The sequence below is a fragment of the Salmo salar genome, chromosome 07 (assembly GCF_965601325.2).
Source record: "Salmo salar chromosome 07, fSalSal1, whole genome shotgun sequence".
In the NCBI taxonomy this organism is placed as follows: domain Eukaryota; kingdom Metazoa; phylum Chordata; class Actinopteri; order Salmoniformes; family Salmonidae; genus Salmo; species Salmo salar.
The window spans coordinates 51,028,329-51,155,356 of NC_138297.1; the positions used below are offsets into that span (position 1 = coordinate 51,028,329).

At 43.4% G+C, this 127,028-nt stretch overlaps 1 protein-coding gene across 15 annotated transcripts; it reads left to right on the forward strand.

Moving 5' to 3' along the window:
* The first annotated feature begins 33,446 nt into the window (after positions 1-33,446).
* On the forward strand, positions 33,447-98,606 carry LOC106609419 (protein phosphatase 1 regulatory subunit 12A). 15 transcript variants are annotated; one of them, XM_014208225.3, is made up of 27 exons: positions 33,449-33,781; positions 54,185-54,315; positions 61,174-61,292; positions 67,448-67,607; positions 68,276-68,420; positions 68,558-68,632; positions 68,864-68,955; positions 69,775-69,935; positions 70,511-70,647; positions 74,847-75,110; positions 75,553-75,644; positions 76,078-76,197; positions 76,767-76,919; positions 77,268-77,435; positions 77,683-77,844; positions 78,692-78,782; positions 79,421-79,600; positions 79,812-80,016; positions 83,374-83,501; positions 83,787-83,852; positions 88,287-88,303; positions 88,574-88,694; positions 88,825-88,929; positions 89,056-89,103; positions 89,279-89,309; positions 93,960-94,010; positions 96,909-98,606. In XM_014208225.3, the coding sequence occupies exons 1-26, from the start codon at positions 33,545-33,547 to the stop codon at positions 93,989-93,991; spliced, it is 3,240 nt and encodes a 1,079-aa protein (XP_014063700.2). In that variant the 5' UTR covers positions 33,449-33,544; the 3' UTR covers positions 93,992-94,010; positions 96,909-98,606. The 15 variants fall into 15 exon arrangements, with proteins under 15 accessions (XP_014063703.2, XP_045578065.2, XP_045578067.2 ...); XM_014208227.3 differs by lacking the exon at positions 96,909-98,606 and adding an exon at positions 95,005-95,134; XM_045722109.2 differs by lacking the exons at positions 89,279-89,309; positions 96,909-98,606 and adding an exon at positions 95,005-96,902 and having other exon boundaries at positions 33,448-33,781.
* Positions 98,607-127,028: the final 28,422 nt, after the last annotated feature.

Sequence of the window (127,028 nt, forward strand, 5' to 3'; positions counted from 1 at the left end):
TCTGCAATGCAGGTCCGACTGAATTCCAGCCGTCCTTGTGAAAATTTAACAGATTACATTTTGATCTTGTTGAATGTTGTTCTCCAACTCCCAATCCCACAGTCCATCTTTTTGTTTAATCTCATGTCATTCCTCATGCCTTGTGGTCCTAAGAGGACGAGCAGTGAGTCTGAGTCATTTATTTTGAAATCATAAAAAATATGAATTACTAATAAATAACGCACATGACTTAAATGGTTATAACAACTATGAATGCAATCGCATGCATTCCTCATACGAACGAAAGGTCCAGATTCAATTAAATCAACAGTAGGCTTAAGCCATGTTCGCTAAGAAACGCACAGCCTTTCTTTGCTTTTGTTTAGGCTGTGTCAGAGTTGGAAGAGCTGTCGTAGGTGAGCGGCTGCTCTCGTGGTCCTTGTCACTAAACCACACCTGCGCTTATCGCATCAATGTTAGACTTTTGTCATCAAGAAAGTGAAGGCTATATAAAAATGACACTCAAATTAATTATATTTTTAAATGATAGTGATTTTTATCAACTTAATCAAGGTGTATATTGTGCCCAACATCACACATTCCAGCTCTAAACCAGTGATTAAAGCCTGGTTTAGAGCTGTAACCTATTGTAAACTTGTTTTTTCTTCATTTGATTGTTTACTCTTACTGCTGACAAAACGGAAGTCCTCAAGACCAGGTTGAACTTCATTCCACAAAGGCACCTCAAACATGTACCAGACCATGTCCCAGTTCTAAAAAAACAACATATCAGTCTTGAAAATAGAGTATTGATTAAAAAGTAAATCAAAAACAGAATGGAAAAAAATATGTTTGTCATGTTAACTGTGGTTCATATCTCAGAGCTCCATCCTATAATAGTGTCAGTCTGGTGATCGACCACAGTTTGAACAGACAACTGTGTTTGATGGAGTCGTCATATCGCGCTGTGACCGTGTGATTAAGAAAGAAAAGCTCAGACAGAACTGGGTCAATCAGAGCCCACAATGGAGGGAGAGGACCCAAGATTGTTCAGAGCCACACAGACCATGAAGTGGTTCTCTGGCAGATACGTCATATGATCAACAATAGTACAGTTGGTGAATACTCTCTGTCTTCGTGTGGATGATCTTGTATGCAGTATTTACAATGATTGCATGTTTAATATCAAAATGGGATTAAGCATGTGGGTAGTCAGCAATTATATGCTCACTGAAAACTATTTTCGGTGATATTGTAAGATGATCAAAAATGGAAACCAACTTGATGAGCAACACTTTTTTTTGTTGTTGCAAAAAACAACCTTCTTGTGCTCAAAGTGTATTCAGTTCATTCCTGAAATATCTGATATGCAGTTTAGTTACGTTTCATATTACATGTACTTTTGTTTTTAAGCATCTTTGAGATTGTGTATAATTAAAGGCACTATATAAAATTCTTATTATTATTATACTCACAAAACAATGTTTACTGAGTGAAACAAAAGTGTAACTGTTGTTCAGCAGTTATCAAGTTGTTTGGGGATTTTCATATAACCTGAAATCTGGATTTGATTGAACAAGTCCAGTCAACTCAGTCTTTCTTACACCATCTTTTCTAGATGTTCTTCAGAGGCGGCGTGGCTGCACTTACATCACGAATTAATCTTCCACTGGATTTGGCCAATAGGGTCTCAATGGTGAGAACTTCCTGACCTTTGACCCTACCTCTCATACATGGATGTCAGAGTCTCTACAGGCAAACCCCATAGAACAGAGTTGGAACTCAAATAAAGTGAGGAGTCACATGTTTAAGGAGTTTCTCCAGCATGACTGTTGCTCTTCACTCACCAATATCATGAAGACGAGAGGAAGCTGGTGCAGTAGAACAGAAGACGGGTGAGATGAACAGATACAGTCGAGCGACTATGCAATAACAAAGACCTGCGAATGAATGTGCACAATAACAGGATTTGGGCTTGTGGAGTCACAGAGTGCATGTGAATCAATTTGCCTTCCCTGTTTGTTACAACTGGTATTTACATCAGTCAACATTGTTTATTCTATGATTTTCATATTTGAAAAGCGCACACCTCACTAAGAGGACGTGTCCTTAAGATGTCATGTGACAAGCACTGACCTATCAGGACTTAAGGTCCACTTGACCCGAGATAGGGGTGTGATGACAGATCGGGCCAGAGTCATTGGGCCTCTACCCAATGTTGACGGATCAGTCCTGCTGAGACTGAGTGTTGAGATCCCCACTGGTCACACGAAATCATAGCGTTACCCCTGTAAAGTACAAACAAGCACAAGCAACACCGCTGCTTTGTGGGGTGAGACATTTTCAGATAGATAGCTAAATTCATTTATGCATGTGGTTTGGATGAAAAAAAGTATTCCTACTCCTTGGAATTCTTCACATTTTATTCTGTGACAAAGTGGGATTAAAATGGATTTAATTGCAATTGTCAACAATCTACACAAAACACTGTAATGTCAACGTGGAAGAGCATTTTAATAAAAATATAAAATATTAAAGAAATTAAATAACTAAAATATAGTTGTTGCATAAGTATTCAGCTCCCTGAGTCAACACATGTTAGAATCATCGTTGGCAGCGATTACATCTGCCAAAGGTCTTCTTGGGTAAGTCTATAACAGCACCTGGATTGTCAAATAATTAGCCAATTATTCTTTTCATAATTCTTCAAGCTCTGTCAAGATGGTTGCGATGATGGCTAGACAGCTATTTTCAAGACTTGCCATAGATTTTCAAGCGGATTTAAATTAAAACTGTGACTTGGCCACTAAGGAACATTTACTGTCTTTTTAGTAAGCAAATCCAGTGTAGATATCATTACCATGCTTGAAAATACCATCACCATGCTTGAAAATAAGGAGGCTGTTACTCGGTGATATATTGTGTTGGATTTTCCCCAAACACAGGGCTTTGCATTTAGGCCAAAAAGTGTATTCCTTTGCCATGTTTTTTTTTTCAGCATTACTTTAGTGCCTTGTTGCACAAAATATGCATGTTTTGGAATATTTTTACTCTGTATATTATTATTCTTTTCACTCATCTGGGTCATTATTGTAGTCACTACAATGTTGTTGATCCATCCTCAGTTTTCTCCCATCACAGACATTAAACTCTGTTTTATAATCACCAATGGCCTCATGGGAACATCCCTGAGCACTTTCCTTTCTGTCCTGCAGCTCACTTCAGAAGGATGACTGTACCTTTGATGTTTCTGCGTGGTTTAATACATAATCAACAGCATAATTATGAACCTGACCATGCTAAAAAAAAACTCTTTGGGCTAGGGGGCAGTATTTTCACGTCCGGATGAAAAGCGTGCCCAAAGTAAACTGCCTGCTACTCAGGCCCAGAGGCTAGGATATGCATATTATTAGTAGATTTGGATAGGAAACACTCTGAAGTTTCTAAAACTGTTTGAATAATGTCTGTGAGTACAACAGAACTTATGTGGCAGGCGAAACCCCGAGCACAATCCATCCAGGGGAAGAATGTTTTGAGCTCAATCAGTTTTCCATTAGGTTTCTATGGCAATCCCTTTTTAATAGAAATATGCTTGCAGTTCCTATGGCTTCCACTAGATGTCAACAGTCTTTAGAAATTGGTTGATGTTTTTCCTTTGAGAAATGAAGAAGTAGCCCTTTCCTTTCTGAGTATCAAGCCAACTGTACTTTTTTGTTTGGTGCGCACGACCTTGTCCCTGACATCCTTGGAGAGCTCTTTGGTCTTGGCCATGGTGGAGAGTTTGGAATCTGATTGATTTTTACTAACGTGGTTTAAAAGGATAATTCAAGATTTTGGCAACTAAACCCTTTTAAAAGTTGAAGGCAGCATTGCTACCTGCTCCCTGTAGACTTTCAGTAATTGCGCTAACGCTAGTTAGCAATGGCTCCAGAAACGAATGTACTTTCAACTTCCTTCAAACTGCACACAGACGTAAAAATTGTATCCATGAGTTCCTCTGACTCTGGGTAAGTAGAAAAAAGGGCTTAAATGCAACAATCCCAAACTATCCCTTTAAAAGTCATGCAAGTCTTTGAGCTACAATACAGACAAAATTGGTTGCTCATGCCAGAACCAACAGGTGGACTGTCTTGATATTTGTTTTGCTTCCATGGGGTCCTTAATTATCTGGTGGCAGAGTTGCAAAGAAAAAGCCATATCTCAGACTGGTCAATAAAAAGAAAATATTAATTTCTCAGAACAAGAATAGACTGACGAGTTTCAGAAGAAAGTTCTTTGTTTCTGGCCCTTTTGAGCCTGTAATCGCACCCACAAATGCTGATGCTCCAGATACTCAACTAGTCTAAAAAAAAAGGCCAGTTTTATTGCTTCTTTAATCAGAATCACAGTTTTCAGCTGTGCTAACCATAATTGCAAAAGGGTTTTCTAATGATCAATTAGCCTTTTAAAATTATGAACTTGGATTAGCTAACACAACGTCCCTTTGGAACACTGGAGTGATGGTTGCTAATAATGGGCCTCTGTACGCATATGTAGATATTCCATAAAAAATCTGCCGTTTCCAACTACAATTGTCATTTACAACATTAACAATGTCTATGCTGTATTTCTGGTCAATTCTATGTTATTTTAATTAACAAAAAATGTGCTTTTCTTTCAAAAACAAGGACATTTCTAAGTGACCCCAAACTTTTGAACGGTAGTGTACATTGCTGCTTTTACGGTTAATCTCATTTGCCTTTCTCTTTCTCACAAAATGCCCTCTAAACTTTTCTCTTCTATGGGATGCATTACATTTTCCAATTAGAATTTTTTTTTTTTCAGGCAATTGCTGATTTGTCCATGTGCATGTTGAGCATCATGTATTTGTATTTCTCCAGTTACAGGAGGGCATGCAAGGATTGTGTCAATTGAGTTTGCAATTTGGATTATGGAAGAGTGGTCATCACAGACAGAAAGTGTGTCTATGACTGGAATGTACTGCTGCGGTCTCCTATACATACGAATCAAGTTTCAACATTATGCAGATTGTATTAGCCTACTGTAATGTTTCTTTTTTCAGTGTGTCTGTCCTTAGTTCCCCGTAACCCATTTGATGACAAAGCAAAGAGAGCAGTCCAATTCATTGTGGGAGAAATCAGGTCAGAACTCCACAGAGACCAGGGGAAATTAGCTGCTTCCAAAACTGAGTTGATGTAAGGCAGTCGTGCATCCCAGACAGAGGCGTGTGAAGGGAGTCCTTATTATCCAATGTCCTGCATCAATGCTTCGTTGAGATACATTATTATACATCTCCCTTTGCCTGGCCACTAGATCATGTCTTAAGCACTTTTTAAATACTCTATTTTCCTAGAATTAGGAGATAGCCCTTTACCAACTAGGTAGACGACCCCCCCCCCCCACACACACACACACACACACATACGTACATATAAACACACACTGCTGCCTCGTAGCAGTAAGAAAAGCCCAGAAAGAGAACCTGAAGGAGTAATGTTGCATAAGGAAATCACTCTTAGTCATTGAACAGAGATGTTAATGTGTGTAATGAAAAACAGCCACAACATCTATTCATTTGGGATGTTCACACACATATCTTATGGATCTGATGCAGGGCATCCTGTCAAATCTGAGCATTCCAGATAAGGCACCCTAAACGTTGACGCACAAGTCAAAATAAACAAAGAGAAAGACAACTTGCTTGGGTTATAGAACAGTGTAAATCTTTTTGAACCATGGTCGTATCAGTGTCTATCTTTCAAATGCACTGATAACGTCAAGTCTCAATCTATAAAATGATTCACCTCATCCACTGCTCTAAAGCTCTGCTCAACAGCATCCTCCGGTGGAATATAAAGGTAAAAACACAATTAAGCAGCGACGTCAACGTTCAGACTGACAATTGACAAAGGTGAAAATGATCAACCATTTAGCACATTCAACCTTTGACATTCTAAAATCGCACTTTTATAATGAGAGAAAAACACCTCTAAATCGAAAACTCAGTGCAGTTACACAAAGTGATGTGTTCCCACCATATTTGTTGCAAGCAGCTGAATGTCCATCAGATTTGGCCTGAAGTTCAGTGTCGTGTCTTTGGCATCAATAAAAGTGAAGACTGTTATTTTATCAAATCAATTTTCTGTAATTATTATTATGTGATTAAACTAATCATGTAAATCTAATTAACTAGGAAGTTGGGGCACCAAGGAAAATCTTCAGATTACAAAGTTATAATTTCCAAATAAACTCTTCAGATATTTTAATATCTGATCAATTAGTCTTCTTATTAATGAATTATTTACCTCACGTCAGTCTCATTCCAAACGTCGTAAATTGTTGGTTATCTACACATACTCAGCCTTTACTATGAATCATCCATACACCAATTGGCTTAATCATTTATTTACTAATTAACTAAATCACAGAAATGCATAAACAAACAAACAGTAGATATGGTTACAAGGAAATGATAGTGGAGGTTCCCTAGTGGGCTAAGCCGATATGACGGCTTGATGGACAAAGGGAAGTGGGTGTGGACTGAGAACAGGCAGGAAACACAAAAGGAATCACTACACAGTTGATCATTATATTTATTGAAATGCTAATCCTTTGCACATGAACGCTCACTCATTTGGGAAAAATTGCAATCAATACATATTTACGCCCAGTGTGTCGTCGTGATCTCTGTTGGAGTTGTCAGTCCATCTGTTGGAGAGTTTACCCAAGTCTTTCTCTCAGCTTCCCAGAAGATCAAAGTCTTCGTGGTTAGAATGTATACTTCAGAGTACCATTCAGAAATGTTCTTATAGAATAGATGTTTTGGCAGTGGTTGATATTCACAATCCCAAGTTTACATCATTTCTAGCTGCAGACTAGTAATTACTATCTAAGATTTGCTCTTATTCTTTAGGGATCAATAGTCTCAGAGTTAAACCATTTCCAGCCGTGTAGCCAATGCTCCACGTGGTATGGTTAGGAATTCAATAACTATTCGCAATCACAGCTCACGCTGTGGGTTTGCTTAGTCTAAACTCAAACCTGTGCCCCCTCAGTGTCCACCGAGGTACGCATGGTCTGAAGAGGATTTCCTCAGGAGGGGGTTTTATTCGTAACAATAGAAAAGGCGGTTCTATGACGCCAGATTATGTCTGTGCTCACGGGGGCAGGCCAATGACTTAGTTAAACTTTAAAGGGAATACAATTCTCTCACATTAAAGGTTTAACATCACCTTACATCATTTCACAAATAGTTTCATCTTTACTCATTCATTTTATACAAGAATTATATGCAAACCTCATAATTGAGAAATGTACACATTCAGAGATATAGTTATGTGTTTCCTGTCCTCTCTGAGGTCACCAAATGAAACTCACTCGTCATACCCGTCCCTTAAGTGTCCACGGACCATTCCCACCTTCTCACAAGTGGACATTTTGTTTCAAATTCCCATTTTGGGGATTTAGGAGTTCATCACATGAAATCCTTTGTTTTCTCTGTGTCTCTCTTTCTGCATGGCCAGGGGGAGAGAGTCTCCGCCAGGAATTTACGACCTGAGATAACAGAACCTGGGTGTAGGAGAGAGTGGGAAGCTATGGTCTATACCCAGAAAGGGCCACGTCATGACATCAGTGCTGACCACAGAGAGCCACATGACTCAGTGGTGCCGAGGAGCTTTGGGCCTGGGGTCTGATGGGAATGGGCCTGCTATTCACATGGGATAGAGGAAGTGGGGAGCCTCTTTGACATCAAGCATCCGACCGTCTGACCTGCAGTGTATTGGTTGTGTCTGTGGTTGTTTGCTTTCCCATGATTTATCGTGGCATTGTAGTTGACAGAGCAGTATCTCAATGGAAATAAACAGTCAGAATGGTTTTATAGAATTTGTTCATCTGTGTTTTTTGCTACTGACACCAGAAGCATTTATTGTGTGAAGACTCACACCCTGCGTTTACACAGGCAGCCCAATAAATAAATTCAAACCCCAATAATTGATCTTTTGACCAATCACATCAGCTCTGAAAAAAATATCTGATATGATTGGTCAAATGACCAATTATTGGAAAAAGATATCAGAAATGGGCTGCCCGTGCAAACGTAGTGACTTTGGGCCTGGGCACTTTGTTTACCACACTGTTGTATGCATTAGAACAGAGCACATGACAAGGTAGAATGGAAGGTTACAATACACAGAGCAGTGGAACAGCCTATATGAATGACAACTCTGTCTGTCTAGAACCAGAGAGAAGAGAGGAAAATAGAGTCTGCGTCTTGTCATACTCTTACCCTTAAAGGAGGGAAACGGTCAGGCCATACCCGGGGCAGGGGAGGGCTGAAGATAAATAGCATCTTGGGAATCTGTATACAGTCGCATGAGTAATGCGAGCGCCGTGCAGCGCCTATCTATGCCTGACATTTACAGCAGGGAGAGTGGTGTTTACAATGCCGGGCGCGGGTGAACAGGCACCTGGCTTCTTTTATTGTCAGGGAGAAGTCCCACTTCCCCGCTCCAATGACCCAGTGCAGTGTGGATGTGTAGTGATGGTAATGATGGTCTCTGATGTTCCCCTCACTTCTCCTAGACTGACCTCCACTTCGGGTCCTCTTCAACCTGGCTTTGGTTACCCTACTGAAAGTTTTACACAAGATGAATATATTACATTTCAATATGTTAATATATTTTAAATATATGTGGTGAAAAACATGCAAACTAAAAATGCATTTCAAAACATATTTGTTTGTGTTTGCTTACAATAAATACATTTTCAACACATTTCGATGGGTACATTTCCTGTAGGGTGGCATAGCTGTGCCAGGCATGCCAGCCAATGCCCTCGCCAGTCTCCAGTCTAATCATAGCACCACCACCGCCCTCCCATTCAGGCACACAGGCCAAGGGGGCCCATATGCAGACATTTTGAAATGGCGTTTTTTTTCTCCTCTGAGTTGGGATACGGTCCACATTTAAATCCAGGGGCCTGCTATTCTCATGCAGTGTGTTGGAGTTGGATGAGAGGAATGAAAAGAGGCCCTCTGTGTTTTAGAGTGACAGTTAAAGTGAATGAGGACGTACAGTATGTGTTTGACTTCTGGGTTATTATGTGATGGACTCAGTTTCACAGTCAACACTGGATGTGGTGTGTGAGATGTCTTAAGCGGGTAGATCTGATTCTGAACCCCGCTCACCGCGGCTCACTGTGCTCTTTCCATCAGGGCTGCAGCCATGGTTCATGCGTGACAAACACATAGAGTAATCAGCCTACAGATAACTTGGAGGGATGTTCCTCCACCATGTAAGCGTGCCAATGTCTACACCCCAGTGTCAGACAGAGGAAATGCTGTGCGAGGAGAGGACCCAGGCTGGACATCAAGCAGGACAGATAGACCTGTGTGGTCGTGTTGAGGGTTGCTGGGGCCCCCCTCGCCGTCTGCATAGGAAACACGTTAGGGCCACAGAATCGTTCTCGATTTCCTGCTTCGCTCAGCGGCCCGCTAAAGCACACAATCCCTTTGTGTTCACAACTGTCAAGTTCTCCTTACATTGTCCAGGCCACTCCGCGATCTCAAGTTAAACGCTCTCAGATTACTGTTTTGAGTATGGTATTTCAAGCACAGCATTTGTAGGGTACCGGGGGCCTGCACAATCACCTCAGCACTGCTTCATAACCGGTTAAAGACTGGTATTTTTCATACATAAAGAGTTTTGGAGTTGGTTAACTAAAACCTGCATTGCTAAAAGAGTTAGCTGAGTCTCTACTGCAGAGTCGTGGCCAAAGGTTTTGAGAATGACACAAATATTAATTTTCACAAAGTCTGCTGCCTCAGTTTGTATGATGGCAATTTGCATATACTCCAGAATGTTATGAAGAGTGATCAGTTGAATTGCAATTAATTGCAAAGTCCCTCTTTACCATGCAAATGAACTGAATCCCCCAAAAACATTTCCACTGCATTTCAGCCCTGCCACAAAAAGACCAGCTGACATCATGTCAGTGATTCTCTCGTTAACACAGGTGTGAGTGTTGACGAGGACAAGGCTGGAGATCACTCTGTCATGCAGATTGAGTTTGAATAACAGACTGGAAGCTTCAAAAGGAGGGTGGTGCTTGGAATCATTGTTCTTCCTCTGTCAACAGGGTTACCTGCAAGGAAACACGTGCCGTCATCATTGCTTTGCACAAAAAGGGCTTCACAGGCAAGGATATTGCTGCCAGTAAGATTGCACCTAAATCAAACATTTATCGGATCATCAAGAACTTCAAGGAGAGCGGTTCAATTGTTGTGAAGAAGGCTTCAGGGCGCCCAAGAAAGTCCAGCAACCGCCAGGACCGTCTCCTAAAGTTGATTCAGCTGTGGGATCGGGGCACCACCAGTACAGAGCTTGCTCAAGAATGGCAGCAGGCAGGTGTGAGTGCATCTGCACGCACAGTGAGGCGAAGACTTTTGGAGGATGGCCTGGTGTCTAGAAGGGCAGCAAAGAAGCCACTTCTCTCCAGGAAAAACATCAGGGACAGACTCATATTCTGCAAAAGGTACAGGAATTGGACTGCTGAGGACTGGGGTAAAGTCATTTTCAATATGAATCCCCTTTCCGATTGTTTGGGGCATCCGGACAAAAGCTTGTCCGGAGAAGACAAGGTGAGCGCTACCACCAGTCCTGTGTCATGCCAACAGTAAAGCATCCTGAGACCATTGATGTGTGGGGTTGCACAGCCATGAGTAAAGAATGGTACCAACTCATCCTCCGAGAGCAACTTCTCCCAACCATCCAGGAACAGTTCGGTGACGAACAATGCCTTTTCCAGCATGATGGAGCACCTTGCCATAAGGCAAAAGTGATAACTAAGTGGCTCGGGGAACAAAACATTGACATTTTCGGTCCATGGCCAGGAAACTCCCCAGACCTTAATCCCATTGAGAACTTGTAGTCAACCCTCAAGATGCAGAGGGACAAACAAAAACCCACAAATTCTGACAAACTCCAAGCATTGATTATGCAAGAATGGGCTGCCATCAGTCAGGATGTGGCCCAGAAGTTAATTGCCAGCATGCCAGGGTTGATTGCAGAGGTCTTGAAAAAGAAGAGTCAAACTGCAAATATTGACTCTTTGCATCAACTTCATGTAACTGTCAATAAAAGCCTTTGACACTTATGAAATGCTTGTAATTATACTTCAGTATAACACAAATATCTAAAGACACTGAAGCAGCAAACTTTGTGGAAATTAATATTTGTTTCATTCTCAAAACTTTTGGCCACGACTGTACTGTGTCAGAACAGAAGTGCAGGACTCTGGGAGAGAAGAGTCTGTAGCCAGTCACCCAGTAAAGCCAGGGAACAGGCAATAAATTAAGACCATACCATATATGTGCATTCCCTCTCCACAGCCTTATGGAAACACATCACATGGAGGCACGACCCCGTGACCTTATCTTGTCACAGCACCCTGAGCATGAGACAATGGCTTGCAGATTTACAGCAAAGGAGCGGGCTTTTCGGGTTGCTGTTATACTCTCATTTGACCATAATAGGTTGAGGCGAGGTAGAAAAAGTGTTGCTGGCAATTGAAGTTTCCCTGAGCAGAGGGAGAGAGAGGGCTGCCAAGCCCTGGGGGCTGGGGTGAGGGGGCGAGAGTGATGCTTTGGAGTTTTGTGAGGAATACAGTAGTACGGTTGCCATGGAGACAGCGAAGCACTCTTCAGGGCTTGCTTATGAAGAAGAAAAGCGACTTCGCAGTGAGGGCAGTGAATACAGCGCCTGCCTGCCTGCCTGTCTGCCTGTCTGCCAAGGGAAATAACGATTAGAGCCACAGGTCTTACCTTTCATATCTCTGTCTGTGGGTCCATGAATAGGCCCTGTCATTCCCACTCTTCACCCTACATCCTGCTCTTTAAAAAAGTTACATGCATCAACTTTCCCAGTTTCATCATAATGACTTGATCCACTGCGTAAGGGCAGGCCATCCAAGATTAGGTTGTGATTAGTCAGACAAAAGAGGAAAATGACATTTGATGTATCAGCGACATGACCAGGCCACCTTCTGCTAGCTGTGGGCATGTTGGCTTGTTTAGTTGACGTACACAGGTATCCAAACCATATATTTTCCCATAATGCCTAGCCTTAAAACTTTACTCCAATGCCCTTAACACCTTTAGGTCTAAGCCCTTAGAGCGCAATAACTACTAAGCTAATATATGGAATTGTTTTAAGGACCCCTGTAGGTATAAACAAAATATACCTCTATTTGATAAAACATTGAATTTGGCCTTTACTGCTGTAGCCCATAGAAACGCATTGAATAACACATTTGTACATGGCAAAATAGACAGTGTCTGTCCTATTTCTGAGAAGTATAAGAACTTCGTGAGAGTCTCCCCTTCCTATATTGGTGACATATTATTTTGTAGTTCCAATGGTTCAGTCTGGACAATTGGTTCTGTAAGAAGATCTCTTCGAAATGAGGATGTCCTCGACAGCGAGTTCAGATGTAAAGCTTGTGGATGTTATAGAGCGAAACAACTGTTGTGTTCGTGAGTCTCATTTTTCGATGGTGGTGACATTCGTTTGTAACTCAAACGGTTCGGGTTTTGCACATGATTTCGTGATGAGTTTCTTGTCTGGATTCTCTCATGCATAGATAAAGACCGCTTTCACAAACCCACGTTATGGAATAGGCTCAAACTCTATATCGGTGGAAAGAAGGGATTGAGCTGCAGCCACAACAAGAGTAAGTCTTTAGCATAAACACACGGGGAGCAATTCAATATTCAAAATGACATCACTGTGTGAGGCACAGGTGTGTCAATGTGACATAATAGTAGTCTACTTATAGGCTACTGTATGCATCCACATTTTTTTAAGTGGAATCATATTGCTACCTAATCTAAACACTTTTCCTGCTTGTCCAAAGAAACATTGCTTGAGCTTCTCAGTGTCAGTTGTGTACGTGCTGATAGGCTATCACATGTTACACAACATCCCAGGGACAGTTATTTACAGTATGTTTGGCAGCCTCCAGCCTCTTTCTTAGAAGCACCAGCCCCAGGTGTGCATAGCGGTGGGCCGTTGAAGGGGGGATTTCCTCAGCCTTTACCACAGCATAAAGGTACACTGGAGGGCCACCAAAATGGCCGCCACTCCATCTCCACCTCTTACCGTTGTGCCATGGCAGCGGTAAATATTGATGTCTGCTGCTGTGTGTGACAGCTCAGGCCGGTAAAATGTGTCCTGGTATTAAACCCTCGTTTGGACTTGAGCCACTTCCATTAATTTGGCTATTTTAGCAGGCATCGGCTGCATAGTGGCGGGCCTTGCAGACAGCTGTCCTCTGGCCCACTGGGGTGGGAGGTATTGTCCCCTGGCCTGTACACAGGACCTGATGCTCATCATTAGACAAAGCATTAGGTTCCAGGAAGAGACAGAGACTGACACACACTGCTTTCACACACTGCTTTTTCAGCAGAGAGAGAGAGTGTGTATGTGTGTGTATGCGTGGTTAATGTCACCACTGTCGTTCACTGCCTGTGAATCGGATGGGCTTTTTAGCTTTCAAATTTCGGGAAATTGCATCCAAGACCAAAATCTTAGAGAGGATGTTATGGTTATTTAACAGAGTAATGTTTAACTGCCATTTGTCAACATCTAGATGTTTGAGAAAAGGCACGAAGGGGAGAGTGGGGTAAGTTGAGCCAAAGAGGTAAGTTGAGACACACTTGTTTTTAGGAAGTCATCATTCCATGGAGTCTGTGAAGGAAGAAACCACAAGGAAAAAGTGTCAAGCAAGTTAGGTCCCAAAATAAATCGATTTTCACAAAGTCAAACAAACGTATTGTGTTAGAGGTTTCATGATGCTTGAATCTTAACCAAAGTAGATGCTTTGAAGATTGTTCTATACATCAGTTGAAGTCTCAATAAGCTTCCATATGAGGTCCTAAACCTAGCATAAAAGTACATCCTTGTAGCTCTGTGGGCTAATATAGTGAAAATGTTTGCCTTGAGTTATACATGGAATAAACAAACATACAGACAATAATACAGTAGAAAAAGTCTATATACAGTGTGTGCAAATGAGGTAGGATACGGGAGGTAAGGCAATAAATAGGCCATAGTGGTGAAATAATTACGGTATAGCAATTAAACACTGGAATGATAGATGTGCAGAAGATGAGTGTGGAAGTAGAGATACTGGGGTGCAAAGGAGCAAAATAAAATAAATAACAGTCTTGGGATGAGGTAGTTGGATGGGCTATTTACAGATGGGCTATGTACAGGTGCAGTGATCTTTGACCTGTCTTGACAGCTGGTGCTTAAAGTTAGTGAGGGAGATATGAGTCTCCAGCTTCAGTGATCTTTGCAGTTATAATACCATTTTGTCAGTTTAAGGCATAATATTTTGCAATGCGTCATGCATATGAACTCAAGATAGTACATTTTCATTGTTGAGCAAATTGAAATGTTTTCTTCCCAGGGGTAATGCAAGGCATTATCGCTGGAATATGAGGTAACAACAGGGTCTGTAATATTGAGTTAAAAGCTAGCAAGATGTAACGGCCATGACATTAAGGTGATATACAATGTGTTCTGTTCACATAAACTACATTTCTTTATCCCACTTTCTCGTAAAGCGTCATTATGTATTTTAGAGTGGGTTATTGTTGATAGAGTGGCTGAATCATTCAAAGGTTCTGTCTAAAGCTATACTTGAAACATTGAGAACATTGAGTTGACCTGGCAATAGAGCAAAGCATGATGGGAAAGTAACTAAACTTGCCAACGCAGTAGTCATTCCCTCACTGTCTCTCTGTCACATTCACACTCTTTCTCCTCCTCTCTCTCAGCCTTTCACTTTCTTTTTTCCATCTCTCTCTCTCTCTCTCTCTCTCCTCTCTCTCTCTCTCTCTCTCTCTCTCTCTCTCTCTCTCTCTGTCAAACATTCACACATACACTTCTCCTCCCACACTCTCTCTCTCCCCCCTCTCCCTCGCTCTCACTCTCTCTCTCTCCCACCCTCCCACTCCTTTGTCCTCCTTTTGTGGTTCTGGTATGGGTTCATGCAAGAGGCAGAGTGTGGAGGGTGAGTGGGGGCCATGCAGGGTCTGGCTGACATCAGCAGCGCTCGGTTCAGGGCAGGGATGGCCACCACAGCACAGTCCCTCTCCAGTCCGTCTCTGTCTATCTGATGGGCTCTGGGACAGTGGCTGCAGCCTGGACAACATCTGCTGGGCCTGGGAGGAAATACAATGATGAATACTGCTGCCAGAACTATGGAGGTTCTTTCCCCCACCACCACCACCACACTCTGAACATGGCCTTGCTGATGAACACCAGTTTGCCAGACTCTGAATCATTCAGTGATAGCGGTAGTGTTATTGCTCTACCTCAGTTACATAATGGACCACCATTATAAATCAATTATTGAATGAGATGTATTTTGATTGAATAGATGCATGGAAGTACATTTTGGTCTATGTCTCATTTTTTGGGGTCTTTGAGTTTTTCTGTTAGTGTCTGTCTGTGTAGTATGGCTGCATGCATATGCACAGTGTGATTTACTTGTGTTTATAGTTCGGTGCATGTTTGCGTGTTTCTATAGGATAGGTGACTCTGATCCACGAGGCCTGCAATGTATGCCATTTTCTGTCCTCACCATAGCTAATCAATGACATCAATGACATCATCAACGATATAGTTCCCAAACCAAAAAGAACTCCAGCAGGACTGAGGCCCTTTAGGACTGGGGTTGTACACCCCTGACATAAGCAGCCTGATGGAGTGCCTCTGTGTAACCATACAGCATGTCTTTGTATCGTCGCTGTGTGTGTCTGTGTCTCAGTATAGTCAGTGTCTGTGCTCCTGGCTCCCCAGGAGAAGAGAGGACGGGGCTGGGAAGCTGTGTACTGCTGCTGCTGCTGCTGCTGCTGGGAAAGTGGGCCAGCACAGTGCTCACAAGGCCTCCACAGGAGCACTCCTTAAAAGGCCAGGATGAATGATGTCGTCGTGGACTCTCTGCTTTTCATTTTTTTTTCCTTCTTAAAGAGGAGCGAAGCTTAGCAGCAGGCTTTGTGGCTTTGTAAAACTCGTCGTGCACATCAGATACACACACAACATCGATGACTTCAGAGGCCTCATGTCCATCAGATTCTGACTGGTGCACACAGAGGCCATGGGTTTATTGGACAGACTGCTGCAGTATGTGTAGTCGTTCAATGGGGCAATGATTGTATTTGTCTCTATTAGATATTGGAAAAGTAGAATAAATATATGGGAACCATAGCTGGTCCCCCTTCTACGAAACTACCATTTATGTGTTCATCTAGGCCTACAATACAAATATCAGCAAGATGTATCAAGTGATAATTTCCATGCTATGAAATTCTCATGCAGTTACCAGGAAGGCTCTTTAGCTACATCTTGACCCTAACGACTAATTAAAAAACACAGAGCATGTTCAGTAGCGGATGTCTTCTTCAGACAACAGCTGTTGGCCTCTCAGTTTCAGGGAGTCCAACTTTTTCCACCAGGACCTCACTGATAGGGGTCAAGGACTGCTTCATGTACACAATGCTACAGCATGGCCGAACCCAGGGTCCCCCTTAAACCCCTGTTTGCCTCCACACAGGACAATTTGGGAGCCCCGTCTCCACTCTTCGCTTTCTCCGCGGTGAACCGCCGCACCAAAGGGCCTGCGATGCCTTGTTTGAAGCGTGTGTGGGCTGTTCGTCCTCTCGCCACGACGCCCAAATCTGTGAGCCATCTGCTGTTATCTGAGGAATGTGCTGCACACTTTATGGACATATATGTACCAGTGCTTTGACGTCTTCCCTATTTTTATACACCGGCCCCGCTGCTGGAGGTTGTTACTATGATGTCACACTGGCTCTGAAAATAAATCAGTTTGTTTGTCTTAGGTTGCACCTTCCGCCTGCTTTCCATGTCAAGTCTGTTTGTGTTTACATGTCCGTTAAATTGCATTTTTTGATGGCTTCCATGCAGGCTGGTCACAGTTCCAAGGACATTTCTTTGAACAATTTCCAAATGCGGAGTTGATCGGAGGATAATGTGGTGTGTGGATTGGAACCATTTTCGGGGCTGAGAACCTGAAAATTGTTCCTTTTGCTGTGTCTTTTCCAATGAAAATGTTGAAGTCTAACACCAGGATAGTGTAGATCTCGATTGGAGTCAGCTGATATTCAGTTCCCTGGAGGTGATGCATGAAATTCATATGTAAAACTGTAACCAGAAAATATGCCAAGCATTAATGGACTGGATGATTTCCATGTCATATGAATTGGATGATAAATACTTCCCTGCTTTAGTTTAGTTGTCACTTTCTCCATCGGTAGATATATCATACTATTGTACCCCTATTTTTAATAGATAACAAGTCTATTATGTAATGATCACATCCTGAAAACAGCATGCCATGAGATATGTATATGCTTTCCTGTGAGTGAGTGTGAGATTACATGCACACATTAACACGTGTGTGTGTGTGTGTGTGTGTGTGTGTGTGTGTGTGTGTGTGTGTGTGTGTGTGTGTGTGTGTGTGTGTGTGTGTGTGTGTGTGTGTGTGTGTGTGTGTGTGTGTGTGTGTGTGTAGAGAGAGGCATCAAACCTTGCAGGGTGAGTTGATCTGGGGTGACAGGTAAATGTGTTTGACTAAGTCTGATTTAGGGAAGCTCTGACATGAGGAACCCCCAGGGGTGTCTGGGAGGTACACAGTGACTGGCTCCACAAGCTGCATGTCACCCCTCCCTCTCCCTCTCCGACACATACACACAAACATACCTTATATCCTCCACCCTCCATCTTCCACCACACCCTTAGTACAGGCAGAGAGGAAGAGGTGAAGTGAGAGATTTTACTCTGCCCAAAATCTGTCCACGAAAATAATCCCACAACGTGAGGAATCTTAGTATGGAGGTCAATGAGAGACTGTCGAATAGCTTATTTGCTATGTGAGGTTAATTTGATTGAATAGAAGTTTCGTAATAGTTAGGTTGTTGTGCATTCTGCAATTTTATACTGAAGCTGTGCCTATTGTCATAGAGATAGATAAAGGACTCATCATGGATATAACCCGTTTTAGCATGGATATTGCCATTGAGAAATTCCACGATTTTAAAGTAGTCAACTGGGTGGGATTCCTATGAGTTGGGAGATATCAGCCAATGAAGAAAAAGAAAATGGACTACATTAAAATGGAGATAGTCTCAAAGCCATTGCCCATGCTGTCACAGATGCTATAATGGCACAGATACAAAGATGAGTCATCTTTCTATCTCTATCGCCTGTCTTCCACCTAAGTATCTGCCCTCTTATGGGCTAGAATGGTCCATATAATCTCGCCACCTCCCGCCTGCCTTCCATCTTTGAGGACATGTACTACCATTGTTAGAGCGGTCACTTGACTATCTTGTCAATATATTAGACAGTCTTTGGTACATGTAACGCATGAGCACGGATCAGGACTTGTCACGGGGCTGTTGTTAATTTCCACGTGATGAACAGCGTCAGTCGTCGGCTTGTCTTCTCTGACACTGCACACCTCGCCGTCCGGCCCAATAGCTCAGAGATAACACTGACATTACCTCATCATCATGTAGCAGATGAGATCACCCATTCAGACTGGCTTGTTGTATTCTACACTATACAACTCAACACTGTAATGTATAACTGCAAATACGCTATACATTTTCCATTTTACTTCAAGAGATTGTATATTGGCAGCCATTTAGTTTTTATCTCTATCTATCTATCTATCTATCTATCTATCTATCTATCTATCTATCTATCTATCTATCTATCTATCTATCTATCTATCTATCTATCTATCTATCTATCTATCTATCTATCTATCTATCTATCTATCTATCTATCTATCTATCTATCTATCTATCTATCTATCTATCTATCTATCTACATCTATCTATCTATCTATCTATCTATCTATCTATCTATCTATCTATCTATCTATCTATCTATCTGTCTCTCTGTCTGTCTGTCTGTCTGTCTGTCTGTCTGTCTGTCTGTCTGTCTGTCTGTCTGTCTGTCTGTCTGTCTGTCTGTCTGTCTGTCTGTCTGTCTGTCTGTCTGTCTGTCTGTCTGTCTGTCTGTCTGTCTGTCTGTCTGTCTGTCTGTCTGTCTGTCTGTCTGTCTGTCTGTCTATCTCTGGGCCTAGGATGGAGATGGTGGGCTGCAGTGAGACCAGGAATGGAGGCTGTTATTGTGACTTTGGACATTCAATCGACCTTGACCTAATTTGTTACTCTAAATTTAAAGCGCATCCCAGAAAGCCGTAGTGGTAGCTCGCCGCTCTGTGACATAACCACCGTAGTCTAGTTCCATGGTCAAAATGGCCATTAGCAGCTATGCTGAAACGGTTACTGTGGGGTGTAGACTGGCCTTGGAGTCAGTCAGAGGGCAGACGTACGACACAGTTGTCTGGTCATGAAGGGCAAGGCGAGAGAGGGACACTGGCTGTGTTTGGAATAGGATTACACCGAGCTTGATGAGCTATTTCACTTGTTTAATGAGAGAATGTCTGTCTGTGATAAGTCAACACAGCTGAGTAATTCTACTCCTGTTAGAAATGCAGGTCTCAGTATAGATTCCCTGGATGCTGAATATTCATATTCACACCTGTGACACCACGCCCTCATCTCACTGAAGCAGAATCACTCTCATTGAATTATTATTGCATTTGATGATAATACTGTAATACATTAATCCTGCTATGTTAATGCCAATGCCATCTCCTTCTACGTGTGTATGTAACCGATGTGAAATGGCTAGTTAGTTAGCGGTGGTGCGCGCTAATAGCGTTTCAATCAGTGACGTCACTCGCTCTGAGACTTGAAGTAGGGTTTCCCCTTGCGTTGCAAGGGCCGCGTCTTTTGTGGCGCGATGGGTAATGATGCTTCGTGGGGTGTCAGTTGTTGATGTGTGCAAGGGTCCCTGGTTCGAGCCCGGGTTGGGGCGAAGAGAGGGACGGAACCTACACTGTTACATTGATGCTGTTGACCCGGATCATTGGTTGCTGCGGAAAAGGAGGAGGTCAAAGGGGGGGTGAGTGTAACCGATGTGAAATGGCTAGTTAGTTAGCGGTGGTGCGCACTAATAGCGTTTCAATCAGTGACGTCACTCGCTCTGAGACTTGAAGTAGGGTTTCCCCTTGCGTTGCAAGGGCCGCGGCTTTTGTGGCGCGATGGGTAACGATGCTTTGTGGGTGTCAGTTGTTGATGTGTGCAAGGGTCCCTGGTTCGAGCCCGGGTTGGGGCGAAGAGAGGGACGGAACCTACACTGTTACATACTTCAGGTCACCTCTGTTAACTGATAAACCAACTGTGTTGTGTGCTAAAATAATAATTTTGATTCAGCTCAGGAGCATGATTCTTACCTCCTCCACTGGTCTTCTGATTCTGGTGAGAGGAGAGCTGCAACATAAACGCTAATAATGAGTGTCTCCACTGTAAAGAGAGGGGGAAGAGCTGAATCTAAGTAAGTAGAAGAACACAGCTCTATTTATAACTCTGGTTGGAAGGTCTGTTCTGTTTGCTTCATCTTGCAGACACTCAACACTGCTTCTCCAGGGCTTCCTGTGTAAAATGGAGGGTCTCTCACTGTACATGTGCCAACTCTCCACAGTGGCAACGATGGCGGACTAGGTTTAAGGAGGATTATGTCACCTCATTTTTGGACTGGGCTCTTATTCGCTCTGTAGTTTGTCAACTAACACTGGCTACAATGTTGTGGATGGATAATACTAATTTCCTGTAACTAGTTGTTTTGCTCTGGAACTCTGGGGTCATGGAAGATATGAGGCCGATGGGAAACAAGATATATGACACCTGTTAATTGAAACGTGAACCTGTCTGCATGCGGATTTGACTGCCTTGAAGTCCTGTCCATGACAAATGGGCTGGTCTGGTGAACTTTGAACCCTGAGAGAGAGATGTCTCCACTGGGTTCCCATCCACTGATCATCAAAAGGTTGGGGTTCAGTTCCAACTGAGAGTTGAAGACCCGACAGCCCTCAGGTTGAGTGATCGATCACGTGGCTGCCCTTTTTATCACATGGTTGTCATGAAGGTAGGCTAAATGGAAACAGTCTGGATAGGAGATATAACCAATAGTAACTCTAAAGGGGAAAGCCCCAGTAGCATTGGCCCAGAGATATATTTGACTCTTTGAGGCTTTCTGATATATTCTCCATTATCAGCCACTCATTAATGTTAACCACTGATATGTCTACTGTCATGGAGAAATGGAGGAAATTAGAGACAGACAGACAGACAATGAGGAAGTGACAATAAAAATAAGGAACAGCAAATCCTCCTGTTGCCGATAAGCCAATAGACACAAATGGAGAGTAGACAGCTGAGAGTGCCTCTCATCCACTGGGCTCTTGATGAAGCTGCCAGTGCCAACGTTGCCATGGTAATAATTAGGAGCCCATAGGAGTGGACAGGTCAGCTGTTTGGTAGAGAGAAGAAAACACACTCCATCACCTTAATGCACTGCCTCACCAATGGCGTGTATGTTATTAACCTTTTATGACAATAAACGATGGATAGGCAGGCGTCTTTTTCCATGGTTTGCTCTGTCGGAGTGACTCATTTGAGCTTTTAGCTCTAACCCATTACCGGTTGCTGCACAGCTCCAGATTCATACTATTATTAGACTCTTGATATGAAACAAGGTCAGTCCAATAGCCTTGTCTTATTAGGCTTTCACTACTAATTTTTCCTTAAAGAGACATGTATCCCTGCACCAGTAGAGTAATGTGCATAGTATACATCCATTCATTACAGTAAACCATAGCCGTACCATAGGAAGTATAACCCCACACTGAGGGGTATCTTAATAGTTGAACCTTCCTTTGATGGACTACAGTATCTGTGTATGTGAAGCCTTTAGACTCAGAGAATGGAGTGACGCTACAGTAGTAAGAGCTGCTAAGTGAGGGGCCTGCCCTGTATCTGGCTGAGGCAGGAGCTCAGCTGTTGTCCATGAGAAGATCAGCTCATAATCACTCCTCCTCTGGGGGGGATTTTGGCGAGGGACGCTCTCGCTGAGATATATCACGTGTTGAACACAGGGGCGCACCAGCAAGATTTGCCAGGTGGCATGCATTTGACAGACTGGCTGGTATTCTCAAAGAACTGCCTGCCCGCTCACAATGGAGCAATACTGCTCCTTAAGTCGAAGAAGCCACATGCTCAGTGGTGTAAATATCCTAAGAGCGTGAATTCAAAGTGACAAGCTCCCTGAGACTACAGAGAAAAGCCTTTCCAGACACCCCCCATAAGGAGGCTCAGAGCAGCACAGTGAAAAAGGGGGCCCTGGGACAGCTGCGAGGAGGGGGGGAGGGCAGCTCCATCACAGATCTGTCTGACCTCTGACCCCTGGCTGCAAGAGTCAAATCCCTGAGTCTCTCTCCCTCAGTGTCTCTGCTATGCTGCTGTTTGCTGGGCGCCACAATTATACCGTGCACTGAGAGTTTAGCCACAGCTTGTTTTTTCCTCTATTTCCTTTCTGCTATCTATTTAGAGAAGATGTGTTACCATAGTTAGGTTGTTGACTCATCAACATCTGACATGGGCAATGAACTTCACTTCAACACTTGAGAAGCTTTTCTCACAGAAGCATGAAGTGTGTCACCCACAATGACAAACCTAAAACCACAGTCTTACATACCAATCCTGCCAACAAGACCTGACAGGCTGTGTGAGCATACAGTCATTTTATTCATTTACTTGGGGGAACTGCTCAACCAATTTCTATAGAAATTATACAAACATGTGCACAGATATGCACACACCCATACACCCACGCCCACACATATACATACATACACACAACAACATCAACAGACTTCACAGCATGTGACTGGCTGCTGCGGAGATCAGCTTGCTACTATTACTCTACTCAATGAGGATGGTCTGACAGAATCTAACCACTCTGCCTCAGCCAACTCAGCTCAACTCATGGTGGTTCAAAGTTCCACACCTATCATACTTTGAATATATAGAGGCGTAGACCTATTTGTTAATGACAGGCGTGGATGAGCACAGATGTATAGGAAGGGTTTTCATTGGCCCTGCTGTCCATTTAAGCGTCATGCTGTGCATATGTGATGATATGTACTTTGCCCATTGCAAACAGCAGGCCGAGAGTGACACTGTCTGCAGACCTGCTAACTCTCACCTGATACCAGGTGCTGGAGGAGAGCTTTAAAATCTGACAGTGACTAATTGAAGAGGCTAAGGTCTGAGCGGCACTATCTATGCATTTCTTGCCATCGCCTTTTGCATCGCAGATAACATCAAAGCAGGACTATTTCAATCAGTGTGATGATAGCACTGCAGTCTGGGGATTCTGCTCTGGGAGGAGTTGAGTGTATGTCACAGGCGCCAACGTCACCGCGGCAGCAGGCAGTGGGCGACAGGAAGTGGGCGTCTGGCTTCACTCAGATGGTGCTCACTCGTCAACACTCACGAGTCACCCAGCTCTGAGTGGCTGCTGCCTCAGTTACCTTCAGGGACATGTTACTGTAGTTAGTGAAATTGTCTGAAGAGACCGTTTTACTGTCAATGGTAGTCAGTTACTTATTGGAAGGATTCTAACTAAACTGTATTTCATCTTCAGTGCAATATCTGATCATTTAACCCTGTCCAATATATTAACAGTTTCACTCCCACTCACAACCACAGGCAATAGCAATCATCCCACTCACAACAGTCCACAATATTGTATAGTCCTCCACCCTGGGCCTCAGTCAGCTGTCTCTTCTGCATGCTCTTAGACTACACACCTCATCTGGTTTTATAAACCACATCAGGGAACAGTTGCTTCAGAAACACTCAATTACAATAGTTAACACCAGCTTCCCCTGAGGAATCAGTCATAGGTATAACCGTTCTGACACGAGATCACACAACAGCACACACACACAACAAGCCCCTAGGATAAGTCTTTATGACTTGTTTTTAATAAGCCTCAGTCACTAACATGTCAATGGACATGCCAAAAAGAGAGTGTTGGTGGTTTGTGGTATTGATACACTTAATTTGTCTCCCTCCCAAACTTTTGTTTGATCTCTGCGAGGAACAGGAACAACAGCAAACAGTCCTCTGGCATCAAAGTGAAAGGTAATGAGGGACAGAGTTCGTCTGCATTACCTTCCCTCCCGGTGACACATGATGACTGGACTGGCCTGCATGCAGATGAGGCAGCCACTAATGGCCCACGTGAGCATTGTGGTAAACACAACTGTTTAATGTGTAAGGAAAAGACACCTAAACATTTACTATACCTTCAAGAGGTAGGCTAGTCCACATGGGAAAAGCCAAACAGAACGCAACAGTCATATAACTGATGTAGTTGGATGATGGACATGGTTGCCCCAGGGAGCGAAGGACCACTGTTAGACAAGCAGAGGGGTTGTGGTGGTTGTGGCGACTGACTACAGACAGGACCTGGCAGGTTGGGAAGTATAGGCCAGAAGGAGGGTGGTGGCGAGTGGATATTAATTCACCTTGGGGGCCGTTTGATCTACTGTTTCTCTGCTGAGGCGTCCAATCAGAAGCCTGTAACAAATTAGCACCCTGATGTCTCAGAAGGCCTTGGCTGTAAGGTAGACAGAGCTTGGCACTGCATTTCATCCACAGATGGTTTCTTGGTGGTACTCTTGCCTCGTGGAGAGAGACAATTCGCTGCCATGCTTGGCTCTGCCTGTATCGCAGACTTTGTCTTCTATATTCCGCTCAAGCTACCAATGATCCCTGCAAATTTTAAAACAAGCAAATGGATTTACAGTGTTTGACATGACATCATCCTTACATAATGAATGGTTGGTTCTTTATAATCTAACCCGTGGGAAAGGTGTAGCTGTTCAGTCTCACATACAGTATGGTGGTGTATAAACTGATAACGGTAAGGTGTTTAGGTAGGAGAAGGGCCCTGCTTTAAGGTTAATATACAATTTCTCCACTATTGGCTTCACAATCTACGTTGGAAAGCAGAAGCAGGAACTTTTGAAGGTGATTTTAACACACATTTGACACATTTTCTTGTGTGTGTTTATTCGGTAGGATGATTTCATTGAGTTGAGCACCACCACGAACACATTGAGAAGAACAATACGCAGACGCTGACAGATTGTCAGTGTTCCAATACAAACACTACAGATATCAACACCATCCAACACACGTACCTTGAGCTCACTCACACTGTCTATCACATCACTGGGAGGCCTGTTCCTTGCCCTGCCCAGCAGCAGCTTACACATCACTTTCCACTACTAGCTCTCCTGATATCAGCACATAAAACCCTTTCAGCCATCATCCTGACAACACAGACGTTTGGCATGCTCCACCTCCCCTGTGACTAAACACAAAAGACCTCCCTCCAGGATCTCCTGACGGCCGTTTGCACCGTAGACTTTGGTTCGAGGGGTTGCCAGTAAATCAAGATAAACTGGGCTTGATCCTCCTCTGTGTATCTTGGCCTCCCACCGGTTCTCCTGGCCTAGAGATCCTCCACGCCTCAGCGTCGGTCCTGCCAGGAGGCTGATTCATGTGCTGAGTCTGCAGAAATCAATTACTGTTAAGTCTGTCCTCATTATTATTAAAAAAGACACAGAGGGCAAATATAAATATCTAATCTATCTAAAAAACTGGAGGCCTCTTACACTTCAATAGCAGCTGCCTTTCAGAGAGTTTTGAATTGTCAAGAGGAGTTAAACAAGGTTGTCCGCTGTCACCATATCTATTCGTTATGGCCATTGAAATCCGATTAAATAACAATGTTAGAGGATTTGAAATCCAAGGCTTAAAAACAAAGGTATCCATGTATGCCAATAACTCAAGTTTTATATCAAGTCCGCAAGCTAGATCCATGCATTGTTGTCAGTGTCAGTTATGTGGAGGTGAGGATAGAGTCAAGCGCAGGACACATAACTGAGTAAAATAACGTACTTTATTCTCGAAGAAACTCATAAGTCAAAATCCACGCAGGGATAAAATATTCCTGACACAAAACAACTAACACGATGACAAGCAAACAATCACGCATAAAACATAATGAGAACCAGAGGGTTAAATAGGGAAAATAATCATAACGAGATGGGAACCAGGTGTGAACAATCAAGACATAACAAATGGAAAAAGAAACGTGGATCAATGGTAGCTAGAAAGCCGGTGACGATGACCGCTGAACGCCGCCCGAACAAGGAGAGGCACCAACTTCGGCGGAAGTCGTGACAATTGTCTCATTGAAGATCTAGATAACTTTTCTGGACTCTCTGGACTTAAACCTAATTATGTGTACAATATTACGTATTGGATCTTTAAAAAATACAACATTTACAACATATAACTCTCTCTCCTCTGCTCTCATCCTTCTAGACCTATCTGCTGCCTTTGATACTGTGAACCATCAGATCCTCCTCTCCACCCTCTCCGAGTTGGGCATCTCCGGCGCGGCCCACGCTTGGATTGCGTCCTACCTGACAGGTCGCTCCTACCAGGTGGCGTGGCGAGAATCTGTCTCCGCACCATGCGCTCTCACCACTGGTGTCCCCCAGGGCTCTGTTCTAGGCCCTCTCCTATTCTCGCTATACACCAAGTCACTTGGCTCTGTCATATCCTCACATGGTCTCTCCTATCATTGCTATGCAGACGACACACAATTAATCTTCTCCTTTCCCCCTTCTGATAACCAGGCGGCGAATCGCATCTCTGCATGTCTGTCAGACATATCAGTGTGGATGACGGATCACCAGCTCAAGCTGAACCTCGGCAAGACGGAGCTGCTCTTCCTCCCGGGGAAGGACTGCCCGTTCCATGATCTCGCCATCACGGTTGACAACTCCCTTGTGTCCTCCTCCCAGAGTGCTAAGAACCTTGGCGTGATCCTGGACAACACCCTGTCGTTCTCCACTAACATCAAGGCGGTGACCCGATCCTGTAGGTTCATGCTCTACAACATTCGCAGAGTACGACCCTGCCTCACACAGGAAGCAGCGCAGGTCCTAATCCAGGCACTTGTCATCTCCCGTCTGGATTACTGCAACTCGCTGTTGGCTGGGCTCCCTGCCTGTGCCATTAAACCCCTACAACTCATCCAGAATGCCGCAGCCCGTCTGGTGTTCAACCTTCCCAAGTTCTCTCACGTCACCCCGCTCCTCCGCTCTCTCTACTGGCTTCCAGTTGAAGCTCGCATCCGCTACAAGACCATGGTGATTGCCTACAGAGCTGTGAAGGGAACGGCACCTCCATACCTTCAGGCTCTGATCAGGCCCTACACCCAAACAAGGGCACTGCGTTCATCCACCTCTGGCCTGCTGGCCCCCCTACCTCTGAGGAAGCACAGTTCCCGCTCAGCCCAGTCAAAACTGTTCGCTGCTCAGGCACCCCAATGGTGGAACAAGCTCCCTCACGACGCCAGGACAGCGGAGTCAATCACCACCTTCCGGAGACACCTGAAACCCCACCTCTTTAAGGAATACCTAGGATAGGATAAAGTAACCCTTCTAACCCCCCCCCCCTTAAAAGATTTAGATGCACTATTGTAAAGTGGTTGTTCCACTGGATATCATAAGGTGAATGCACCAATTTGTAAGTCGCTCTGGATAAGAGCGTCTGCTAAATGACTTAAATGTAATGTAAATGTAATTTACATTACCCTGCAGATTACCTATAAAATGGGCTGACAGTGAAGTAGACATACTTGGTATTCATATCACAAAATATATAAATTATCTTTCCTGTCACGTCCTGACCCTAGTAAGATGTCATTTTCTATAGTAGAGTAGGTCAGGGCATGACAGGGGGTGTTTTGTATTTTTCTGTGTTTTCTATTTCTATGTTTAAGTTCTAGTTTTTCTATTTCTATGTTGGGGTTGTTTGGGTTGATCTCCAATTGGAGGCAGCTGGTCCTCTCTGATTGGAGATCATATTTAAGTAGTTTTTTTTTTTTCACTTGTGTTTGTGGGCAGTTGCATTCTGTTTAGTCTCTGTTCCTGACAGAACTGTAAGTTGATCGGTTCCTTTTGTTATTTTGTCATTAGTGTTTTGAGTTAATAAATATCATCATGAGCACTCAACACGCTGCGTTTTGGTCCCCTCTATACGACGCCATTACATTTCCACAATGAATTTCGATAGAAAACTAGAAAAAAATAGACAAGATCCTGTAACCATGGAGACGTAAATACTTGTCTATTTATGGGAAAATTGCACTGATTAACTCCTTAGTCATATCTCAATTTACTCACTTATGCGCTGCTTTCTCCTGATGATTCATTTTTTAAATCAAATGAGCAAGAAATATTTTGCTTTATCTGGAATGCTAAACCAGACAAGATAAAGCATGCCTAGCTATATAATGACCATGAACTGGGTGGGTTAAGATTATTAAATATAAAAGCACTAAACCTCTAAAAGCTTCACTTATACAAAAAATTTTCTTGAACCCTAAATGGTTCTCCAGTAGATCACTAACAAAAGCTCATCTGTAAGGGGTGCGTACTGGCGGCAGAGAAGTCAGACGCAGGAGAGCAAAAACTGTGTTTCTAACGGCGCAGTTTAATAATAAAAACCACCGGAAAACAGAACAATCAATAAATCGGTACAAAACCCGATGCACACCAGACATAACGTGCACAAGCACTTACAATAAACAATACCGGACAAGGACATGAGGGGAACAGAGGGTTAAATACACAACATGTAATTGATGGAATTGAAACCAGGTGTGTAATTGATGGATGGACAGGTCCACCAGCTGGTCGAACGTGAGGGTGGTGTCTCTGCAGGCCAACTCCTGACGGACGTCCTCGTGCAGACTGCAGCAATAATGGTCGATCAGGGCCCTGTAGTTCCATCCCGCGCCGGCAGCCAGGGTCTGAAACTCCAGGGAGAACTCCTGGGCGCTCCTTGTCCCCTGCCTCAGATGGAATAGGCGTTCATCTGCCGCTCTACCCTCAGGTGGGTGGTCGAAGACAGCCCGGAAGCGGTGGGTGAACTCCTCAAACTGGTCCAATGCCGCATCTCCCTCTCTCCACACGGCGTTGGCCCACTCCAGGGCTTTCCCGGTGAGGCACGAGACGAGGGCGGACACCGTCTCACGGCCCGAAGGAGCCGGGTGGACGGTTGCCAGGTATAAGTCCAGCTGCAAGAGGACCCCTGGCAGTTCGCAGCCATCCCATTGTATTCCTGGGGAAGGGAGAGACGAATCCCACCGGGACCAGGAGAAGGAGGGGTGCGTAGTGGAGACCCCGGCTGTGCTGGTGGAGGCGCTGGGAGAACTCCCGATCTCTCCCAGCGGTCCAATGTCTGGACAATGCAGTCCATGGCGGTGCCAAGATGGTGGAGCATTGCTGCGTGCTCCCGGTTGTGCTCCTCCACCCCTATACCCGGGGTACCTGATCCTGCTGACTCCATAAGTTTGGTCCGGTATTCTGTAAGGGGTGCGTACTGGCGGCAGAGAACTCAGACGCAGGAGAGCAAAAACTGTGTTTCCAAAGGCGCAGTTTAATAATAAAAACCACCGGAAAACAGAACAATCAATAAATCGGTACAAAAACCGACGCACACCAGACATAACGTGCACAAGCACTTACAATAAACAATACCGGACAAGGACATGGGGGGAACAGAGGGTTAAATACACAACATGTAATTGATGGAATTGAAACCAGGTGTGTGGGAAGACAAGACAAAACAAATGGAAAATGAAAGTTGGATCGGCGATGGCTAGAAGACCGGTGACGTCGACCGCCGAACATCGCCCAAACAAGGAGAAGGACCGACTTCGGAGGAAGTCGTGACATCATCCATTGTTTAAAAATTGCCTTTTTGCCTTTGTGCAGATTGCCATATCTCATTTTCAATTAATTGAAAATGAAACCTTTTTCAAAGCATCTCTCTTTTTCAAACAAGCATGGAATTATTATTCAATTTTTTTCGGAGGGGCGGGGGGACTGTGGGGTGGGGTCTCGGATGGTTGAGGGGCAGCTCTCGGGGAACTAAATTAAAAAGTCTGTCCTTGACAGTGTACTTAAGTAAAAATACTTTAAAGTACTACTTAAGTAGTTTTTGGGTGGTATCTGTACTTTACTTTACTATTTATATTTTTGATAACTTTTAATTTTATTTCACTACATTCCTAAAGAAAATGTTTTGAATGCTTAGCAGGACAGGAAAATTGTGAAATTCACTCACTTATTAAGAGAACACGTGGTCATCCCTACTGCCTATGGTCTGGCAAACTCACTAAACACAAATGTATCTTTTGTAAATAATGTCTGAGTGTTCGAGTGTCCCCCTGGCTATCCGTACATTTTAAAAACAAGAAAATGGTGCCATCGGCTTAATAAATTATAAAGAATTTGAAATGATTTTACTTTTACTTCTATTTTTGATACTTAAGTATATTTTAGTAATTACATTTACTTTTGATACTTAAGTATATTTAAAACCAAAAACTTTTAGACTTATGCTCAAGTAGTATTTTACTGTGTGACTTTCACTTTTACTTGAGTAACTGTCTATTAAGGTTTCTATACTTTTACTCAGGTATGACAATTGTGTACTTTTTCCACCACTGGTCCTTGCTGGACGTCCACTGGGTCTGATGGAAGGACCAGGGTTGGGAAAAGAAGTGGCAGGCGATTGGATCTACAGAGGAGATCTCTCTCTCTCTCTTGTCACCCTCTCTGTCCTCACAGTGGTCGGTCTGTCTTGAGGTTTAACTCATGTGGGTGGAGCTGTGTAAATGTTTTGGATAATTTCTTTGCTTGGATGGCTTTTTGGCTCAGGTTGTCAGATTTTCTCAGATTGTCCAAAGTCAGGCAGTTAATCGCACAACAACATTTCTGGTGCTGCTGACAGATACTAGAGGGTTCCATTCACAAATGAAGCCGTGTCAAGCAACGTTACAGAAGATGGACTAAAGCAGCTTATAATGGGCAAACAACTTCAGAAACATGTATCTGTATTACAATTATCCCCACTTGTTTTATACACAGGGATGTTCTAGATTTCATGTAGGAAATAAACTATTTTGAAATCCAGGAGCCGTTCCCACCAGAATTAGCAGGACAATTAGACCAACAATTATTGTACTAAAACCCATAAACACTATCATTATGAACATGACAGTAAACGGCACTGCCATTTAAATAGAGTTGTGGCATGCTCCATGACGACTGCCTAGGAACTGGCCTCTGGAAACAACTCCACAACCAGCATACAAGGAAGCAAAACCACACCCCTGCGGCGTACACATGGGCGTCTGCCAATAATAACGCTTGGTGGTGCCAAAATAAAAAACACTCTTTGCCGGTCCACCTTGCATTTAGTCAGGGCTAAGTCTGGACCACCCCAGAGGCTGAGCCCACTAGACATTCCTTTCACTTCAAGTGCTCCCATCAAATCATTGCAGGTACTGGTTTGTGGTAAAGGTGCTTTATATTGCTCTTTGGTGTGCATTGTGTCTCTGTTATGAAAAGGGACACAAATGGGACACAAATACACAGACTATGTCTACCACAGGTGGCTGGTGGCATCTTAATTGGGGAGGATGGGCTCATAGTAATGGCTGGAAAGGAATAAATGGAATGGTATCAAACACAAGTGTGTTTGATACCATTCCATTCACTCCATTCCAGCCATTGTTATGAGCTGTCTTCCCTTCAGCAGCCTCCTGTTATGTCTACAGTAATTAGCCACGTATGTCCTTATGGGTGACATGTTGGAGGGGCAAAAAAACGGGCAAAAAAATGCAGATTGGATATTTGTGTTTGAGTCCTGACACAAAGCTTATCCACAGCCACTTGCGACAGTTAGCTTTGTCTTATCAGAGCCACATTTGCTATGCAAGGTGCTTTGAGGGCCCTAATCATACTTTGCTTCAGCAATATTGTGGCAATGGTGAGAATCACCATCTGTTTATACCACAGGAGGTTCGTGACACCTTAATTGGGGAGGACATGCTCGTGGTAATGGCTAGAGTACAATCAGTGGAATGGTATTAAATACATCAAATGCCATTCCATTTACCCCTCAGCAGCCTCCACTGGTTTATACCTGATATAACCATCCGACACAAAAATAAAGTGGATTTCTCTTGTAAAGGTATTTCCCCCCAACAAAACACACACACAAACACTACTGAGAGACAAAGCAGTCCATACCATGGCTTACACCCTTGGGCTTCCAATCCAATTTGAGGCCAAGGAGGAAGTCAATAGTTTCCTTTAGATAAGTTGTTGTTGCACACTGGTCACTAAACATTTTCCTATTGACCCAAAGTGCTTCAAAGCACCCATGAAAAAATTATGATACTTGTCTCTCTCATATCTAATGTAATTATCTCCATGGACTGGCCAGCTAATGTTTCATGGACAATAGTCTCCCTCTCCATAATGGCTCCTCTGAAAGAGTGGCACAGCTGACACAGATGGGCACAAACAAAGTAAACATACTAATATCCTGCTACTACAGTGATATTTAAGTAGAAAATAGAGACATATTTGTTCAACTAGTGGTAGCTTTGTAAACAAACAGTTGGTAGAGCATGGTGTTTGCAACGCCAGGGTTGTGGGTTTGGTTCCCACGGGGGGCCAGCACAGAAAAAAATAAATGTATGAAATTGTATGAAATGTATGCATTCACTACTGTAAGTTGCTCTGGATAAGAGTGTCTGCTAAATGACGTAAATGTAAAATGATTTGGGATGTAATTTGATCTAGCATTTTAATCACTGGTGATATGATTTGGAGTTTTTTAGGGCCTCACGAATAACTCTAAATATAAAAACAGTGTAATAGCACCTCATCCTTGATGAATAAAAGGCTCCGAAAATCATTTCGATGAGACATGCATTTAACTGGCCTGTGTTGTACAGTATTTGGCCTGCCTGTTGGCTGATATTGGCTCTGCAACATCTATTTCAAGTTCTGCTTTTGGGGATTGTGTCCTTTTACACCATTTTACCACTGTTGGTAAAACATAAACCCCCTTGCCTATTTCTATTGCCAATGTTCTTTAATTGTTATTGTCTTCCTCTGGTAATTTCATATGGATAGGGATGATGTTCTTTGAATGTTATTAATAAACAGCTGAAAAAAAAGAATGAAAGAGCTATGTTTATCAATTGCCTATCTCTGGTCTAAGAAATAAAATACATATTTTCTCAAATGTTTTGACTTAGTTTGACCAGTCATCATAAAAACCCTTGAAAAAAAATGGAAGCAATCCTGATAGAACTCACAATTAATAAAATCGACATTATGCTGGTCTCAGTGCTCTTATTTATCATAATAAACGATAACACCAACTCTGTCAAGGAACGTACAACCTCCTTTTCCTCTCATCTGCTGATGATGACGTTATACTGCAGATCCTGAGGTGACGTTGCTTTATCTCGCGAGCTTATGGAAAACAATCCAGACGCTCTCTCAGGCCCCCCTTCCCACGCCCAGTGCGCTGTGGGATAGTGGCACTATAAAGTATATCCTCTCTCGGAGAAAGATAAGAAGCCCGAGACGGGAGGGGATGAAGATGGCGGACGCCAAGCAAAAAAGGAACGAACAGTTGAAACGGTGGTTAGGGTCGGAGACAGACATCGAGCCTCCTATTCTGAAAAAGAAGAAGACGAAGGTGAAGTTCGACGATGGCGCCGTGTTTTTGGCTGCCTGCTCAAGCGGCGATACTGAGGAGGTGCTCCGAATGATTGACCGGGGTGCTGACATCAACTACGCCAATGTAGACGGTCTGACTGCCCTCCACCAGGTTTGTCATTTACAGCAATAAGCCTAGACACTGCCCATACAATAGCACGACAACCATATGTCTTGCCAAAGATCGTAGCTAACGTTACCTCCTGCCACAGTAATGGAGAATGGAGTAATTCCTGCTGAAGCTCAGTCTGTTTACCTAGCACGCCCGTCTTTTTTTTTTGGAAGAGACAGGGCCATTTCATTTGTTGGGCTGTTGATTGAATTGGATCAGAAGCGAAGGGGTGGATAAACTCAAAATACCTGATTGGTAGCTATGCTGTTTGATCTAGCTAGGTATGTTAAATGTATTCGTAGCTTAGTTAATGTTGAACATATGGATAGTAAGTTATTTGGTCTTTGTTTATCAGCAACTGATTCAAACATCCAATAGTCAGGAAGAATGCCGTTGACTGGCTTGCTAACATCTAACCTGCCACTTGGGTGGTGCAGTTAGCATAGCTAGTTAACGTCAGCCAGTTACTGTAGCTAGCTAGGCAAACCATTCTTGGAACTGATATGTCGCCCTGCTCTGGCTAACCTGTGTAACCTATGAAAGATAGCTTAACTCAATATTGTTGGTTTGTTATTTAACAAATACTCAATTATTACAGTCGTTGGCGAAGTTAACTGCTGCCAATTGTGTTTTATATTGAAGTTAATAGGAAGTACAGAAAATGTACTTGTTTGTTAGTTGATGGATAGCTAGCTTGCTACAAGTTGGCTAGCTAGCGTTAGCTAACCTGTGCAAATGGTGGAAAGAAGGTTTAGCTATCCAGTAGCACTGTTCGTTACCAAGCATAAGCTTCACTGCAGTCGGTCAGCAGGAAAACTCCATTAAAATTAAATGAATCAGATGTCAGCTTGGATCACGTCGAAGCTATAACATGTAACAATATTTTACAATTTGTTTTGCTACAGTAGCTATGCCGCAGTCTCTAGGCTGAAGGGCAGGACGACTGTACTGTAACTACAGTCATGACACTTATATTTTCAAGAAATATTATCTGTGCTTAACAGCAGATGTAACTATCTTAGGCTAGCTAAATGATCATATAACAGCACACTAACGTGTTACCAGCAAACGTTAGCCTCAGGAGCCACGTCTTTTGACATTCTGTAGCTAACATCACTCCTATAATTTCGATTATAATATTGTAGCAGATAACGTTACAATTTGTACCCATATTTTGTAATTGCAATTTGAGACTTCCTTGCATTCAAATCAGTTTTTTTGTAGTGTAATCTGTAGTGTCATATATCACATCACACATTACATGTATCACAATGCATTTGTCCTTTTTCTGTTGCTGCTCTGGTAAGGTGGGCACAGCCCAGTTATTTTTATATAAACAGATTGCACAGATCTATCTGCATGGATTGGCAAACATCAAAACTTGTGGTGTTTCAAAGTAGTTATGATAGTATACTTTTCAAATAGCCTAGCTAACATTCTTAGCATAACACTAAGTAAATGCTCAGAATTAGAATCATACGCTCATTTTTATAAAGGTTGTTACTCTTTGGAATTGGCTCTTGGCTCTAAATTAGGCTAGCTAGCCTATATCCTGCCGACGTGTTCGGATTGCAATGTTGCATTACTGACATGTGTTTTGCTGCACAGTAGATTGTTCTGCAGTCGGATAACAGCTGACGCATTCTCTCTGGGAGGTGTGAGGTTTACATGTCAATACCTGTCGCTTTCAGCTGTGTGAAAGAAGCCAACCCTAGGTTTTTGGGCTGTTAATGTTATTAGTCAACACTTTAGCTTATGTTATGGCAGGTGGAGCACCAGCCTGTTACCTTGAATACTGACAACCAAAACAGAGTGCCCGTGGAAGCCACAACCTCTCTAATTGAGTTGAAAGTTTTGTTCTTCAAACAGATAAACATAAACTTTTTAAGTCATGCTATTGTTTTGACATTGTAGCCATAGAATAACATGTTAACTGTTCATCAAAGGTTTTCACACAGGCGTAAATGCAAAATTGAGAAAATGTAGACCTGCCTCTCTCCCCAAATACATTTTAGTAAAGTCAGAATGAAACATTGTTTATTGAAGTCTTGCATGCTCACACTGTCTTGCACCTTACATCTACAATGATCTCATCACCCAGATGTCCTGTTTGCTAAGTGATGCATCACCCGCTCTTTCTCTTAAGTAGTGTGATGTGTGCACCTTTTATAAACTGTCATTGCCGGGCAAGGCTATATCCCCGAAGGCCGATCTCGGGGTGTAGAAGTGGTGCCATGTCTCTAGAATAGATGCTGCTGTATCACTAGTTGATTTTGGGGGGATGAGCAATTCACACAAATTACGTTGTCTTATCTGACATTAGATATGCCCTACTCGTCAGGGACTGTCTCTTTAATCAGCCTTTCTTTAGGGTGACTGAGTTTGTCTTCCTTTCAACTGGAATTAGTCAGCCCCCTGCTCGCTGGGTGAAAATATAGCCTTTTTTTTGGGGACCGGAGTCAACTCCAGGGACAAGCAGAGGTAATGAAAGCATTTGCGACGCAGTGCTTGAGACCTAACCATGTCTGGAGAGACTTGGAGCAGCTTTGTTTGCGTTCCAGCATGTGATCCGTTGGCTTCAGGGTCTTGGAAAACAGTTGAAGGCGATATAGGGATTGGCGTTTAGCGTGCTAATCCTAGGATTTCAGGAAGGTCAGGCTGATGTTGGTTTGCTCAAACCAACAGATTTGGTTTAGGGATGTGCATGGTTATTTGAATATCTGAACGAACGTTAGTATTCGAATTCTTTTGAGTGTTAATTTTAGCATCCAAAAATGTATAGGCCTATTTTAACACTGAAGGCATTTTCTAAATTTAAAATATCCATGTTACATGCAAGAATATACCATGACATTTCAAATTATACATTTAATAAAAACAAACCTTTCATTGTAGTTTATGACGTTCTCCCCATAAAAAAGAATGGTAGCATTGGCCAATCAAAGTGGCTCAATGGATAGCGAGCGCAAAATGTGGCCTCAATTAGCCTAGCTAGCTATAGTTGGCTAGCTTAGCTTCTCTAGGCTACTCCAGTCAAGATTGGCACTTATATGGGATAAGTAACATTGTGGCTTCTACAAGCTAGGTAGTCTTGGCTGTTGACGAGTAGCGTCACTATCTGCCTTAGTCTGCTCATTCCAATCTCACCGGCACCTCCACAGCTCCCTCGTGCAGCAGTGCTCAAGTTAAAAACGTAACAACAAAAAAATACATGTATTTCAAATATCCGGATATTTGACAAATCAAATTTTATTGGACACATGCACCGACTACAACTTTCCCAACAACGCATAGTTTATAAAGATAAAATAAAAAGTATAAACATATTTGCTATTCAAAATATCCTGGTACTATTTAATTGGTGACCTTTTTTCCAACCCCCATCTAATGTTGCTCAGTCTGGGTTGCCTCTGTTTGTTTTGGTTGCCACGTTAATTGTCCCTGATGGCTTTGCTAATCATTATCCACGTTGGGAATTTCTGCCTTCAAGGAGTAGGGCCAGTTGGCTTAGAGAGTCAAAGTTGTCAGAATGAATGGTTAATGACTCTCGCAGTGGGATGGACTCTGCTCCTATTAGCAGGAGGCCAGTAGTGGTAATGCACCCTAGTCCTGGTCTTGAATGGAAGTAAACCAAACAGTCTAGTAAGGATTAGTAGTCTGCCTGCGGTTTGACTAGCCTTTTTATTTATAGAGTCAAACATGGTGCCACGATTCACCACTACTGTAATAATTGGCTTAGTAGTGAGACTACGGTGGCTTTAACATGACTCTAATGCTGCTACCACGCAGGTATCTGAGTGACCACTGACCAGCCAGGCAGTGTAGGCTAATTGACATGGTATAGTGGCACGTCTCCTTTCAGTTACAGCTGTAGATCTGTTATTTTATCTGCAACAGTTGTTTATGGGGGTTGTCGGGAGCTGATCACATGCCCTGAACCATTTCCCTTCCTGGTGACAAGGCAGTGACCTCTAGCTTTGGTTGTAACAATGCTCTGTTTTTACACGGAGGGTCACTCACTCTTCCTTGGGTGCAGGGACTGCACTGCACTCCTGCCACTTCTGAGTGCCAGGTTATAAATACCACCTGCACCATTTTTTCTCAGTATAGCTTGGTTTGAGGAGATTATTCTAAGTTTGGGTATAAGTCATTGCCCCACTCTGGACTGCTTAGCTTTGTACTGGAGGCCTGGCATGCATTTGGAGTTTGTGGACAGTCTGGCTTGGAAGGGTTTGTCTATGTGGAACAGAGATCACCTACGAGCCACTGAACAATGGCCTCTGATGTTTACCTTTGTTGTGAATGACCACCACTGTTCTTAACTATGGACCTAGAGGACATTTGTCCCAGCCTTTCACAAAAAACGCGGCCTATTTCACTGATTTGAGACTTTGTTAATCTGAATCGGGGGTGTTAAGGCATCCGCATGCTTCCAGTTCAGAAGAGTTTGTGCATATATTATCCCAACATTTTGATGTTTTGGACTTTGGTGTGGGTTTTTTGGGCTGGTTGGGGGCACAATTTCTTTTCTGGAGGCAAGTTGAAGCCGAAGTCTACGCCCCTTCGTCGGTAATTGGTCAACAGTTGGGATTCTTCAATAGTCTTTGTCATTCAATTGGAGATGACTTGTTTTTTTTAATGCACTTTTTTTTTTTTTTTCTTGAAATACTGAATCAAACATCTTAGATGTAAATTTGCTTAACTAAGATCACCTTGGCAAAAACGGCAATTTTATGACATTTCTTGAGTTATCTTAGATTCATTCTGACTTTGGCTACGGCGTTTTACTGGACAAACGGTAGTGCCTTGTGCCTTTTTTCTTCCCCAAGCGAAGGTCTTTTTAAGGGAGTATGCGCGTACACTCGTTCAGCTACCTGAGTTTGACGAGGCGCCAGCTGAACTGAAGCATGCTGACGTCTTTACTGCTGGGGCACAATCCCTCACACCCTGCAGCCCTCTAGGACCACTGAGTAAATGTGTAAACCAGAATTGTAACGCTTTCCACACAGTTGCTCCCCAGAGGTGAGGGGGCAGGACTGGAGAGAGATGTTTGTAGATATGCGCTGGATGTGTAGCATTCTGTCCCTGTCCTCCTGTCCCGTGCATTCCTCGCATGACAGTCGGTGGAAAGCATGGCAAAGGGAGAGCAGGGCAAGCATTCCTCAGCTGTCACCTAACCCCCCCCCCCCCCCCCCCCCCCCCACCACACACACAGTCTTACCCTCTTTCTGGCCTGCCAGTCTCTCCCCAGGCAATGCCAGGACCCAGCTGACTGCCACCTACTGTGCCCTATCAAGGCAGGGCCTGCACAGTGAAACAACAGGCGTATTCACCCATATCTGGCCTTTCTCTTGAGTCATCCATATTGTCTATCATTGGTAATGTACTTAGTATATATAGTCTAGCTGGTACAGGTATTGTAAAAAAATAACATTTTTACTGGCTCATCAAAGTAGCTTTTTGTAAGTTGTGGTTTTAACGTCATGGTGAAGGTTTTACGACATCATTGGGATAGGCTCGATAAAATGGCAACTGTTCACTTTTTTTTTTACATTAGCAAAAGTTTACATTCCACGCCCTCACTATCAGTGTGTGAACTCTAACAATGTAACCATGGCAGTGTCTCGTCAAGTTGCTAGTGGCTTGTCTGCCGATTTGTGTACATACAGAGTTACATAACCACTCACTGAGCAGAGTAGCCAGCAGCAGTTTAGAATCACATGGACTGCATGAATCTTGAAATGGAACCCATGCAGACAGCAGTGCATGGGGCCCTCACTGCAGTTCCATCCAAAGAAGCACCAGTTACATTAACACATTACATAGTTGCTCCAGCCCCAACCCTGAGATTCTCAGATGTGGCAGAGGCTCTCAGTTGGCCAATGAGAGCTGGACTTTCAGTAGAAGTGTTGAGATTTTTGTTGTTGCTTGAATTCAATCTCTTGATTTAATTTGGAAAATGTACTTGATATTTTGAAGGTCTGGCCTTGTAAAGTGTTGTCTTCACACAGATCCTATTGCTGAACTAATATGTTCTGGAACATTTCTTCCACCAGTCATGCGGCGTTCAGATTTTTTCTTCTTCTTAAGGCTGTAAACTCACTTACCCTGGAGGGAAGCGGTGAGCTTTTTGGGTTACCACGGATCACCTGATCCGTAGTGAGAGTTGGTGTGTCAGGACCTGAAAGCGCTGCCCAATTAGGGCTAGGTTAAGTTGATTTGGGTTGAAACGAGCTGTGTGACTTTTGATGACGGGAGCACCATGTTCCTCTCATTACTAGGGACATTTGTCGTTGCTCACCTTGGAACATAATCAAAGGAACACACAACAAGACTGAATACTTTTAGTCAGTTCTTTTCCCCATACCAAGGTCCAGAAGATAAATGCAAATGCAGTTTCTTTTTCTTTTAGACATCATTCTCCACTTGATACCTTTTCCTGTAGATGTCACTCAAACAATGTCACTCTGAGCCGGTTTGCTCATTGAGGGTGTCTATTCCTAGCCCTTAACCAAAGTTGGAGGTGGCCTGTTTGGCAGGGGACTGGGTATGGAGGTGCAGCGTAAACACAGCACATGGCACTGTTTGGTTTGTGGAGGAGGGGACTCTTACAGTGGAATGCCCCACTTCCTTTGAAACCGTTCTGCGGAATGGTCTGAAACCGCTGCCTCTGGTGTTGGGCCCTGTCAACAGACATTAAATATTTGGTCGTTTTTGGAGGGCTTTTTAAGATTCACATTTCATTGGTGATAGAGGAGTTTAGCCGTTACTATGTAAAGCTCTTGAAGTACCTCTGGTAGAAAGGCATTATAGAAATCTATAAGAAAAATATTTCCACCACCCCTTTTGTTGTGGCTTAAATTTAGCATTTCTAATTTACCTGCCCAAAGGCAGCGAGTCATGCGTTTAATAATGCACATAGCAGCATGAGAATTGAGAATACATTAAAATGTCCCTCAGCTATTTATGCTATGGAATTAAGCCAATCTGAATCGTGTTACTCTTTGTCTATGCGTTCAGTCTGTCTTGAAGAAAGGTTAATTGCTAATAGAGTTGGATGTTTTCATGACCGTAGCAGTCGATTGCTTGTCAGTTTTGATGGACACGCGTGCGTTAATAACATATTATAATTCAAGCGTTACAGGTCACCCAACCCAATGTTGATTCAACGTTGCCTCTGAATCATCAGCGTAACCGTCACGGGCCTCTAGCCTGTGACAACTGTAATATTAGAAAAGGTCACAGAACTTGCACATTCTACCTGTTTATAATTGGTAGGTCTTGCTCTGTCAGGCGACGTTTTCATTGAAGTGATTCCACAACCTGTAATCAAGTGCAGGAAGTCCTTGTGTCGTTGCTCTCGACTGCTTCACAACATGTCAGGTAGTCTGCTGATCATGACACGTCGGCATGGCTTCCTTACGCAATGTGTCGCAGACACCTTCCATGCCTGTTCAACTCCAACTTTTCTTGGGTAGTTTTTCCAATGTTACCTCAAAATGTGTGTGTATATATATATGTATATGTATATGTATGTGTATATATGTGTGTGTGTATATGTATGTGTATATATATGTATATATATAAAATGCATAAACGCTCACATTTTCTTGAGACGTATTGATACCCAATTTCTTGATGCTTTAATTATGAAAGGGCTCGAGTGGTAGGAACTGTCTGAAGTATTTAAGACAAGCGTCACCACAGGTTGAAACTGGTTCATCTGGGATTGTAGATAGAATTCCTCAGCAGGGGTGTAAACTCGACCTTCTTTTGCCACGTATGTGCTCAGACAGCCAAGCAGGCTGTGGAGATGGACTTCACCTGTCACACACTAGCAACCGATAGGCTAGGTGCTCCGCGGATGTCGGCCGTGATCAAAACGAGACAATAAAGCTGGCGACTCGGCTATCAATTTAATTTTTTAAACCACAAGCTGCCATTCATCCACACCTGTGTACCACCCTCTCCCACAAGTACATTGATGTCACTGTGCTTTTCTGTACATGCAAACTATTTCTCACCCGAGCGAGAAGCTATAGATCTCTCACTATGTCATCAGGGCTCCTCGGGTCGCTGAGAAATAGTCCCGGCACATAGACCTGTTGACAACATCTGTGTAAGGTAAACTGGGATGAGAAGCTGCCAAGAGCTCTTTCTCTTCTCCCCGCCGCCCCACATCTCCGGCCACACTTGGGTTTTAGCATAGTATTGAGCTGCTGCAAAATTTTAGTGAGATGACTTCAGCAGCGTGTCTGTTTTTATTCACGCTGTGACAGTCTCCTCTGCTCTAGATGGGACTTTAAATCATCCCAGGGTTCTTTGCTTTCCAGCAGTCATATGCCTCACTGAGTGTGGGTTTATAAGGTGTTTTTGAACCGAAAACACCTGGAAGCTCGACACTGAGTTCCTCTGTCTTATGCAGCGAGGAGGACAATTAAGCCCAGTCTGTTTTTGTTGTTGTCCTGGGAGGGAGAAGTTACATTCTTTCAATTCATCTCAAAATGGCCTCATCTTTCCAGCCAGTGAAATTGGTGCGCCAGAAACTGTACTGACAGGTACAGGTGTCACATTAAAACACAATTCTGTGTTTTTCATGCAAAAAATTATGTATATGAAATACATTGCTGCATTTTGTAAACGCAGATCTAAAATGCTTATTGTAATTTCAGCTTGGCGTCAGACTAATTTAGTGCTTCAGTTGCACTTCTCCACTCAAATGCCTGTTTATGAATTCTCATCAATCAGCAGACAGCACTCTGTGTAGATACTTTCTCTGGGAAAAATGCGAGATTAACTTCAAGCAAATCATTAGGAAATGTAACTGGCTACATTCTTTCTGTGATAAACAGAAGTATGATGGCTGTTTTTTCTATTGTAAGCAACATAAAACGCAAGTGAAATTGTTTAAAATCAGGTTAATCTGAACTCTAACGTGATCTCTGAGGTAAAGCCTTGACTACAGCCTAGGTGAAGGACCGTAAGATGTAGGTCTAGACCACCCTAGAGTAGGAGTGAAGGACCTACAGCCTACTAGACATGACAGGCTTCACACCTATGTGGTTTCAAAGTGGGCTACTTGCCTTGCCTATAGTCAACCCAGTACACAACAAAGTCTTTAGCAACCTTTGTACAGGCTAACCAGTCTGCCTCTTCCCCACAGCCTGTGATGGATCTAGTTTTGTACTGAGCCACCACCAGCCTTGTGACTGTGCCAGTGAAACTGCTGTTGTGCAGACGGGGGCTTTTTAATTATAGGTGTGTGTATGTGTATTTGACTGCAGAGTATAAGCAGTGTCAGTGAATTGAGCTGGGTATCAGTGTGTTTGGCTTGTGAGTTTTGATGGCTGCAGGCATTGGGCATCATTCAAAACTACTGATTTTATGTAGTATCTCCAGGTACAGTAATTTAGTGGTGCCATTAACACCGCAGAACAGACCAGAGTAGGAAACTATTCAGAGCAGGAATATACTAGAAGGTAAATGTACAGTGAAGGGAAAAAAGTATTTGATCCCATGCTGATTTTGTACGTTTGCCCACTGACAAAGAAATGTTCAGTCTATAATTTCAATGGTAGGTTTATTTGAACAGTGAGAGACAGAATAACAACAAACATATCCAGAAAAACGCAAGTCAAAAATGTTATAAATTGATTTGCATTTTAATGAAGGAAATAAGTATTTGACCCCCTCTCAATCAGAAAGATTTCACATTTTACAAAATAAATAGAACTCTTGGTGTACCAATAATTTTGGTCCAATTTAGTCTCCTCGGACCACACTGGAGATTCATGTGAGCCTTCCAATGTAGTTGACATTTTCTGAGGCTCAGGGAGATTAGGTGTGTCTTCGGAAATCCCAACGCCCTAGTCTCCACCAGAGCTTTTGTCTCTGCTCAGGACTCCTCATGTGGATTCTCATTGGCTAATTAAAGGTGTGCCCTGCTGTCGTTGTCTGTTTTGAGAGGGCAGGACGACTGACAGGAATGTTTATCCTCTTCCTAAATGAGGGGAATAGGATGTAGTGGGGGATGGGGGTGTTGGAGAGATTTTCAGGCAGAGGAACAGGAAGTATTTGTTTATTTTTCTCATTTCCTCGTCGAGGCTCCACAAGTGAGCACGGCTTCATCTACTAACTCCTACTACTTCATCTACTAACCCCCCCCCCCCCCCCCCAATTACCCAGCATTCGCTCCACCATCACAGAACACACACCCAGCCCCTTTCCTACTTGAAAGCCCAGTCTGCACTATATGCCCCTCTTACATTGGTGAGCCAAGACAACCCTCCTAATTGTGTAAACTGTTTCCTCATCCAGTACTGTGTGGCTTAGCTCTTTAAGGAAACCACACTCTGATGCTTATCTGTGTCTTGACTTGTTTCTTCCCAAGAGTAGCCTTTTTGGTAATATCAGGAACGAAAGAGATCATGTCTTGTGAGCTAGGCCTAAGAAAGACGATATAATGTGCATGGACCTATGTGAGACATTGAGTTCAGATCACGTGTGGAGGTGTTGACGGTGGCACAGGGGACAATGGCTGGAGCCTTTACTCCAAAGGCTATGGAGGTAATTCATATTTTTCAACCGTTATGGGTTGTTTGAATGCCTGGCGGGCAGACACAAGCATACACACTGTCCCTTTAACCTCTGGAGTTCAGGCAGTGCTTGCCTGGAGAATGACATGAACAGGCTTCATCAGCACTTTCTGCTCATGGCTATAGGTTAACCCACATAATGCACGGTATTAAGGGAGATTGTGCTCCACACACACACACACACACACACACACGTGTTTCTGTGGCCGTCTGACCTCGTTGTCCCCTCATGCCCCCTCTCTCCTTGGACCACTGACAGTAACAGCTCATGGAAACAAACTTGGCTCTCAAGCAGGGCTATTGTTTTGGCTGCAGAGCGTAAGCCGAAATGTATAGTTACAATCTCCCTGGACTTTTTCCCCCTCTGCTTCAATCCTGGCCTTTTTCCATGGGAATCCCAGAGCCATATATGGTCGTTCTCAGCAGCAGTGGAGGTAGAGTTCTCTGTGTAGCCGGGTTACGGCTCCCAACAGGGCTCATCTAGTGGAGGAACCCAGCTGGCCGCCCCGCAGCGCTTTCCCCCCCCAACCTTTCCCCTGGCCTCCTGCAGTAGCGTTGTGCTTTTAACCCACACGCATTCGCTCACTTGCTCCCTCTTTTTAATTTTCTCTCTCCCTCACTCTCACTCACTCACACACACACACACACAGGCGGTAAGAAGGAATTCCTTTTGTGGAAGTGGCTGCGTGCCTCTGAGCCGGTGACATAGCCCAGTAGGTGTGGCCAGAGCGTCACTCCATGAAGCCCTGAGCCCCGGAGTATTACTTATCTGGGAAGTTCTCCACCGCTATGCTAGACTGTGGCTTGGCTGCAGCTATGCAAGGTGGCTGTGGAAAGGAAGCAAGGTTGTGAGGGAGAGAAAGGGGCCATTGTTGGTCTCCAGGAGTAGCTGCTTTGTCTCCTTACTGTTGCTTTATAAGGGAGTAAATGGGTCTTTTCCAAAAAGAAAACAAGAGCTCCACTGTGGATGCCCCATCTCCTGTTAATCCATTTAGTTGCTGACTCAAAAAGCCAGCAGGCATATTTGGGTTGTACATGTGATATTTTAAAGCCAGGCCCATGGATGTTTAGCTTTTTCTGACAGCTACTCAGATGTTGCACTGCCTTCCTCTCTCTCGGCTCTGAAATTAGATTACTAGTTTTGTTTTCTCAAAAGGCCAGTGAGGCTGATCTGAAACATGAGCAGACGGTTGACAAAAGGATAGAATGGTGATAGTTGCTACAGAAAAAATACAACACCAATTTTTTTATGGTGTTGATTGTGACCAATAATGCTGTCATTTAGATTTTATGAATTCATGTTTTTCAAAGAGCTCCAAGTGCTTGGTGGCTGTGCTGGTGCTTTGGTCCCGCTGGAGAGTGACTCAGGCCTCGCTCAGTCCTTATGGGTTTAAACAGCTGCTCAGTGACCACACTGTTCTCCACTCACGGCACACCGTGTTTTTGTTTATGATTGTCATCTGTTCTGAGCTGGTTCCTGTGCTAAAACAAATGTTTCTAAAACCAGCACTGGCTGTGCCATATCTGAACACCATTACCTAGTGCCCTGGATGTTTCCTGATCAGGAACCCACAATATAACCTACAGCTAGGGCCCAGATATGATCCTGGTAATGTTACATTTGCTTTATAGTCATTTAGCAGATGCTCTTATCCATAGGGACTTAAGGTAGTGAGTGCATACATTTTTGTACTGGTGAACCCACAACCCTAGCGTTGCAAGTGCAGTGGGAATTACCCAGGGTCCTAGTCATAGCTACTAGTGGTTGGAATGACCTGTTGGAGACCCGTCTGCTTGGTGGGTTTGAGGCCAGGGTTTCTGTTAGCTGGGAGTAGCTGGCCATTGTCTGATTTTTATTGAAAGTAACTTGAAAAGCCGACGTTAAATACAATTTGCCGGCGCGAAGGAGTCCCACTGCAAAATAATCACTTTTAGCCTATTCATTGATGGAAATACCAAACTATGCACTTTTTATTTTACCTTTATTTAACTAGGCAGGTCAGTTAAGAACAAATTCTTATTTTCAATGACGGCCTAGGAACAGTGGGTTAACTGCCTTGTTCAGGGGCAGAACGACAGATTTGTACCTTGTCAGCTCGGGGATTTGAACTTGCAACCTTTCGATTGCTAGTCCAACACTCTAGCCACTAGGCTACCCTGCCGCCCCAAATACATTTTGACTGGTCATGCTTATCGGTCTATAGGTTAATTTTGCATTATTCAGTGGAATTATCACATGCGTTCAGCATACAGAGCCTTTGAGTGGAAAATCTGTCAGATCAGCAGCATCTTTTGGGCTTTCAAGACAACTGGCAACTCTGTAAAAATGAGGTCAAATCATGTCAGTGATCTTCATGTGGGAAAGTCGGAGCACTAGAAAGAGGCCTGAGATTCCGAGTTGGATATCTGTTCAGAAATACTTTTCCCAGAAGCTATTTTATCGGAAGTCAGATTTCATAGTTCCCAGTTTTGAACGCTTCATCAGAATGTCACACCACTTTGCGGTGAGCTGGTGGCCATATACTAAATTGTTTTAAAACTGAATGTTTTAATACATGAGGCAACTTGCTTCAAAGTAACCTATTAGATCTCTTTCTAAATTTAACGGATATTTTCATCTGTCACATGAAACCGCTCGCATGTGCAGTGCCCTTTTGACAAGTCTTTTCCAACTAATTGCAATATGAAACGAACATTCGCACGTAGCTTACTGAATTGTGTACATTATAGGCGCAGCAATGTAAAGAAAAAAGTTCATCAACATTTTGAATCTAAACGTTCTGATCGGTTGCATCACTCGTTTCTGTAACTGTAAACATTTTTTTATTAATGTAGTCTAGGCGTACTGGTTGTGAATTTGGGATTTGTCTTACAACTGTTCCAGAGTAGGTTTGGAATATGGTATTTATTTTAGTTGCCCATCGGAAGGCCCTGCCAGAGGAAATGGGGGGTGGTGTGTGTCTTCTCCTTGATGTGGAGTCCTGCTAAAGTTAGCATGGAGCGCTCTGCACAATGACCCCCCCCCCCCCCCCCCCCCCCCAACTGTAGCAGTAGGAAGTACAGTGCCTTTTAAAGTATGGAAAAAGCCCTCTGTCCTTTTTCTGAACTGTACTATGGGTGGGAGATTGGGTTTGGAAGCTGTCACAGATTCATTATGTTGCATGAAAAGTTTTTATATTGTGTGACTTCATTGTAATTGATAGGAGAACCTGTGTACATGCATGATCTTTTTGGGTAAATACTCTTGGTTGGCGCATAATGTTTAATCACATTTTAATCAGGTGGAAGTCTTTGATGTTCCCTTTGACTTGACAGTAAAAGCGTATCTAAAATTGATTGTGGTCATACAGCAAAGTCTTCTGACTAATGCAACGTCTGCCTCAAGTCTGTACATGGATGAGACACGCCATTAGCAAGAAGTTGTATTTTTTTTGATGGGGGGGTGGTTTGTGGGTTTTTCCATAGAAATGGCTACAAGGATAACTCAAACTTCAGGGTGGCTATCTTAATGTAGGCAGTCACCATTCTATCTGTTGTATCCATTTAAGGTAATGGTTAATGGTGTCCTATGCTTTCAACCTGTCCAATAATATACTCTGCGATTCTGGAGATGAGCACTGGTACTTTGCTGAGAGGTCTAGCAACAGAGAACGGTGTTTTCTATCCTTTGACCATAACTGGTCATGAGAACAGCGGTGGGGTGACCAAAAACTCGGAACGTCCAAAAAGAGATGGAACCCTTCTCTCCCCCTGTTCTCAAGATTAGCTTTTGATCTTGTACTTGCGAGGTCTGCTCCGTGCGCTGCCTTGGGGGCTCTCTGAGCAACCCCAGTGTGCTTTAAATGAACTATTTTCTCTCTCTATTTATGTTTCTTACAAAGGCCCGACAAGACTGAACTCTCGTCCTCTTTTGGGCTTGGTTGCCACGGCAACAGCCCCGGCTCTCTTGGGGCGGGGAGGACGTCATTGGTGCATTTTTGGTTGTGTTCTGAGAACGGCTTCGCCCGTCTCCGCCCGTCTCCGCCCGCTAGCCAGGGCTCTTGAAATCTATTATTTTAGCATTAGGCTGGCGCGTATGGACACTATTCTTTCTGCTCTTAATGTGTCCATATTTATCTCTGCTGCTCGTGGTGGGTTGATTTTAAGTTAATCTATAGATGGTGCCCTATAATCAGCCCCATATGGGTGCCCTAAATTGAAGAGAATGTGTGAGGCGCAAAGGGCACTGCTTCATTGCCTTGCGGTTGGAGAAGGTCTCGACTGCTGGGGGACAGTCGCTCCTTGTAGCCTGAGCTTGTGAACACAGTCAGCATGGAGGCTACTTCCAAGCATCTCTTCCAGCAGACGAGGTTGGTTCTGTCATGTGTATCTTAAACATTCTACTGGTTGGTTCCCTCTTCACTTCCAACTGTCTTCTCCATTAAACCACGATTGACAAGGCCAGGACAGATGCCCACTGATGTGATTTCCTGCAGCTAGCAGGACCATGATGTGGAGGCATTTGGCTGTGCTAACATTGTGGTTTACAGTGTGAACCCAGTGTGTTTTCTATGGCTCAGGTTTCACTGGGGTGCTTAGGCTGTGCTCTCTGACTACAGGAGACACTCTACCTCCCACCCTCGGTGCTCTTTTGTGAAGTGTGCACTCATAGCCACAGTCACTTCCTGGCACATGCCGGCTGAAGCTCCACTGATGGGAATGGGTAATCGCATGTACACACACCCAATAAACACGCGCAGGTTTGATTTAGGAGTACTTTTCAGTGTTTGAAAAGAGCATCAGTTACAACAGTCCAGTGTTGTAGTGTTAGCATCTTATTTTCACTGGAGGGAACTTTAAACACTAAGTGTTCTGTCACGCAGCACTGAGATTGAGGTTTAACTAGCCTGCACTGAGGTAAATTCCCACAGTTTCTCTATTCACAAGCAGGCCTGGTAAGAATTGATCCACTATTATAAACTATTCCAGTAGCTGCCTTTTTTACTTTCAAATGAAGAGATTCATAAGAACGTTAGAGCTGCGTATCTTATAGAAATGCAAAAAAATATTGCAACTGGTAAGGATGATTACATCTCGATTTACTTAAACTTAATTAAACATAAACAGCCAGGATCACTTGCTAGTTCAGTAACGCAGAAAGAGCATCATTACCTGACTGAGTGGTGGATGTCATGAGATGATGACTTTGCTTTTCTCCGTGGTTGAACCATTTTAATGGATAAACAGACTGTTTTCAGAGGGAGAGGCACGTACATTTTAAAGCTGCGATATCTAACCTTTGGGCAAACTGACCAAATTCACAGAAATGTGAGTTATAGATCTGTCATTCTCATTTGGATGCAAGTCTCAGAAGCAGTAGATCTGTTCTTTGTGCTATTTCTATGCTTCAAACAGCTGGAAATACAATATTTTTGGGGGGTTATGGAAAATATATTTCACAGCGGTTTAGATGGTACAATGATTCTCTACACTAGCTTGTTTTGTCACAAAGTGAAATTAGGGGAACTATTAGAATGTTAGCAACCAGGAAATGGCAGAGTGATTTCTCCATAGTGCATCTTTAACTATTGACCAATGAAGTGGGGGATCCTGTCCTAATGTGAGTCATTGATTCATTTACTAAAGCTCTGTCAGTGTTTACTTCCCAGAACCCATCTCTTTCTCCATTAGAGAAGGGCATTCCCAGAACCCATCTCTTTCTCCATTAGAGAAGGGCATTCCCAGAAAGGCCACCTTGCCTGCAGGCTAAAGCACCTGCTATGGAGGGGGGGGGAGCATGCAGGGGCTGTGTCCCCCATTCTTCTCTCTCTCGTGTGTGTGGGAGAAATTTCACCTGGGCCGGAGGGGGATGTGCCAAGGTGCAGTTTGCCGAGATGGGATGGCATTTTACCCGGCGCGTACTGCTTGCCAGGCCTTGCCCTGACTTTGGACTTCTCATCTGCAGGGATGGCTGGGGGGAGGGAGGCAGCCCTGGTTTCAGGGCTAGGGGGGATCCATCCCTTATAGTTAGCCTCACAGTGTAAAACATTTTGACAAAACCGGTGTGTTCATGAGTTTTATTGACAAATGTCAATAAAAATAAAAAGTTGCCAAAGCAAATCCGAGGAAATGAATTTTTATGAATGCTGTAAGTACAGAAATGGTTTGCTCAGTAGGAAATGAGTGTCCAACTATGTGAGCTAAAGATACTGTCCTGGGATTTCCTATGATCTATGTAGAAGAACCCCTTACCTTCAATGACTCGTGTAGCTTGTGAGCATCATGGAGCAGAACATGTTACGTGTGTGTTTGTTTGATATAGTTTGGTTTGCGTTACATTCTGACAGCACAGGCTAAAAGACCCGGGCCCCAGGCCCTTTCCGGATCGGCTCTTGTCTCATAAACATCGTTAATGACACAGACTAATGGTTGGCGTCTTCGGATTCAGAATAAATGGATGAATCCGATGGTACAGCCCAGGAATATTTGAAAGGGGTTTGAAGTCCAAAACGCGCCGGCCTTAGTGGGACTCATTGGTTTATGAACATGCTGGAAGGGAAATGGAGAAGTAACCCCCGCTGATATACTCCGCTGCTGTCTTGTTATGTCCGTGTTAATAATACTGAAGAGGGTTGTGCTATCGACATTACGATGATGCTACATTTATTGTGCGATTTCGAGATCCAGCATTGCCCTCTCCTTTCTGCCTCTCCCCCCTCTCTCTCACTGTCTGCTGTGTTATGCAGACTGCAACATGTGACAAGGCCTGCTCTCTAGCTAGAACACTGGTCAAACAGTTTTGCATGGCGACAGGTATGTTTCCTATGAAGTCTGCAGTGTTTCCCCTATATTCAATAAGTTGTCTGTACCCCCACCCTTGACATGACTGCTGAAAAGGTTTTCCCCATATTATTGGCTGTGTGAGTGCAGAACAGTCCTGTCTGTCAGGGGTCAGCTGGGTGTGAGATGGGCTTTACTCACAATGTCTCCTGTTATTACCTACATTAATAGTCAGATTAGCTCCCTCTCTCTCCTCATAGTGTGTTTAGCCATCAAATAGAGATGGCTTTGTCTGCCTTGTTTGGCTTCAACCACCGAAACGCTGCTGCAATCCCCCGTCAGTAAGAAGCTGGTTCAACCCATTCCCGGTATTGCTCCAGTTGCATTTCTCAGTGGCTCCTCTATTGGTCAAGGAATGCCCCCCACACACACTTTAAACAGTGGTAGTATCCCTCCTGCTTCAGTGGGTGTCTCTCGCAGGCCGCTGAGCGATGCCTGGCTGCCCCACTCTCTCTGAGCGATGACAGTGTGTCAGACAGGTATGCCAGTTTCCCCACAGCTCTGCCAAAGGATGACACTCACCATCTTTTTCTGTCCTGTCCTTGTCCTGTCCCCCTGGCTGTCCTGTCCCCCTGGCTGTCCTGTCCCCCTGGCTGTCCCGTCCCCCTGGCTGTGCTGTCCTTGTCCTGTCCCCCTGGCTGTCCTGTCCCCCTGGCTGCCATGCTACTTTTCCCTGCGATGTTGGCAGTAACTCTGGCACCTGTCAGCTACAACCAATTCCAACCATTAAGGGATTACATTGTTGGGCTCCTGTAGCCGGTGGGCTTGTCCTCCTGTAGGGGATGACGTGGAGGAGAGGGGAGCAGCAGGAACCGGCAGTGAGTTCTCCTTAAGGGGTATGGGAGCAGTCAGAGACACGACAGAGGGGGGAAATGGTGGAGAGTTGTACACAAATCAACTGACCTAAATCGCTACTACCTTAGATGCCTATATTATCAGTCACCTGCAGGTATGAGTGTTCAGACGGTGCAGAGCACCGGTCTAGCTGTTTGTATACAATCTACATTTAGCTACATTATTTTGGTTTCAGCATTTAGCAGACACTCTCTTATCAAGAATGACTACATTGTGTGCGTGTCTAAGGGATGTTGACAGGGGTGACTGAACTCTTGACAGACAGACGGACATAGCGTCATCTTGTCACTCAGCCAGAGTGTGATTGTGAGCAGCTGTGTGGATTGCGCTCAGTGGCGCGCCGTCTGTCTCTGTCCGCCCTGCAGCGAAGTCAGACGAGCCCAGCCAGCCAGTGAGTGAAAGGTGGATACGCACCTGGATACACTCTTCCAAGCAGCTGCCGTGAACAGCTTCTATCCTACGGCCACGTCTTACACACATGTGGGAAATGTCCCAATGAGGGAGACTTTTGAGGATTTCAGGTACCCATGAGGATAGTAATACACACACACGCCCACGCAGACTGCTCTGGCCATGTACGATGCTGTAAACGGCCCAAATTTGGACAAGGATTCCAGCCAGATAGCTGTGAGTCCGGTGTATTTTATTTATTTATTTTTCTCCTCACCGCTTTTGCCGTCATAGCAGCCTGAGAGAGTGCGACACATTACAGGCAGCTTTTAGGAAGGGGGAAGCCTCAAGGTCTGAAAGTTATCAAGAGATCAAGGTTATGGAATGGAAAGCAGGGATTTCAACTAAAAGTCCTGGGTCCGAAAAGTAACGTTTAGTAGCAGTAGTACTCTCATTCAGTCGAAATGAGAGTAGGGGGGCCTTTCAGTCAATGATTTTGATTTGTGAAATCCACTTACTGAGATCTGAAACTGCTGCCGTCAGAAGTGAATGGTTGTTTAACTAATTTTGTCCAGCTTTAGTCCTGTCATTCCTGTGTACAATGTTTTGCCCAGCCTGGCTTTGTTTCTTTGACACCTGTCTTTCTTTCACCTTGTTATCTGGCTGGCTTTGAAGCAAGTGTCATTTTAACCCCTAGGTCGTCATTGAGGTCACTCTGGAGCTGGCCCAGCAGCCCCTAGTCCTCTGAACAGTGTCTGAACTCCCTACAGCACTCTCTCTCCTTTCGCTCTGTCTCTACTCCAGATCGTTGGCCTTTGTCATCCCTTTTGCCTCTAGGCAGGGAACGCCACAGCTAGTATTTGCACACACAGTTGCTGGCTCACTCCCACATGTCATTTATTGTATTGTTATGGTTTGTATTTGGATGCAACCTAAAATTAGCAGATTAGTCTTTACAGCCATTTTGTAGTGTCGTCGCTTAGGTCTGTTTTCCCTCCTCAGGTTTGTGCTCCTTGCCTCTATCAGGTCCTGGCTTGCATATTTGAAGGAAAAGAAAGCTCCTTTTGAATTTCTGACTTACCGGTTTCTTGTTCCTAGAATGCAACGGATTAGCCTATTCCTGAGGACTAAATACTACTGAGTCGAGGGTATAATGGCGAGTGTGTTTTGGGTAACTCAATGGTCTTTTCTGTCTAACCACATTTGACTGGAGTGAAATATCAGTCATGCTGTCTAGAGCAGCACATAAATCCATAGGTACAGCCTTTGAATGGGACAGCCTAAAACAGGGAGAGAAAATTCAACGAATTTGCATATGAGCTCTCGGAGACCGCCCAATTTCCCCCATCCCAACAGCAATAGTATACACTGAGGTATTGCAAACACCTCAGCTATATCCTGGCATTTTGGCCATGTTACCACCCCGCCAACAATTTTCTGGAGAAATAAGGCGCCTCTTTTTAAAACGGGGCGTGAGGCAGCTCCTACTGACACCACCCACTACCTGTCGGCGGGGTCAACCGGGTACACACACACACACACACACACACACACACACACACACAAGGTGCTGCTAGCTGGTTCCTGACACTCTGAGGAAGGTATCACACATGAACATAAGCCTACCTGCATGTCTCTGAAAGCTCGTGATTCTTCTCCTTTCGGGGGTCGTCACACAGTTTCTTAGTGTTAAATGTTGGACTTCTCAACGTACTTACTATTTCTCTCTCCCTCCCTCCTTCAGGCGTGCATAGATGACAATGTGGACATGGTGACGTTCCTGGTGGAGCATGGGGCTGCCATCAACCAGCCCGACAATGAGGGCTGGATTCCCCTCCATGCCGCAGCCTCCTGTGGATACATGGACATAGCAGAGTAAGTACAGCTGCTGGGCCAGAGAGCTGTCATGGCTGACGTGGCGAGGGTCCAGCTGGAGGCTGTTATGGACCTCTAGGGCAATGGCTGGTCTCTAGCCCCCCCCCCCCCACCCACCCGCACACAAATTGCTGCATTGGGATAACCCCATTATGTACCAGCCCTTTCACATTGCCTGACGACTCACCCTGAATTAAATTCTGCTGCTCTGATCGCTACATACATGATCGTATACATTCATTCCGGAGAAGAAACGTCAGTTTGGCCGCAGCGACGTGGATGGCTAGCCAGGCAATTCACCTTCAGCAAACCCGTTTTTTGCAATGGAGGCAATGACTCGGTTTTTATTTAACAAGTGTTTATTTTGCATCGCCAAGTGTTACTAGGCTATTCCCTGAGGTTTGTGGCTAGTTGAACACGTAATTGTGCGAATGCCTTTACGTTTGGAGAACATCCATTACCCCCATCCTGTATAGATCATTTTGGTCATCAATTAACCCTTTCTGTTCAATTATCTTAGACTGAAATGCAAAGCTAATCAATTAATTCCTAATAGCTGCTTTTTATGGAGCAGACCAGCCTGAACTTGTCAGGGGTCACAGTTTTTTCAATGGTCTGTTTCTCCAGGGTGCATGATTACATGTTGATGGGGGCAACCGCCTATCAGATGGCCCCAAAAACCGCTCACAAGTTCCTTGTGATGTAATCATTATAGAGAAATCGGGGGGTAACCATCGACATCGGTCATTACTCCAGTTGCTTCCAGTCTTTCCTTTCATTGTCCTTTTGAGGTAAGAAGGCTGTTTAAAGGGACAGAAACAGGGCCGGCAAGGAGGGAGATATTATCAGTAGACATTTTAAACAGGCTGAGAGCTGAAGGAGCTCACTTGCACTCATTGTGCTGTGACCTGTTTTACTTCTCTGTATTATATTACAGGAGCCTGGCGTGAGCGTTATCTCACACTGTGCAGTCCTGCTGCCCAAGTTAGAGTAGAAGTATCCTACTATGCTACCAAGGTTATTAATTGACAGAAATTTAGCCTTTTATGGCGTTTCATCAGCTGCAATTTGTTGTTGTAATTCCAAGAGCTGCCTTGTAGATATCCTTTAGACTTCCCTCTCACCCCTACAACAAATTAGTTATTAAAAATAAGTTAAAGCTGTCAAATGTTCAGTTTAAGCATTTTCATACAGTGGGGAGTAACTTATTGTCCCTCTACTGATCCCGTAGCGGATCAAGTAATGGACTGTCGTTTCATTTTGCTCATTCGAACTGTTCTTGCCATAATATGGAGTTGGTATTTTACCAAATAGGGCTCTCTTCTGTATACCACCCCGACTTTGTCACAACACAACTGGTTGGAAATTCCACAAATGAACTTTTAACAAGGCACACCTGTTAATTGAAATGCATTCCAGGTGACTACCTCATGAAGCTTGTTGAGAGAATGCCAAGAGTGTGCAAAGCTGTCATCAAGGCAAAGGGTGGCTACTTTGAAGAATCTAAAAAAAATATGTTTTAGATTTTGTTTGGTTACTACTGTACATGATTCCATATGTTATTTCATAGTTTTGATGTCCTCGCTATTCTACAATGTAAAAATAAATAACCTCTGGAAATGAGTAGGTTTCTCCAAACTTTTGACTGGTACTGCATATCTTGTGATATGCTATTTTGACCATATCTCTGTCCTAATAAGCTGGATTGTGCCGTCACCACCATCTTGGGACTTTTAATTGTTTTATTCTGTCACAGCATTCAACCTATTTAATGGTAAAATAATCTTTCAAAATCAAAAACCGTGATTTATTTTTATCAAAACCAACTTGACCTAAAAAGCACAAATCGCCCGGCACTAGATGGCAGGGTGAACTTCTAACCACAAGGCCAAACCACAACTTGTAAAACCCAGCTAAAATGGGTCAAAAGTGAATTCAAAGACAATGTGGAACTCTAAAATGTATCGGCGGTCACTGAATCTCCATTACAAGCGAAGTTACCGGAATGCGGTGTGTTCTAATGAGAAGGGTCTGCGTCTCTCCGCGGCTGTAATTGGTAGCAGCAGGAGTCAAGATCTCCTGCTGTTCCAAGAGCCTCTTCAATCAGCCAGCGTAGGGCGCAAAATCGGTGAGGAAAGATAATTGGAGAATGATTAATCAAAAAAGGGTGAATCACTAGGCTAATTATGCAGTGAATGTGTGAACTAGTTGTCTGATTAGCGGCAGGGTACTAGAATGACAGCATGAACCCTCTCGGGTGGTTAGGTCAGTGGAGGGGTACACCAGGAAATCCCTCAGGTGAATATGGTGTGATGGCAGACTGCAATTCAGTGTGTTTGTTGAAATGTGTGTTCCCTGATATCAGCAAACTCCAATTGATACCTGCCATTGGTCAGTTCCGGTGTTATGAGACTGAGGATGATTTCTCGACACAGATTTGTTTACCCAGCAGGTTAGGATAACTAACATGGCAGGTAAGGTAAATTAGCGTGGCAGGTTAGGAGCCTAAGGCTAGGAAAAGGGTTAGGCTTAGCTACAGTTGTTAACAATCTATTTTTTGTCACATGCGCTGAATACAGCAGGTGTAGACTTTACTGTGAAATGCTGAATTACAAGCCCTTAACCAACAGTGCTGTTCAAGAAACAGAGTTCAGAAAATATTTACTAAATAACTAAAGTAAAAAACATAAATAATAACTTGGCTATATACAGGTGGTACCGAGTTAGTGTGTGGGGGGGTGGTACAGGTTAGTTGAGGTAATTTGTACATGTATGTAGGGGTAAAGTGACTACATAGATAATAAACAGCGAGTAGCAGCAGTGTAAAAACGAGGTGGGGGGGCAGCAGCAATGTAAATGGTTCAGGTGGCCATTTGATTAATTGTTGGGAAAAGGTCTTGTCGTGCCCTCTTCACGACTGTCTTGGTGTGTTTGGACCGTGATAGTTCGTTGGGGATGTGGACACCAAGGAACTTGACACTCTCGACCCGCTCCACTACAGCCCCGTCAATGTGAACCACTGTTGTCCCCGAATGAGAAAAACGGCCACGCACCAATGGGTGTAACTTGATATCAAGAAATGCCTATATCAGAAAACGCCCTTAATTGCGCTCTAGAATTACACCTTTGTCCCTTAGGTGGTTAGGTCAGCGGAGGGATGCAGCATAAAACCCATAGGGTGGAGGAGTACAGCATTAAACTCCTTAGGTGGTTAGGTCAGCGGAGGGATGCAGCATAAAACCCATAGGGTGGAGGAGTACAGCATTAAACTCCTTAGGTGGTTAGGTCAGCGGAGGGATGCAGCATAAAACCCATAGGGTGGAGGAGTACAGCATTAAACTCCTTAGGTGGTTAGGTCAGCGGAGGGATGCAGCATAAAACCCATAGGGTGGAGGAGTACAGCATTAAACTCCTTAGGTGGTTAGGTCAGCGGCGGGATGCAGCATAAAACCCATAGGGTGGAGGAGTACAGCATTAAACTCCAATGGTTAGGTCATTGGAGGGCTATGTCCCTAGCCTTTCCCAAGGTCTGGGATTTCTGCTACCAGTGGGTTGTGACCAGGGTTTCCATTGGTCGGTAATAGCCGATGAATAAAATTGCGAAATAATGCTTTTTAGCCTTCATTGATGGACATAAAGCCTATTCACTGATGGAAAATCTGCTGCTACAGCATCTCAAACAGCAAATGCATAGGCAACAGAAGGCATGCTTCATCAGCGCGTCACACACCACTTTGCAATGATCTGGAGGCACTATGCATTAAAACACTATGAAAAAATACACCTAACATTTCGACCTATTAATCGGTCAAAAGAACAGACGACTCTCGGACAGACAATATTTATTTTTGTCGGACAGCCCTATTCACTTTAAAGCGCTAGCATGTGCGCTTTTGACAATGGTGTTTTCCCGATTTAATTGTATTATGAAATGAACATTTGCTTATAGCGCAATGCGTTGTGCGTGTTGCTGTGCTTTATAATGTGAAGAAATAAGTTTATCAACCTTTTTAAGCTAAACGTTCTGATCTGTTGCATCACTCTTTGCTTTTTAACGTGATTTAAAAAAAAAAAGTAGCCTAGACCTACTGGTTGTATGGAGGTGTGATCTATCATCCCAGTCTGTTTGGAATAAGCTATTTCTTTCTCGACAAGCTGACCAACAGGAAAGGTCTTTTTTTTCTTCTTCTTCCTACTATGGGGGATAGTAGATTGTCAAAGGTTAGTGATTTTGCTGTTCGTCACTCGTCTTGTTGGCTGAGAAAGTAAATGTGGACGATTTTATTTGAAGTGCGAATCAGAATTCGGTAAGAAAGACAACACATTGTTGGTCCTCGACTTGTATGTTCTGTTAATATGAATTACCATAATCTACATGTGATTTCTGTCATTTTGAGCACTGTTCGGTAAATTTAAACTCTGCCGGTCAAATGTCCGGCACCACATTTTCCTAACGGAATCCCTGGTTATGACGTACAGGTTTTCAAAATATATTCACTGGACTGTTTCCCTGCAGGTGAAGGGAACACAATATTGACAGTTATGGTAACTGGTAAATGAATCTATTTTCCAATCCTGTCTTGCTAGAATTTGGCCCATTTTTGTTTTCAAACTTTTCATAGGCCTACAGCAGTAGCTTATATTGGCCTAATACATAGAATGAGATGGACATGATTTCCTAGGCATTTTGATTGAACCTATATTCACTTGGGTTAAATAAGAGACTTGATCCATACATATTGATTCAGTGAAGAATTTAATTTACTACTACTGAATGTTACTAATTAGAGGTCGACCGATTTATGATTTTTCAACGCCGATACCGATTTATTGGAGGACCAAAAAAAAGCCAATGCCGATTTATTTTATTTGTAATAATGACAATTACAACAATACTGAATGAACACTTATTTTTACTTAATATAATACATCAATAAAATCAATTTAGCCTCAACTAATTAAACAGTTCAATTTGGTTTAAATAATGCAAAAACAAAGTGTTGGAGGAGAAAGTAAAAGTGCAATATGTGCCATGTAAAAAAGCTAACGTTTAAGTTCCTTGCTCAGAACATGAGAACATATGAAAGCTGGTGGTTCCTTTTAACATGAGTCTTCAATATTCCCAGCTAAGAAGTTTTAGGTTGTAGTTATTATAGGACTATTTCTCTCTATACCATTTGTATTTCATATACCTTTGACTATTGGATGTTCTTATAGGCACTTTAGTATTGCCAGTGTAACAGTATAGCTTCCGTCCCTTTCCTCTCTCCTACCTGGGCTCGAACCAGGAACACATCGACAACAGCCACCCTCGAAGCAGCGTTACCCATGTAGAGCAAGGGGAACAACTACTCCCAAGTCTCAGAGCGAGTGACGTTTGAAACGCTATTAGCGCGCACCCCGCTAACTAGCTAGCCATTTCACATCGGTTACACCAGCCTAATCTCGGGAGTTGATAGGCTTGAAGTCATAAACAGCACAATGCTTGAAGCATTCCGAAGAGCTGCTGGCAAACGCACGAAAGTGCTGTTTGAATGAATGCTTACGAGCCTGCTGGTGCCTACGTCGCTCAGTCAGACTGCTCTATCAAATCATAGACTTAATTATAACATAACACACAGAAATACGAGCCTTAGGTCATTAATATGGTCAAATCCGGAAACTATCATCTCGAAAACAAAACGTTTATTCTTTCAGTGAAATACGGAACCGTTCTGTATTTTATCTAACGGGTGGCATCCATAAGTCTAAATATTCCTGTTACATTGCACAAACTTCAATGTTATGTCATAATTACGTAAAATTCTGGCAAATTAGTTCGCAACGAGCCAGGCGGCCCAAACTGTTGCATATACCCTGACTCTGCCGTGCAATGAACGCAAGAGAAGTGACACTATTTCACCTGGTTAATATTGCCTGCTAACCTGGATTTCTTTTAGCTAAATATGCAGGTTTAAAAATATATACTTCTGTGTATTGATTTAAAAAAAGGCATTGATGTTTATGGTTAGGTACAGTCGTGCAACGATTGTGCTTTTTTCGCAAATGCGCTTTTGTTAAATCATCCCCCGTTTGGCGAAGTTGGCTGTCTTTGTTAGGAAGAAATACTATTCACACAGCTCGCAACTAGCCAGGTGGCCCAAACTGCTGCATATACCCTGACTCTGTTGCAGAGGTGACACATTTTCCCTAGTTAAAAGAAATTCATGTTAGCAGGCAATATTAACTAAATATGCAGGTTTAAAAATATATACTTGTGTATTGATTTTAAGAAAGGCATGGATGTTTATGGTTAGGTACACGTTGGAGCAACGATAGTCCTTTTTCGCGAATGCGCACCGCATCGATTATATGCAACGCAGGACACTCTAGATAAACTAGTAATATCAACCGTGTGTAGTTAACTAGTGATTATGATTGTTTTTTATAAGATAAGTTTAATGCTAGCTAGCAACTTACCATGGCTTCTTACTGCATTCGCGTAACAGGCAGGCTCCTCGTGGAGTGCAATGTAAGGCAGGTGGTTAGAGCGTTGGACTAGTTAACTGTAAGGTTGCAAGATTAAATCCCTGAGCTGACAAGGTAAAAATCTGTCGTTCTACCCCTGAACAAGGCAGTTAACCCACCGTTCCTAGGCCGTCATTGAAAATAAGAATGTCTTCTTAATTGACTTGCCTAGTTAAATAAAGGTGTAAAAAAATAAAATAATTATCGGCCAAATCGGTGTCCAAAAATACTGATGTCCGATTTGTTATGAAAACGTGAAATCGGCCCTAATTAATCGGTCAACCTCTATTACTAATACTACTTGGACTACTACATACCTGTCCTAAGTAAGGTGTGTGTGTGTTTGTGCAGGTATCTGATTGGCCAGGGAGCCAGTGTGGGGGTGGTGAACAGTGAGGGGGAGACACCACTGGACATCGCTGAGGAGGAGGCCATGGAGGAGCTCCTGAAGAATGAGATCAACCGACAAGGTACAGACAGACTGCAGCACTGACTCACTGTCTGCCCCACACTGACCTGCTAGTCAACAACAACTTTCTCTTCTGCTTTCAGTTGAACCATTGCCAGTCAAACATTGTCCACCAAGCATATCATTAATGGGGCTTTTTACATCGATTTGTAATTGGAAGGGATGTGCCTAAAACGACATAATGGGAATGTTTTTCATTAAGTTTTCAAAATGGATTACTTTTTAATGACAAATGAGTGCTGCTACTTTGCTAGCATCATTGTGTTTGCTATAGACCAGGCAGTTATGCACTGCCTTTCCAAATAGACAGTTAAGGGAGGAGAGTTGGTGTGTGTGCAATGGATCGTGGCACATGCATCTAGGCTGCTGTGGCCTCCGGTCATATCAGGCAGGTCTTGGCAGGCCTCCAGTGGCGTGCACTCAGCTTGGTTCAATAGCACTGCAGCCTCCACGGCCAACAAGCTCACTGGTCTAGTCTAACTCCCCTTTCACTACTTCACCCAATACCATTCTTACGTACATGATGTCCAGGTATAACATGCGTGTACTGTGTCAAAGGATTTATGAAATAAAGTGAGACCCAGTCCCGGCAGCTGCGACGCTTTGCCTCGGTGGAGAAGTTGCATAATGGAGATTAATGCGATCCACTTAAACTCTGTGTTTCTCTGTGATGATTCTAAACTGGATGGAAGAGTTTTTCTATTTTTGGCCCTGGGTGTTCTTGATATGATGACGTGTACCCGTCCCCTCTGGTGGGAGGCCTTGTTCAGACATGCTAATGGACCTGGGGACGAACTGCTCCTCTGCTCATGATGCCGCTGCGTTGTCGGCAGATTGTGGCGCTCTCCTTCACCTAGTAGCCAGTCCAAATGCAGCTCTCGTCAAATCCACTAAGTGTAGCTGGACACCTTCGCAGTGTTTACATTGTTAATCATGCTAGTCACCAGCCGTAATTAGAAGTTAGGTAGCAGCTTAGCTTGTCAGACACCCCCTCTGTTATTTGCACCCATGTCTGCTTAGGTTGCTCCTCCCCTGAGGTGTAGATGAGTAGAACTAGGGTTGGGCGATATGCCAAAATATCACATCATTGTCATTTTTTTTTTATGTTGACGTTGTTTTTGAATAAAGTTCTACATTTGCTTTATGGGTAGTGCATGACCCTACAGTGGCAACACATACATTCTAAGTGATTTCAATGGGTCTTTCTCCATTCTGTTTTATACTGTTCTTCAACCTAAAAAAAAAAATCCTGCACTTTCACCATTTCTGCATTTCCTGCTCTAATTTGAGACTTTCCCCACTGCCACGTAAGGGCTGCACAATATGGGCAAAAAAAACTAGGCCTTATTTTTGTAAACAAATGTTGCAACTGCGATTTAGATAAACACTTCGGTGAACTGTTGGAATCATGGAAATAGAATAATTATTCTAATTCTATAGTTAGAATATAAATAATAGTGGGCATTTTGAAGTGTTTGACATGACAATGAATGGAGTTGACAGGGTAGGAACCAAAGTGATGGTCAGTGTTTCCTAGGGGACCCTATAATCTTTGGCTACATCAAATGTTTCTTCATGTAGCCAACATTCATGCTTTGCCTATACCTCTGATTTAGAAGATACTGTTGCACAAACAACATGCTGATTTAGGCCTACACCAGCACTGGTATCAGGCTGTATTAACTAGCTATGTTTGCTCTGACCCAGTACATTTTATTAGCAAGCTAGCTAACTAGTGATAAGCATTAGCGGTAAACATGTTTTAGCTAAAATGTGAAAAGAAAAGACAAACTAGCTGTTTGCAGATGTAAGAAACACACTAATTATTGAACGCTTGTGGATTTATATTAAAAAGCAAAGTAGAAACATCGTTGTCAACATTGTTGCATGTGCTGCATTGACCATGCGGACTTACAGTTAAGGGTGTGTTCGTAAATTCACTTGAGTGCTCTGGGCATTCGTAAATTCAGAGCGTTGTCAGATTTGTCCATTTCGTAAATTCAGAGCGTTTCGAGCGCACAATGGATGCTCTGGCTGAGGAGTAGGGTTGATCTGAGCGTTCTGACCTCACAACGGCAGTCAAGCACCCAAGCTAACTGGCCAAAGTTAGCTAGCTTGCTAGTTAATTCCAGACATGAATGAGAACACCTCACTCATCCTTTTTACTTGCCCTAGTAGAGCTGGTTAAGCTGTTTTCATGTTATCCAGAGTGTTGGTGACTAACAATTTAATTACGCTTTTTTTCCAATGTTTACTGACGCCGGACATATTCAACGGGTATTGAGCGTTCGAAGGTTCATCAGTTATTCTGAACTTTGGCACATCGGAGTAGATAGGGCGCGTTCGTAAATTCACTCTGGCTATGTGTCTCATGGTCAAGCAACAACAAAGCGCTCCTTGAGTGACAGTGAGCTGGGCTAGGTCTGTGTGGGAAGTGGCATGGAGAGAGAAGAGGGGGATGACTCAAGTAGCGTATAAACTATCAAAATTGACGTTACACACAGCATATCACATTTTAACAAACCAAACATTCAAATACCCTTATAGTAGGTAAAGTACAAACCCAAACCGGTCCATTCTGCAATAATGGCATACTGTAAAATATGCTCTACAGCCCAGCCTTAAGTAGAACCAGACTATCCCCAGTAATATGATCCGGGTATGGAATATGGGTATGAGGTGAAGGCAGCAGTGGAGGGACCTGGAGCAGGGCTTGTCTGAGGTGGTCAGAGCCCTATCCTTTTAACACTCCAGTCCTAAGGGCTGAATGTGCAGAATTCATTCAGCAGTTATGACCTCTCCTGCTGTTTGTTAGCATGCTACGCTACTTAAGAGTATTATATAACGGAGGCGGCGGCTTATCCCACGGGAGCCCCGCGCGTCTCACGGCCGACTGCAGCTTTCAGCCTTCGTTTTCCGGGCTTGATGGATACGCAGTCTGCGGCTTTGAAGTGGGGCGTCAGTACGCCAGCTCCCAAGATCCCTTACTGACAGACACACAACCCCTGCCTGCAGCACCACAATGTTGCACACCACTGTATTTACCATCAGTCATATGACAGACATCAGACCACCGGCCTTTTTAATATGCAAAGCGTTTCTCCCTCCTGGCTGTATCTGATCAGTGATGCCACATCAGTTTTTGGGTCGATGGGCAGTTACACTGGCAATTAGTTTGCAGCGGAGTTGCAGCATGAGTGGAATTCTCAGGCCGTTAGATGTAACCCCAGGTAGGGAATGAATTCATGCGCATTGTTCTTGACCTTACCACAGTAATGGCTAGAGCAGCTCTCCGTTCTCCGTGTTCAGTAAGGTACAGTTATGTAACCGTGTTGTTCAGCTCCCTCTGTATGTTTAATGTGATTTTTCTCCTCCCGTCTCATGGTCTCCTCTCTAAAGAGATACCTTAGTCATGGGGTTAAACTCGTTAAGGAGTCACCACCATTACTGCGCGGCTGGCTCCACCTTCAGATCCCCTCTGTCTCCCAGACATTAGGTGACTGGGCCCCCACCCACTACCTCTAACTGCCCATAAGGGCTGTCTCTGATGCCCCACACACACACACACACACACACACACACACACACACACACACACAGTTTCCCTGCTCAGTGTCTTAGGGTAATTTAGTTTTGGCTAGTCAGCAGGTTTTCCTTCCGCTGAATTTAGTCCTGTGTTAGCTCATCCTCAGAGGTCCAGGCGACTTTCCTCAGAGGATTCTCATGTTTGCGCCAGGTCAGATTCTTTGGGATATTTTCCATTTTGGCTTTACCAGACCATATGTAGGCCTAGCTTTGAGAGAGGGGGAGGGAGAGTGGATGAGGACTGAATCAGTCAGTTTTCTGGTCTACTGGCTTTTCTCTATTTATTTTCTCAGCGTCCCGGTAGAAGGTGCAATTTTCTCTTGAAAAAGCAGCTTTGTGTCCAGTTCCTCCACCAGGCTGCTGTTTTGTAGTTCTACTTAGGATCTATTAGTCTCACTGCCTTTTTCTAGAACCAGTACAGGCTACTCCTTAAATGTCCCTGCTCTCTAGTAAGCGATGGGCCCTATTGTTACAGATGCAATAAACATTTATACAGGCCAATTATTGCAGGGCTAGTAATGTTGATAATGCCTTGACTAATAGAGTTCCCCTGCCTTGCTGGTGCATTTGTAAAACATGCATCTGTGAGGTTGTGGACATCTCACCTTTTGTACCACGGTCCACCAGTTCCACAGGCTGTATGCGCGGCAGCCCAGCAGAATAAAGGACTAATTGAGATCCATTATGACAGCAGTGCATTGTGTATTACACTGTAATGGCATCACATGGACTGGACTAAAGGGCAAAGCATTACTGAACACTGCAGCCATGGTGCCATCTGCCCCCAAGACCAGCCTGAACCCATTGATTCACTTCTGTATTGGAAAAATCTGTTTCATTGGACCATTCATTTGTGCAGTGAGTCAGGGATTTGACTTGTGGAGCCACACCCATCCCCCTTTCAAATGGAGCTTGTTTATTCCATGCAGCCAGACATCATAGTGACCCATGGTGTTGTTGATGAAAGGGATGGGGAAACTCAATGCAAAGGCTTCTAGCTAAACTATAAGTATTTTTGTCATAACCATTAACTCTTACTGCACAATGTGAAAGTAAAACCAAACTAGATGGACTGTGCAGCAGGATTGGTTCTTGGGCAGCCAGGAGTCAGTTTCAGACCTTCTGAGTCGTCTTCATTTCTTCCCACGATTGAAACGCAGCATGCAGACAAGCGGCGCTCTGTCAGTGAAATTGTGCAGGAATGTTTGCCAAGGTCCCCTAGCTGACAGATCTACGTCCCATCGTCCCTTGTTCTCCTCCGCTGGCACCAGGCCAGAACTTCTGGCTGGAGTGAACTGCACCCTGTCCTCCCTGTCCATCCAGCCTAACACACTGTCAGACAGTTGGATCTTCTTTTGTCCTTTTAATTAGTCACGCTTCAGCTCGCTAATCTCATCAACAATGACAGGTAGTGTTAACAAGGCACTTAACCAGCGCTGATTTAACTAATGTCTATCTGTTTCTGAATAAAATCAGCTATTCCTGGATCTTATATTTGATCTTAGTCAATCTTTATTTTTTTAATGCTGCTTGACTTTCCTTGGCCTTCTCATGAATGGAAAAATAAAGGAATTTCATGAATGGATAGAAAAAGGAAGTCCAGCCTTTTTTTTGCAGGAGCTGAGGGATGATGGTGCATCATACGGGAAACCCAAAACCTATAGGATCATCTGAAGTGTTGTTGGCTTCCACCCCAGAGCACTTAGTGCTCAACTACATAAACAATGAGCATATCAACTCACAGCTGAGTAGTCAGACACGCCTTCACCAGTCGCTCCAAATTTCAGCTGTCTCGGGTTCCAGTCGACTGTCAGCAAGACAATACACTCCTGTTCCTGCAACAGCCTGTATCCTGTATAGTGCCGGCCTATACCTTAGACATACTGACCCACATGGAAAACTTACTCTGTGTTTGCTCTCAGTCCCAGAGCAGTGATAACATGGACAAGATATTGAAATAAGCAATTTGTCAGAGGTCAGAGGCCTCTAGTCTATGGAAAAGATTGCTAGCTTTGCTCCCACTCACTTTGCACAACCACAAGTGGATTATTTGCTTAAACTACATGCCTTCATGGGTTGGATTTTGACACCTCGCCATACAAAGTATGTCAAATGTCCATAGCTCGCTTACAACACTGTGTAAACCATAGGGACATTTAGCCTGTTGTGTAATATTCCAGGTCAGATTTCTGCTGTGTAAAGGGTATCAGACTCATTGACTTTTCATCCATTGTTAGTTTCAAATGAAACTCTGGACTGTAGTTCCCCATTTGAGTGTGAGCCTTCAACTCATTCACTTAAGGCCATGTGTGGCAAGCATGTGTATCTGGTATGTCCAGATTCAGTGTTCCATTTTTGTCTTTTGTATCACTTCTGTAATATTGTGATGTTAGTTCCCTGGGGTTGAATGGCAGACAGGCAGCATTTATTTCCTGACAGTTTCTGCCTTCTACTGCTCTTTTGTAGCCTAGATAATCTCCAGTGTTTATAGGGACGTGCCTCTTTTTAAGTAGCAGTTAATCCACTGAGGCCAGACTAACAGTGGTCACCGTTACACTCCGCCCTCACCAGGCGTGGACATCGAGGCAGCCAGGAAGGAGGAGGAGCGGATCATGCTGAGGGACGCCCGGCAGTGGCTCAACAGCGGAACCATCAACGACGTCCGACACGCCAAGTCCGGGGGGACCGCACTCCACGTCGCCGCCGCCAAGGGATACGCTGAGGTTTTAAAGTAAGTCCAGATGCCTTACCTCGCCTTTACCTCTAACAAGCTGTAGCCCATCTTTGGATTCCTTTTTATTCTAGACTTATCGCCTTTAATAATGCTGATTTAAAAGATTTCCACTTACATGTTGTCGTTAGGTATTTGTTGTTAGGTGGATTCTGCTTATAGCCATGTCCCTTGTGGGATTTTACTTCATTACTGTGCCAGTGGTTATCAAGAGCCAATCTCTGGCCTGTCAGTACAGACAGACTGCCCAAGGGAGGGACTGCAGCACCCTGTCCATCTGCTCCTGGGAATGCAGCCAACGAAGTCTCCCACACACTCCACTGCCATAGTTGGCTAACACTAACATCTACCATGTTGAGTACCAGATACTCAGAGGTCAACATTTTTCCTGTCCTGCAAGATGTTTGACTGAAATAGGGTTCTTAAACCTTTGCATGAATGTATTTGCACTTATGCAAATAGTTGATAGAATACTTTTTGTTTTATTTGTGTCTTTGGGTTCTGTTTATGCCTAACTAATACGAAATACAGCCATAATGCTGGCACAGTAACTAAAGCCTGGACACTGGCAACGACTGATAAGATTAGGTTGCAGCACCAAATCCAAAAGAACAAGATTAGCTAAATCTCATAAACACTATTTTTGTTTCCCCCTCTGCGCCCCCCAGGCTTTTAATCCAAGCAGGGTATGATGTAAATATTAAAGACTTTGATGGCTGGACCCCGCTCCACGCTGCTTCACATTGGGGCAAAGAGGAGGCCTGCAAGATACTGGTGGAGAACCTGTGTGACATGGACCTTATCAATAAAGTGGTGAGTAGTACTTCTATGGAGTCTCCATTCTCTATCCATACCCTCTAAGGTTCAGTTGAATATGGAGCATGTACTGTACTGCACAGATATATGCTCTTCTCATAACACAAGTTCTGAGAATTGTGTTTCCTCCTCAGGGTCAGACGGCTTTTGATGTTGCAGATGAAGATGTCCTTGGCTACTTAGAGGAATTACAGAAAAAGCAGAATCTGGTAAGCCAGTGTGGCTAATGCTTACATAAGAGCTTTCATTTGAGCCTGGATGAACTGCATAACCTGCTATTAAAGCTTTCAAAAGTGAAACTCCGAGTCACTGGGTATACGCCTTGCAGGTGTAGAGGTCCTTGATCAAATCAGACTTTTTCTTCTTAGTTTTTTTACTGAAAGTTATGGCGTTAGGGTGCCAACTGCCTTCAATCATTTCATGTTTTTCTCCCGTTGCAGCTCAATAGTGAAAAGAAGGATGTTAAGAAGTCTCCCTTGATAGAAACGACGACCACTGGGGACAACAATCAAAATCTAAAATCCATTAAGAGGTAAATATCCTGATTGGGGGGAAATGGGGTGACATTAGGTAGACACTCAGTGAAATACAGTCATGTAATGGATTGTCTTTTATGCATTAACCCCAGGGTAGGTCGCCCACCCCGTCTTTTACACTGCTGCTACACTCTGTTATCTGTGCATAGTCACTTTAATAACTCTACCTACATGTACATATTACCTCGACTAACCGGTGCCCACTGCACATCGACTCTGCACCGGTACCCCCAGTATATAGAGTTAAGTTCATGTTTTAAGTATCCCTATATTTCTGTTATTACGGGGCTATCACTCTGTTTATTAGTGCGCCTGCGCATCAGTCTCGTTGTCGATGAACCTGGCCTGAGTGCAATGGCAGCCATGTGGTGTGCTAATACAGTTTAGTAAACGTTGTTTAACTGGAACCTTGTCGTTGTCATTTCGAGTTAACATATAGTCTCGCTATTGTTATTTTACTGCTTCTCTTTAATTACTTGTTCCTTTTATTTCTTATTTGTAATTTTTTAAACTGCATTGTTGGTTAGGGGCTTGTAAGTAAGCTTTTCACTCTAAGGTCTACACCTGTTGTATTCGGTGTATGTGACTAATACAATTTTATTTGAGGTCTAGGCCACGGGGCAAACTATTGCTAAAGTGCCTGTTTGAAATACCATACTTTCAGTACATTTTAAAGTATCTCCAAGTCATTGAGGCACCCTGATAATATGGAGGTTTATGGGTGTTGCTCTGAAATGGTGCACACATGTCTTTGTAGTCTAATAATAATGAATCCATGCAGACTGAAAGTACCAAACATTGTGTGTGTGTTCCAGCAAAGAGACCCTCCTCTTGGAGCCCGAGAAGCCCGCCCCGCGCATCGAGACCCTGGAACCGGAGAAGGTGGATGAGGAAGAGGAGGGCAAGAAGGACCAGGAGTCCAGCTGCTCCAGCGAGGAGGAAGAGGAGGAAGACTCGGAGTCTGAGACTGAAGCCGGTATGTTCAACCTACTGCAATGGTACAATGGCAGGCAGGGTGTTTCTAAACCTTGACCTGATTTCTGAAGAAGACCTTAGACCCGGTCTACATTAGTTGAACTGATTTGTAAATGTTGGAGTGTGTCGTAGATGTACTCTTTCGAACGGTGTCTGTACATACTTGTTGCAATGACATCAAACACGGTTGTCTGTGACCTCACCTATGGTTGTGCATCTTTATGAAAAAGTATAAACACAAAAATGACAGCATGACATGCACAAAATATGGTCAAAAAAGCATACCTGCTCTATTTTAACACCAACAAACCCATCCATTTAAAAAAAAAAAATCTGGTGCTAAAAAGACGTCTAAAGGGGGGTTTGGTGCTAGCACTTTAGCTAGCTAGCTAATCAGACCATATCTTGCAATGACGGTCTGCAGACAGTCTACCTGATTATCGTTTTTATGATTTTTTTTTTTTGGCCAAGAAATGCTTGATGTAATTTAATGGTCTACAGACATGTGGTTAGAAGAAGTATAAACCAGTTTTTATTTATCAATAACTCATACTAGCCCCTCTTCCTCCCCTCCAGACAAGAACAAGACGCCTGTCCCTATGAGCAACAGTAACGGCACTACTGTGGTGCCAACGCCGACCAGCGTTACGGTGTCCTCCACCTCCCCAACCAGCCCCACTAACCAGGTGACTCTCACCTCGCCTGTCAAGAAGGTACGGCCTGGTGGATAGGTCCACTGAAATCCTCCACTAGTCCTCGTCAGCCTCTTCTGCAGAGAGTTTATCACGCCTTTACAGCTCCCACTACTGAATAACTTTTTCTGGAGTCACATGACTGACCAAGTTGTTCCGTGTCCCTGAAGTTTGTTAGTTATAGAACCTAAATGGAAGGTTTAACCGCTGATGCGTTAGGAAGTAACCTGTAAACCGGGATACATGGCGACGAATGCAGCTTTCACATGAGGCCCTGAAATGAGCCATCTCAACTCCTCACCGGTATACAGCTCAATATAATTCAATGTCTGTTTAGTTAAAGCTTTAACACAAACCCGCACTTCATGCTTGGCTCAAGATACACGGGGTTTACATAAAGGGGGTTACCTGGGATTTGTTGCCGGTCACATGAGTAGTACAACACTTGGCTAGGTGTTGTCGCCGCCTGCGGTACACTGTGAACAGAAACAAATGTCAGAGGCCCAGGGGGCGTGAGAGTTACGATTAGTTGAAGAACAGGAGCGCTGGTCTTCAAATCAAACTTTATTTGCCACATGCGCCGAATACAACAAGTGTAGACTTTACCGTGACAGACTTTGAACTCCGGTACCGCTTGCCGAGCGGTAGCAGAGAAAACAGTTTCTAACTTGGGTGACTGGAGTCTCGGACAATTTCATGGGCTTTCCTCTGACACCGCTTATTATATAGGTCCTGGATGGCAGGAAGCTTGGCCCCAGTGATGTACAGGGCTGTTTGCACTACCCTCTGTAGCGCCTTACGGTCAGATGCTGAGCAGTTGCCATACCAGGCAGGATGCTCTCCATGGTGCAGCTGTAGAACTTTTTGAGGATCTGAGGACCCATGCCAAATCTTTTCAGTCTCCTGAGGGGAAAAGGTTTTGTCGTGCCCTCTTTATGACTGTCTTGGTATGTTTGGACCATGATAGTTTGTTGGTGATGTGGACACCAAAGAACATGAAACTCTCGACCCGCTCCACTACAGCCCTGTTGATGTTAATGGGGGCCTGTTTGGCCCTCCTTTTCCTGTGGTCCATGATCAGCTCCTTTGTCTTGCTCACATTGACAGAGGTTGTTGTCCTGGCACCACACTGCCAGTTCTCTGACCTCCCTATAGGCCGTCTCATCATTGTCGGTGATCAGGCCTACCACTTGTGTCGTCAGCAAACTTAATGAAAGTGTTGGAGTTGTTTGGCCATGGAGTCGTGGGTGAACAGGGAATACAGGAGGGTACAAAGTGCCCCTGAGGGACCCCAGTGTTAAGGCTCAGTGTGATAGACGTGTTGTTGCCTACTCCTACCACCTGGGGGTGGCCCGTCAGGAAGTCCAGGATCCAGTTGCAGAGGGAGGTGTTTAGTCCCAGGGGCCTTAGCTTAGTGATGAGCTTCGTGGGCACTATGGTGTTGAACGCTGAGCTGTAGTCAATGAACAGCATTCTCACATAGGTGTTCCTTTTGTCCAGGTGAGGAAGGGTGGTGTGGAGTGCGATTGAGATTGCATCATCTGTCGGGGCGGTATGCGAATTGGAGCGGGTGTCCGGGAGGATGCTGTTGATGTGAGCCATGACCATCCTTTCAAAGCACTTCATGGCTACCAACGTGAGTGCCACGGGGCGGTAATCATTTAGGCAGGTTACCTTCGCTTCCTTGGTCACAGGGACTATGGTGGTCTGCTTGAAACATGTAGGTATTACAGACTTGGTCAGGGAGAGGTTGAAAATGTCAGTGAAGACACGCATACTTTGAGTACACGTCCGGGTAATCCGTCTGGCCCAGCGGCATTGTGAATATTGACCTGTTTTTGTTCACATCGGCTACCGAGAGCGTTATCACACAGTCATCCAGAACAGCTGGTGCTCTCGTGCATACTTCGGTGTTGCTTGCCTCGACGCGAGCAGAAAAGGCATTTAGCTCATCTGGTAGGCTCACATCACTGGGCAGCTCGCATCTGGGTTTCCCTTTTGTAGTCCGTAATAGTTTTCAAGCCCTGCCACAACCGATGAGCGTCAGAGCCGGTGTAGTAGGATTCAATCTTAATCCTGTGTTGACGGTTTGCTTGTTTGATGGTTCGTATGAGGGCATAGCAGTGGTTGTACATGGGGGTGGGTAGCCTTGCTCCACATTGTTAATGGTACACTGTTGAACCCTGGAAGGACACAGGTAAGGTCATCAAATATTTTAGCAGTGTTGATTATTACAAGACACAATGAGGATGGGAATTTATTGTTAAAAAATGGCCCCCAGTTTCCCTTTGTCTGCTGCCCTCTGCAGTGCAGATGTGGTGTTGCAGCTGACAATGTACTGTCTCTCTCAGTGCAGGCCTGTTACTCTTTAGAGGGCACTTCTGCTTTATTCCCTCATAAGAACTGAGGCAATGGACTTACGCCACATTATCCTAATGATAGTACATGTAAAGTAAGAGTAGTTTGTAGTATCTTTCCTTCAACACCACTGGCACAGTATCATTAAACTAGAAAAAAACCTGTTAAGCTACAAACAATACCCGGTTTATACTACTTCTATTTTTACGTTTCGTTGAAGTCCAATATTTTGAAAAGGTCACGTTTTCCATTTAAGTTTCCCTTTATGTGCCCGAGGAAATTTCTCCCGTTGGATGTATCCTCCCATCTGATTGCATTTTCTTTGTGGAGGACTCTGCATTCAAGCTGAAGTCCAGACTATGAAATATACCCATCGCTATCCCAGTTATCCATATTTCCTGTTATCTCTCTTGTAGAAATGCTCTTATTCCCCTACTACTTTAATGCCTAGCGCACACACAACACAATGTCTTCTGTCTAACAAGAGTGATCAAAACAATTTAACAATGTCCGCTTTGAGACTAGCATTGTCTTGTCTTTTCAAAATGCCTCTCGTGTCCTGCGAGAGCTGTCACTCACTCAACCAATAGAAACGATTGACCCCCTTGTCAGACATTGTTTGGTGTGATCAGGCCTTAAAATATATCTTTGTCTCTCTGTGCTAGGAACTGTCTATCTTTGCTGCTGCTTCTCTCTCTGTTTTTCTCTCTCCCACTCTATTTGTCTCTTTCTCTCCGTCCGCCCCTCTCTCATCATGGCTCTTGTCTTGATTGGCTTTAGTCTGATTATATTACTGCCCTCATGCCTGTGGCGGAGCCAAGCTGTCCTGCATTGTGGCGTCAAGGCTTGCGCAAAACTGGCATTTCTCTTGTGCCCAAAAAACCCATGGTGAGGCATTGGTGTGTTCCAGAGTTATTAGTTACCCTGCCCTTGTTACCGCCGCACCAAACGACAACTTGCCTAATCACCTGACTTCAATAGCCCATCCAGTCAACACTCTTGCTAACCTAGTGACAGTCCCTTCCCCCCCACCAAAACATTTATTTTCTGCATGGATCTTCAAACACACTGTCCTATAATGCTTTCTCTGTGTGTCTGTGGCTCATGTGCTCCAACTATTGTTGTCTATTTGATGTTTCTGTAGCCATTATGTGTGCAGTATAAGTGTGCCCAAGGCTTGTGTGAGGACTCAATCACTAACTGGAGTTTCAGTAAACAGTGTTTATTCTCTTTAGTGTCTGATTGTAGGCCTGCCACTGCTGCTAAGAGTAAGGAGTTTGTACTCCGTCCCTCAGTCAAAAGTCTAGTACCAGAGTTTATTTATTCATTTTACCTTTATTTTAGTAGGGAGTCCCATTGAGACCAATGTCTCTCTTTCAAGGGAGCTGTCGACCTAGATGTGGTTATATTATTTCTAGGGGTGCAAGTCACTTGTGGTGTCTCGAGCATGTCTCCAGACCTCTGGTTCCCCCTCCAACATGCGCCTCTACTCAAACATCCCCCTTAAATTTGTCAATCCATGACACGTTATCAAGTGCTGCCAGAGATCAGACAGTAGCCTCTGCAGATTCATTCCACACCAAAACTCCTTTGCTTTTTGACCTCTTGATTAACCTCTGTGGACTGCTCTGTGTTCCTCACCCCAGAAAACTAAACCCCGGACTGCTGCCTTCGTCTGCTCTCTGTATACACCTGCATTGCTTGCTGTTTGGGGTTTTAGCCTGGGTTTCTGTACAGCACTTTGAGATATCAGCTGATGTAAGAAGGGCTATATAAATACATTTGATTTGATAAACCCCCCTTATTAATGTGTCTTTGCTAACGGCTAACCACTAACCCTTCTCCCCGCTCTCTCCCCCCAGGTGGCCCAGCAGGTGTCCCCTGCCGGTAAGGTCTCTCCTAAAGAGGTCTCCCCTAAAGATAAACAGGAGGATGACAAGACTAAGAAATCGGACGAGTCCCCGGCGTCGTGGCGCCTGGGCCTGAGGAAGACTGGCAGCTACGGGGCGCTGGCGGAGATCACAGCCACTAAGGAGGCCCAGAAGGAGAAGGACACGACTGGGGTGATGCGCTCGGCCTCCAGCCCACGCCTCTCCTCCTCCCTGGACAACAAGGACAAAGAGAAGGTCAGTAGCTAACTAACACCACGCTGTCTGACCCAGGCATCGGTACCGTTATGTGTCCCGTTCTGAGCTTGTCATTAGTGCTGACCCTATCATATATTTACTCCATGTCCCTATAGGACCCACTCAGTGCCCCTACTATAACAATGTGTCCCTGTCTAGCCTAGTCAATAGTGCTGATACTATAGATATTTGATGATCTGTTTCAAATCATGTTATATGTCCAGCTGCTTTGAACACATTGAAGTGTGTGTGTGTATTAAGATGAAGTTAATGGTTCACCGTTCCAGACTGTTTTGAAAAGTTGCGTTGCTGGATTGAAGTTGAAATCCACCGTCGACGGAGAACGGGTTTGTTGGCCGGGGGACAATGTATGAAGAATGTTAGTAGATGTAGCATGTTTGTTTGGGGTCATTTGTTTGAGCTCCTAATGTTTCATGTGCAGGAAAAAGACAAAGGAACCAGACTTGCCTACGTTGCCCCCACCATCCCCAGGAGGCTGGCCAGTACATCAGACATTGACGAGAAGGAGAACAGGTAAAGTGCCAGTGTGGTCCCTCTGAAGGGAAAAGTGCATTGACAGGAGCACCACCTGCTGTTCACTGCTGTGTTACAGGCCCAAAGCAGCACTGCATGTTGTCTTGATGTAGCCGCTCTGCTGCCTCTGAGTACTTCAGTTTACAATGAAAAATCTATAGATTTAAAAAGTAGGCTCATACATATTTCTATGACGTGTAGGAATTAGTTACTGGAAAATAATATTCTCACTGTTCACATTTGACCAGCATCAATCAGATTTGACAATATCACAAATATTGGTCATTGATACTTTGTTAGTCATTGCTGATTTTACATTTAGACACATTTTAGGATTTATCCAGTATTGACTTGTTGTAGCACAAGGCTGCGGGTCCTTGCCTGTATATTGTGGAGCCCTGGGTGCTATTGTAGTGTGTGGTTCCAATCCCAGGGACTCTGCTGCTAGTCTGGTACGTAGCGGCTCCTACACCAGGAGACGCTGGGACGATGAGCTGAAGAACAGTGAAGGAAGCGCTTCCACCAACCGAACAACACCCAGCTATCAGCGCAGGTTAGCCACGCTTCACTATATGCTACCTCTCAGAGTCCTCAACCTGACTGACTCACTACACCAGATCAGCGCATCCATTCATTCAGTACTAGTTCTGGACTTACTAATGACGTCGTGGACATATCCAGTTACACTTTTTAGTTGACTCTTAGTAGTTTTGCTCATTGCTAATGTCAATTTTGATTTCGGAGTGCCATTTGAAAACAGGGCATGTACATGCAAACATCTACTGAGAAAAGCTGTTCAAGTCAGTCCAACGCCTCTGTCACAAACGCCACAGTCTCCTGCATGACTGTACTAGTCCTGTCAGGTTTCTGTGCCTTTAGTTTCTCTATACTACACACCAGGTTCTACATTACAATCTGCCATGGTCATGCTCTTGCCTGCAAGGTTCCAAAACTACATTATCCAGAATCCATCACTATGGCTCAAGAAACCAAGACATGGACCAAGTGTATCAGAGCTTAGTGTTTATACGTTGTGTGTGTATGTTATATAAATGTGTGTGGTGTGCGCCCCCTTGCTAACATGCCTATCTTCGCCCCCCCCCCCCCCCCACACACTGCCAGCACGTCCCACACGCTAACGCTAGGGCGGAGCGGCAGCACGCGGGACGTGCCAGCCAAGTCCTCGTCTGCCTCCAGCTTGGACTCTATCACCTGTAACACTAAACCCTGGCTGTCACCCACCTCCCACTACCAGTCTTACAGCATTTACCGCAGGTATACCACCAGCCCCCACTGAACAACCTCTATCCACCTCTACTGTCTGTCTGTCACCTGTCTGTTGGTCTTGGCTACATAAGTGTTGTGTAGTTCCATGTGTCTTTGACGATTGGTGTTCTCTTGACCCTCCCATTAACTAAAGAGATCAACCCCATTTTGGAATACTGGGTAACGGCTAACGGGAGAGGAATTCATCTTCAAAGGCCACAGTGTTAACTGTTTTGGATCGCCTAGTTTTCATAACGTGTCATTCCTGGTATGGGTAATGGGTCCTCCCCTTTCCACCCGATCTTCTTTCCTGTTCTCTCGTTCCTTCTCTGACTGTTGTCCCACTGATATCCACAGTGGTTCCTTTGGCAGGAGGCACGAGGACCTGGGTTCGACCACCTCATCCTCAACTAGCACCACCACCACCTCGTCTGTTACCTCGCCCACCAGCCACCGTGACCGCAGCCTGCTCTCCAGCCAGGGCTCCTCCTCCACCCGCACCGGATCCTCCAGCCTCACCAGCAGGTACGCACACACGTAACACATGCATGTGACACACAGGGATCTCCCCCAAATAATGTAAGAGGAGCACTGCATCACTATGTAAAATAAGTGCATTTTATTTGTTATCATATAAGGCCATTTTTATCTAGATTGCTGGAAATGGCATTTACAGGTGATTAAAAACAATCCTGGGAGAACCCTACACACATGAATGTAAAAAATTGTTGGTCCTATTTTGAAGTCCTGTGTGTACAATTGTGTGGGTCAGGTACTGGGCAGAGGAGAGTGCGGAGAGGGAAAAGGAGCGGGAGAAGGAGTCTGCGGCAGTCATCCCTACGATTAACACTGGTTCTACCACCACCACCACGTCCACTACTGGCACTATCATTGGCTCTGACGGCAGGGAGAGACGCAGGTCCGACACGCGCACGTACGCGCACCCCCCGCCTACACACACACACACTCTGACATGGAAACACACATGGATGCCCACACGTGCACCCACAGGGGAAAAACAAGGATGTCACTGATACACACACCTTGTCTATTATTTTACACAAAGCTCATGTTTCTTCACTTGTTTATACAACTAGAAACAATGTAATAACTGCTGTCTCTCAGAAAACGGAATATCTTGAAGCTAGCAGGATCCTGTGCTGTTTGAGATTGCATTGCCTCTATTTGAGAATTGGGTGTGATCTCCTACAGTGTGTACACACTGCAGGAGGAGCTGGAGTCTGTTAAAATGAATGGGGTTAAGAGCACGTCTTCCTGTGAAGTCACTGCTGCTGAAAGAAGCCACCTGTTCTGGGAGGGGTCTAGAACCCTGACTGCTTCAGAAAGTTCTCCTTATAAGGAAGATGGGTTTCCCAAGGCTCACAAGTGATGAGTTCATATTTTTGTATGCAATGAAGGAACACATTCCCTCTTCAAAGAAAGCATTTCAATTATCTGTCTTGTTGCTCCCTCAATATTTGCAATATTTTGAGACTAACACTAAATTAAAGGTGAGAGGAGATTAAATATCTCCACAGCTGATAGTATAATACAAATATGGAGGTGAGCAGAAAAAAACACTTGAATGTAAGAGGCTATTTACTTGAACAGTTGTCAGTCTCATAACTACCATGTATATCATCCTTACGTGAGGCTTTAGCTTGTTTGTGTTGCAGGTCGTACCTCTCGCCAGTTCTCGTTTGTGTTGCAGATCGTACCTCACGCCTGTCCTTGTTTGTGTTGCAGATCGTACCTCACGCCTGTCCTTGTTTGTGTTGCAGATCGTACCTCACGCCTGTTCGTGATGAAGAGTCGGAGTCCCAGAGGAAAGCCCGCTCCAGACAGGCTAGACAGTCCAGACGGTCTACCCAGGTTAGTGAAGACGTCTGTCCTATCTCTGCTTCTGATCTGGCCCTAAATGGCCAATCAAATACTTGTCGATAAATGCAGTGTCAACTGAGTCACTTCTTATTGGACTTTTGTAATGGTTCATGGTTAGTCCATTTCTCTACTATAAGAGTCATAAGAAAAAGTAATGTGCATGTTATCAAGTATTCTGCCATAATGTGGCTTGGGTAATATAGCTGAACTGATTGTTAAAAAAAAGTTATTACTAGTTTGTTTTTATTGCGGAAACATAAACATTGTGTAAAGTGGCACACATTCCTAAGCGTGGTGAGTTTAAAAACAAAATTTTTTATGAGATTGTTTACAAGCTGTAGGGAACTGGGCTGGTCCTTTTCCACACTGTCACTAATACTATCTGAAATAAGTAAATATGGTTCAGCTTAAAATGCCAGAGAAAATTGTCATTTTTTTATAACCACAATAATGTTCACAGTGCAGTAAGTGAATGTCTGAAATGAGTTGTACTGTTTCCTCTTCCAAAATGCAGATTACTGCCATTTTGTAGTTTTTCCCTCCATGAGGAAATCAAAATGGCCAAATAAAAAACATTTGCTCCTGTAACCCTTTTCGGCAGAGATTCACTAAATTCCGTTTCCTCTCAGGGTGTGACTCTGACTGACCTCCAAGAGGCAGAGAAGACAATCGGCAGGAGCCGCCCCACACGGACCCGGGAGGAGGAGAAGGAAGAGAAGGAGAAACAAGACAAGGAGAAGCAAGAGGAGAAGGAGACTGGTGAGACCAAGGAGGACGACTACCGGTCGAGGTACCGCAGCTTCGAAGAGGTATGTGATGGCTTCCCCAAGAGTTATTTACGATGCTCTCTTATCCATCTGGAAATACAACATGAGTTTACTGTTGATGTGTAAACTGACAATCACTTTTGAGGTTTCAAAATAAATTGGATACATTTTTTGGCAGTTTTCCTCAAGCCCTGGTTGTTTGATCTGAAGACGGTAACCATTCCGGACTTCCTGTTCTTTCTCCTCTCTCCAGACTTACCAGCGCTACCGTCCCTCCACCACCTCGACCACCTCCACCCTGAGCACGGCCTCCACCCCGTCCTCCACCACCTCCAGCTCCCTCAACAGGCCCAACAGCCTGAGCGGCATCACTTCCTCCTCCAGCTCCCTCAACAGGCCCAACAGCCTGACCGGCATCACCTCTTCCTACAGCCGCTCCTCCAGGGACACTGAGAAAGGTCAGCCATGAGAGCAGAGCTACGGGTTTAGATCTCTAAATGCTATGGATTGTATTAAATCTCATATGTTGCTGCCATTCGGTGTATCAGTATGATACATCTATGTACACTCATACCTCTGTCAGCAGTGCCATTGATTGTTACTGAGTAGACGCACATGCACGCACAAATATTATACTGAGATAGGTCTGCTGTTGAAAGCAGGAGTATCTGTTGAAAAAAAGAAGCTTGAGTTGTACTGATGTAGAATATATTCCCATATTGAGGTATGGCTGGAGTATGTAACATAATACAGTGCCTTCAGAAAGTATTCATTCTTGACTTATTCTACATTTTGTTACAGCCTGAATTCAAAATGGATGAAATAGATTTTCTCACCCATCTACACACACTATCCCATAATTAGTGAAAACATGTTTCAGATATTTTTGCGATTTTATTGAAGATGAAATGCAGATCTCATTTGTACTGAACAAAAATATGAACACAACATGCAACAATTACAATGATTTTACTGAGTTTCAATTCATATAAGGAAATCAGTCAATTTAAATAAATTCATTAGGCCCTAATCTATGCATTTCACATGACTGGGCGGCGGCGCAGCCATGCATGGGCCTGGGAGGGCATAGGCCCACCCACTTGGAAGCCAGGCCCAGCCAATCAGAATGAGTTTTCTTCCCCACAAAAGGGCTTTATTATAGACAGAAATACTCCTCAGTTTAATCAGCTATCCGGGAGGCTGGTCTCAGACGATCCCGCAGGTGAAGAAGCCGGATGTGGACGTTCTGGTGTGGTTACGTGGTCTGCGTTTGTGAGGCCAGTTGGACGTACTGCCAAATTCTCTAAAATGACGTTGGATGTCGCTTATTGTAGAGAAATTAATGTATTTCTCTGGCAACCGCTCTGGTGGAACTTCCTGCAGTCAGCATGCCAATTGCAAGCTTCTTTAAAACTTTTGAAATCTGTGGTGTTGTGACAACACATTTTAGTATTTTTATTGTCCCCAGCACAAGGTGCACCTGTGTAATGATCATGCTGTTTAATCAGCTTCTTGATATGCCACACCTGTCAGGTGGATGGATTATCTTTGCAAAGGAGAAATGCTCACTAACAGGGATGGTAACAAATTTGTACACCAACATTTTAGAGAAATACGCTTTTTGTGGGTATGGACATTTCTGGGATCTTTTATTTCTGCACATGGGACCAACGCTTTACATGTTCCCTTTATATTTTATGTTTAGTGTGTATATAAGTATTCACATCCCTTTGCTATGACACTCCAAATAGTGCTCAGGTGCATGCAATTTCCTTTGATCATCCTTGATGTCACTACAACTTGATTGGAGTCCACCTGTGGCCAATTCAATTGTTTGAACTTTTTTGTTGTTGAAAGAAACACGTGTAAGGTCCCACAGTGGCTGTCATTGTAAATAGGAATTTGTTCATAACTGACTTGTCTCATTAAATAAAGGTTAAGTCAAATAAATGTCAGAGCAGAAACTATACCATGAAGTCCAAGGAACTCTCGGTAGTGCTCCAAGATAATTGTGATGACGCATGTATCTGGAGAAGTGTATAAAACAATTTCTAGAGTTTTGAAAGTTTCCAAGAGCACAGTGGTCTCCATTGGGAAATAAAAAAATAATAATATGGAACTCTGCCTAGAGCTGGCCAGCCGACCAAACTGAGCAACAGGGCAAGAAGGACCTTGGTCTGGGAGGTGACCATGAAGCCAATAACCACTGACAGAACTACGTAGTTCCTTGGCTGAGATGAGAACCTGCCAGAAGGACAATAGTCTGGCCACTCTCCCACAAAGCCCAGATTGGTGAAGTGCTGTAGAGACTGAGGCCACTCCTGAGAAAAAGGCACATGACGGCATGCCTGGAGTTTGCAAAAAAGGCACGTGAAAAACTTAAGAGCATAAGGCAAAAGATTGTGGTCTGATTAGACAACAATGTAATTCTTGGCCTGAATACAAAGTGCTATGTCTGGAGAGAACCAGGCACAGCTCATCACCCGTATAACACCATCCCTACCATGAAGCGTGGTGGCAGTAGCATGCTATGGGGATGCTTTTCAGCAGCATGGACTGGGAGACTGGTAAGGATGGAGGGAACAAGGAATGGAGACATGCAGGCAATTTCTTGACGAGAACCTGCTTCAGAGCGCAAACGGCCTTAGACTGAGGGCGAATATTTACATTCCAACAGCAGAATGACCCCAAGCATACAGCCAAAGCAACGCTGAAATGGCTTCAGAACAAGAATGTAAAAGTACTTGAAATCTGTGGAAAGACTTGAAGATTGCTGTTCCCCATCTAATTTAAGAGCTTGAGAAAATCTGCAAGAAAGAATAGGAGAAAATCCTAAAATCCAGAGGTGCAAAGCTGATACAGGCACCGAAGACTACTCAAAGCTGTATCGCTGCCAAGGTGCTTCTTCAAAGAATTGACTCAGGGGAATACTTATGTAAATTTGATTTCTGTATTACATTTTCAATAAATCTAAAAACATGTTTTCACTTTGTCATTATGGGATATTTTGTGTAGATGGGTTTACAAATTATCAATTTAATCCATTTTGAATTCAGGCTGTAACAGAACAAAATGTAGAACAAGTCAAGGGGTATGAATACTTTCTGAAGGCACTGTATCTAATAGCCATGTGAGCTCAGACTGGTTAACCAGAATTCCACCCAGGCAGAGGATTGGGTTGCTTTAAATGACATGCCTTAAATGAAACATGACCCTGCCAAGCCACACTGTTTCTTGACTCACTACTCGCTTAACCCGGAAGCCAGCCACACCAATGTGTCGGAGGAAACACTGTACAACTGACGACCGAAGTCAGCTTGCAGGCGCCTGGCCCACCACAAGTAGTCGCTAGAGCACGATGAGACAAGGAAACCCAGCCGGCCAAACCCTCTCCTAACCCGGATGACGCTGGGCCAATTGGGCCCCGCCCCATGGGTCTCCCGATCACCTCCGGCTGTGACACAGCCTGGGATCGAACCCGAGGCTGTAGTAGCGCCTTAGCACTGCGATGCTGTGCCTTAGACCGCTGTGCCACTTGGGAGGCGCAAACCAAAGATTTAACCTAAGGTTTACCGAACTAAGCTTTGATGGAATGAAACTTTGATGTCGGCACACACTGACTATAATGAACACTATTGATGGACATGCTCATTTATTGGGTGACAGTTTGTCACCAGTTAGGCTCCTCAGTAAAGTCAAATGCATTTCCAAAATTAGATTTTGATTTTGACAATGTAAACCGGAAGAATTGGAATTGACCCCAAATGTACTAGGTCCAGTGCATGTGGCTCACTCAATCTCTCTGTAATTGACAGAATCCGAGAAGAAGCAGGAGGAGGAGAAGGAGGGAGAGGATAAGTCCCAGCCCCGCTCCATACGTGATCGCCGGCGGCCCCGTGAGAAGAGACGCTCCACCGGGGTGTCTTTCTGGACCCAAGATGGGGTTTGTGACATACACACTGACACCTTAATGTGGACATGCCTCAAGTGTAATGATCAGAGCCCACTTGACCCACCCTTAAGGCAATAAGGATACATGTCAGTTTGAGGTAAAAAGCCATTTTATAGATTTAGCAGTACAACTACTCTCGAGGTACTACATTGAAGTGCACTCCAAGAAACACCTCTGGATGTAGCTGATTGGGGAATTTCAGCCAGACTTTGGGTTTATTCTGAGAATAACTGTCCCGGGGATGTTCCTGACCTCCTGTCCCTCCTTGCATTCCAGAGTGATGACAATGACCCAGACCAGTCGGCGGACTCAGAGGAAGGCAGCATCAAGGGTGAACCTCAGGTAACCTTAGTCCACACAACCATGCAGAAATAAACCCACAATAGATGCAGTAAAGAGGTCATTGGAACGCAGGATGCTGTGATGCCCTCATTGGCGCAAATCCCCACAAATCTGATCGAACTAAGTGGGTATTTGTCAAATCCGTAATGATTTTTGTATTCATTTGAAACGGGCTCAAGGTGGTTACTAAAGTCTGATTTGGATATTTTGGGCTGTTTTCGCTGCATAATATTTTAAAGTTGTCCCTTTTTCACGTGTTGAAGAAGTGACTGCTATATGCTAACTCACGTTTGTATGAGATGGTAGCATAGCTAGCATACAGAGATTAGTTATGGAAGGCAGTCGTTTTTAACTGAAAGGCATGTCCACATTAGTGTCAGTGTGTGTATATCACGAACCCCATTGATTGGCGACTATGACATGAACATATACATGGACATGTATTGGGGTTGACATCCATACAAGCGTTATGCTCAGATTTATACCTCAACATATTGTGAAATATCCGTAATAAACAATAGCCTATAGGCTGTTTTTGCTGGAGGGCATTGAGGATATTCCACTCGTTTCCATGGCATTTCCATTGTTTTGGTTGAGTTCCATTGACCTCTTTACCGCAACTGTCTGTGGTCTAACCTCCAGCCTGAGACCCAAACTAAAGGATAGACTGTTTTGATTTAACACTTTTAGTGAGTGGCCATTTTTTTTGGTGAAGTTCAACAACCCCAATCAACTTTTTTTGTTCTTTTGTCTATAGTCACGGCCAAGCAAGTGCCCCTGCTTTTTCTTTATTTGGCCTGTTTTGGCCAGCTTTGGTACTGTAAAGACTCCCTCTTCTGCTTACTTTGGATTTAATGGTTCCTCCTTTCCTGTGATTGTCCTGTCGCTAAGGTGACCTCAAACGCAAAGCACTCTCCACCATAGTTCAGTAAGTTCCAAAACAAGCCACCACACAAAGGAAATTGTCTTGTTCATGTCAAAGGTTGAATGTACAAGCAGTTTTCACTATTAGGAAAACTATTCTGCAATTGGAGGAGGAAATGGAAGGAAATAAAACATTCTGGGCTAGTTACTTTTTTGGACTAGATATTGACAATTACTTTTAAGATTTTTATTTTTTCACATGCAGTGAAAAATGTCCATTCTGCAATCCGCGAGGACTTATTTTTAGTGGACACGACGTCCACCCTGTAGTCATAGCTAAAGAACCCCCAACTGAGTTCCTTTTGTAGCTTTGGGAGGGAGATGAGAAGGTCGGTATGACTAACAAAAAATGTGTCGGGCCTCTTTGTATGTAAAGAGAGCAGCATTTTGTTTATCTACAAAGGACTCATGCAGAAACTTCCTATCTATATTGTATCATTAATTCAATTTAGACTTACAAATGACCAAACTCAGGCTTGGATACTACTGGAGGCCCCTTCGGTCTCCACAGTTGGGTAAAGCTGCTTTTAGTAGATTTTAATTCTTTTTGCGACCTTCATGTGGAACAACTTCCATAGCTCTGAAATGAGATCTACTCGTCCTCCTTGGTCAGTTCAGAGTAATGATCAGTGACCTCTCTTGATATATCTCTGTTTTAATACTTTTTGTTATGTTGTATATTGTATCTGTTTGTATTTATGCAGAGCTCATCTGTAAGAGACCCTAGTCTTGTTATGACTTCCCTGTCAAATAAAGATTAAATAAGATGGAGTCTCCCTGGCTAAGTCTTCCTGTTTTGGAAGGGGTGTGTCCTATGCAGTGCTGCGGAGCGGACAGTGATGTGGCCAGGCGCTTGGCTGCAGATCAGACGCACACAGTGGGAGGAGAAGGGCTGGTGGACGGAGCAACCAGCCAGAAAGCCAGCATATCTCTTTGTTGTTGAAGGCTGCACGTTGGGGCGGGGCCTTAACGGAACACTAAATAGGAAATGGTCTATTATCTCTGCATGGATAGGAAAGCATTCAGGAAGGGCTTGCTCCCTCCTGCCAGAGTTGATTTGGGTTTCTCCCTGGGCTTGGAATTGCCAGGGACCTCACGATACAATGTTAGGATACTTAGGGGCCGATACGATGTGTATTGCGATTTGATGTTTAAAACTATTGATCACTACATGTCTGCTACAGAGAGACGAGAGCGCATGAGAAAATGACTTTTGATCAGTCATGGAAATAAAAAAGCTGAAAAAACATGTTGGCTCACTATTTAAGATGGAGAACAAGCTATAGCATGAACAATACAGGAGTTTTGGTGCAGATACAGTCAACTAACGTTACCTGGCAATTAGGTTTGAATAGTTTCCTGGTATTTTACAATGTTCCATCCTGAGAATAAATCACTTTTCTCCCGTGTAACCCGGTACTTCCCATCAAAACCGGAAGTGTTATTCAAAAGCATAATAAAGCATATAAATAGGCCTATGTCTGGATTTGATTAGAGCTTTGTTTGAAAATTCAAGCCTGATGCAACCTGAGCCTGATTAAATACATATTATGAGCCCTACATTAATGACAATGCGTCGAAAGCCAAATGATTGGGACGTTATCCAATACATAGGCTATATGATATATAAGCTACTGCACATTACACACTACAGATAAACATAAAAGCACATAGCATAGCTACATCTATGGGTAAGTAAATTAAACAAGTGGCAGTAGTCTTGAGTGTGAACTGCATTATATGGACTGGAATTACGCACCTTGTTCAAACCATGATAAAGCAGGTGCAGCACATAGTTACAAGCTAGCAAATTTGACATTTTTCAAGATATTTCCTGTTATTAGCCTACCTCTTTTCTCTCTCTAGTGTTGTTCCATTCCTTCCTCGCTTTCAACAGTTAAATGAAATAAGTTGTGTTGTCCTTCATCATTCTAATGACATGCTTGAATAATGTAAGACTAGAATGAGATGCAGAAGGATTCTCCATGAGGATTGAATGGTTAATGGGTCTGAATAAATGACTACTATAGTCTAGCACATTCGCTCTTTCAAACTACCTGTGAGTTCTATTGGCTGTTGTGTTTAACATTCGGACACACAACTCTTTGCTCTCTTCGAAAAGTCTATTGGTATAAGAAATTCAAAGAAAATGTCCAGCAAGTTATTCTAGTCTAGCTTTTCCTGCATGGGACTCCTTTTTTAAAGGCCAGCGAGCGGAGCACAGGTGTGTGCGTATTGCGCAAGAGACGGAGGCAATAAATTAGAAACTTATTAAGCATAATCTCTCATCAACCTTGAACAGGATTGTCTATTTTGGATGCAATTGGAATGGAATTGATGGAGAGCGAGAGTGCTCGCCCGTGGATTGATTTAAAGCAACGATATAGGAGTTTTAAAACGCTGCAATTAAATAAAAAATAAAAAATCTTTACAATTGGATAAAAATGTGACCCCCGAAAGCCAGATGGAGATGTGTAAATTAGACGTTCAGTACAAATCAATACTTGCAGTCAAAGTATCAATATAATATTGTGATATGTAACTAGTTTCACCTCTCCAGTTCTGCCCACTTGATTTTAGGTGGTTAACGTAGCTGGCCTTTGGTGGTGAAAGTCAAGGATAACTGGAGTTAATGACGAATGTCCCTGCATTTATCAATTACTTGCAGTGTGAAGTGAAGCACTTTTTTTTTTTTTGTTTTTTTTCTTGACTTGAGGGAGATTTGAATTTATCAAGATCTTCAAAATATATCACAACCTGAGGGAAGTAGGTTAAAACATGCTTTGGTGTTTTTGTTAAGCAGTATATTTTTCGGACACCTGTAATTCAACCAGTTGTACATGTCAGTTTTCTTCCCTCTCACCATTTTAATCTCTGTAGCTAAGGTCTTAAAGATATGCTGACACACAAGTGCTTTTCCTTGCGATCGGGCTCCTTCAGCTTCAGGAAGCCAACAGCAATTTGAACACTGCTGTAGGCTTGGCCCTCTGACCCACATCCCGCCTGCTCTGAGGCACTCTGCTGGAGCAGCGGGAGCTAGGAGAGGCTGGGATCAGGGGCAGGCCCTTAAGGCACTGGAAGGCTTGGCAGCCATTCAGGAATGTGTGTGGGCGGGGGCTGTTACAGTGCAGAGGGGTCAGGTGCTATGAGAGGGGCTAGACACTAATTCGTCCAACATCTAGCTTTGTCAACTCTTTGCAAGTCAATGATGCAGACCTTTTGAAGCCAAGGAAATGAATAACCTAGCAGTATATCTAATTTAGTATTTACAAAAAGATGTGCTAAGAGAATAGAATGCACCTTAAACATCCTGTTTTCATTGTGTTTGTTGTGATGCTCCAAACATTCCCCAGCAGAACAACAAAACCCTCATGCACTCTAATTGATCATCTATATTCCAGACACTGCGCTCGTCTAGACAACATGAAAACTGCTCTGAATCGGTCATGTGGATTTGCTTGTATTAACATAGGTAAAGACATTAAATCACTGCTGTTTTTCTTTTCACAGAGCGACCGACTTTCCAGGTACGTGCCAAATTCAGTATATTCTTCAGGTCTGTCCAAATGGCACACTATTCCCTATATAGTGCACAACTTTTGACCAGGGCCCTATGTAGAGAATAGGGTGCCATTTGGGAATGCATCCTTCCTGTCTATTTACCCTTCACTTGGAGGGCTTGTGCCACTTTGGATCAAATAAACCGTTGACAACCTGGTATATGGCTGTGTAAATATTAGACATGGTCAATAAGATACTGTAGAGCCAAGTGTCCATGTTTTTATTCTCCTTTTCAGGAATGAGAGCAGCACTTCCTCTTCTGACCGCTATGACCACCTGGGTAGCCGTGGCTACGGCGAGGGTCGCAGGTCATTCTCAAGCAGGCTGGACCGAGACGATAGCACTGACTACAAGAAGGTACTGGAGCTCCAAGACACTCACCTTCTCCATTTTTTATATCACACCAGCCTCAATAACAACACCATAGAAATAGTCAAATTTTCCCTGTGAAGTTACTTTTTTCTGACTGTTGTTTTTCCTCTCTCAGCTTTATGAGCAGATCCTAGCTGAGAATGAAAAGCTGAAGTCCCAGTTACGTGACACAGACCTGCAGCTGAATGACTTGAAGCTACAGCTGGAGAAGGCCACACAGGTGAGGCACTGGGGCCAGGCTGCACTGTACAGTTGGGGAAATTAGAATGTAGCATTAGGATCACTCATTGTGAATAAATAGGACTTTCTCGCTAACTGTGGGTTATCGACATTGCTTGTATTACAGAGGCAGGAGCGCTTTGCTGACCGGTCGCAGCTTGAGATGGAGAAAAGGGTAATGATTAAGGGTTTTATGTTTTTAACGTAATCATTTTACCCAACAAATGAATGAACTTACAAAATGAGTTGTATGAATGAAAGGCACTTACAAATAAAAGTATTACTGGTTTGAACTGAATTGGTAGTGGTTAACAGCATGGTAATCAATGCCAACTGGTTTATGTCTGAAGGTTACAAGCAGGCCCCAATTTCAGCTGGGTGGTATGGTCTTATAAACCTGACTACTTTCTCCGGTCTACTGCCTCTCCTGCTGGCTGGCTCACCATGCCCGTATAGTTGGCTGGGGGGCGTGCAACCCCACCCAAGCACGAGCTACCTACCTTCTCTCACGTGTTTTTGTACATTTTTAGCCAGTGTGTGGTCACTTCTTCTCCAGGGTTGTTCTTTTTGCCTAGTGTGTGTGTGATAGCGAGTGAAACAATCCATCATGTATAATGTAAATGTGTTATCTTATGCATGTGCTTTTTGACGTTCTTTTTGGCAAGTGTTCACTCACATCACTTTAACGACTGACACAAATGTATGGGGTCAATTTCACATCTTATGTATTGAATTAAAATAAATCATGAACATGAAAAATAAAGTTGAATGTAGACATATTTTTTAGGACGGGTGAAATAATGGATGTTGAAATCAAAAACCAAACAATAGTCTGCTAAAAGTTTTGAGAATGACAAATATTAATTTCCTCAAAGTTTGCTGCTTCAGTGTCTTTAGATATTTTTGTCAGATGTTACTATGGAATACTGAAGTATAATTACAAGCATTTCATAAGTGTCAAAGGCTTTTATTGACAATTACATGAAGTTGATGCAGAGAGTCAATATTTGTAGTGTTGACCCTTTTTCAAGACCTCTGCAATCTGCCCTGGCATGCTGTCAATTAACTTCTGGGCAACATCCTGACTGATGGCAGCCCATTCTTGCATAATCAATGCTTGGAGTTTGTCAGAATTTGTGGGTTTTTGTTTGTCCACCTGCCTGTTGAGGATTGACCACAAGTTCTCAATGGGATTAAGGTCTGGAGTTTCCTGGCCTTGGACCCAAAATATTGATGTTTTGTTCCCCGAGCCACTTAGTTCTCACTTTTGCCTTATGGTAAGGTGCTCCATCATGCTGGAAAAGGCATTGTCTATCACCAAACTGTTCCTGGATGGTTGGGAGAAGTTGCTCTCGGAGGATGTGTTGGTACCATTCTTTATTCATGGCTGTGTTCTTAGGCAAAATTGTGAGTGAGCCCACTCCCTTGGCTGAGAAGCAACCCCACACATGAATGGTCTCAGGATGCTTTACTGTTGGCATGACACAGGACTGGTGGTAGCGCTCACCTTGTCTTCTCCGGACGAGCTTTTGTCCGGATGCCCCAAACAATCGGAAAGGGGATTCATATTGAAAATGACTTTACCCTAGTCCTCAGCAGTCCAATTCCTGTACCTTTTGCAGAATATGAGTCTGTCCCTGATGTTTTTCCTGGAGAGAAGTGGCTTCTTTGCTGCCCTGCTTGACACCAGGCCATCCACCAAAAGTCTTCGCCTCACTGTGCACTCACACCTGCCTGCTGCCATTCCTAAGCAAGCTCTGTACTAGTGTGTGCCCCGATCCTGCAGCTGAATCCACTTTAGGAGATAGTCATGGCGCTTGCTGAACTTTCTTGGGTGCCCTGAAGCCTTCTTCACAACAATTGAACCGCTCTCCTTGAAGTTCTTGATGATCCGATAAATGTTTGATTTAGGTGCAATCTTACTGGCAGCAATATCCTTGCCTGTGAAGCCCTTTTTGTGCAAAGCAATGATGACGGCACGTGTTTCCTTGCAGGTAACCATGATTGACAGAGGAAGAACAATGATTCCAAGCACCACCCTCCTTTTGAAGCTTCCAGTCTGTTATTCAAACTCAATCTGCATGACAGAGTGATCTCCAGCCTTGTCCTCGTCAACACTCACACCTGTGTTAATGAGAGAATCATTAATGATGTAAGCTGGTCCTTTTGTGGCAGGGCTGAAATGCAGTGGTAATGTTTTGGGGGATTCATGGCAAAGAGGGACTTTGCAATTAATTGCAATTCATCTGATCACTCTTCCTAACATTCTGGAGTATATGCAAATTGCCATCATACAAACTAAGGCAGCAGACTATGTGAAAATTAATATTTGTGTCATTCTCTCAACTTTTGGCCACGACTGTAGAATTGTAAACAAAAATAATACATGAAAAGCAAAACCCCAAAACTTGTAAGAAAGTAATTTTAAAGCGAGAGCAAAAAATATTTTATCTAACTACTTAGGTAAACATATGAATTACCTGTTGCACAACGTTCGGCGCAGGTGTATGGCGAACCATTTGCCAACACCTGCGCTGAACGTTGTGTGACAGATGGTTTGCCATTAAATGTATTAGATAGACATGCTTCTAATATCCGTACATTATTGACCCGTGACTGACAGTTTGAAATACGTTAGCTAAAACGAGGACATCAGGCTTCTACTTCAGTAGGCAATAGGGGAAAAAGCCTATCATGTTCATTGATTGGGTTAAGACGAACCGTCACTCCAAAACTAGCGGACCAATGGAGACTTATCTACGCCTCCCTCTAAACCCCGCCTTTCACGGAAAAATAATGCGTAACTCGCATTTGAAAAGACTGGATAAGAGCGTCTGCTAAATGACTTAAATGTAATGTAAATGAAAGAAAAGATACAAGTAGCGTGACCAAAGGGTAGTACATGCAGGCAAGACCGTAGGCAAAATCTATTCAATACGATTGGTTGCTGGGAAAGTTTAACCGAAAAAGATTTTTGCATTCGTTTGCAAATATTTTTTAATCATTTGTCATAAAGTTTTGCTCTCGCTTTAAAATTATTTGTTTACAAGTTTTGGGGTTTTGCTTATGATGTGTTATTTTTGTTTACAATTTTTTATATTGTTTGGTTTTTGATTTCAACATCCAGTATTTCACCCGTCCTCAAACATGTTTACATTCTCAACAATTTTTCATGTTCATGATTTATTTTATTTTGAATTCAATACATATGGTGTGAGATTGACCTCATAGAAACATCACCTTAACGACTGACGCAAACATCACCTTAACGACAACAGGGACATGTAGTTCGCATGGTGGACAAGAGAAAAAGTTTATCCTGAACTCCAAACATCTTCCATGAATGATTTACTCATACCCTATTCTATTGCTTTAGTCTGCTTATTAAAGTCCATATTGTCACTGGATTTTAGATGACCTTCCCTTGATCTCCTTCCCCTGGTCTCCTTCCCCTGGTCTCCTTCCCCTGGCATTCCCTAAAGTCCACATACCTCCAAACCTTCACAGCTTGGGTCTGCCGGCGTAAACGAAGCCAACTGCTTCTTTTATTTTAGCTGTATTGACCCTGCCAGTATGGCTGACATTACCCATGAGTCATTTCATTAACTTGTCATGTTTAGATAACCACATCAGGAGAAGATGGGACATGCAGCACTAAACATGTTAGGTCTTTTAGATTAGTCTCCATGGTTCTGGCTTTGACATGCTTCACAATCATGCGCGTGCACCTCACCCACTCTCCTCTCGCCTCTGTCTCTGTCTTCAAAAAGCTCCTCAACCTGCATCTGTTATCTGACCTTCACACCTCATCTCCAGTCACTTTATTGCATATAACTGCAGCTAGGTTTTACTATCACAGTGTCGATTTAGTCTTTGTTTTAGTCATAAAATACCTTTTTAGGCGTAGTCACATTTTAGCCACATAGTCGGTGCATTTTCTTCTATTAAATAATGAATATGTAGGCTACCTCTAACATTGATATTGTGGCAGATTGTAAAGCCTTGGCTACAGGTTAAACAATTTACAACTGATTTTCTCCCCATCATAACCGTCAAGGGGGGTAAATAAGTGGTTTCTTAAAAAAGGGCGAATTTAAGCTTTCCAGAAAAGTCAAGTATTACCGTACTCCTAATATTCAACAAATGGCATTCGTTTTTCCCATAGGAAAAAAGCAACCACTTGCATTTGCGCATCGCTGCGTGTGAGTGGCAACACAGATGAATAATAGCGCAGGGGAAAATAGAGCTTCTGATGTGATCAAAGCAAAAATAGCCAACATGAAAGTGAGTTAACATTACTGTTCTAGTTGAGCTTAGTTACAAGTCAAGTGTCCTGGCATCTGGCTTCACATCAGTTCAAAAGATTGACTTGTGATTGAAGTGACCTGGGTAGCTGTGTAGGAGGAGAGCTAGGTAGATCAGCTCAATCACACCGTGCAGCTGAAAGATGTCATTTCTGCAAACTTGTCCAATCCTAAACATGTATGCTTGCAGAATATTTAATGCAGTCCTCTCATAGGCAGAATTTGCATCCTTCATGTTCCGTGGTCTGCAGCTGATTTGAGCTGTTCTGCCCAGCTCTCCCACACAGCTCCAGGCGGTCACTCGTCAATCTTTTGAACTGATGCGAAGCCAGGTGACTGTCGACTGTTGCGGCTTTAGCGCCGTGGTCCGCATGTCAAGGCAAATTAAATGTCCATTCCTGTCACATTTTCATTGACTAAAATGAAAGTAATTGGTAATCGTTATCGTCCCCCCGCCACCCATGGAATCTCGTTATCGTCATAGTATTAGTCAGGAAAAATATTGTTGACGAAATGAACACTGCTATCAGAGCCAGAGTCACTTAAGGCTGTAACAGCTGAGCTGCTGAGCCGAGGTATGGCCTTCGTTTTGGCCACGAGGTGTGAGGTAACATAACTGAAGCAGTTTGTGGGAGCATGTATGCGGTGGTTGTCTTGTGTGGTGTTTTCTATGCTCGTCTCCTTCTTTAAACCCGGGGTTAACATCTGTTTGTCCCCCTCCCCGCAGGAAAGAAGAGCTCTAGAAAGGAAGATCTCTGAGATGGAGGAGGAACTCAAGGTACTGTCTTATGTGACTGGGCCCTCGATGTATGTTGTTGGGTGTACGTCCCTATTTGTGTGTAGGGCACCAGAAGGTTTTGAGTGACATAATTGCATATTTCCCCTTTAAGATCAGGAACAGCAGTCAATATGCCAATGTTAAACATACTGTATACTTTAGCTGGACCACCAGTGTACTATATTGGTATGCCCTGTTGAAATGTATTGCTGAACAAAGTTACTTTACAGGATAGCATTTTTGCACAGACTATTTTTCTCTCTGCCACAGGACCAATTTGAGGAGGGCCAGAGGCAATTCAATGTCTCATTTGATAAACTCTCTGGTGCTGTGAATTATAGCATTGTAGATGTATAATGTAACAATCCTAACTGACAGTCAGCATAGTGCTGTTTTCACTGTTACACTCCCCAGTATTTGATTTGAGCCCCCAGTGTATCCTATCTGTGTGTGTGTGTGTGTTCAGTGTTGCCACATTTTGGGATGTGCTATATAATCTATGTTGAAGTAACGCGTAAACCCTTCTAACTAAGGAGATTGGATGTTCTCAGAAACGGGGCCACAAAATAAGCAAGTGTTTTCTTTCTTCCCAGCACTGCCATAATGTAGTGATTTATTTCTAGGTCATAGGCAGCCCAGCGACCATACCTGTCTTCCTCTCTCTCTCTATTCTACTCTGCTACTGTAGATTGCCATCTCTCCTACATGCCAGCCTGCTTGGAAAGCACTTGTCATTCCTCCAGTTCCAAACTCTGTCCCATTTTCCTAACAATCTCCTTTTTCTGTTTTTGTCTTCTTTTCCCCCTCTTATCCTCTCTATAATTTGTATTGGCCCCCCTTGTCTTCCATTCTTTCTCTCCCTTCTGGTAAACTCTCCCATCTCACCCTTTGCTCTGCCCTCTGCTGGTTTGACTCTCTCGCTCTCCCTCCTGTCTCGCTCTCCCTTCTCTCTCGCTCTCCCCCTCTCTCTCCCTGTGTTGTGGTTTTCCTGCAGAACCTCCCAGAGGTAAAGCAGGTTCAGGCCCTGCGTCAGGTCAAGGAGCGGCTGCAGGCAGAGAACAGGGCCCTGGCCCGCGTGGTGGTCAAGCTCTCCCAGTCAGCCTGCAGCCAGCTGCCCCCCTCCGTGGACCTGTAGCCCTGCCCAACCGCTCCTCCTCACCCCCTCACCCTCCCTTCTCATGCTCCATTCGTGCTCCGACCTCACCCATAGACAGGCAGGTCCCCAGCCGCCCAACTACAAGGTTATCTCCCCCCCTGAGACTGACTCCCCCTACCTCCCCTGTCCTCTCTGGTTTTCATATTGGGGAGTGTGTTTTGACTGGGCACTTTCCATTTACAGTACCTATAGTTCACAGTATAGTTCAATGTTATTTTCAGTCAGGTAAGTATCAATTCAGGTGTTAATTTCCATATAAGCAAATGTACTACTTTATTGTTAGTGCAGCACCTGAAGTATACATTTTGTACTACATGATTAGGTCTTTATGCAGTTGATTTTACTAGATAATTTGATGTACTGTAAAGGAGAGTGCCCCATTTTGTTCTTTTCCCCCCAGTGTGCAGTCTTGAAGTCTTTATCAGGGAGTGCCGTTGTTTCGTTCGGCTTGTTTCTGGCTTTGCATGACGTGGCTTCCTTTTAGTGTCAAATGGCGGACATATTTTTTTTAATGGAGGACGGACACTTCCTTTCCCCTCAGTGTCTTTCTCCAGTCCTACCCCCGTTTCAATTGAGTCTTATAGATGACATCAACCCAGCTTTGAGACCGGGTCACCCCTATACTGCAGGTTTACACCTGGTCTTATTTAATTTCCCAGTGACCTAGACATATTAATTTGGCTCTTTCTCATGATTTCAATTTCCATTACATACCGTAAGAAGCTCAGGTTGGTTGATTGTCATCTGTAATATAATGCCTTTATAGTTTTGCAGTGGACAGTGAAGATTTGCTCTTGAACTCCCAGGATGTTCAGTTGTTCTCTATGTGAGTGCTGAAGTGTTTCAAGAGGGACTGGGTAATCCGCCATGGTTGCTCTGGCCAAGGCAATGCTGGACTGCATGGCTTTATGAATCTGCTTAGCCCAGTATGGTTTTAATTGATGTTGAGGGAATTATACTTGGAAATGATCATCTGTGACTCATTGTGATTAGTTATTTTCATTTGTCAAACATACTGGTTAGTATTTCGTACGTCTCTCGTAATATTACCCACTTAATCCACAACAATTTGGCACCACACTGATGACTAGTTAGTTTCTATTGCAGACTAAACTCAAACTGTGACCAAGATGACAGGCAGTGGTGTAGTTATGTTAGTGAATAACGTAACTACTGTCATTGTATTAAGGCAGAGATGTAGTAATGCCATTTTTCATATAGCAGTTTGTTTGGAAATTTGGTTCAGGGCAGAAATGGGTATTGGGTGGGTACTGACTGCGAGATGGCGTTAGCTTTACGCGGGATAAGTCTACCTCACAAAGACAAATAGAAAAACCGAACGATTGCAGAGGCATTATTTGATGCTGTAACAGTTTGAGTTGTCGCTCATGCATTTTTTTTAGCCCTCTATGCTTCATACAAAGGAGCACTGTTTGTGCTGCCAGGATTTGTGCTGTGTATTTGAAGAGTGTGTTGTATTCCTGGCTGCCAGTGGAGCCACCTCCTGTTCTGCATGGCTATTTAGCAGAGACTTTGGACCGGGGTGTGCTTGCTCCATTCTCAACGAAGAAAATAAAGACATGGGGGGGGGGAGGAATGGTTGAGACTGGCTTGTCAAAGATGTTGATGACATTCTGCAATTAACAGTTTCTAAAACTGGGCTGACTGGTAAACCTCAACATGTCTCTATGGTGACATGTCTCTAAGCCCGTTTCCACCTCTCTTTTTTTGTTCTCTTCCAGACGCTACCAGACTTGAAAGCAGACAACCAGAGACTAAAGGACGAGAACGGAGCTCTTATTCGAGTCATTAGCAAGCTTTCCAAGTAGAACAGACCCCCTGCCCTCCTGCGCCCGCCCTCCTGCGCCCGCCCTCCTGCACCCGCCCACTCCTCCATGGCAGTGACTAATGGAATTGCAACTTTTAGGTATTAATTGCAAGAGACATCCGCAACAAGACTCCTTCTCAGCTCTTCTGTCCCTCTCTCACCACCGCGTCCTCCATGTCCTCCCTCTCTCCATTAGGTTATTCTCCACTTCAACCTGTGGCTGCTCTCCAGATAGAACCACTGAGTTTACATTAGCAGAGGATAGGGTTGTGAATGGCATGTAAAAGCGTTTGCGGGCGGGGAAGCCTCAACTATTTAACCAATAAGCCTTAGTTGTACATAAAACACTTGTATCGATCTCTCGGCTGTCACAGAAGAACAGTTATTTCACACCTGATTTTATTTGTGCCACAAACTCTTATTTGATCTTTTTGTTTTCATTTCCTGTTTGTTCCTCGACCTACATACAAGGGTTGTGCGATGTGTAGTTGTCCTATTCTTTCTGACCCCCTCTCCCCCCAGAAGAAGTCCTCCCCGTTTTTGGAGGCTCTGTCTCACAGCAGAAGACTTCCCAGTGGTACCCCGTCTTAGTGCACGCAACCCCGACACACACCGCACACGCACACACCTCTATCCACGCCACTCACCCCCTTTCCATTTCTGTACCTTTGTGTGTCTCCCTCAGAGGTAAATGGAATTATCGCTTTACAGAACAGGTGGACTTGGTGGAATTTAAGCTTTCACTGTATGTGCAATATGCATTTATTTCTAATAAAAATGCTTTAATGATGAGTCCATCACTAGTAGGATTTTCACTCCTCTTCCATCTTTCCATTGCTCACCCCTTTCACAGACCCTCTCCCCCCCTCTTTTTTTTTAAGGTTGTAGTCGTTGGTTTATACTCTGTATTTCTCACTTCGTTTTAGCAGGTACTGAGTGATGCTGTATATACCTGTATGTATCGTTTGAGACCAGCACATGGCATGCATTTATGGTTCCCGTCTGTTACTATTAAAAATATACAAACTCCAGAGGACAAAAAAAGTGTGTTTTTAACTATTTTCTTCATTTATAGTCTAAAGACATTGGATTACAATAGGGCCTCTCTCTTAAAGGGAATGGCTGGCAGTGTTCAGTGCTTTTTCTTTCCAGTTTTAAGTGTTCACGGTAATTGTGAGATACAAGTAATATAATTGCTTCACTACATTTCACACATTGTATTCAGTATCTTTGGATGAGTGCTGTTCATTTTCTTTTCAGTTTTTTTTAAGCCGTAGTATTAGCCAAGGTGTTGTCACTAAAAGATCTTAGGTATTGCTAACCCAGTCCTTTTTACAATGTCTACATGCACTGTCAATGCCATGTGAGGAGTATTTGATGACAGCCACCATCAAATAAAGTCCATGCATCAAACACATTTTCTGCATTTCAGTGGCCTTTTTAAGGATACTGTAGTAAAGAAAACGTTGCCTCTTTTGGTTTACATTTTTGCTGTTTTTTCCTTTTTAAATTTCCCATCTTGTAAAATAGGCGTGTGGCTTCATACATGCGAGCTGTGCTGTGACTACCAACCACTGAAGAGTTCATTAAAAATAAACTTGTACATTGTAAAGCCCTTGTGTTGGCTATTTTATTCTTGTCATTCATTAAATTGTACACTTGAAGGTGACTTTATAGCCCTTCAGGGATGCTAACCTGTCACTTCATTGTGAATAGTTTCTGTCTTGACCTCTTTCTGCAGTGATGCCTCCATAGCACAGCAGAAACATGTTACGAGAATGGTTTCTTGGGTTGTCGCTGCTGTGTTATGGACGTCCCCAACTCCAACTGGCTAAAGCTGTGGAGGACCTTCAAAGATGTCTGTCAACTACCTGTATTTTATTTAGGACAAACGAGTGTACATGTTTTTAGAAATGACAAGGTCTACTTATTCCTATTCATGTTTCCCAATAAAATGTTCAAGTTTATTTTAACCCACACGGAACACCTGGCTCAGCTGGGGAGAGCCCAACAACCATGCTCCTCTAGGCCTACATCCACCACCACCTCAAGTCAGTTTGTTTCAACTGCAATAATAGGGATGAGATTTAGACCCATGTCAACCATGGATTAGTTTCCACTGGCCCATAGATTACTTTCAGGGTGAGGAACCATCTAACCTCGTCCCCAGGGCTATTGCGCATATAATCCTGGGATATCAACGACTCAAAGTTGGACTTGGTGAGCGTGACTGTACTGAGTGAAGTATTTCATTGAATGTTTGCGAATCACAAGATTGTGAGGTTAGGGGTATGATTTGTCACCACAGGAGATTAGGATATTAACACAGGAGTTTAGGTGAATTTATATAGCAGGTTAGGAGAATGCGGTTAAGGTTAGGAAAAGGGTTAGGGGTAAGCTAATGCTATAGTTGTCAACTGTTGTGCCCGACGCGACCGCTAGATGGAGCTGTAAGCCTACGTCAACTCCATCTAGCCTCAACAGTAGAAACGGAAACAAACCATCTGTGGCCACAAATGTCTGCTTTTGGATACTCCGTTACTGCAATAGACCCACTCATATAGAGTGATTGCTAATTATGTGGAATCATCTTTCTTATGTTGTATGCTACCTTCTAGAAGACAATTACAATCGTTATGTCCGATAAGGGTGCTTTAGACCCATTTTAGAGGAGCGGGAATACCTTGAAAATGATCCCCATAGTCTTGAGCTGGGTGTTACCTTGTCACTAGTGTTGGTTCTACAAATGTTTGTCACTCCTGTGCTTGTGTAACAGTAATGAGCCCTCATCTGTCCTGGAGTGCTGTAACTGGTTGAGGAGCTTAATGTTGAGCGCTAGAACTGCAGCGTGGGAAATGTAGTTTATAAACACTTTGCGGACCACCAGCCTAAATTGGGACCTGTCACCGGAAAACATCCAGGGGTGTGCAGATATTTCACCGGAGCACAACTTGGCATTTGACCAGGAAATGCAGCTGATGAGCCAGACGGACACTTCCTGGCCCACAACGGCTAGGTGACGTCAGATGACCCCCTGAGGAACTTTGCAGAGCCAGGTCAGCTGATAGTTCAGTAGTACTAGGTTCCAGGTCAGCTGATAGTTCAGTAGTATTAGGTTCCAGGTCAGCTGATAGTTCAGTAGTACTAGGTTCCAGGTCAGCTGATAGTTCAGTAGTATTAGGTTCCAGGTCAGCTGATAGTTCAGTAGTACTAGGTTCCAGGTCAGCTGATAGTTCAGTAGTATTAGGTTCCAGGTCAGCTGATAGTTCAGTAGTACTAGGTTCCAGGTCAGCTGATAGTTCAGTAGTATTAGGTTCCAGGTCAGCTGATAGTGCTGTTGTAACTGTGGCCTAGTTTCGGCCTAAAATTGTCATATCCAGTCTATACCAAAAGGGGGTGGTAAAGATTGACCTTTCCCTGAGAAATGTGACTCTTTTTCATTTTAGATATCAGTGATATTTCTAACGTCTGTTTCATCCCTGTCTGGTTCTACCTTGTAGGGGAGAGCTGATCTGCTGGGGAGACAGCCTGAAGCTGTGCTGAGGGAGAGCTTATCTGCTGGGGAGACAGCCTGAAGCTGTGCTGAGGGAGAGCGTATCTGCTGGGGAGACAGCCTGAAGCTGTGCTGAGGGAGAGCTTATCTGCTGGGGAGACAGCCTGAGGCTGTGCTGCTGAGGGGAGAGCTGATCTGCTGGGGAGACAGCCTGAAGCTGTGCTGAGGGAGAGCTGATCTGCTGGGGAGACAGCCTGAAGCTGTGCTGAGGGAGAGCTTATCTGCTGGGGAGACAGCCTGAAGCTGTGCTGCTGAGGGGAGAGCTGATCTGCTGGGGAGACAGCCTGAGGCTATGCTGCTGAGGGGAGAGCTGATCTGCTGGGGAGCCAGCCTGAAGCTGTGCTGAGGGAGAGCTGATCTGCTGGGGAGACAGCCTGAAGCTGTGCTGAGGGAGAGCTGATCTGCTGGGGAGACAGCCTGAAGCTGATCTGCTGGGGAGACAGCCTGAAGCTGTGCTGAGGGAGAGCTGACCTGCTGGGGAGACAGCCTGAAGCTGTGCTGAGGGAGAGCTGATCTGCTGGGGAGACAGCCTGAAGCTGTGCTGAGGGAGAGCTGATCTGCTGGTGAGACAGCCTGAATCTGTGCTGCTGAGGGGAGAGCTGATCTGCTGGGGAGACATGAAGTATTACACAGAGATCACGACCAAACAATTTACAGGCGTACACCTGGACAACTGTCACTCCGCTCCGCTACACTTGCATGACCGAGATACAGTATGCTGATCTGACTATAGATCCACACATTCATATCTGCATATCCTGGTGAATATTTTCCATGATACTCTTAAACTGAATGTACTGAGTATTACAGGTGTTACTAGGCCAACATTATCCTCTATTGCCGGGGGGAAAACGTTGAAGTCTGTCTAGAAAAGGGGACCCCTAGTCTTCCTGCCATCTTGTGTGAATGTGCTATGGAACATCTAGAGCATTATGAAAAATGACAAATTATGTCAAATAAATTTAAGTACATACAGTGCCGTGAATATCACAGCACAGTAGTGTTTACTGGACCAATGCATTGTCCTGACTGAGCATGATGCTAAATCTGTCTGTCTCTCCTGCTCTCTTTCTATTGATTATCTTATTCCACAGCTTACTTTGATTCTCACATCTTTTGTAAAGATTCCTAATATTGAGTTGCCCCCCCCCCCCCTTTTTTTGGTGGCCCATGTTGACTCTGATGCTTCCCACAGTTGTCAAGTTGGGTGGGGGACCATTCTTTATACCCACTGGAAACGGTTGAGCGTGAAAAGCCCAGCAGCGATGCAGTTCTTGACGCAAACCACTGTGCCTGGCACCTACTACCATACCCCATTCAAAGGCAAATAAAGCAGGTGTTCTTAATATACAAAACATTAAGTGTATAACTATATTTTCCATTATCACCGGACTACCTTTGCACATTCACTTAAACATAAATTGATTTTGTTACTACATTTCCCATCACCCCTTTAATCGGGCTAATTCCCACCATTAACTTGTTTGTTGCCTGGTAATTGACATGTCCCCCTCCCCTCTGTGTGTCGTTTTCATATTTACTTTATTTCTTGCCCAGCCTGTACCCCTTCACTGTCCCCTTCCCATCTCTCTCCCTCTCCTCCTCTCTTGTCTCATATCTATCTCTCTTTCTATATCCCGTTCCCATCTCTCTTCCTCCTCTTTTCTATCTCCAATCTCACTCTTTCTCCCTTCCCCAACATTGCCTGTGTTGCATTGTGTGCCCTGGCCTGTGTGTGTGTGGTGTGGCTGTGCTGTGTGTAGTACATGCTGGAGAGAGCTCGCGAGCTGAAGCCGGACCTGTATATGGTAGCTGAGCTGTTCACCGGCAGCGAGGAGCTGGACAATGTCTTCGTCACTAGACTGGCCATTATCTCCCTCATCAGAGGTAAGAGCCTGGGAAATGCACAAATGGCACGTAATCTATAGCCTGACTGCCAGTCTATTTGTGAAATCATGACAACTCCTTGACAATTAGGAAATGAGTTGAGCATTGGAGTGGACCAGAGCACATACAGATCTGGGACCAGGCTACATAATCTGGTAGAAATTGAAAAATAAATGTTCACTGTTTCTGTTTTGCTTCAAGAGTTGGATATCGCCTTTATTCATGGTATGAAATGCCTTATCATGAAATATTGATACACATGAAATTAAATAAATCTGCAATTGATTGTCTCTTGGCCAAAAAGGACCGTGGTGGTAATATTTGAAGTGATCTATGAATAAATTGACAGATTCATTCAGCTTGAGTTAGTTTTCCTATTAATGACCATATTGGCTATAACCATTTGCCTGTTTTATCTAGTTGCTACAATAGTGATCTCTCTCTCCTCTCCTCTCTGTCTCTGAAGCCATGAGTGCAGGAGACAGTCACGGGGAGGGCAGGCTGGTCTTCACATTTGGTGGAGAGCCTGTGGGCTCGGTCGTTCTGCCCAGCCTCACACGTCTAGTGCCCTTTATCGCCCATGCCATGTTCCTCGACGTTACCCATGACAACGATATGGTCCAATTCACGAACCTATCAATATAACTCCTTGTAACCCCTACTGCCTCTGATCTGGCAGAATCACTGAACACAAATACTGTATTTATGAATGTTGGAGTGTGCCCCTGTCTGTTAATTAAAAAAGCAAAAAAATGGTGTCTGGTTTGCTTAATGTGAGGAATTTGATGTATAGCTTTGACTTTTACTCAAGTATAACAATTGTAGTATTTTTTTCCACCACTGTACAAAATCTTTAAAAAAGAGGTGGTGGTGCTGGAGGTCAGGACTGTGGAGAGGATCGGATCGCTGGGTCATACCAGAAAAACAGGAATGGCATCAACAGTCTGCCTAAGCACACTGTAGAGATCAGAGAACACATCCAGGTAACATGAGAACAGCACCATAGAATTACAACTTTACATCCCAGCTAGGGTTACAGGCGTGTCTCTGTATATGCCTGGCAGTTGATTGTACACAATGGGCAATTTTAGTTTGTAAGGCATGAGAGCCCGGGGATTATTGTGTGATAATTAAGGGCTGTTCTCAGACCTGATGTTTTGTGCTTGGGTCACTTCAGTCTAAACACATGTACATGAGTTCTATTCCTTTTGTAAGGCACTGCTAGTACCATTATTTCTACTGGAACTGTCCAGCAACATGACAGCAAGATTGTGAAGCATGCTGATGTCACTGGTAAGGGCCACAGTGAATTTGTTAAGCAGACTAAATTTGAACAGCTCACCCTGGTAGTGTGATATTGTTCAGGTAAGAATACACTGTCCTATTGAGATTGTTTCAGGTGCCCTATGTATCAAGTGTCAGAGTAGGAGTGTCCCGTGTGTTCATGTAATATGATCTAAATGGGTCCTAAATCAGCACTCCTACTCTGAGACAAATGATACACATGGCCCGCGAGTGAAAAGTCATGGCTCATCCTATATAACTACTGCTGTACACTCCCTTTCTATTCATATACGGTCTATGCACATTACACACCATACATACACTGAGTATACCAAACATTATATATGTATATACACACACATATATACAGTACCAGTCAAAAGTTTGGACACCTACTCATTCAAGAGTTTCTTTATTTTTACTGTTTTCTACATTGTAGAATAATAGTGAAGATATCAAAACTATGAAATAACATATGGAATCATGTAGTAACCAAAAAAGTGTTAAACAAATCAAAAAGTACATTTTATATTTGAGATTCTTCAAAGTATCCACCCTTTACCTTGACAGCTTTGCACACTGCATTCTCTCCAACAGCTTCATGACCTAGTCACCTGGAATGCATTTGCGGAATTTCTTTCCTTAATGCATTTGAGCCAATCAGTTGTGTTGTGACAAGGTAGGGGTGATATACAGAAGATAACCCTATTTGGTAAAAGACCTAGTCCATATTATGGCAAGAACAGCTCAAAGAAGCGAAGCGAAACGACAATCCATCATTACTTTAATTAAGACATGGTCAGTCAATCCAGAACATTTCAAGAACTTTGAAAGTTTCTTGAAGTGCAGTCGCAAAAACCATCAAGCTCTATGATGACCGCCACAGGAAAGGAAGACCCAGAGTTACCTCTGCTGCAGAAGATAAGTTCATTAGAGTTACCAGCCTCAGAAATTGCAGCCCAAATAAATGCGTCACAGTTCAAGTAACAGACATCTCAACATCAACTTTTCAGAGGAGACCTCGTGAATCAGGCCTTCATGGTCAAATTGCTGCAAAGAAACCACTAATAAGGACACCAATAAGAAGCCAAGAAACATGAGAAATGGAGATTAGTCCGGTGGAAATCTGTCCTTTGTGGGGAGTAAGTGAACGGATGATCTCACATGTGTAGTTCCCACCGTGAAGCATGGAAGAGGAGGTGTGATGGTGTAGGGGTGCTTTGCTGGTGACACTGTCAGTGATTTATTTAGCATTCAAGGCACAAATAACCAGCATGGCTACCACAGCATTCTGCAGCGATACGCCATCCCATCTGGTTTATGCTTAGTGGGACTATCATTTGTTTTTCAACAGGACAATGACCCAACACACCTCCAGGCTGTGTAAGGACTATTTGACCAAGAAGGAAAGTGATGGAGTGCTGCATCAGATGACTTGGCCTCCACAATCACCCGACTTCAACCCAATTGAGATGGTTTGGGATGAGTTGGACCGCAGAGTGAAGGAAAAGCAGCCAACAAGTGCTCAGCATGTGGGAACTCCTTCAAGACTGTTGGAAAAGCATTCCAGGAGAAGCTGGTTGAGAGAATGCCAAGATTGTTCAAAGCTGTCATCAAGGCAAAGGGTGGCTACTTTGAAGAATTAAAAATTGAAAAATATATTTTGATTTAACACTTTTTTGGTTACTACATGATTCCAAATGTGTTATTTCATAGTTTTGATGTCTTCACTATTATTCTACAATGTAGAAAATAGTCAAAATAAAAAAAAAACCTTGAATGAGTAGGTGTGTCCAAACTTTTGACTGGTACTGTATATAAATTCCGGAGACTGATATTACTCATTCTGATATTTCTTAATTTCTTATTTCTTTAAAACTTTTGGTATTATGTTTGTATAAGCATTTTGCTGCACCTGCGATAACATCTGCATTTGTGTACGCAACCAATACATTTTTATCTAATTTGAAGTACAACTTACCAGACTGTAGTTTACAGACGGCTGTAGTCTGTAACCCATGTTGTCCTCCCAGGATGAGTCTGGACCCCAAGTTCCAGGAGTTGGTGGGGGTTTGAGGAGACATCTCGTCCACTTCTGTAATCACTACAAGACAGGTAGTGTGCTTGACGCCAACTCCCCAGCCGTACTCACTACTCCACCGGCAGTACAGTTACTCAACATGATTATTTTACTTGGTTGTTTTTGTGATGAATCTCAGCCCATACAATATCTGACGTATGCATTGCAGACATAGGGCCTGTTCATTCACATAAGTAACTACCATAAGACTTTGCTGTCTTCTACTGGTAAATGGTAATCCACCTCCTTAGCAAGCAGTAGACTTACAAACCTAACAAAACGAACCACATCACACAATCTCTGCAGCTGTGTTGTATTGCATTGATTATGTACTGGTTACACTTAGTGTACAAAACATTAAGAACACCTGCTCTTTCCATGATAGGCTGACCAGGTGAAAGCTATGATCCTTTATTGATGTCACTTGTTAAATCCACTTTAGTCAGTGTAGATGAAGGGGAGGGGATACGTTAAAAATATATTTGTTAAGCCTTGAGACATGGATTGTGTACAGTATAGTGAGTGTGGCATTCAGAGGGTGAATGAGCAGGACAAAATATTGAAGTGCCTTTGAACGGGGTATGGTAGTAGGTGTCAGGCACACTGGTTTGAGTGTGTCAAAAACTGCAACGCTGTAGGGTTTTTCACGCTCAACAGTTTCCTGTGTATCAAGAATGGTCCACCATTGAAAGGACATCCAGCCAAGTTGACGCAATTTGAGTCAACATGGGCCAGCATCCCTTTGGAACACTTTCGACATCTTGTAGAGTCCATGTACTGATGAATTGAGGCTGTTCTGAGGGCGAAAGGGTGCAACTTAATATTAGGAAGGTGTTCCTAATGTTTTGTACACAGTTTTTTTTTTTAGACTGGTGGTGACTAACAACAAATGCTGTTCTGCAGTTAAATGATATGATGTCTCGTGTTGTCCCTCCATGTGGGCAAGTGGTTCCAGGCTATGTTCACATATCCCTTGTACATCACTCGTTACCTGGTGCCATGCTACTTTGACTCCATCATTGTTGGGGCCTATACAACCATCAATAAAATGTAAAACTGGGTTTAATAACAACTTGCTATTCTTATTTATAAATAAAATAGAAAAATCTGAATTTGTCAGTGAGACTAGTCATGACCGGAGTAAAAAGAATACTGCTGTTCTGAATTAACTTGAAAATGTTCCACAAACCTCTAAGTTCATGGACAGTCCTTCAGTTTGTAATATTTGTGTGTTAAGCTTTATCCAGACTGGTTCCACCCTGGTGAAGCAGTTAGCTCTGGGCTCAGTACAGATGTGTGGTGTGGGCCTGCACCTGGCCCTGCCTCCCTCGCACCCATGCTGCACAACGTGCCCTACCGTCTCAATGATATCTCCAATGATAAAGAGCACTGATGTGTTTCCCTGGCTGCAGGTAAGGCTTTCAATTCAGTCAAGTTCAATTTTAATCCAATTCATAACAACTTTATTTTTGCCCTTCTGGTTATGGAAAATCCCCCTCTCTGTACTGTTACAGAGATACAGATACATCCACATAATGTTGCTCCCTTTCTTTCTCTTTCAGTTCCTGGTTGGCCGATATTAATGTTTGTCTTTCTGGCACATTCAGGTTTCCCTCATTTTGCAGCTGGGATCTTCCGTTGGTGGAGCCGGGACAACTTCATCGTGCTGCGAGGTCTGATGCTGGTGACAGGAAGACACCTGGAGGCCAGTTATGTCTCACACTCTCAGCTCTCACCCTCGGCTCTCACCTATAAAGTTTCCACGTGCATGGAGAATAAAACTATCCATAAAAAGTAAGAAACTCCAGTGCACCTGTGATTTTGGATGCTGCTAAACAATTGAATGCATCTCACATAAACGTTTTGGTCAACAGACCTTTATCAGGGTTATACAGATGATTGCTTGAATTTATCTAATGGCTTATATCTGTCACTTTTTTCCACATAAACTTCATCCTGGTGTTTGCAGGCAGCCTGAGGTGTGGCCTGAACCCCAACCTGCAGTGTCAGGTGACTGGCACTCGCTATAACTGTCATGACACAGTGTGGTGTTGGCTGCAGTGCGTTCATGACTACTGCAACATGGTGCCTGACAGTGTCGACGTCCTCAGGTTCCCTGTGGCCAGGATGTACCCCACAAACATATCCAAGCCACAGCCTGCCGGAGCCTGGGTACACACACACACACACACACACACACACACACACACACACACACACACACTTTTGTAGACAGTGTTCTTGTGTATTCTTGTGAACCTCTTGGTTCACGACATTCCGTTCTTGCTACGCCATTATGCTGGTGTCAGTTATCAGTTAATCTAACTATTCTCTCATCATTGATTTGCATACCACTGCTGGCTTGCTTCTGAAGCTAAGCAGGGTTGGTCCTGGTCAGTCCCTGGATGGGAGACCAGATGCTGTTGGAAGGGGTGTTGGAGGGCCAGTAGGAAGCACTCTTTTCTCTGGTCTAAAAACCCAATATCCCAATGCCCCAGGGCACTGCCCTGTGTAGGGTGCTGTCTTTCGGATGGGACGTTAAAACGGGTGTCCTGACTCTCTGAAGTCATTAAATCCCATGGCACTTATTGTAAGAGTAGGGGTGTTAATCATCACGGTCACCTAATAATCCCCAGTTTACAATTGGCTCATTCAACCCCCTCCTCTCCCCTGTAACTATTCCCCAGGTCGTTGCTGTAAATGAGAATGTGTTCTCAGTCAACTGACCTGGTAAAATAACGGATAAATAAATTGTTTTAATTTACTTATTTCAGAAATTTGGGGATTTTCTGTATAGTTGTCTAATGTTTGTAGGGCATATTACTGTGTTGTAATGTTGCTCCTGAATCACTATGATAAATACAATATGTTTTTCTTGAGTGTACTTTTAACAAAGCTGAGATTTACTTCAAAGTGTAGCAATGCATGTGAAATCAATCACTGACAAATACATGGTGGCGTAGCGGGAATATGATAATGCCGTAAACCAAGAGGTTGTGAGTTCAAATCCCAGGTGAGGACATGTTTAATAATAATGACTGTATATATGAACATGCACAACATAATCATGTATGTCAAAGTGTGTCATATACTGTATGTATGTTAAAAGCACTGTTTGTGGGTGTCCTGAACATTGCCAACATGCAAAGAGTTGTTAAAGTGGCAATCAGCAGTAGAAACAATAACAAAGTGATTGCCCCATCCCTGATTCAGTAAAAAGCAGAGTTACTTGGGCTGGAGAATGTAACTTCTCCCAAATTCATAGACAGTGATATGGAAGCAAGGACTGATCATCCATGATATCAAAATCATAGTTTTAACCATGTTTTGAGGCTAGATAGTGTTTGTTTACATTTTCTTTGTTTACAAACATTGAAATAAAACAAGCTTATTTTTGGGGTTCTCATGGGTACGACAGTTAAACTAAGCTCATGAGGCATTTATGAGTTATATTCTTCAAGAATCAATGGGTACAAATCATAATGTACACGTCCCAAAATGAATGTAGCAACTACGGATTGCCGCTTTAATGGATCAGTGGTTCACCTACCAGGGCCTTGATGGGCTCAGCAGCAGTAACAAGGGATGGCGTGTAATGAAACAAGTTTTAATTGGGAGAACATTTCTTTGGGACCATCAGGTGAACATCAGTCTTCAGGGATGTCCCAGGAACAAGCCGGGAACTAGACAAAAAGCTCCACGGGACCATGAGAGAGTGTCCTGTGTTTAAAATGTTCTTGGACACAGGAATGTTCTTCCAATGTTCCAATGAAACATATGGTTCTCCAAACCCTCAGAAAGCTGGACACATGAATGCTCTTGCAACATCCCATGAAACATGTCTGGAACAGTAATATTTTATATAATGAAAACATGGTAACCATGTTATGGGTAACTTCTGTTTGACATGAAGGGAATGGGGGGTGTCTCTACTTTTTGCCCCCTCCCCACACATACATTTTTCAAGAGAAATGTGTTGCTTTAGCAAACACACTTCCAGTTTAGTGGGCAGTGTTAACTGTGAACCCTGATCCCAGAAACAAGCAATCAAGAAAACGGTAATATTTGTTGTGCTATCAGGCCTATGTAATGAATGGTGAGACTACTTTCTTAATAGATGACAAAATATACTGTTTTGAGAAACGTACTCCAAGTTGCAAGCTATGCAACTGCCATACCTGGCCTGAAGTAAGTTCTGGCCTGGTGCACCAACTGTAATGTCATGTTAGGCCTACAGTGTGTTCACAACCAAGATAAACCAATAACATGTGTAATTAGGGATAATCAATATACAGACTTCGCTGCGGATTCTGGTAGAGAACACGCTGTAGGCCAAACATCACTGTCATCTGAGGCCTACAGCATGTTGTATGCGAAGCTATTGCAAATAACAGTTTAGAGGGTGTTAGTTAATTTTGCTAAATAAATCTTGTCATTAATGACAAATTCTACTCTTTTGATGGAGTGATTTTAATTTTGAGATGGGTGTTTTAAGCTTTGATGGTGTTAGTGCATTTTGCAAGAGAAATGTGTTGTTTTGGCAAACCCACTTCAGTTTAGTGGGCGCGTTAGTTTGTCTCGATTCATTGAATGCTGAAGGAAACTGCAATCCACATGAGCAAAACTGGGATCCAAATAACCGTATATCCAGTTAGCCTAGTAATTTCTGATTGTTTTCACACTAAATGCAAATGCTAAACAGTTTTTTTAACAGTAGATGTAACTATCACAATACAGTTTTTGCAAAACAGTGGAACCACTCTCTATACCAACATGTAAACTCCATTTGCATAATTGTTAACCTTGGCCTACCCCAGCCAAACCCTAACCCAGACTGGGCCAATTGTACGCTGCCCAATGGGACTCCCAATCACGGCCGGTAGTGATACAGCCTGGAATTGAACCAGGGTCTGTAGTGACGCCTCTATAACTGAGATGCAGTGCCTTAGACCGCTGTGCCACTCGGAAGCCCAAGTTGCATTGGGCAGAATATCAGATCTCACAACGATTGGAGGAGTGTTAAACATTACCAGTGTATCACCAATACTCAGATTATCATTATTTAGACACCCCCCCCAAAGTTGGACTTTTATTGCCTTTAGGGGAGCTCATGTCTCATTCACGGGAGCTGCGCCCCCCCCTGGCTCCCCTGTAATTCGCACCCTGATGACGGGTAACATTAGAAAAACGTTCTCTCTCCCTAGAATTGTTAGCTGGGATGTCTGTACCTTGTCTCTCTCTGTGTTCTCCAGGCTCCAGAGCTGTTCACAGTGGATAGAGTCTGGGGAGTCACTAGAGATGGCAGAGCAGAAGCTACTCGGTCCTCTGGGAATGAACACTACTTATGACCAGGACCCATAGGGAGTAGAGTATAATTTCAGACACAACCACTGACATGTTTCGTCCACACATTCACATACAGTACATCATTCTTCTTCTTGTGTTGTTGCTTTATTTAGACACATCAGATCAGAAGAGAAAGGTGAAAGATAGAGGACAAACAGTTATAAAATTGACAGCGTAACAAAGATTCGCTCCCCAGCAATAGTCAGAAGACGTCTGTGTTACTCACTAGACTAGACCCAGCTCTTGCACCACACTCAGACTTTCATTCTTAACCTAGAGTTAACATATTATCTATTTTCTTTCCCCTCATGAAGTGACTTGAAGTACTGTGGTGTCTATGATAACGCTCTGGATAGCGAGGATTTCAATGTTGCTAAGGGCTTCAAATACCACTAAGGATCCGTTAACGCATTTACAGCCCACATAAACATTTCTTAGTAGCTAGGAACTGTACTTTTCCAAGAAGATGGGAGATCTACGACAAGACTGTTAACCTAGTGAAGAAGAGGCTTAACATTCACCTGGAGAGGTAAGACACAAGCCAAAGAATTTAAGTGACTGCACATACTATAACATTCTCAATTGTTTAAATGGTAAGTGACCAAAATGGTCACAGGATGGAATCATGTTTTTTGGGAGTCAGAAGTACATTACATTTTTCCATTGTTTCACTCAATTGATATGATTGATTGTAATTGTCACATAATCAATATTTTCTCTTATCACCTACCAGATTGTCTTGGAAGGGTCTACTTGAGCTGACTAATGACAACGGCCAGTACTGTCCCTTCAGCTTTGAGACCCAGGCCTGGTCTTTCACCACCTTACTGGAGGTCCTACAAGATCTGTAGATGGAGAATATTTTCTCCTCTTTTATTTTCTACTTTTCTCTTCTCAACACATTACAGTTTCAACCTCCCAGTTTTCAAAAATATTTCAATTATGACAGTATTTTCAGTGAAGCCATTTTAAACAGTATGTCATACGCCATAGCTGGAACCCTGTGTCTAGCTAAAAAAAAAACGGACTTTAACAACATAAGAAACCTCTAAACCGCTCAAACTCTTTGTTCCATCTGGATAGTATGCCAATGTGTGTTTTTATAAATGTGGCTTGCATGGTCAATGTAGGTCTAGTCAATACATCTTGAATTGCTTTGAAATCTTGTAGACTATAATCTTTTAGTACTTTAGAAGTACTTTTTTCTTAATTCTGCACTCATCCCTGCCAGGTTGAATTGCCCTTCTTCCAGTTCTAAATGCTGTCTCATACTATAGCCTATATATTTATGCCCTCGTGACTGATGAGACAAACTGTGAATCAGAAATATCAAATATTTTGTGAAAATCTTATCTATAAATCCACATGCTACACCACCGACCACTTTAATAAAAAATAAAAAATGTTTGTTCCAGTTTAAACTTCTATGCATAATACCAGTAGAAATAAATAATTTGAAATAATTCTCTATTGCTGTTTTCTGCAGAGTCATGATGATTCAGCCCCTCTTTTCTGCAAAGTCATTGTTTATTCATCCTCTTACCGGAATATCCTACAGATTGTTATTAGATACTGGGAGTGGCATTGCCCAATGTGTTGATGTTTTTCTTCGCCCATTTAGGTGTGGAGAAAAAGGAGACGCACATCGTCTTAGTCACACACACAAAGAAGGAGGAAGATCATGGGAAAAACACAGTCTGATGTACAGAGCACTGCACAGGCATTATAAACAACCGCACCTGCACATCTTTATTCATTGCACACATTCCTGAGTGAACCACAACCGCTCAACCATGCCTCCCCAACATCGAACTAGTCACTAAAACAAATGAGCACACTTAAACACCTGCACGTACATCATCAATCAACACACATTCCTGAGTGAACGAAATCTGCCAAACCACACCCAGACACACATCGGAACACCTGACCTACTTAACGTACACTACCGTTCAAAAGTTTGGGGTCACTTAGAAATGTCCTTCTTTTTGAACGAAAAGCACATTATTTGTCCATTAAAATAACATCAAATTGATCAGAAATACAGTGCAGACATTGTTAATGTGGTAAATGACTATTGTAGCTTGGAAACGTCTGATTTGTAATGGAATATCTATATAGGCGTACAGAGGCCCATTATCAGCAACCATCACTCCTGTGTTACAATGGCACGTTGTGTTAGCTAATCCAAGTTTATCATTTTAAAAGGCTAATTGATCATTAGAAAACCCTTTTGCAATTATGTTAGCACAGCTGAAAACTGTTGTTCTGATTAAATAAGCAATAAAACTGGCCTTAGACTAGTTGAGTATCTGGAGCGTTTGTGGGTTCGAATACAGGCTAAAAATGGCTAGTAACAAAGGATTTTCTCTGAAACTCGTCAGTATATTCTTGTTCTGAGAAACAAAGGCTATTCCATGCGAGAAATTGCCAAGAAACTGAAGATCTCGTACAATGCTGCATACTACTCCCTTCACAGAACAGCACAAACTGTCTCTAACCAGAAAAGAAAGAGGAGTGGGAGGCCCCGGTGCACAACTGAGCAAGAGGACATTAGAGTGTCTAGTGTGAGAAACAGACACCTCACAAGTTCTCAACTGGGAGCTTCATTAAATAGTACCCGCAAAACACCAGTCTCAACATCAACAGTGAAGAGGTGATTCCGAGATGTTGGCCTTCTAGACAGAGTTGCAAAGAAAAAGCCATATCTTAGACTGGCCAATAAAAAGTAAAGATTAAGATGGGTAAAAGAACACAGACACTGGACAGAGGAACCCTGCCAAGAAGGCCAGAATCCCAGAGTCGCATCTTCACTGTTGATGTTGAGACTGGTGTCTTAATATAACCTCGGCTCCTGGCTTCACTCACATTGTCTTTCTATTGTCACTAATGGGAAGGGTAGGGGTTTCAGCACTTGTGTCCTAATCTCGTTCACCAGAAACTTACTGGTTACTTGGCGTCTTTTGGGTTCCATGTAAAACCTGGGTTCTACATGGAACCCCAAAAGGTTCTACCTGGAACCAAAAGGGGTTCTTCAAAGTCTCCTATAGGGACAGCCGAAGAACCATTTTGGTTCTAGATATGACCTTTTTTTCTACTATTGGAAGTTGATATAATGTCAAAAATAATGTTATTTGAACAATTCATGTTCATTACCCTTTAGTGTCATATTTTGAACTGATAGTAGATCAATTATACTTAAATGTTTGTAGGCTATGAAATATATATATTTTATATGGCCATCGAAATGGTTATAAAGGGTTAATTAATAATAATCTATTTCTGTTTTACTTTATTATTGTAATACAGTCCGTCTGAAGCTCTGTGAGATGGAAAGATGCCATGTCTGAAGTAGGCTATCTGTAAAGGAAAGGCTTCTTCACTAGAGGCATTGGACCCTTTTGAATGTGTATGAAAGTTATTTCCTCAGAGCAAGCGTGTTTGTATGTTTTGTATTAATCAACATTCAAATCCTTCCATAGCCTACTCAGCGCTTACTATCAGTCGCAACCGTAAGCAGTTAATTGTTTGAGTATTTCACTTGTCTTAAATTTGAGTAGCTAAGTTTTGTATGGCAGGTCACACTCCAGGTGTGCCTGATTAGTTAATTGCTCAAGCCACAGTGTAAAACCAGTGTTTTTAGAATGTTCTAATCTAGAAGGTCCATGTCTGAAAGGTTAGATTTAGTTTTATCACATGATACTGCCATTAAGTTTTGTTTTATCGTTTTTGCTAAATGAAAGCTGCAATGTGTAACTTTATAGAGTTATAGATCAAGTCTTAGACTTGCTTTCTCATTGAAAGCAAGTCTAAGAAGTTGTAGATCTGTTCTATGTGCGCTATTTCTATGCTTCCCATTCTTAAGTTTTGTTTTCGTGTCTTTTACTTTTGGTTTTGTTCCCCAGCTTCAAACAGATGAAAATACAATATTTTTGGTTACTGAAAATATATTTCACAGTGGGTTAGATGGTACAATTATTCTGTACACCAGGGGTATTCAACTCTTACCCTACGAGGTCCGGAGCCTGATGGTTTTCTGTTCCAACTGATAATTATTGCACACACCTGGTGTCCCAGGTCTGAGTCAGTCCCTGATTAGAGGGGAACAATGAAAAAATGCAGTGGCACTGGCTTCGCGGTCCGGAGTTGAGTTTGGGGCTCTACACCTGCTTGTTTTGTCACATAAACTGAAATTCGATAAACTATTTAAAAAAATTGCAACCAGGAAATGGCGAAGAGATTTCTGCACCTTTAAGTCACGTGTCAAACTCATTCCACGGAGGGCTGAGTGTCTGCGGGTTTTCGATCCACCCTTGTACTTGATTGATGAATTAAGGTCACTAATTAGTAAGGAACTCCCCTCACCTGGATGTCTAGGTCTTAAATGAAATGAAAAAAACTAAATCCCGCAGACACTCAGCCCTCCGTGGAATGAGTTTGACACCCCTGCTTTAAGTACTCAAGCCTACAGCCAGCTTTGTCACACTAGCTATCGAGGGCCCGGTTTCCCAAAAGCATCTTAAGGCTAAGTACGTCGTAGGCGCATTATTACATCTCCGAGTTGTTTCCCAAAGCCATTTTTTTGCACTTGAAAACGACCGTAATCTAACACCTGTCTCAGACCGCTCGTAGAACAGCTAATTGGGTTGTTAGATGCTTTTTTGCCCTCGCGCGTCACTTTATACACAGAAGATCTCTGCTAAATATAGAATCACATGGTTTATCCGCCTCCCTGTGACACCAATAACTTCAAAACAAAGTTGACTACAAATTCAAGGTTGTGATGTCTTTGCAATTGATACAAACAAGCGAAATATAAAAAGATGCTTCAAATTAAAACTGAGATGACGCATTAAAATATACTATACAGTAGGCTATAGGCCTATGTCAATGGCTACGCCGACCCCGGTCAACAGCTCTGCACCCCCCACAGCAACTTGCCCAAGCCTCCCCCATGTCTCCTTCACCCAAATCCAGATAGCTGATGTTCTGAAAGAACTGCAAAATCTGGACCCCTAAAAATCAGCTGGGCTAGACAATCTGGACCCTCTCTTTCCAAAACTATCCGCCTCAATTGTTGCAACCCCTATTACTAGCCTGTTCAACCTCTCTTTTGTATCGTCTGAGATCCCCAAAGATTGTTAAGCTGCCGCGGTCATCCCCCTCTTCAAAGGGGGAGACACTCTAGACCCAAACGGTTAAAGACCTATATCTATCCTACCCTGTCTTTCCAAGGTCTTCGAAAGCCAAGTTAACAAACAGATCACCGACCATTTCGAATCCCACCGTACCTTCTCCGCTATGCAATCTGGTTTCCGAGCTGGTCATGGGTGCACCTCAGCCACGCTCAAGGTTCTAAACGATATCATAACCGCCATCGATAAAAGACAAAACTGTGCAGCCGTATTCATCGACCTGGCCAAGGCTTTCAACTCTGTCAATCACCGCATTCTTATCGGCAGACTAAACAGCCTTGGTTTCTCAAATGACTGCCTCGCCTGGTTCACCAACTACAGTGTGTCAAATCGGAGTGCCTGTTGTCCGGACCTCTGGTAGTCTCTATGGGGGTGCCACAGGGTTCAATTCTCGGGCCGACTCTTTTCTCTGTATACATCAGTGATGTCGCTCTTGCTGCTGGTGATTCTCTGATCCACCTCTACGCAGACGACATCATTCTGTATACTTCTGGCCCTTCTTTGGACACTGTGTTAACAAACCTCCAGATGAGCTTTAATGCCATACAACTCTCCTTACGTGGCCTCCAACTGCTCTTAAATGCAAGTAAAACTAAATGCATGCTCTTCAACCGATCGCTGCCCCCACCTGCCCTCCCGTCTAGCATCACTACTCTGGATGGTTCTGACTTAGAATATGTGGACAACTACAAATACCTAGGTGTCTGGTTAGACTGTAAACTCTCCTTCCAGACTCACATGAAGCATCTCCAATCCAAAATTAAATCTAGAATCAGTTTCCTATTTTGCAACAAAGCATCCATCACTCATGCTGCCAAACATACCCTCGTAAAACTGACTATCCTACCGATCCTTGACTTCGGCGATGTCATTTACAAAATAGACTCCAACACTCTACTCAGCAAATTGGATGCAGTCTATCACAGTGCCATCCGTTTTGTCAACAAAGCCCCATATACTACCCACCACTGCGGCCTGTATGCTCTCGTTGGCTGGCCCTCGCTTCATATTCGTCGCCAAACCCACTGGCTCCAGGTCATCTATAAGTCTTTGCTAGGTAAAGCCCCGCCTTATCTCAGCTCACTGGTCACCATAGCAGCACCCATCCGTAGCACGCGCTCCAGCAGGTATATTTCACTGGTCATCCCCAAAGCCAACTCCTCCTTTGGCCGCCTTTCCTTCCTGTTCTCTGCTGCCAATGACTGGAACGAATTGCAAAAATTACTGAAGCTGGAGACTCATATCTCCCTCACTATCTTTAAGCATCAGCTATCAGAGCAGCTTACAGATCATTGCACCTGTACACAGCTCATCTATAATCTTTGCTCCTTTGCACCCTTGTATCTCTACTTGCACGTTTATCTTCTGCACATCTATCACTCCAGTGTTTAATTGCTAAATTGAAATGATTTCGCCACTATGGCCTATTTATTGCCATACCTCCCTAATCTTACTTCATTTGCACACACTGTATGTAGACTTTTCTATTGTGTTATTGACTGTACGTTTGTTTATTCCATGTGTAACTCTATGTCGCACTGCTTTGCTTTATCTTGGCCAGGTCACAGTTGTAAATAAGAACTTGTTCTCAACTGGCCTACCGGTTTAAATAAAGGTGAAATAAAAATAAAATATTTAAATACATTTCATGTTCAATCAATTGAGTTATTTTTTGTTACTTGTAGGTTACTGTCTGTAATTTGTCTCAATATATTTTATAATGTGTAGCCGAACGTGTTGTGCCAAATCTTCATTTAGTGCATTAATATAGGGTAAGCATTAGATTAAGCTGCCTCTATCACGTTTCAGGGAAGACCCAGATGCAAGAAGACAATGTCAAAGTAACAAAAGTTTATTGCTTGAACGGGGCAGGAAAAACGACAGGTCAAAGGCAGACAGAGGTCAGTAATCCAGATCAGAGTCCAAAAGGTACAGAACAGCAGGCAGTCTCAGGGTCAGGGCAGAGAGAATGGTCAAAACCGGGAAAACTAGAAAACAGGAAGTAGAAACAGACAGGAGCAAGGGGAAAAACGCTGGTAGGCTTGACGAACAAAACGAACTGGTAACAGACAAACAGAGTACACAGGTATAAATAGATGTGGCAGGTAGACTAGTGGTTAGAGCATTGGGCCAGTAACTGAAAGGTTGTTCGATTGAATCTCCAAGCTGATAAGGAAAGAATATCTTGTTATGCCCCTGAGCAAGGCAATTAACCCACTGTTCCCCGGGCGCCGAAGACGTGTCTGTCGATTATGGCAGCCCCCCGCACCTCTGTGATTCAGAGAGGTTGGGTTAAATGTGGAAGACACATTTCAGTTGAATGCATTCAGTTGTACATGAACATCCGTTCATTGTGTGGACCGACTACAACGAGTGACAAGTATCCCCCTTTCCCTAAATACATTGGGGATAATGGAGAAGATGGGTGACACCTGGAGGGGGTGGAGACAAGCACAAAGACAGGTGAAACAGATCAGACAGTACCCCCCCTGGAAACAGGAGACAAACGGCAATGAGACATGGATTTTGATTCTAGACACATGAAAAGTGGGATGTATACAGAGGGTACGGGGCAACTTAAGACAAACAGTAGAGGGGCTAATGACCTTGGAGATGGGGAAAGGACCAATAAACTGGGAGGAAAGTTTGCGGGACTACACCCGGAGGAGCAGATCCCGGATGGATAGCCATACCATCTGCCTGAGACGATGCCGGGGTCCTTTGGCGGTCCACTTGTCATCGATACCTAAGGTGGTCTTGAGAAGGGCCGACCGGGCTCTCTTCCAGGTACGACAACAGTAACGGACAAACATCTGGGCCGAAGGTATGCCGACCTCATGCTCAGGGAAGAGCGGTGTCTGATAACCCAGGGAACACTCAAAGGGAGAGTGTTGCGAGCGTATTCGACCCACACTAGTTGCTGGCTCCAGGTGGTGAGGTTGGTGGAGACCTGCCAGTGAAGAGTCGTCTCCAGGTCTTGGTTGGCTTGCTCCGACTGGCCGTTGGACTGGGGGTGGAACCCGGAGGACAGGCTGGCCAACAACCCAATGAGTGTGCAGAACACCTTCCAGAACCGGGACGAGAACTGAGAACCCCAGTCAAGGACCATGTCCACTGGGAGTCCATGGAGCTGGGCCGTCTCTTTGGCAGAGGGTAGCTTGGGGAAAGGAATGAAGTGGGTGGCTTAGGAAAACTGGTCCACTACTGTCAGGATGGCGTTGTTGTCATCAGACGGGGGGAGACCCGTGACAAAGTCCAGGGACGGTGAGGGACACCAGTCCCTCACCGTCCCAGTCGGTATGAGAGGGAGAAGTTGAACTGGGTGAAAAGCAGGGCCCACCTAGCTTTCCTGGAATTGAGACTCTTGGCGGTGTGGAGATATTCCAGGTTCTTGTGGCCTGTCCACACAATGAACGGACGTTCCGCCCCCTCCAGCCAGTGCCTCCACTTCTCCAACGCCATCTTCACCGTGAGAAGCTCACGATTCCCCATATCGTAGTTCCTCTGTATTCTGCTTAACAATTAAGACCGAAGTCTTTATGTTATCTGTTTTATCATGTCACAAAGTGTATTGTTTAAATTTTCTTCTGTTTTAGAGAAAATTTTGTGTCAAATTTGCAGTAACTACAAAATACAAGTAAAAACTAAGGAAAACAGCAGTAAGTAAAGTTACTGCACTCTGGCTTTGTTCCACCATGTTTTGACTGCAGTTACTATGGTTTGCCTTGGTATTCTATCGGGTTCCGAGTTCAGGCCATCACGATCATGACACACCATGAGACAGCCAAGAAAGTTGGATAAACACATTTGCTTTACCCATGTAGTTTTAAGGTCATACAAAAGGCAGAGTGCAGTATCAGCAGTACGCCTTCTGTCTCTCCTATCGCTATAGGTACACCTTCCTGAGAACTATGGCACTATACTTTGCTTAAACCTGTTCTGCCTTAAAGATTAGATGCCTATAAAGATTAGAATGTTCCATTGTGGTTAGACAAAAAGATCACAAAATAGTTCACACATTCATCATTCAGGGTTACCGTCAGAGATATGGTCACATTTCTGTTTTGTCCACAACATTTTCCCTACTTGTAGCAGGTCGCGTTTACAGAAATATTTTTCTATAACCATGATTTCATGAGAAAGTGTTTCTGCAGTGAAGGGTGTGTAATGCAAGTCAAGGTGTCCTTGGATGAATGTCAACAAGCTGTATAAACAGCATTGTTAAATGGCAACTCCGCCACTTTTCAACTATTCATTATCTCCAGCATCAAACCGGGACCTACATGTGAAAATGGTGCGTTTCTGTGGTGAAAAAGATTAGAAGAAAAGTCCTAAATGTAAGAAAAACAGTGATTTTCAAAACTGGCAATGAGTTTCTAGCCAGAGGGAGGGTATTTTCTTGCTCCCCATGTTACTGCGAATCTCATAGTGTTTGAAAAATCACCGTTTTTTAAAATGTAACTTTTGATGTCATCCGGTAGAACTTTAAGGTTATATTGTTTTCTACAAAATGAAAAAATGCACCATTTTCACATACTGATTTGGAGCTGGAGATAATGAATGAGGTTGAAAAGTGGCAGTTAATTTGTGGAATTTCTTTCTTTCTTAATGTATTTGAGCCAATCAGCTGTGTTGTGACAAGGTATGCAACCTTTATTAAACTAGGTAAGTTAGTTAGGAACAAATTCTTATTTACAATGACGGCCTACCAGGGAACAGTGGGTTAACTGCCTTGTTCAGGGGCAGAAGACAGGTTTTTCCTTGTCAGCTCGGGGTTCGATCCAGCAAACTTTCGGTTACTGGCCCAACGCGCTAACCACTAGGCTTCCTGCCGTAGGTGTGATATACAGAAGAAATCCCTATTTGGCAAGAACAGCTCAAATAAGCAAAGAGAAATGACAGTCCATCATTACTTTAACTTGTTATGGCTAGGGGGCAGTATTTTCACAGCCGGATAAAAAACGTACCCGATTTAATCTGGTTATTACTCCTGCCCAGAAACTAGAATATGCATATATTATTAGCTTTGGATAGAAAACACTCCAAAGTTTCTAAAACTGTTTGAATGGTGTCTGTGAGTATAACAGAACTCAAATGGCAGGCCAAAACCTGAGAAGATTCTGTACAGGAAGTACCCTGTCTGACCATTTCTTGGCCTTCTTTGCCATCTCTATCCAAAACAAAGGATCTCTGCTGTAACGTGACACTTTCTCATGCTCCCATAGGCTCTCAGAAGGCGCCAGAACGTTGAATGACTCTGCTGTAGCGCATTTGGTAAGTGGTCGATCTGAGAACAATGAGACGGGGGTGCGCGTGCACGAGACGACTCCATGTTTACATTTTCAGTATTTGAACGAAAACAACGACTCCCGGTCGGAATATTATCGCTATTTTACGAGAAAAATTGCATAAAAATTGATTTTAAACAGCGTTTGACATGCTTCGAAGTACGGTAATGGAATATTTCGTTACCCTTCGGATAGTGTCTTGAACGCACAACAAAACGCCGCTATTTGGATATAACTATGGATTATTTGGAACCAAAACAACATTGGGTGATGAAGTAGAAGTCCTGGGAGTGCATTCTGACGAAGAACAGCAAAGGTAATCCAATTTTTTTTATAGTAAATCTGAGTTTGGTGAGTGCCAAACTTGGTGGTTGTCAAAATAGCTAGCCATGATGGCCGGGCTATCTACTCAGAATATTGCAAAATGTGCTTTCACCGAAAAGCTATTTTAAAATCGGACACCGCGATTGCATAAAGGAGTTCGGTATCTATAATTCTTAAAATAATTGTTATGTTTTTGTGAACGTTTATCGTGAGTAATTTAGTAAATTCACCGGAAGTGTTCGGTGGGAATGCTAGTTCTGAACGTCACATGCTAATGTAAAAAGCTGGTTTTTGATATAAATATGAACTTGATTGAACAAAACATGCATGTATTGTATAACATAATGTCCTAGGAGTGTCATCTGATGAAGATCATCAAAGGTTAGTGCTGCATTTAGCTGTGGTTTTGTTTTTTTGTGACATTATATGCTAGCCTGTTATGGCTAGGGGGCAGTATTTTCACGGCTGGATAAAAAACGTACCCGATTTAATCTGGTTACTACTCCTGCCCAGTAACTAGAATATGCATATAATTATTGGCTTTGGATAGAAAACACCCTAAAGTTTCTAAAACTGTTTGAATGTTGTCTATGAGTATAACAGAACTCATATGGCAGGCAAAAACCTGAGAAGATTTCATGCAGGAAGTGGCCTGTCTGACAAGGTGTCGTTCTTCTTGTCTCTGTTTATTGAAGAGTGAGGATCTTAGCTGTCCCGTGACACTTCCCACGGCTGCCATAGGCTCTCAGAAGGCGGCAAAATGCTGAATCGTGGCTTTGCAGGCTCTGGCTGAAACAAAGTAGCGCGTTTGGGTAGTGGCTGGTTACAGTACTGTGAGACTCAGGCTCGTGCCCGCGTCGACCGAAAGCTTTGTTTTCTTTCCTCTGTTTAGCTAAATGGACATTCCCGGTCGGAATATTATCGCTTTTTTACGAGAAAAATGGCATAAAAATGGATTTTAAACAGCGGTTGACATGCTTCGAAGTACGGTAATGGAATATTTAGATTTTTTTGGTCACGAATTGCGCCATGCGCGCGACCCTGATTTACCATTTCGGATAGTGTCTGGGACGCACGAACAAAACGCCGCTATTCGGATATAACGATGGATTATTTTGGACCAAACCAACATTTGTTATTGAAGTAGCAGTCCTGGGAGTGCATTCTGACGAAGACAACAAAAGGTAATCAACCTTTTATAATAGTAAATCTGATATTGGTGAGTGCTAAACTTGCCGGGTGTCTAAATAGCTAGCCCGTGATGGCTGGGCTATGTACTTAGAATATTGCAAAATGTGCTTTCACCAAAAAGCTATTTTAAAATCGGACATATCGAGTGCATAGAGGAGTTCTGTATCTATAATTCTTAAAATAATTGTTATGCTTTTTGTGAACGTTTATCGTGAGTAGTTTAGTAAATTGTTAGCAAATTCCCCGGAAGTTTGCGGGGGGTATGCTAGTTCTGAACGTCACATGCTAATGTAAAAAGCTGTTTTTTGATATAAATATGAACTTCATTGAACAAAACATGCATGTATTGTATAACATAATGTCCTAGGTGTGTCATCTGATGAAGATCATCAAAGGTTAGCGCTGCATTTAGCTGTCTTCTGGGTTTTTGTGACATTATATGCTAGCTTGAAAAATGGGTGTCTGATTATTTCTGGCTTGGTACACTGCTGACATAATCTAATGTTTTGCTTTCGCTGTAAAGCCTTTTTGAAATCGGACAGTGTGGTTAGATAAAGGAGAGTCTTGTCTTTAAAATGCTGTGAAATAGTCATATGTTTGAAAAATTGAAGTTTTTGTATTTTTGAGGAATTTGTAATTCGCGCCACGCCTATCATTGGATATTGGAGCAGGTGTTCCGCTAGCGGAACGTCTAGATGTAAGAGGCTGAAAAATGGGTGTCTGATTATTTCTGGCTGGGTACTCTCCTGACATAATCTAATGTTTTGCTTTCGTTGTAAAGCCTTTTTGAAATCGGACAGTGTGGTTAGATAAAGGAGAGTCTTGTCTTTAAAATGGTGTAAAATAGTCATATGTTTGAAAAATGGAAGTTTTCGGATTTTCGAGGAGTTTGTATTTCGCGCCACGCACATCATTGGATATTGGAGCAGGTGTTCCGCTAGCGGAACGTCTAGAGACATGAAGATCAGTTAATCCGGAAAAGGTCAAGAACTTTGAAAGTTTCTTCAAGTGCAGTCGAAAAAACCATCAAGCACTATCATGAAACTGGCTCTCATGAGGACCGCCAAAGGAATGGAAGACAGAGTTACCTCTGCTGCAGAGGATACGTTCATTAGAGTTACCAGCCTCAGATATTGCAGCCCAAATAAATGCTTAAAAGAGTTAAAGTAACAGACACATGTCAACATCAACTGCTCAGAGGAGACTGCGTGAATCAGGCCATAGTCGAATTGCTGCAAAGAAACCACTACTAAAGGACACCAATAAGAGACTTGCTTTTGCCAAGAAACACGAGCAATGGACATTAGACCGGTGGAAATCTTTACTTTGGTCTGATAATTCCAAATTTGACATTTTAGGTTCCAACCGCTGTGTCTTTGTGAGACGCAGTGTAGGTGAACGGATGATCTCTGCATGTGTGGTTCCCACAATGAAGCATGGAGGAGGAGGTGTGATGGTGTGGGGGTGCTTTGCTGGTAACACGGTCAGAGATTTATTTCAAATTCAAGGCACGCTTAACCAGCATGGCTACCACAGCATTATACAGTGATACGCCATCCAATCTGATTTGCGCTTAGGGGGGCTATCGTATGTTTTTCAACAGGACAATGACCCAACACACCTCCAGGCTGTGTAAATGTATTTTATTTTATTTAACCTTTATTTAACTAGGCAAGTAAGGCTGTGTAAGGGCTATTTGACAAAGGAGGAATGGAGTGCTGTATCAGATGACTTGGCTTCCGCAATCACCCGACCTCAACCCAATTGAGATGGTTTGGGATGAGTTGGACCGTAGAGTGAAGGAAAATAAGCAAACAAGTGCTCAGCATATGTGGGAACTCCTTCAAGACTGTTGGAAAAGCATTCCAGGTGAAGCTGGTTGAGAGAATGCCAAGAGTGTGCAAAGCTGTCATCAAGGCAAAGGGTACTTTGAAGAATCAAAAATATATTTTTATTTGTTTTAGACTTGTTTTGGTTACTACATGATTCCATATGTGTTATTTCATAGTTTTGATGTCTTCACTGTTATTCTACAATGTAGAAAGTAGTGCAAATAAAGAAAAACCCTGGAATGAGTAGGTGTCCAAACTTTTGACTGGTACTGTATGTGAGGCTTGATGTTTATTTCCCAGGTGTATGAACAATGAGGACAGTTACTGTGATGTCGATGAGAACCAATGGCCAAATGCTCAAGATGGGCTTGATTCAAACTAGTGGCTGCTAAATGTTATGTTTCATTCAATTCCTTTGTTTCGTTTGATTACAGTTATCGGTTTGGATTTTTGTACTAAGAGTTTAGAAAATTCACCACATACTTGTGATAATTGCACCAAAGCTAATGTAAAAAACTGTATGCCTGGAAGAAACATTGGTACGGTATTGTGGGAAGCAACCATAGAGATGTATACAGCCCCACAGTGGAGGTGAACTAATACCCATAAAACCTAGCGGTCAAACAGGGAATTTTGAAAAAATTTCAGCTTGTCCAAGAGATATACACGGTTATCAAAACATCACGCCAGGGTAAGCCTACACGAAACACAGCTCTTATTTTAAATGTTTCTAAAATCCCCCATGGGAAAAATTAATGGTGGAAAAACAATTGGAACCTTTTTCCTGTTTGACTGCTAGGTTTTATGGGTATTATGACTCATATTGTCGTACTCTATAGAGGTCTCAAGTGCCCAAAAGCCAGTTTAACATGGGCAGCACCATTGAGGACTTTCACCATTTTAAAGTAGTCAACTGGATGGGAACTAGATTCAGCCACGGGACATTTTTTTTTTCTTGAGTGGATGGTCAGGGGGCTGGAACATAATTACAAATAATTTGTAGATGGCAAATTGACTGCAAGAAGCCTAAAGTTTCGAGCTCTATACATCTCTATGGAAGCAACCTGTTCATTCATAACCCATTGGGAAGGTGGTATTTACCACATACGACTCTGAAAAATCCACTTGAATGCCCCTCCAACTGGTAATTACTAAAGGAAAACTCGTCTCTCATACCTGAGCTCCGACTTCTCCCACATGCTGACCTCTGACGTCAAGGAAGTGACCTCGATAACAGCATTTTCGGCAGTTAAATGCAATAACAAAACACAATTTCTTAAAAACAATCTATTCATGTGGTTTTTGAACACTATCATTTGTTTACAAGCATAATAGCTGTACTTTTAGTTTATGGTTGACAGAGCTTGTTGGCGAACTTGGCCATTAGCCAATCAGCATTCCAGGGGCGGAAATCCCGGGGGGGACGGGGGGGACACGACCCCCCCATCCTGGGAAAAATATGATTTGTCCCCCCCAATATATCACTGAAACATAACTATGTAATTTAAATAATATTAATAATACGCAATGAAAGCAATTGTGCTGATTATAGACACTTAATAGCGCGTTTTTAAGTTTCAAAAGATTGCGACCCCCCCGCCCTTTGCCTCACAATGGTTTGATCCACTGCCAGTTCCTTAGTTTGCACGTAACTGCCGTGAGGTTCATCCAGTCAATCGCGCACACACACACTAGCTGAATATGCAGAGATAGCACGCAAATATTAACTATTAAGCTAGCTAGTACCTATTCCATTTATGTGGCGTCGTCAAAGATGGAATCAGCATGCAGATGATGTAAGTTAGTGCTTCAAAGTGCCTGTGATAAGGTTAGCGATAAACTGAAGTCCAAACTGAACAGAACTACACTCTCTTCTACCATTGTCTTAAATATATTTAATGGTCTCGTTGCAAAAGCTAAATTGTCGCAAGGGAACTTTTATTTATTTATTTTATTTCACCTTTATTTAACCCGGGTAGCAAAGATTATAGCAAACACCACTGAAACTGAATTGGTGCTCGCTAGCTTTGCAAATTCAGCTATTGTTGGAAGCC

Excerpts from the sequence above, each read along its gene's own strand:
- LOC106609419 (XM_045722109.2), top strand. The coding sequence starts at position 33,545 with ATGAAGATGGCGGACGCCAAGCAAAAAAGGAACGAACAGTTGAAACGG. Across the intron at positions 70,648-74,846 it reads TCACCTCGCCTGTCAAGAAG|GTGGCCCAGCAGGTGTCCCC; the intron begins GTACGGCCTGGT and ends CTCTCCCCCCAG. Across the intron at positions 75,645-76,077 it reads ATTGACGAGAAGGAGAACAG|GGACTCTGCTGCTAGTCTGG; the intron begins GTAAAGTGCCAG and ends TTCCAATCCCAG.